The 144179-nt window shown below is 38.7% G+C and overlaps 3 protein-coding genes across 5 annotated transcripts in view; 2 read left to right on the top strand and 1 right to left on the bottom strand.

Annotated features, from left to right (window-relative positions):
- The first annotated feature begins 30922 nt into the window (after nt 1–30922).
- RNF32 (ring finger protein 32) lies at nt 30923–45372 on the top strand. Its single transcript, XM_074157783.1, has 8 exons — nt 30923–30946; nt 31456–31726; nt 36163–36305; nt 38015–38047; nt 38495–38619; nt 38837–38945; nt 44610–44774; nt 45133–45372. The coding sequence occupies exons 1-8, from the start codon at nt 30923–30925 to the stop codon at nt 45370–45372; spliced, it is 1110 nt and encodes a 369-aa protein (XP_074013884.1).
- Nucleotides 45373–52626: 7254 nt separating this feature from the next.
- On the bottom strand, nt 52627–121543 carry LMBR1 (limb development membrane protein 1). Of its 3 annotated transcripts, XM_074157780.1 has the most exons (17): nt 121481–121543; nt 106710–106782; nt 104225–104264; nt 101677–101816; nt 95064–95167; nt 77243–77369; nt 76737–76805; nt 74269–74333; nt 73138–73210; nt 67132–67212; nt 66012–66088; nt 65701–65778; nt 64747–64820; nt 64423–64513; nt 62877–62943; nt 58739–58900; nt 52627–56009 (listed from the first exon to the last, which is right to left on the bottom strand). In XM_074157780.1, exons 1-17 carry the CDS (start codon nt 121541–121543, stop codon nt 55927–55929), a joined length of 1467 nt encoding a protein of 488 aa, XP_074013881.1. In that variant the 3' UTR covers nt 52627–55926. The 3 variants fall into 3 exon arrangements, with proteins under 3 accessions (XP_074013881.1, XP_074013882.1, XP_074013883.1); XM_074157781.1 differs by lacking the exons at nt 101677–101816; nt 106710–106782; nt 121481–121543; XM_074157782.1 differs by lacking the exons at nt 58739–58900; nt 101677–101816; nt 106710–106782; nt 121481–121543 and having other exon boundaries at nt 55927–56009.
- Nucleotides 121544–140579: 19036 nt separating this feature from the next.
- NOM1 (nucleolar protein with MIF4G domain 1) overlaps nt 140580–144179 on the top strand; it is a 14547-nt gene continuing 10947 nt past the window's right edge. Inside the window, exons 1-3 of the mRNA XM_074157451.1 lie at nt 140580–141452; nt 142397–142521; nt 143498–143693. Coding sequence (XP_074013552.1) covers nt 140580–141452; nt 142397–142521; nt 143498–143693 — 1194 coding nt within the window. The remainder of the gene's footprint in view (nt 141453–142396; nt 142522–143497; nt 143694–144179) is intronic.

Raw genomic sequence — 144179 nt, 5'->3', positions numbered from 1 at the left:
CTAGCTGACCCTGCTTTGAGCTGGAGGGGTCGGACTAGACAAACTCCAGAGGTGCCTTCCAACCTCAGTCATTCTGTGATTCTGTAACTCTGTAAAGTAAATAAAAAGCTCAACTTTTGATCAAATTTTGCTAAACAATAGAAATCTTATGGCTAGAGCTCCTTCAACTAATGAAATCCGCACTTCTCAAAAGTCGGCATCTTTCACCTCACCCATACTGATAAGCCCCTCTTTGGAAGGATCAAGCCTCTCTAGTTTCTTACATGCCCTTTTATTCATATTTTACAGACTCTTAAATGCAGATCTTCAAGACTATTATGTGTAACTGAAGCATTTGACATACCTCACTGCTGAGCTGTGACTAGCTCTCACTATCAGCTCGGAAGTGACCCATCCGCAGTGAATCCCTGCTGGCTGCCAGAGCTGTTTGCTCCTTCCCTGCTAATGCACCCAGTATCACCAGTGTACATACTGTTTGATCAAGGTCACCTTTCCTTGACAGGAAGAATTTCAGCATTATTTCTTTCCCTTCCAATAATAAGGCTAGAGTGCCCAGTCCAAAACCCACTAGAGAAGAGTCCAGATAAATTAAATGGACCCTTCGATTTTCCATTGGTTGCAATAAAGAAAACAGACAATTAACAGACGTAGGAAATAACAATATTGGGATTCACCTCTTCTAATTTGAGATGAGGCATCCAGTCCAAGCCAGGTCTCTAGACTCCATCTATAGTAAATGGGGTACAGCAACACCTTCACAAGAGAACACAATTCATCCCTAAGACAGAAGGCACAAATTGGTATCTCAAGAAGCATCCCTTTTACTCTGTTACTCCTAAACAAGAATTTCAGGCAGCAAGTCAGGTGAGCTGAACTCCATGCCATTTCCTAGACGTTACCCTTGTCCATTTCCACATTGACATTATTGTTCTTCCCCTTTCCTCAGACAAATGCAAGTCCATTTGAATTTGCTTCCACTTTGTCTCCTGACTTAGTAAATCAAATCCATTGTAAGGCACAAAAGCAAGGCTTTCTTCAAATCCAAATAAATTATGTTCAATGTCTCAGGATTGCCTCCCAATCTGCTAGTGTATATAATGCATTTAAATGAAACGTATGCATATGAATGGTGATTGCTCCTTATTGAAACGCACATCTCTAAACACCCTGTAATCTTGTTCCTTACCAGTGTCTCCCAGAAATTATTCCAGCATAAAAGGCTTTCTTCTTCATCTTCAAACCAGTTTTAAAGCCATACAACACAAACTGTTACTCAAGCTCTTATGTTGTCATTGTATTTATTTTTTATTCCCTTTGCTCACACATGCAGTTTTAAGTGTTTTCAAACGTATAAGGGAAATTCTTGAGCCTGGAATTTGGTCATAGACTAGGAGAACAAGCAATATATGAAAGAAAAGAAAGTTTCCTAATATTCTTGTCAAAAATGAGCAATTAGAGACCTCATCTGACGCTTATTGCCAAGAGTAGGAGGCTTTTTCTTTTTTAAATTATTTTTTTGCAACCTGAATTCTTTTCCCATCAGGCAGTCCCCCAGAACCACCTGATCTCCTAAATAAGCAAAGAAAATGTGTTGCCCTTTCTTTACCTATGTCTTATGTGATGTGATTCTGTACCCACCGATTAAAACCCCTATTGACTGAGAGAGGCATTAAATCAGGACACATTGTCTCTGTAAAAGAAGATTTCTATCATACCTAGGGATATATTTGTACTGAGTCTCAACTGCTGTCAAACTGCAGTTCTTCCAATTTGCCTACTAACACTGTGACCAGAAGTAAACTTCACAATCCTATTAAAATGATTTAAAAACCTAAACTTTATTTCCCAATTGACTTAGGTACTTCAGACTCACATTGAAAACTTCCAACCTGTCAAAATCCCTTTTGAAAATTGACTACTTCGTAGCCCTTTCCCAAAGAAACCTACACCTCTCACTGTTAAATTACGTATCTGACTATTTCTTTCCAAGTAACAAGGTGATTTTTTTTCAGAAAACAAGAGATTTCATCACTAGAAAAGAAAAATCATCTTCTAGAACAATGACATTTAAAATATGCTAGTTGCAGTATGATTCTTGCGTGAACGGGTGATAAAAGAAATGCATTTCTTCCTGCCAAAACCAACAGCTGTATTATTAAAAAAATCATTAGGATTGTGCAAAAATCCAGTCAGATTACTATTGTGAAAAAAATACCTCATCTGCCACTTCTTTTTAATACAGTAGCAAATATACTGCCTGGTTTGGCTTCGTGCCAAGATTAATTTTAAATTGGACCTCATGAAATATTTATGAGGTCCAATTTAATGGGATTGCTTTCCCTGGCATTAAGCCTGTGTGGATAGCATCTTAAACACTGATGTTTTTAACAGAACCTCAAGACAGACACACAAAAAAATTCTTGGGTATTAATAGGCTTATTAATAAATTGTTTAACACTATGACAGTGTATTTTAGAAGTATTTTGACAGGCCCTTTGTAGTGAATCTTTACCTGCTTTTCTCTAAGGCTGCACTTTGCACTTTGTCAAACAAACACTGCTTAGCATTTAGCAAAATGGTAAATCATCATTAGTTAGAAACAAGCTGAAGTAAGTGTGAGTAAAGAGCTAATCACCCTTAGATAGGCTTCAAGAGGAACTGACAGTGCTCAGAATGCTACAGACACCACTCAGCTCCTGTGTGGCTTTCTTGACTCGCTGAGACACCATTTACCTTTGGTTTCTAATTACATTTAATAGTTCAATAAAAACACTATATTGAGACATGAATACTTACAAAAAACCTCAGTGTTTTGTACAAAGAAAACATCTTGAATAATTGATAAATCATTTTCTTTCCCTTTTTCAATTAAGAGCATGGACCTAATCTCTAGAGCCAATTATTTCAACTGCATTTGAACCCATTTCTAAATAGCTGCTTCACTGCTTCTCCTCCATCAGTGTTCACAGTGGACCTTCAGCAATCAAAAATCATGAGTGGAGTATAAGAGTAAAGCCAGGACTGACCACAGCCAAATTTGATCTTAGTCTGTTATTACCAGACAACACCATTGATGCGCGACCCCTGGTAAGTGTGAAAAGAATACTGCAGATACCAAATGGCACTTAACTTTATGGATCAGCTCTGCAAGCTGCAACATGATTGCCTGAGTTCAGAACAAAGTACAGAACCAAGCACAGAACCCATCTTTCTCCTACAGAGAGCCTTGGGAGGCCTGACCAGAGATTTGTCTGGAGTGGAGGGCAATCATATTCTGCAACATCAAATAGAAAATATATTAGTATGTATTTCCCAGCATGATCCCTTTAGAAGGGCCACAGATAGCTCACACACCTTTGGAAAAAGCAACTGGTATGAGACAAGCAGCAAAAAGATATCACACATCTGACCTGCTTGGTTCAAAAACCTTTACAAAAAAAGGACGCTTGCCAGAGGGGTAGAAAGCATCAGGCAAGCAGGAGTAAGTAGCATGCAATTCAAAATGAGAGAGTCGGGGGGGAAATGATATCAAATGATGTGTTAAGATAACTGGAAGAAAACAGCAAAAAGATACACCTTTCCTTATGTGTGCCATCTGATTCTCGTACAGCAAATGACAGTCACAGAGTGTGACATTACATTGTAAAACATGCCTCAATTGCTTTTTACTAGTGCTGGATGTATTTCCACTTATACATCTGTATTTATTATATATTTATGTTATTTATTATATATACTTATATATAAATATATGTATAAACCCTATTATCTGTATCATTGATACTGCATTCAAAGAGGCAGAAAGTCGACTTCACCATTTGCCAACTTATGAACCAACATGCTCAACAGTGAAAGATCTTCAACAAAAATAAAGCCATGCTCCTAAGAGTTTGGAACAAAATATAAAGAGCTAATGATCTAAATAATGAAACTACAAGGGAGCTTTAGGAAGGCAGATTGTAATTAGCCAACTGGAATTTAGCCAGGACACCACAGCTAACACCTCTGTGACCTTCAATCAACACTCCTTTAATATGCATGAAGTTGGGTTTCTTTATCATTAATAAACTGAATGAAAATCCAACTGGAGCAAATACTCTGTTGGTTGGATTTTCATCATCACAGAGCTGCTGGAATAATGAAATTCATGGGGGAAAGAGTTGTGAATTCTCAGTCTTAAACGCTTAGATAGCCAGCAGTCTGTCCCCCTTCTAATTCTTCTGATGCTGACAGCTGTTGGACGGGCACAGAAAATGTTTTCACACTCATAACTGGAATGTATAAGCAACACGTTCACCCCAGATCTCTTCCTGCCAAAAATCAAACCACCCAAATTCCCACTGTAGTCAGTTGGATGGAAGAAGAATCCACAGAACGAATTCACTTCCACACTGCTATGAGGCCTCTGTAGCTCTTGGTATTTTTTCTGAATGGCATGCTGCACCCACCAACTTTATTAAGGCATAAAAGTGCCGGGTCAGAACAGCACAAAACCTGCTCATTTTGTTGTTCCCACACAGATCAACACCCCCAGCATTAACGAAAAGCTAATCACAGGAAAGCCATGATTCACAGGCAGCCATTTCAAATGAAGGAATCCCACCCCACACAAAGCAGCTCTATGGAATAAAACTTTGAACTAGCTACCCCTGTTTAGGAGTGTTGATAGCAAGATTAATTATCCTTCTGTTGAGAGGGAGAAGCTGCCACAATGATGTGTCACCAGCACTTACCAGGCAAGGATGTATTCATCACAAGTGACAAGACTGCAGAGAAGTGAAATTCTTGTTTAATATTTGTCCGTATGCTAATGCAGTTTGAAGTTCTCTAAAGCTGGATGAGGAGAAAGAAGAGAGGAAAAAAGAAAAGGAAGAAGAAAAATGCTTTAGCTAAAGTAAACGACGGGAAGAAGTAAAGCAATTTAATTTTTTTACTCATTTTACAGACCTTTTGAGATTTAATCTGCACAGCCATTAGGGATTTAAAGAGGACTGATGTTTAACTTGTTTGCCCATTTGACTTAAGACAAATCCATCTGACAACAACAAAGCACTTCCTTTGTCCTCACCACCACTTAATTTAAAGGGGACATGTTTACTAACAGCTTAATCTGTTTAGTACAAATAGTCCTTTACATTCTTTAATCCTGTCAAAAAAAAAAAAAAAAAAAAAGAAAGAAAACCCACCAAAAACCTTCAGAAACCATTTGGTCCCTTCCAAAGCCCAAAGCTGGACTTTGGGGCAAACTGATATCAATAAAATATCTTGGCACTGCACCAAACAATTTACATAGTCTCTATAAAACTACAGAAATATGTTTGTCTGTTGAACGCTATGCACTTTTTTGTAAAAAATGGTTGATCTGCAGGAATTCTATAGCAAATGCACATATTTATTTCATATAGCTGCATGCACAAAACTTCAGTCAGCATTATTGAGGATTAATGTCAAAGAGCACAATAACCACATCATAACACAATGACACTATTACTAAAGACTTTACTTTTCTCAGGAGAGTTCAATGGTCTTTCTTCAATGCACATATTGCACACAGAATGCCCTTAATTGCATTTTTTTTCTCATAGTATATTCTCTTCCATGACCATCAGTGTTTTTGGATGTTTAATACTAGTAAAGATGGAAAATGTCATATTCTGTAAAAGTGTTAGTTACCTGCTGGCCAGGTTTATTCTTTTCTCATCTCTGCTGTTGATGTTATCCATGATCTAGGAAAAGAGCAGAGTAGTGAGAGTCAACAGATTCCAACAGTCTAAATGCCAGAACTATCTGCTGTATGACCTTAAACAAGCAATTCAGCCCCAGACCAGCATAACATGTGAGCATATGCTTAATTTTAAGTTAAAGAGCAACCATTCATAATAAAGATGTGCTTTAGTGTCTCATTGCATTGGAGCCTCACCTTTCCTCCTTATTTCAATTTCCCCATCTACAAAATGCACTACCAAGAGCCATTCCAGTGGGAAGACGTTGTAAGCACAAAGTAGTATTCTTGTCACTTTCCTTAAGGACTTTGTTTAGGTAGTGCCCAACTATCCCGTAGGGTGTCTGAGGTTAAATTTTGTGGTTTGCAGTTTAAAATGAGTAGTCCACAGGCTTCAGAGCCTTGCGGAGCACTGCTTGTAGATGCACCAAGTGTGCTATCATCAGCTTTTCTAGTATTTCAAAATTTCTAGTAGCATACATCTTTCTTTCCCGTTCTTTAAATATGAAGAAGAAAACGTGTGCTTGTAAAGTACATTCAGGGCTTAGTATTTTTAATAGAAGACACTATAAAAATTGTGTACTGTTTTACTTAATATGTCAGAGGTACTTCAGGAATTAGTTATTAAAATAAAGCCTTTTATCATCAGATTCAAAAAGAAATGGAACTTCAAGACACCTCTGACAAAATACTCATAGTGAATACATTCATGAGTAAACTCGGCAATACAAAAGCTAAGTGATTATTAGTCCCTAGTTAAACAAGGAGCTAGCAGAAGAAATGGGAACAAGCCAATACTAAGCATTTACATAGGCCTTTTCACACAAGAATTTAAAATATTTTACAATGAAAACAACAACAAAAAGGCAACACTTGATCGCTGAAACTTAGTCTTCTGCTGTATCTACTACACATCAATCTTCCCCAGAAAATGCTGGTTCTAACATTTACTTTGTTACACATATTTTCACCCCACCTCTGCACAAGGTATATTGAGTAAACTACAACCTTATACCTCCATACGTGTTTTTGAATTCAGATAAATATTTGAACTTCACCATAAAGGCTTCTATAAAACCCAATTACACCCAATCCTGTAAAATCAAGCCAATCTTTGATTGTAATAATAAAAATCATATTACAATAATAGTATTTTCAAGCTAATGGCACAATAAAAACCTGCTAAAAGGCAGTCTTTATCAGCTTAATAACTATAATATTTTTAAAACCTGCTTTGGCAGGGGAGTTGGACTAGATGATCTTTATGGTCCCTTCCAACTCTAAAAATTCAGTGAAATTCAGACCATGGCCACAGAATAGGTTAGATTTTCAGAGGTTTAACTGAAAATTTTCCCCTTAAGACAATATTTAAGATTTTAAGTTCTTTTGGAGAGGGGCTGCCTATTTATTTCATGTTTGTACAGCACCTAGAGGAACGACCTCACCCTACATGTCAACATCAAAAAAATCATAAATAAAACTAGTAATATTTTCATTAGTGTTGTGTTAATCCATTGATGAAAATATCTATATTGTCTCAGCAATCTTACAGTTTTAATCAGAGACACAACATCTTTCACAAAAAACCCCATGCTGCCCCATGGCATTTGTGAGAGCAACACTGGGTGTCCCACTTGACTGTACGTGTAAAAAGTGCACCCCAATTTTATAGATCTCTTTTGAAAGCCTCAATGGGCTCTTTTTGAAAGCATGAAGATAGTAACTGAGAGGCTGTCTTTTCCTTCAGTTGTAAAGGTAGACATGAGGGGTAATTAAATTGCAATTAACTTCTAACCACGTTGTCTCTCAACAAAGTGATTGTCTCCTGTGGGAACAGAGAAAGTAAACGGGATTTGGAGGTGTAGGGTACTTCCCTCCCTGCTCTCCCAGAGCTGAGGAATGCCTACTCCAGCTGGAAAAACATAAACAGCTTCAATGAATCACAGAAGTTTGGACATCTTGCTCCATTACTTGATGCCAGATATCTGATAATGCAGGCACTCACTAATCCCCCACGTACCTGTCGCTTTTGGAGTAAGACAGAGTATGAATAGTCAGTTGGGGAAGACAAGGACTTTAATTAGCCTTACTTTGTAGGGAATTACAATCTTAGACCATGCAAGTGGTGGCATTTAAATTTTCTGCCTGATCTCTATTCACATTTTCAGGTACATATACTGTAAAGAAAAGCCTTGGGTGTCCACCTTTCTCAGAGGAAGGAAAAAAAAATCCATCCTCAGTGAAGGAAAATAGACAAGGTAAACTAAAGAAAAAAGTCAGGTTGAACTTCAAGAATCCTACAGTACCTAACCATCACACAGGCATGGGAGCAACCAAGCTTTCTCCAAATGTAACCTCTCCTGGTGGCAGTGGAGTGCTGGATGTCACACTGAGAAATGGGACAACCATTTGATAACAATAATGACCACTTCAGCTGTGCAGGCAAATGCCCTACGGAGTAAACGCAGGCGAAGGAAAACAGCTTTTTACTACAAATTTTCTAATGCAAGAATCTTCTGCGTCTGCGCTATCACTGCAAGGTCTCTCCGTTACCTAAAGACGGTTGAAACTGGGCAGCCTGTGCACTGCTTTTACAGCCAAGATGGCCCAAATCTGTGATGCATTTTGCTGTGTGCTGTTTCAGTTTCATCTGAAATGGTACACCCTCAACATGACCAGTAAATCTGCCGTGGGAATGAAAAATGCTGCTTTTCTGAAAAGACCCCCACTTCTTCAAATGTTATAATGCCTGAAAGTTTATTGATGTATTTTTGGTTGCCTTTGGGCTTTATATTCTTTCTTCATTTTACATTGAGAGTGAATATTGACATTTTATGGATCAATGACTCTAAGTTGCCCTCTAATGTGTCAGTATCAAAAAAAAAAAAAAAAGATTTATGACGTAATAGAGAATTAGGCATTTGGTGGAATAGTATGGGTTGGAATTTTGAAGTTTCCACTTTCAGTGTGCACCTTCTCATGTCAAAATTCATTCATATTCAAAATATCCTCACAAAACGTGTCTCACAAATTACTCCTTTTTTTAAGAAGCTTTCCATAGCTTTCAAGACCATTGCCAGTGCAGTCAGAAACTAGATCAGCATCAAGAAAACACTGACAAGAATCAGGCGAAAGATGATTCATTTCTTCACACCCATTGCATCAAGAACCAGGTATCTCCTACAAGGCAAACGCTGTTTGTTTCATTTACAACAGCTGACCTGAACATCAAACTACAACCAAGCAATGTAAGATATTTTAGAACAAAGTTTCCTCACCAAAAGCAATGGAGAGTCAATAAAGCAGCTCGTTATTACAGCAAATAAAAACCAAATGACTTAAGGCTTTTCCTCATGCACTTCTTTTGCTAAAGGAGTTGTCAGGACATAGGAGGGGTAATTGCAAACGCAGTGAACAAAGACTGTAAAAATGGACAACAAAGATAATAAACTTTGAAGATATCAGGGCTCTCAATCAGACATGCGCTGCGAACCGGAGGGTACAATAGCCACAAAGGTGCTGAGGCCTTTCAGCTCCTGATGATTTTGTCTCTAAGGAATTCGTTGTTGAGGGTGTTGCCTGTAGGAGCACATTTCAGTTCACTGTGCTTGCTGTAACTATTTATTGAAACCGGAAGAGAACTCTACTTTCACATGCTTCCTGAAGAATAGTATGCCAAGGCATCCAGAATAAGGTTTGGAATGCTTTTACAATTTTATAAGTAATTAAACATTGACTCATGGTAGGTCTTGTTCAATTGCAGGAAAAACTGAGAAAGTATCACAGAAAATGTAAATTTTTCATATGAGTTCCTGGTTTTTAATATAAAAAAGCAGAAGAGGTCCTGTAGAATCTAGCTATGCAGAATTTTTTTTTTAATATCTCATTATCTTTTAGTCCGGTGAGGAGCTAATCTAATTTTGATGCAACTGTGCAAATGTGGCAGAGTAAAAAATTTAACTTATGATTTTGCTTGCCATTTGTACCCTCTCTACTCTATTTCATAGCTCAACTTCTCCAAGCAGCCTTCACCTCTCACGATGCACCAACACGGTTCAATCTTACCTCACTCATCGTTCAGGGAAAACACAGAGCAATTGAACAGTTTGTCTTTTTGACAGAACTGGGATTAGGAAGTGCAAAAAATTACAACCATTAGAGCCCGCATAGGCATCTATTTACTTCTATAAACCACATTCTGCTGTAGCGGAGGAGAGAATTTTTAATAGGTTATAATAGTGACAAAATAGGAATATTTGGGAAGATGTAGAAATAAAATGTAAAATGGTATAATACAAAAAAGTGTATAGGAAACCAACTGTCATCAGCCAACATTAGTAGCCAGCTAAACCCAACCATCTGATTAAGATGGGTTACGTCACTTAAAGTTTAGGGTCAAATAATATTGTAAAGTATCAGAGATGATGAAGAGATGGACACAGAATAAAAGACACAAACGGTAGGATGTCAGGTTAAAGAGATGGAAGGTGCATGAAATTATGAGACAAAGAAATCAGATGAATGCTGAAAAGAGGCGTTCAGGACCAGTCTAGATGGGGCTTTGAGCAACCTGGTCTAGTGGGCGGTGTCCCTCCTCATGGTAGGGGGGTTGGAACTAGATGATGTTTAAGGTCCCTCCCAACCTAAACTGTTCTATGATTCTAAGATCTTAGCGATATGAAAATACACCACTGGCCTGATTCTCATTATGGAGGAATTATGGAGCCTCTATTCCTTTCTGTTTGTCTAAGGCGGCTTTGAATGAAAAAAAAAAGCCAGTTCCAAGAGTTTTTAAATGAAACGTACAGTGAAACCATAACCCCACTGCAGTTACTGGCACAACCGCATCTGCTTCAGTGCTGATAAGAATTTAAAACTTGTTACTCAATAAAATTAAATTATTTAACACTGAAGCTGGTTAAATACAGAAAAAAAAAGTATTCATATTCCAAAAACTATTCAGACTATGTTTCTAATCTCTTTATTCATCATTCATGCATATTCATCTGAACTCATTTTCATTTGCATGAACAGAGACTTTCACAACACACACTTGATGTGAACACCTTGGGATGTGAATCAACAGCTCTGTGTAATCTATTCAGAAAGTAAAACCATTACCATGCGTATGAGGTAACCAACCCCAAAGTATACAGTGAAAATCAAAGATACAGCAGGGAAATAGCCCAGGAGAAGCCATAAAATGAAATTAAATTGCCCTGAATTATTTGCTGAATGCTTATGAAGAAGAAATACAGAAACTGGAATCAACCTGCCAAATTATTTAAAAACTGCAAAAAAGATTTATTTAATTGGATAAAATTATTGCCACTGATATAATTAACTTCTTGTTGGAAAGGTTTAGTTTGGGTTTTAGTTTGAGCTGCTTGAAACTGGAGAACTTTAAAATTGCACACAGCAATTGCATTGGTTTTGTCACAGGAACAGGTGTGTTTCAAAGTTGCTTTTAAAAATTAAACCCAAGTGAAAGAATAACCATTTCACTTCATTGAAAATATTATATGCAAACAAACAAATAGTACACAAAGAAGAGGAGGCCTCCATTCTCCACTCATGTCTTGCAGTGGTAATTCTGAACACCAGATGTATTAATACACAAGTCAGTAAGTAGAAGTTCGCTACACTCATACTACCCTGACCAAACCTCTCTTACAAAGGAGGGACATTGAAAACTGTTTTCATCCTGACTGCCTCATATGAATTTCACTGTCAACTGAGTATCAACTGCTAATGAAAGGTTCCTTCAGATTGCCTTGTACTTTACTCTGAATCAAAGTATCATGACTGCTTTCACCTGCTCCTGCCAGGATAATCATTTGAAAGTTGATCAAACATATCTGAACCAGTACAAGAGCAATAACTGATGGAGATGGATGTTGTCAGCTAGGAAGACGTCTTCACGCGCTATTTGTTCAGCACTTGTCACCTTTGGATCACAGTACCTCTGTGCGCACCTTTCTTTTTATTATGACAACACTGCAGTCCAGTAGCTTTCATTCCTGAAAGCTTGATGAAAATACGTGATGATTTTTTGAAATATGAGAAGAAGCTGCTTATCTTTGGTAAGATGTTTTCTTTGATGCTGGTGTAAAAATGCATGGAATGCATCTAAACTCAATTAAGGAATATTTGTAGTATCACTTAACCTCTTACAAATGCTTCCTGTCCAATTGTAAAGAGAGCTGACATTTTCTTTGAACAGAAGAAAAAAGGAGCAGGGAGATTCATATTCAAACATACTTCTTGTGAGAATATAGCCTGGGAAATTTCTTCCCAGAAGAGAGAAGTTTTAGGGCTGCCAACAAAATATAACATTATGTAACATCATGTCATTGCTTAAGGGTTGGATATAGGATACCATTCATTACCAAGCCAAATCCATCTAAGATACTGGGCAGACTGCAAAGACATCAAAATATATTTCTGTATTTTATTTAAGAATGTTACTATGGAGAAACACTGTTCCTTAGCTCACTTGTACTGCAGAGCATTAAAACAGGGTTTGGACACACAGAGTCCTCTTCCCACTTCCCAATGAAAACATAACAAAGAGTTTTCATACTCTTGGAGTCTTTAGAGTTGGATACTCAAGAAAGTTTGCTGTGTTTTTTAGAGGTGGCTTCCAATGAATTTAATTTATTTAAGAATTTCATTATGGCAGACAAACAGGAACATAGTGGCAAAAATCTGAGAAAGAACAGACTGTGTTAATAAGACATACCTCTGAGATCCCCAAATCTGAAGGAATACACATCTTGTCACTTCGAAGCGGGCCAATCCAATCTAAAGTAAGTCACAAGATGCTTCAAGATGCTGTTACTATCTTGCTATTTGAGTACTTTATATCTCTAAACTCATTAACAAAAACCAGCTCCTTTTCCCTCTGATTATTCACATCAGTATCTCTAGGAAATACAGTGGTGGTCATACTTCAACTCGTAATATGTCATGGTCCAGATCCTTACAGCCCAAACTCCATCTGAATCCTAACTCTTGCTGCTTGTTGCCTTTAGGCTTTCAAGGACTCTCAAGCAACAGAAAGCAACAGATGAGTGGAGATAAGGTTGTGTGAATCATGGATCTCCATGTCCAGATCCATACCATGTCTCTCCAGGGTTGCTGGTTTTAACACACGATCTGGGAAGAAGAGGGAAGGGATAGTACAGGGTAACACATAGCACTTGCTTCCCCTACCTGTGCCAGTATTACTCATTCAGCTGAGACTGAAGAACAGACAGCAATTGCCAGGAAAGTAATTCTCAAGGGTTCTCCAAGCACTAAACAAAAAAGTAACAGAAGCTGAATTGTTTTGGTTTTTTAAATGCAGTAGAACAAGGAAAAGTGAACATCAAAACACTCCATACTTCTGAACTTCCAATATCAGCTACATTCTTTCACTTACGGGGATGATACAAATGTGACATCAACAGGCTCTTTAAAGAATGGTAGTGGGTAACTACAAACAGAAAAACTGAAATATAAGAAAACTCTTTGTTCTAAAAATGCTTACAAAGGAAGGGTATGCATTTATTCAGCCAGCACTAGGATAAGGTCAAAGGTGATAGATGAGGAATTAAGCAGCAACCTGATAACATCAGCATTATGAAATTCACGATGACAAAGTGTCAGCTGTCCTTGACTAACATTCAAGAATGGTAATGGAATTGCTACTGTACTGTGGACGATTTTCTCCACCACATTTTTCCACATTAGAGAAATGTGGTCAGTAATTAAATGAGTGGAGTTGATGCTGGCAAACATCTACTCAAACTTTATGTGCATTGGCACAGCGTCTACACCACTGTCAATGCCACGCACAAAGCCATGCTAAGCTACCTTCAATGAAGTTAGCTCAAATACTCATGCTAAATACCCAGGTATTTGCCAGACTTCCTGGGAGGGATTTACAACCCATACTCCCAGGACAATATTGTTAGTACTGGCCATTATCTACTTTTTGTACAAAGGGTACAAACTGTTGACTAAAGGCTATTGTATCATGAGATAAATGACTTCCTGGAATTCCCAGGATAAAGGCCCTGGGAGATAATGCAATACATAATGACGTCAGGTGGCCTTTAGACTAAGTCTAAGCTTCCATAAACAGAAGAAATTGGAATTTCCTACACTGTTTATTGAATGGGGGTATATTTTGGTAGTTCCCAGTCGGTCTGCCTTTAGCATCAAGGAAACAGCAGATTGGTGGGATTTGGAACTTTAAGTCCCAGTTCCTTATAAGGCTTTATTGCAAAATAAGGAGCAATCACATTAGCATATGTCTAGCATATATATGCAAGGAGTCTTCTTTTACCTGGTCCCTCCTGACAGAAGCTGGCAAGGTAGTGAACACACTAAACCGTATGAAAAAATCACACTATTTTTTTTTCAATTTGTTTTTCCAAATTGTTTTATTTTATTTGCAAAGGGTTTATTCATAAAGATTTATCAGAAGGTGAGCACCCACTTTTGCACTTTTCCCAATTCACGCTGTAAATGCTCTGCCCTCTTCACATCCAGGCCTTTTGATTTTGCTGTGTTATCTAAGCGACTGACTACAGGCAGTGTGGATCTGATAAATGCCGATATTAAACAGATTTGGAAATATTTTGCCTGAGATTTAAGAAGGCCTTTTGATGCCCTAATCTAAAAGTTAAACATCCCCAGCACTGGGAAGGAGCTGTTTATTGGACTGGGAGGATATTAAAGAAAGAAGGTCCTTGTGAATGGAAAAGCATAGGGCAAGGTGAAGTGATTAGCAGGTCACCACGAGGATCAATATGAGGACAGCTTCTGCTCACACTGAGTATAACATAAAATAAGAACGCACAGAGTGGCAGAAAAGCTCAGCAACAATTAAAATAAAGGAAAGAGCAGTACCAAGTCTGTGAGTGATCTGAACAAACTAGGAAAGCCTATGGGAAAATTGTTGGCTTCCTTATTGCAACCTGCAGAAATGCAGGTTAAAGAGACTTTTACAACAGTAAAAATTAATAAAGAAAAAAATTATATGCTAAAGAACTTTGCAAGAAAGCTCCTCCTGATGAGCAAGTACAGTTTTATCAGTTTATTCTCTCCTGAGTACTTATGCTTCAGTGCTCAGCAACTCTTAAAGAGAATTATAGCAGTAGTAAAAACACATACACATCCTAACACATGCAGTGAAAAATCTTCACTTAACCTTCTCAATGGGTATACAAAAAATGGTCTACAAAATCTTGGTACACAAAAGCAAATTACAAGATAGCATTGCCTTCACTGGTGCAGGGACCAGTCCCTTAATTGCAAAAGATTTCATGCATGTTATCAACAAAAAGTTATCCCATATCTGAAAATACATAGCTCTAGATAACACTTCCTCTTAGAATTACTAATTTTAAAATTATTTGAGAAGCTGAGGTTTTGTTTAGAGGCTTTGGAAACAGAAAAACATACACAATATTTGAATAATAAAATTACTTGAGATACCTAAATATGGTCATCTCTAAAGGTATAACACTAAAACTCTCACAGCCCACCATAGGAAGCTCCTAAGCAAAGACTACACAAGCAATACACCTCAGACACTGACCTCCCTAACTCACTCTCACTGCAAGTAACCTGTCACAATGCCACAGGGTCAAACCTGGAAGTGAATCTTACCTACATTCAGATGTTTATGTTAAATGAACAGGCTGGCTCATAAGCAGGAAGTTAAGCACATGCTCAAGCATTTTTTCAGATGAGGTCCTGAGTGACAATGCACTCATTACATAGGAAATGTCAGTTTTAAGCAAAGTAAAAGTAGGGGTCAGGCCCTAAGAAAATAAGAGTTTTAGCATAACCAAATCTGACCACTCTCTTTTCCACAATGGAAGTATGGATACAAATATGATTTGAACGCTTTGGTTTTTACTCAAGCGATGATGGGCTTGGCCACTCACTGTGTTTTACTAGACCCTTCAGGATGAACAATCTAATGGGGTAAGAGATTTCCTAGGAGATCTTCTATGGTTCAATTCTTTCACTTAAACTTTATCTGTGTCTGTTTTGTTCTAGTACAGATCACCACTTAAAATACTCTTCCAATTCACTGAATATAAGCAAATAAACAACAAGCCAAATCTTTTCCTCTAGCACTTAGTATAAGAAGAGTATTATATCACTTTTCCTAAATACCTACCTAAATACAGAAATTCTTCACTTCTGTACTTAAAAGCCACGTCACAGTAATAACATCCTTAACAATTATGTCCTTATTCCTTAGTAGCTGGAAAGGAAGACCACATTCTAGAGACCAGTAAGCAGGAACGACATTAACTTGACCTACAAGAAAATTCTATTATCGGAAGCACTAAGAATACAACCATGAAAATGAGCAACAAGCAAAATTTCCAGTTAAATACATTTGGAAGTGAAGCACACTCATTAATTACAGTATCAAACAAAAAAACATAGACAGTTTTCAATTTAGAAAGCAAATTTTTTTTATATTATTACAAGCATTTTGGGGGAATTCATCATCTTACACCTGTTTCCTCAAACAATATAGACGTCACCCTTGGTTTTCAAACTGCTATTTAAAAAAACCCAAACATAAAAAGGCTTTTGACAATGACAGAGAAAACAAAATTTGCATGTGGAGAACTAACAAGGACTGGAGTAAATCAAAACCTGTATTTCTAAGGCGGTTAGGAGGCACTGCAAAAGTAATGAAAAAATATTCTCACTGTCAGATTATGGTTTACAGTAGAGAACGCAGCACCTGCAGAGTACAGTGATCTTAAACAAGGCTGTCTCGGACTTCCCATTAAAAGACCATATTTCCATGAGTTCACGGCTTCCTCAATCTTTAAGGCTTTGGGCTGAAAGTTTTGAAAATAGCTCTGACTAAGGATGAACTTTTTGAGAAATGTTGACCTAAAACAATTCTTCACTTTCTCAGGGATGAGAAGATGAATACATTTCTTCCTCCATCCCCTCCCGCCTCCTTTTTTCTTTTTTTTTTTTTGTAATAAAAAACACCTTTGACAGCTGTTTGGTGGAGATGCTACAGCTCCCTCCATGACTCAGACCAGGATTTGGAAACACAGCATAGCAGTTGCCATGGTGTCAATATTCTGTTGTTCTTGTGAAAATGTCCACAAATTCAGCCAAGTTATGAGCTTCTACAGATCTGCCCACACAGCCTGAGTGGAAATGCTGACTGTGTAGTAGATACTAAGAAGCAAGCTCCACCCGCTTAGACCTGTTGGGCCAGCTGAAACGTGCGAGTGATGTCCTTCCAAATTGCAGGTCCATCCCCTGGCAGACGTTTGCAAACCTTTCTGCCCGTGCGCTGCCACCAGGCCTGCTGCCTAGGAATGAAAGCAGTAAATTTTCCCCCTCCTGTGCTTCTTACTGCCTCCGTCTGTTATCCTTCCTCTCCTCGGTCACGGTTAGAAAGGAATATTGCAAATTATCACAGTGGAATGAGGAACAGGTAGAAAAGTTTGGGGATGACTGGATAAAGCAGCTCAATTAAAAAGTGCACAGCAGAAATTGGGCCACATAATGAAGAACAACAAATGGCAGCAGACTGTCCAGTGCATCCAAGGATTTTGGCCTTGCCAGTGTCTCAGGCAATCACTGTTTCTAAGTGCAGCTTTACAACAACCTTTCCAACAATTCTGAAGTTTTATTTCCCTCCACAGGATGACATTATAAATATTAAGTCTGGGGAAAAAAACAAAACAAAACAAAACAAAAACCAACAAACCAAAACCAACCAGCCAACACACTGGAATCCCTCCATAACTTTACTTCAGCACCTCAGTGGTTTTTACCTATTAGATGTTCATCCACTTGAAGCCATTTCATCCAGTGTACCAAGAGGCCAATAGTCTGGGAATGCATCACAACTACACAGGAAATGAGACTGCCATCTTTAAGATCCTCTCTCGTTTGTAGCAGGAGTTGAAAACAGGCAGTGTATGAGGAAAGGAAAAAACATGGTCTTAAGGTTTAAAAATGTCATCCTCAAGTACAGAAGTCTGCTCAGCTTTGACCACAGCCTGTATGATGCTGACAAGATCACCCTGAACTTTTCACTGCTGAACTCTGACTGTCTAGCCCTGAATTTCTGAAAATCCAGATTTTCTGAGATCACAGAATCTGATTTATGAAAAGGCTGAGAATTCACAACTGCAGCAGGAGTCAGCTACACATCTGCTTTCCCTACAAGAAGTGCAAAGTATTCTGAAACTTATCAGGTTTAAGGCATCTCAAATTGGATTGATAAAATTAGTGATCACTTTTACCTTGCACTCACCATTTTTTCTGTCCCTGTGTGTTAAACAGCTAAAATACATTAAACAGTGATTAAACAAAGGATTAATAAATTACCCTCTTATGGTAGCACTATAGAAAGGTACTTGAGGAAGTTGATAATCATGCATTCAATGCTGGATGTGTGATGGTGTGCAGCAAATAACTCAGTGGCATACACTGAGCAATTCAGATAAAAAGAAACATTTCATAAAGCTCCTATTCAGTGTTGTCTATTGTATACGTTAAAGGCGCAGGCGACTCCTAGAAAAAAGTAGTAGAAAAAATCATGTAATTTAATATTCCTGTCAGGATGTGGATGAACAATCGGAAAAATTATGAGAATTAAGATTGCCTATGTATTTTCTGTTTTCTCTACACTTGACTTTCCAACCTTAACACACTTGTAACAAAGCATATGATATACTGGCTTACCAAAAACCAATTTTCCACTTTTGAGTATTTCCATGTCAGGGATTTGTAAACACCTTTTTGTAATAAAGCTTCCAGTATCAAAAAAAATCAGGAACTTTAAAAAGTTTATATTAAAAAATATTAGTTCATTATACTTTTCTAGTAACTTGGAATACTGAACCTGCCTTTCAAAAATACATGAAAATGCTATCATTTATCACGTCAGAGTATAAGACCATGTTTCAGTGACCCATTTAGGAGGGTATGGGGGTAGAGGCCAGGAATCTGAAACTATCCACTTTTTGTCTCCCTTCTTTAACTTGAATCAATTAAGGAAATGGTTTGCCATTAAGTTATGGCTCTCCCACACACCATTTAAATACACACTTGACTCCCATTGAAATGGTCAGTTCAACTTAAATTAGATTGAACTGTGCATAAACAAAAGGCTACCTGAGAGCACAAAACTCCCATAGCACCCTCTGCTGATAAAGAGGGAATGGGATTAACATTCATACAGAGCAATTCCACAGAACAGGCAAAGTAACAGAGAAAAGTGAAAATGGGTTTTCATCGCAGTTCAGAATTTAAGCTGCTGCTTTATAAAGGGACCCTTTCAAGACATTTACACTCAAAGGCCCAATCCTGTAGTCCTTACTTTGGCAAAATTCCAGCTGAAGTCAATGGGAATATTGCCTGTGTAAGGACTATTCAAAATTAGTCAAACTGTCTGAATATCATTCAATCAGCTCTAATCACTGCATTGAGAATAAAGGCCGTAATTTTGGCATTTTTTGTCACTTTAAATTCTTCAACAAATACTTGCATTATTCTCTGTAAATCATCTTGCCAAGCAGTATTTGTCAAATAATTGGACAATTTTTTTCCATCAACCATTGAATAAATTATGAATAACAAGCACTGATTTAACCATGTGACTCCCATCAGTCAACTCTTAAGTTTCCTATGAAGGGCTTAACTGGGGGTTTTATTGGTGGCTTAAACATTAGAGAAAATCTCATTCAACAAGAACTACTCAGCTACCTTTCCACAAGTATTGACAGTGTAAAGGCTAAATCTAAATTGTGATTTACTTTTTTAATTGCACGGACTACCATAAATGTTTTTTGACAGAATGTCTGATTTTCCTCATTCTTCTAAATTCAAAGTATAACCTTTAGGAAAAAAAAAATATGCAAAGCTCTTCTTAGGCGAGATGATATATGTAAAGAGACTTGATAACTTTTGTTAGATTCTAACAGATATACTTGGAATAAATATTTATTTTCTCTCAGGCACATAAGCCTCACACAGGCACAACAGCTACACTACCATATTATTAGCAACAGCATTTGAGTCTCCTATACAACAAATCTTTTACTGGTTCTTCCACCTTTGAGATAAACACTGATGAGAAATATCAGGGTCATAGGAAATGTTAAAGGAAGAATAAAGAGGCAGCTTTATTATCTCTTAGCTCTGTTTTAATAAGAAATTAAAATAGAAATTAAATAGACATTTAAATAGGCATTTAAATAGAAATTTAAAATTTTGATTAAAAATTATTTGAAAGAAAAAATAATTTAAAATTAGAAATACTAGGGCAGAGTGCACCAATAGCCCAGCAACCAGTTTCTAAAATATTAAGTGAATTCTTCTTCAGAAGAAACAATCCCTTAAAAAGATCTATTACTGTGCAATACAGTGCTAAGAGAAAAATCTTGGGTTTATCTGAACCTGTATAGCAGCTGTAGTTACTATTACTAGAAACAAATCATTTTGGATACTAATGATCTCATGTCTAATTATTCTTCAATAATACCTAACCCCCCCAAAATGGCTTATACCCTGCCAAGCTGGACACGCACACAAGGCGACGACAGCCACAAACAATGCCAAGCAAATGCATAGCCAGGGTCTAAGGTATCCCTCTCCTCCTCTCCGCTCTGAGATGGGCACATTGACTGCTTAAACGATTTTCCACTCAGGCCAAAAAAAAAAACATAATAATAAGGTGAAGACGCAAGGGCAAAGGAGATGAGCAAGAAAGATTGTGTCCAGAGTTTATAAAGCAATGGTGATTGCTAAAACAAATTGAAATCTTACAGGGAAAAAAAAATAGAAGGAATTACTACTCTGCAGTAGCTTGCCCTACAGGAGAGACGTGGATTCCCTCTCTCTCTCCCCCGTGTGGATATATCTATATGCACATTTTCTTGTATCGCATTAACTCTCATTAACTTTGTGTTTCCCTCTCATTAATTCACCTTCTATTTCAGGTAGTATCAGGAAGTGCAATTAGCTGCATCAAGCAAGTCTTCACTATGTAAATTATTTAGCTGGTAACTATGTTTATAATTAAGTGGTTTAACACCACTTCATTATTCATCTTTTCAGTTACTTACAACTGAAAGTTGTTGCCAAACTTCAATTGGTTTTCCATGCCAGGTTACTGTCTCGGGAAGAAAATCTTCTGGAAAGTTTCTGTGAAAGCCTTCTATGTAAGTGGAAAAACTGTTTTGTCTACACTCAAAAACTTGTGCCTTTCACTGATATTGTTGGTGTGACAATTGAAGAAAAGAGATAAAATCTGGGCACGTCCTTCTACACATGCTCAAGGGAGTCTTATTAGAGTTGGCAGATTTAAAGCCTCTGTCTACTGCTAACATGTTCCGTCCTCCCAGAGCTCTGAAAATAAAACCACATTGACTATATTTTAATCCCAGCAGTTGACTGTTCTCTATCCTTGCCGTGAAAGTCTATGCAGGACTTTTTCTGCAACCAGAGGATACCAGTGTAAGAAGCACAGGGACCAAGATCAGAAAAGCTGTCTTTAGCCTTACACTGCAGCCTAAGATCTGGGGATGCACATCGGGGCGATACAACCCAGGCAGTTTAACAACACCCCCAAATCTGCCTCGAGCTCAGTGTGGGCCAACCACCTGAGTGTTAACTCAGTTTTCCAGGAAGATTTTACAGCTCCCACTACGCTGTATGCTGCTGACACTTTGAGGCAGGAGGCGAGTTCCCCACCTTAAAGCTAATTTGGGCAAGACAACAGATGAGCAGGCACATTGTAACAGCAGTAGGGGCATTCAAGCTGCCTCCTGTGCTCCCACTGCTCCCCTTTTCGCTCCATGGTGCCTAAACAGAACAGTTAAGAAAAGCTCCTTGATGTTTTTTAATAGAAAAGGAACTGGGAAAGGTAGGAGGAAAGGCTACACTGGAGAAAATTGGGATGAGACAGGAGAAATCTGCATTCTACAGCAAAATATAGGAAGAAACTTTGCATTGACTGTAGAATCTGATCCTAACCAATGCTCAAAAAAGAACGCATCTCTAAAGACACATGTAATATCAATTCTGGCACTTTCTTAACCTTCGCAGCCTTGCTTTTGTAATTATGTTGCTCTTTTACCGTAGGTCTCTGCTATAATCACCGTGGTTTTTCATATTAAAAAGACATTGGGGTAGATTCTCTGCTGGTGTAAACTGGCACGGTGCCATTGATTCTAGTGGAACTGTGCCAATTTTCATCAGCTGCAAATCTGGCCCATTCTTGTTAATTTACTTGTAAAGAAGCTCCCCACATGCCTCTAATCATTTCTATTTTCCCCCTTGACCCTTCCTGTGTTTGAGGCTGGGCTTTTATCTTGGAAGCGTAGTGATAAAACGCTTTATTTTGTTTCATCAGCAAATTGGGATGTCATTAGTCACCACTCCCAGCCTCTCCTCCGAACACAGAATTCACAACAGGGTGCATCACAAAAAGCTCTGTACCAGCGCTGGCCCCGGCCGCTGCCCCTCCAGGGCCCGGCGTGGTGTGGGAAGGGAGGCACAGAGCAGCCTGTGCGGCCACTGGGGCTCCGAGACCCGCTTCTGCCCTGCCTCTCAACAAGAGGTGGCACGTGCTCTGCCTCGATGGCAGTTTAAACACCTCCGCAACCATCCTTGGACATTCCACCGACTGATTTACTTTTCTACTGAAATCTGTTGCTTTCTGTCATCAACCTAGTTTTTTCCCCACAGTGACTTTATTTGTGTCACGTTAATTATCAAGTTTTTCTTTTATGATTAGCTGTGTTACTGGGTACTGTCTAAAACTTCATCTAGTATTTTTTGTGGAATTCATGTCTTTTTGATAAAACTATATATATTCTTGTATTGCCAGCCTTCTCCATTAAATTGTTAACCTTTAAAATATACTATAAGGCTGGAGCAGCGAGATATACTGTTGCAGCAGTCACAGTTACTTCTCCTTGGAATTATCCTCCAGCCAGGTTCTTTATAGGCTTTTTTTATCTTTAACGATTTTATCAATTAAGTTACCTGACACCAAGGAAAGGTTCCCCTTTTTTTCCATTCTAATTCCTGGAATCATTCTCAGAACCATTTCCCCCAAAACATTTTTGCATGAAGGTGGCTACCTTCACTTTTCCTCTCTTGTATCCCATTTTGCTGATTAATTACCTAAGTTTAATAGGAATTCAGTTAGCAATTCTCTAGCTCCTTCAGATTCCTTGGATGAATGCCACATGTTCTGACTTTCACTGTCATTTAATTCCATGGGTTGTTGCAAACCCTGTCTATACATCACTAATTTTGGCAACACTTGCTGTTTGTAAATAGTAGACGCTCGGGCTGGTAGTTTCTCATGATCTGCTCTGCTGAAGTTCTAAACAATCAAAATACTCTGTTTCTGCATAAGCTCTTTGTCTTTTCGGCTTGTTCCCTTTGTGCCCTGGTGACTCCTCATGCATTTCCAGCACATTATCACTGTAACTGTAAACATTCTTCAGACTCCCTCTAACTTATTTAAGATTAATTACACTTGTATTATAGTGATGTGGCTTTGAAATAACAATAAAAACCTAATATTTAAAAAACACACCAAAAGTTGCATTCCAAGTTTTAGATGTGTTACAAATCTTAGGTTTATAAGCGTTTACGTCGTGTTGTGTATCACATTTTGACATGACATTGAACTGTGTCATCTACCTCTACTCACATTCTCCTTAAAGTCCCATTGGAGAATAAAAGAGTCTTTTCTTTGTGCTCTTTACTGTTGCACTTAACCTATTCAAAGCAGTATTTAGCCCACATATTCTCTTACAGTTCCATACACTCTTCACTTTTTTGCCTGAAAAAAAAAAAAAAAAAACCACCTACGGAATTTATAGAACAACCTCCCACTTCCACTTCTCCCAGTCTGTCTTTCCTATGCAGTGTACAGAAATGAATTATTGTACCTCATTGATTTTTTTCATGAGCACCATATTTCACAAGTGATAAATTATACCTATTTTATCTTGATGCCAGACATTAAGCCCTATGCAGAGTTTCCTTTAAGTTCCTTATATCAGTGTTTACTATTTTATTAAGTAAGTTTCTACTAAGTTTCTACTATGTTTTACCATTTTATTAAAATGCTCCTCTTTAAAAGTGTCTTTTAACTTTTGCTGCACCACAGCTGCAATTGCTTACCATATGTCCTATTCTTTGGTATATTTTGCAAAGATGAGAGGTCTGAACAGCTCATAAGAAATAGGACATTTTCACCTGAAAACTTCAAGAAAAGAAAAATTGTGGAAAAATACTCTTTCTTGTGAAGAATGTTATTTGCTACATACACTTTTGTTCTACCGGGAAACATATAGTACTAAGGAAGAATAAGAAATATTTTTGCTTTGTACAAGTTGTTCATGAAACAAAGAACAGAATACTGTATTGTTCAGGTACCTTAATTTTTTTTTAAGTTGAAAATTAGTATAATATACAGCGTGGAAAAAAGACAGGAAAATATTCTAGGCCTAGGCAACTGTCTCAAGAGTGGTCTGGCAAACCCAATATATTCAGATTAGCAACAAAAATTGAGGGATGACTTGATGACATTGTTAATGTATCTTTTCAAGGAGAAAATACCAGTTAATAAAGAGCTCTTCAGCCTAGCTGAGAAAGGCATAAAAAGAGCAAATGGCTCGAAGCTGATGCCAGACAAATTCAAATGAGATATAATAAAGAGTAACAGCCACGATGATTAACCACTTGAACAAACAACACCCCCCAAGTTATGAAATTTTTAGACAAAAACTGATGTTTTAATCAAATGTATAAAGTTCTAAATTTTGCTAACTGCATAAAATTCCTCGCACAATCTTAGAAAGTCAGACTGGATGATCAAATTGCGCCTCAAACCTGAAACTTTTAACGTGTGGAAAGACATAAGTTCCAGAATCACACAATCATTCGGAACAACTGCTTGTTTGTTATAATTGTCTTTTTTGTATTCTCTTAAAACCGTAATTTTGTGAAACAGTTTTCTAACTCTGTCTTGTTACACAAAAGGTGAATTTCCCTACAGACAGATCAGGTAAAAAGCAGGTGAAAGTTGCATTTAAAAGAGCACCCCTGTTTCAAATAGCATTTAACATAAAAAGAGAGACAGAGAGGGAGAGACACAAACACCAGCCCTGGAAGCATTAAAAGCACGCTCTGAAAACCTCTGTGATGACAGTTTGAAGAAAGCAGCTTTTATGTGCTCCTGAGCCCACCTCTACAATGTCTTTTAAATGAAACTGTTTACCTAGAAAATATAAGCAAGGGCCAGAATCTGGACTAGAAGAGGCACCTTTTGATTGCAGACACTGAACTGAATCCTTAACTAATAAATTGTTCCACACCTTCGTCTGAAGCAAGAAAAGCAAAGGTCTGCATTTTCTCACAAGAATGCACAAGCCCCCTCAAAAACAATATGGTTTTCTACATCTAAGTCTCAGTATTTGTTGACTTAAAGAGTTTGTACGAATGACAATGCACATCACTGGTTTGTTACTTCTGTCATCTGTGCTACTGAGTGTACCTTGACTCAGATCAAAGTTGAAAGCTTCTTAAAAGATACACAGACCACAATGTGACAAATAGCATGCTTTGTTTGACACAGCAAACAAGAAATTACTTTCATCAACCCAGGAAAAGAATCTTGTGTTTTCAGTGCTAATTCTGAAGACCACAGTGATGGAACCAGAGCTTTACTTCATCCTCAAGGAATGAGGACCTCCAAAGACAAACAGAGAGGAAGAAACAGTATCAGTGCATTAAATGCTGACAATGGTATGAACTTGAGGCTTGTACTCTACAGTACACATTTGTAGAAAATTCCCCCTTTACATAATTAAATGGATTTCCCACAAAGTGAAAAATGTCTGCATTAAGCAAATACTCATCTAACTGGAAATTACACATGCAGCACTTGTCAGATACGTCCAAAACTAAACACTCACACATCTACAGTATTACACAACCCAGTAGCACCCACAATTAATACACAGGCATCAGAAATACTGCAAACGAGGTGATTTGGTTTTGTTCTTTTTACAGTAACATTACCTAAGTAATTTTCAATGCATTCTTATAAAATATTTGAAAGTTTTTACAAACATAAAGCACTTCAGATCTATAAATCCTAATATGCACATTATTAAAGCAAAAAAAAAAATTGTTCCAGAAATGTACATACACAGATTTCCCCTTAAATTAAGCTTTTCTTCCCTGAGAAGGAAGTAACTTTTACCTAATAGAACAGATTTTGAATTCACCTATAAACCAGCGATAGCCTTTTCACTGACTTGAAAGGGCTTTAAATGGACCTAATAACATCTCTACTACCCTTACAAACTAAAACTATGCAGCTTTCCTACTGTATTGGAAGCACATGCCTGAAAGTTAGCAGAAACTGACAGAAAATGCAAAAAAGTAAACAAAGAGCACAACAATGAAAAATACCTAGTATGTGTGTGTACACATACATATGAACACATATATATTATATATAAATGTGAACAAATCGTAAATGAGGTAAAACATTTTCAAACTTCTGAGAAGAAAGAGCAGACGCTGTATTTTTATAATTAAGTATGTCTGACTCAGTTCTCTTAAAAAAAAAAAACCCTTTAACTGGCCAGCTACAAAGCTCTGCGACACAGTGTTCCTTGCTGAGTCAAAGGCATGGCTCACATGTGCAGATTTGCCAAAACCTGCCTTCTTCAGCCAGCAGAAGTATTTCGGGCTGGAACTCTTCATTAACACATTCAGACTCAGCTCTCATCATTTATGACAGCAGTGCACTTGATTCTTACAAGAATCATTGGCTTGTACACTTTCAGCAACATAAATGTTCTTATTTCTAGTGAAAAAAAAAAAAAGAAAATCTATATCTTTACACATGCAAAGGTCATTACCCATCCTATCCACTGTCCACACCCTGGAGCTTAGTTTGGAGACAGTAACACTGCCCCACATCACTGTAACAATACTACATAACAACCCTTCCAGGAATAAGCCTACAGAAGGTATAGCACTCACTATTCTTGCTGTTTACAACACAGGCTTGACTTATCATGTAAGTACTTATAATTTACTTCTAGGTTCCTTTCAAATATAGATATTTTTATTGCACTTTCCTAACATGGCAAAGCGTAAAAACATATTACAGACGATATCACGTTATGAAGACCCAGTTTCAGTGAAGCTCATTCCAATTACTATCCTAGAAAGTTTACTTCAAACCTTTGGTCTAGCTCTAGCATCACTGTTTCTGTACCAGATTTATTCAACCCACACAATTTATCAGCTCTTCCTGAAAAGTTACTCTCCTGCCATTGATGGCAGCAGGCCACCTGCCTCTCCTAATTAGCAGTACTGTGCTCGGTTGCAGCTCTACAAGAAGAAAATGAATTAGCTCTTCAGCTAGTGCATTTTGTTCTTGAAGACCAGAAGCTGTTGAATCTGCATCTTGCTCGTTCAAAAAGGCTTTAAAACTTACTACACTGCATGGTACCTCAGATGAGTGCTGCTAACCTGTGGCTAAAATTCTCATTTTTCCTAAATCTTCTTACAAAGAATTCTGTAAAACTCAACCATTCTAGACAGATCCATTATTTCAGCACTATTTAAACACAGAATTAACATTTTAAAATTATACATATGGATAAAACCAGGTATCATTAGTCACTTAATAGTCACCTTCAAAACAGGCAGCATGTTCATTATGTTAATGTCCTTGGAGTGTTTAAAGCAACCTTTTGCATTTGAAGTGGAGGCTCTTGGTAAAAGGTGGCACTTAATAAGAAATGGCAATTACTGAGCCATGTTACTCTCCAGAAGACTGCAGTATGAATTTTAATTTCTTCCTGACCATATCAGCTAAGGCTAATACAGACATCGTAGTTTAGAAGCAGTAGGAAGCACAGTAAAAGTGAAAACCAAAATAAGAGACGACACTAATCTTCTCTGAGTTTCAATTAAGGGCCAGCACCTCTGGATTAAAGGCTTATTTTAATGAAAAGCCTTAATTAAGCATACATGTGTATAGGATCACCTTAATGAGGTATGACAGAAATGGAAGAGAAGGCAAACATTATTTTAAAAGAAGCTTATTAGCAACTTTAAGAAACTCGGTCAAGGGTTCCTAAAATAAAATTAAAAAAAAAGTAAAAAAAAGGTAATGTAATACTGAAAAGACACGAGAATGCTGGACCAAGTTCAAGCATAAAACAGTGAAACCAATAGGTACGAACGCTATTTTTCAGTATTTTTGTATTCAAATTGATACATACTAATGCTTTTTCTACACATCAATGGGGGTTTTTTTTGCAAATATTACAGCAATTACACTTTCATTTAAATTCTAGACAGCAGAAAATCAAGTTTTCTACTTTATTTGCTAATTAAAATTTATTACTAAAAATCCTCAAAATTTTATATTGTAAAATATCCCTTTATGGTATTACTAAGTCAGGTTTGGTGTCAGGTTAACCTGCAAGTTCACTTTAAAAACCATTATTTTATCTTTTTATTTCTGTCCTTAGAAACAATCAGTGATTTAATGTCATTTTAAAGATAGCCACTTCAGTTGTTTTTTACATCTTCCCCTACAGTATACAGAGGTATTCTCATTTGCAGATTTGACTTTAAAGTAATTACTTATAATTACAGAGAATAAGTGCATCCAGTGGCTTAATCACTCCATTTATATGCTACTCGAAGGATTACTCTCAGGACAGCCTCACTGCTTTTGCTCAGATAATGTCAATTCCACAAGAAAACGGATTTCTGAAGTCAGTAGCAGCTGAGAAGGATTCTGACAACTATTTAAACCCAAAAGATTAAAGAAATGGAACACCTAAACTTGAGGCAGCATCTGTACCTGTCCTCCCCTTGGGAAATCAAGGGCCACCAAGTGAGAATAACCAGGAAAATGGCCAGAGGAAGCCTACACTCTTACTAGGGGTTAAGACTATCTTTGCATAGTTCTGGATCTGAAAGGAGCACATCAGTGGTTATTAAAAACATGGGCAGTGCTTCTGGTTGAGGAAGCCATGCTTTGAAGCTTAGGAAGACCCTGAAGGAGCTGACATTGTATGCTAACCCCACTCTCACAATCTCCCCAAGCCATCTGCTTGGTGCCATGGCCAAAGATGGGACACTAGGTGACAACGATGTTTGGTTTGATTGATGGGCACCGCTCGCCTGTTCTCTTTGTATATATATTATTTTTTAATAATGGTGACTCTACAGAATTGACAAAAACATAGGTCACACAGAATGGCAGTGATGTAGCTTGCCTTAAAATTTAAAGCCACTAATGTGTCATTTCAAATGGGCCACCCTGACTTAGCTAAATGGAGGGGGAAATGTACACTCCCCCACCCAGCCATGCTTAGGAAGAGATGCTATCACGACTATCAAAATAATCACCTCAAAGGTGGCTTTTATGCCAGAGCCATCCATGACTGAACTGACCCCCAGTGGACCACAAAACAGCAGCCAAATGGCACTAATGCAACATAAATAGTGACTTAGTGTTCACCACTAACTAAGGAGGATACTTGAACAGATGGCCAAAGGCTGTGCATGCCTGCCACCGTAGCATCATAGAATGGTTAGAGTTGGGAGCGACCTTAAAGACCGTCTAGTTCCAACACCCCTGCCGTGGGCAGGGACACCTCCTGCTAGACCAGGTTGCTCAATGCCCCATCCAGCCTGGCCTTGAACCACCAGTGGAAAGCTTTGAGAAGCTGGAGGGCTCTGCCAGAAGGCCGCTGCTGAAGGAAGTCCTTCCACACGTAATAATCATAGGAACTCCCTCTCATCTGACCACCCGCCAGGTTAAAAAAAAGCTCTTAAGTTAAAAACACGCATTAAAAAATGAAAAACACTCTTCAAGTTAGAATTCACATGGACGCCAGAGCAGCCGTCAGCATGCACTACCAACCCCCAAGTTACAACACAGACACCGTTGCTAAAGGCGAAACCACTACACTAACCAGCAAGGAGAGGACAGAGGGAAGCGTGGAGATTTGGTGTTGGGGGAAAACCATCAGAGACGTCCCTGCGGGCAGCCGCTGGGGCCGGCCCAGGAGCGAGAACATCCAGCGACCCCCGAGGCGAGGAGCGGGGCGAGGCGCCCGCCCTCACAGCGCCTTCCCGCGCGCCCGCCGCGCCTGCGCAGCAGCGCCGCCCGCCGCCGCCAGGCCGGGGAGCGGTGTTGCCTGGCAACGCGGCCCCGGCGACGGGAGGCGCGGAAGCGGCGGCCCCCGGGGCTGAGGGGCCGCTATCCGGGCACCGGTTGTGAGGTAAAAAAGGTAAAAAAGAGCAACAAGGCCGGGGATAGGGGCCGGTGCGAAGCCGGGGGTAGCGGCGGGAGTGCCGTGAGGTGGCCCGGCTGCGGGGCCTGGCTCTTTGGCAGGGCGCGAGGCCCTAATCCCGCCCGGGGATAGCGCCGTGAGGGGCCGTGGCGGTGACAGCGGTGCCACTCTGGCCACCCAGAGGTGGAAGGCGGTCTGGTGTCCTAACTCGGGGAGCACACGGTTGGCTGTGGTAGCAGGAGGATCAAATGCGCACTGAACAGAGCAGTGTCCCAAGCGCTGGCTCCTGTTTGCCACAGCCCCCGTTACAGGGTGTCACCTCGCCCTCTGCCCGCATCCTCTCCCCTACCGAGCCACACCACAGGTTCCCCCGAAGTGCTGATGAGGATGCTGAGGTTGCAGTGGAGGAACTTGAGCCCCAAAGGGGCTGTTAACGTCATCCTTGCACTCTATCACAGGCTTCCTTGCCTACCATAAACTAATCTGGCAGAACAGTTCACTGGGGTTTATCGCGACAGCCATATTTTTCCCTCGGTTCAGCTTGAAAGTTGTGATTGCTGACGTTCATTTTGAAGCTATTCTGTGTATGTTATGGGCAGCCAGCTGGGGGTGAGGTGAGGCTGCCAGGCACAGTTGATGGTTTATGGATCCAGAATTAACTTCTGTGCCTGGAATAGGTGTTAAGCTGTCTCCAATGGTAGGCCTAGGAGAATGGGAGTGAAATTGTATGTTTCTCTTCTGCTATTGGCGAGGCTGCTTCTGCTGAGAAATTCAAGTTCTTGTACATGTCTGTTTGTAGACCCACAACGACTCTTGTAAAAACAGCTAAAGATTATCAATGGAGCATCGTGATTTCTACAAGGTATGATTTCACATCTTTTAAAATAAGGCAGAAGGGTGGGGAGAAATGGAGGAATAGATAAGCCCATTCCCTGTATAAAAAGAATATATTCTTGTTTATATTTAGTGTTCTGGAAGTCAGGGTTAGCCTTTAGGATTGTTTTTAATTATATTGAAGTAAAAATGTGTTTGGGCATGCCAAACTTTTATAGTCCATAATGAGTTTATTGCATATAATAATTATGGGCTCAGTAATTAAAACTTAAAAATTACTGCTATTTTATTTAATATAAATGATAAATCAAAGATTTCATTTGACTTTTTATAAGTTAAAACTAGGATGTGTCAGAAACATCAATCTTAAATTTCATATTATGGTAATTGTATGTTAGGCATCAAGTACGGGAGTTGCATGTGTATAAAAGCCTTTGACAAGTCAAAAACATTGGCTAAGAGCAGAATTTAGTATAATATATATGTTTTAAAATCATTTATAGCAATAATTATTTACCTTTTTTTTTTTCTTTTTAGGGCTGCTCCTCCAAACGAGAAACGATAGCAGTTTCTGCAGTTGCTTTACAGGACCATATAATACACAGTCATCACCTACAGGATCTTTCATTAGCAGATCCTTTTAAGTCAAGGACAAGGAATACCAAGAACATTTGCAAACCCGTGAACAAAGACATGGTCAGAGCAGTAGTAGATACTGGACTAAGAAAAAAGAGCACACACCACAAAGTCAAGGAAGACGCAGAAAAGGAGTATGTTCTTGATCCCAGTCCTCCACAGCTAACATTAGGTAAACCATTATATTCTGATTTTTAAATTTTTGTTTTTATTTAAAAAAATTATATTAAAAATAATTATTTAAAAAATAAAAATGAGGAAGCTTTCTGTTCAATAAGATAATTTAATGCTAAACAGCATAAAATCTACTTTTAAAATTTGTAAAAATTCAGCAGCTTGTGCCATCAGGTAAACACTCATTTAAACGGTGGAGTTGCCATCAGTGATTTGAAAGTGTCTTTTCATATCTGATATGTATTAAAAATATTCTTGTGACAATGAAGGTAGAAATGAAGAAGCTAGTGCCTCTTGATGAAGAATTCCTTCATGAAAAGGTGGGAAGACTTTTACACTTTCTTAATATGTTTTGTATATTGACTGTCATAACTTTACCTTATATTCTTAAGCAAACATCAGTGATTTAGACATTTATTTATTTGGGGGAATGTTTTGGTATTAAGATTTTTTTAAAGTCTATTTGAAATGGTTTGTTTTATTCCTTATTCAGTAAAGAGACATTTACTAGTGCTGCATTAAATGTATTCTTTGTTAATAGATACCCACCTTTACTCAAAGTTAAAAAGGTTTGTTTTTACAATGGTCCTGGGGCTAAACCTGAGAAGAATTAACACCTGTAGTTAAATACCTTTTTCAAATTTAGAAGCGAACATGCAACAAGATAAAAGTCACAGATGTGAGGGCTTGGAATGATGCCTGGTGAGAAAACTCACTTTTAAATAGTATTATAATAATACAGTTGTACAGCAGCGACAGACAATATTGCTTAAAATAAACAAAGCCAGGGAGCGTCTTATCAGACCAGGAGTCCAAATGTGCTTCCTGCCTATTGTTTTTGGTCTTGTATTTCCCTTTTCTAAAGGTTTCTACAGTATTCTTGCTGTGAACATCTTCTTGTCTCCATCCTTTTAGTTGTCGTTTAACTTTTCTTAAAGGACCTTCTGGCTCAAAAATTTGCAGTTTTAAGCATAATAAACTTTCATCATCATTAATATTTATTTTGTTTACTCTTTTTCATACAAATGCCCTTAGGCCTCTCTGAAGATCATGTTGCCTTTGCTATAGTAACTGTCACAGTAGTCCCGGCTCTAAAGAGAACCATGTAAATCAATGAGGCTCTGTACAAGCACAGGCATCTGCCTCTTGGAATCAGCTGAAGGTTAAGAGGGTAACTTAAGATAATACACAACAAGTGAGTGTAACAAGTGATAAGACAAAGGTAGTAAGACAAGATGATTATTACTATGTTTACATGGTTACAGTTCTAAAGATGGGAGGGTTTTTTCTTTGGTTCTTTTTTAAGCGGAATTTGAAAGAAAAGAGGATACCGGGGGAAAAAAGGCAGAGAGGTACTGGGGTTAAAACAAATATAAATAATGAGTGATTATGGAAGCTGAAAGTTGTGGTGAAAAAATGCAGCCCAAGTGTGAGCATGTTCTCTGCAATTATAAGAAAGACGAAGTATTTTCTCTTTAAATCACAGCATTGACTGAAATGTCCCATATGACTGCTTGTGCAAGTGATTCAAAAGAATGTGTTGAAAGGTTTTTTAAAGTTGCAATTGTTTCTGGGTTTTGCTTATTAATAATTTCACTTATAATCTCATGTTATTTTAAAATGCCTGTGTCAAGCTTTCTCTTCTTAATAAAAATTGTGTGGTTGAAAACTTACAGCTGTGAAACCACTTTGAAAATATAATTTAAAGCAACTTTTTCTTCTTGAGTTTGTGTATAATCAAACAAAATCTCAGAGACCTCTATCATTAAATTTTTCTCAGTACGGACTTGAGTACTAAAATCAAATAATAACAGTTTAAAGGTCAATGTATGTAATCACTTTGCTAATGTTCATTGTAGGATAAACAGCTTGGTTGTAAATGGGTGTGTCAGTAAATGGGTTGGGCCTGTAAACTTGATGCATAAGGATGAAAGCTTGGATGTCTTGAGCTGTGATAAATGTAGGCTTTCATTGCTTGTATTTATTCAAAGTGCTGCTTTGAGAATATCTTCATAGAGCCTTTTGCTTCAACCACATATCTTTGCTTGTGTGTCCTGCTGCCAGTTTTCCTTCATCAGCTATGTTGTACAAAAGCTTTCCTTCTAAACACCTGTATAACCTGTCCCTCGCTAATATCCCATCTGGTTTATATTATTTAGAAGTTAGGTTTTGCCGCCAGTCTCTTCCTATTTGGCAGCTTTAATCATCCATTTGTGAAAGTTTTAAATAAGCATTTTTTCTTACCCTGAGGGTATACAAAAGGCTTTCCACAAAGCCATCTCATTGTCTTCCTTAAAACAGTCTCTGACCACAGTGCTTGGAAGAAAATCAAGGGTAGGCATTTTTTATGTTGTGATACTGCCTTTCATGCTGTGACTGGTTTGCTATCTTGTTCACTCCCTGTGTATCGAGATTTTTCTCATCATAAAGACCATCACTTGTAAATATTGGACTACCAAAATGGGATCGTTTCCTTACTTATTCACTGATACTCTCGGGTATTACTGTCAAATGAAACTTGATATGTGTTTTTACTGAAACTTCCATCACGTATTTTATAATTTGGTTCTTCTTTCATAGCAGAAACACTGTTCTGTGCAATATAGGCTCTTCAAGAGCTGAATGGTCAAGCGGGAAAGCACTCCTGGTTCGGAAAACTTCCTTATCACTCAGCTACCAATTTCAGCAATTCACGCATAAGCTTAAAGCAAAATATATGTTCTGAACTAGTTTTTAAACCGTAAAAAGCTTGCAGGATCCTTCATATTTCTCTTAAACCTCAAATTATTTTTCACCATCAGGAGCGCCAGATAAAAGCATTTTACTGCACCAAAATCAATAGAAAACACTATTTTATGTTAACACAGCGTATATTTTACATTCTGAAATGACGATGCCGTAAATACATGCGTATGCACTGTGCTGCCTGACACGGGGTGGTTTGAATTGTAGCTCATAGCCTGTGAGTTCCCGCACGTGTGGAGGTGCTGTATTTGCATCTGGGTATGAGTTGTCCAGGAACTGAAGCATCATGACTCTAAGACAATTCATACATGACCACTGATGTAATCTGCGACATTCATTGCTGCAAATTTTCTTTTGATACTTAGGTTTACAAATATTGCTTACTTTTGACTTGACACCTTTACAAGGGTAACAAAAGTAACAAGGCAGGGTATATGTGAACCAAACCATGTGTGGAGAAAGCACTTTCCTCATTGTTCCCAAAGCATAAATTGACCCAGCTTGAAATCTGAAAGCCATTTTGTTGTTCTAAGATACAGAAGCAAATTGATTTATGTTTGAAGGATGTCATGACCTCACAAGGAAGTAGGTTAGGCAGATAGTTCAACTAAAGGGAAGAAAGTATTCCTTATAATTCCTTTACTACCTCACAAAGGTTCTTTAAAAAGATCACAGACTGTTTTGTGCAAATTTTAAATGACTAACGATATACATCTGTAGATGGATGAGCTCAAAAGAGGAATTTTTGTCTCAAAACTGAACAAATCCTATCCTAGAATAATCAGATAGTTGAGCAAGGGGATCACCAAAACTCCCTTCTTTGGTATGTTAGGATTCCTTTTCTCTTTGTGACTAACTAGTGTAATGGGTTTGGACGCACGGTCTCTGATGGGGTTTTGAAAGCTTATACACAACAAATAAGTGCTGCTTATTAATGTCCGCTTTATGCAAAGGTTTTGGTCTGCATGAAAGGGTTGACCCTTTCCTTCCCATTTAGATCTAAAACTCTCATCTAGGTGTCATAATCTTGCATTCCAGCTATTGCATGTCCCTCCTTCTTTCTGGTTTTAGCAAATACCATTGAGGCCTCATCATGGACTCATGTTATCTTATTACACATACCTTGGACATTCTTCCATTGACTTTGGTCAGTCCACAAGCTTGTGGTCTTGCTCTGGTCTTCAAAATGACAAAGATCTATTCTTTGCTGTACCTACTAGCATCTTCTTTTGCACCGCCAACGGTTTTTGATTATACCATTTTGTTAATTTTTTTTTTTGAGAATACAAAAATGTAATGTTGAAGAAACCTTCACAAATGAATTCTAATAGAGATTTTGTTTGTACAAACAAAATTACTTTACTGTGCATTGTTACATTGACTAGTTAATATTCCCCGTCGTAATGGCTGTGGAAATGTACCAAAATAAATCCAAATTACTCAGCAAATAAAAGTTTACATTTAAAAATTTTCAGTATAAATTCTGTTTGTAAGAGAGGTTCTGACAATTACTGAATAACTAACTAATAGTAAGAAGTATGTTGCCTGCCAGTGGTTTGTCTGACAATAGATCTATATGAAGTCTCTGTATAAAGTATTTTTAAATAAGTGCATCATCAATGAATTTCACATTAAATAAATCCATTGTCTGCATCTGCCAATGGGATTTGTTGTTGTTATTGTCTACAGCTCAGAAATTAGGCCTAGTTGAGCCTCCTTCCTTGCCACTAACAGCTGAAGAATGGGTAAAAATAAAGCAGAGATCCATCCAGCATGGAGACTCCGTACAGCCTTGTGCAATATGCAGGGAAGAATTTGCACTTCAGCCTCAGGTACATGTATAACTGTGTAATTGTGTGGACTACACAATTGTATTTAAATTTTTTTTCCCAGAGTTACTGCTGAAAATCATGAACTGGAGGAAGAAAGGAAAGAAATTGTTCTACTTTAAGACACCATTTAGCATTTAATAGCTGGACCCAGCTATCTGTAGCAAACTCTGAAGGTATTTTGGACGTGTTGTGGTAGAGAAAGGTTGATAGTGTTTGTTCACTTCTGAAATTAAGACAGTAGATGAGAAGGTAATCAGCCTTCTAATCTGTTCTTGTAAAGCAGGTATAGGCTATTTTTGGCTTCATTTAAACTCCTGTTAGATATGATCCTAGCCTTCACTCATCAGAATCACTAATTATAAAATTTAAGATATGTTATGTTTTCTCACAAGTTTTGTTACTTGGAAGTTTAGTTCAATAGTGATTTCTATTTGGAAACTGGAAGTAGGTGTGCTCTTAATACCAGTCAGTTGCTTCCTTAGGTTATCAGAAGAAATGCTGGCATTTTACCTTGATGGCTTTATTCAATGCATTTGTGTAGCATAGGCATAAATACATCATGCTTTATTAGATTCTGTCATCTGTCATCTTGACAATGTTAAGCAAAAGGGACAAGTGACTGATTGAAGAGGAGGGCTGCTTCAGAGAAGTGATGATGGTAATTAGAAGAATTATCCCAACTGCTTGCAAGTTTCTTTCCACATTGCATTTTATGGTGTTTTTTTTCTGCCTGTTCCCTTTTTAGTTTTTCTCGAAGACTTTTTACAACCAAGATTGTGATGTGAATCGAGGTCTTTCAATAACCTTACATACAGGGCTTTTGCTTCCTTTTACAGCAACATTAACTGAAGGTGTACAATTGTCCACAGACAGGTGGGATGGATCTGGCAAAAGACCCTTCTGCCAATTTCTGGCTACCCTGAAAGTCTAAAGCTTGACAAGAGAGAGCAAAAGACAGCACTCATTAAAAAGGTTACTTTAGATTTGGCACAAAAAGGGAAATGCCTCTGGAATTCTTTTTGTCCTCAGTGTTTCGTTAGCTTTCCTCCCTCAAGGGAAAAAAGCCGCTGTATCTGAAAGCTTTCCCTTCAACTGGCTGCTAGCCATTAATCCTTTTGTGTTTGCCAGCTCAATAGTGCACACTACTTGTTCTGGTTTTCACTCCTTTCCCAGTTTTTCCTTCCTCTAAGAGCCAACTGCCTTTTTTGTCCAACTCTATATCTTTTGTCAGGATGGAGATCATCAGTATTTGGTGGGAATTTAGGTCAGATAAAGGTGAAGTTTTCTTGTAGCCTGTGAACATGCTTTCTCTTTTGTTTTTTTGTATGTGTGAAATGCTGCATTTGATGTATATCACTTCTTGAAATTTAACGTCTCTGTGGGGAAAAGGGAAAAAAATTAATCAGCTTTCATTTTAAGTACTTGTTTTATAATCTTTTCCTCCAGTCGATAGCAATTGGCATTTCTAGCTTTCTGCCACTCCATGTGTTCTTAATACAAAATTCACATATTGGTTTAAGATGTAGTATATTAAGTAATTTCTATAGAAAACTAGTTTTATTTTCACCAGAAAGGCCACAGTAAGAACAAAAAGAAACTGATGACCTTTCAGGCAGTCAGAATTTTTCTTGTCAGCATTTTTTACTTTTTAGCTTTTAGAATGGTTTAAGTCTTTTAAGTTTTGTTGGTTTTTTTCCTTTGAAAAACAGGTGCTGCTTTCATGTTCCCATGTATTCCATAAAGTGAGTACATTTTTATATAACTATTGAAGCACATAATACATGAGTATTTTAATTAAACTACTTAAGTGAGTATCTTAATGAATTAAATGTAATCATGTTGAAAAGTAATTTTGATTCCAGATTTTTATGGTAAGAAATATAATTTAAGTCTGTTTTATGACGAAGCACTTTATTCCATTTTATTACCTTTTTTAAAACCATATGGGAATACATAGTTTGTAACTGAGCTATACATTTGTATACTAAGCAGGAATAGTTTAATTCATGACATTTCATGCAAATATATGGACATTTACAAAATTCTCTTAACATTTTAATTATAAAATACATGTCTTGTATAGTGTTTATGGATTGATGAATAAACTGTTTTCCATTCTGTAATCTATCCTGTCTCATCTGTTCCAATGATATGAGATATATCGTAAGTAATCGCAATTATTTTTTCAGGCATGCCTGAAAGCCTTTGAAAAATTTACAGGTAAAAAGTCTTGTCCGATGTGTAGAAAAGAGCAGTATCACACCAGAGTAATACACGATGGGGCACGCTTGTTTAAAATAAAGTGCGCTATTAGGTAAGCCTTCCTTCTACTACAGGTCTTGGCACTGGATGATATTTATTTCTAAATAATGTTCTGAATGTGTTAAAACTTTAATATAATAAGGAACTAGACAGAATGAATGTGCTACAAAAGTCAAAGTTTAAAAAAAATGCATAAAATGATTGTTTTATATAAATAGTGAAATTACATAAATTCAAGTTTCCACTTCTTTAGCAAAATTGTCTTACAGAATTCAAGCTTCCTGGAGGGGATATATTGTTAGAAAATGGTATAAAAACTTGAGAAGAACAGTGCCTCCTAAAGATAGCAAGTTAAGAAAGCAATTCTTTGAGGAAAAGGTATGTTGCATTTGCTTCTTTGGTCTGATTCAGCTCCCTTAAATCAAAAATTCCTGAATATCAGCTCTCTACCTTTTCATTTAGTCCTTCTTATTCATATCAAACAGGCAGCACCAGAGGCACTCAGTTGTTTTGTTAGTCTGTTCATTCCATCCTCTTTACAATGTCAGAGTAAGGAAAATAATTTAAATAGTTAATTTTAAGGCTTGCCTTTTGCCTAGGCTGACAATAGTGGGCTTTTTGTGAGGCTCTGTATTTCCCTTCTCTTTTTCATAAATCACAGTAATCTGTTTTCCTATAGAATTATATGTAGGGGGTGTAGGAAGGGGAGAAACAAATAAATCCATAAACAGTCATAACTTCCTTTCACTGACATCGTTCCTTCACTGGATGCTGAACTGGATAGTTCCATTCCGTAGCTTTGCCCTTCTCTAACTTCTGGTTGAACGCAAGTCAGTCTGTTATAAATTAGGGTCCTGACCCCAAACAAACGAGGCCGAATCAGATGCAGGTGTTGTGCAATGACCCTGCTTGCCTTTAGACACTCAGCTGCTGTGGAGTCCCTGTGCAATCCTCAAGTCCTCCTTTGCTAACTTCTAGTCTTCCCCCAGTTTAGTAATGGCCAGCCCAGCCCAGCTCAGCTTTTCAGTAACAAAAACTGCTCTGACGCATCTTCAGCAATTACCAAACCATCCGTCAGGGAGCAAGAGATGCCATCTCCCAGTCCAGATTACCAAACAGCCTGCTTAAGAGATAAGGAAGCCACACAGGACAGCCATGAAAATGTAGCTAGTGTAATCAATGCAAAGTCCTTCCCTGGAACAGAGAAAATGGAGATAGCTGAAGAAAGCTAGTGTTACACTTGAAAGTGCTCAAACACTTAAGTTTGGAAGAAGTGAATCCTTCGGGCTGTGACTGTCCCCAAGTAGCATGATGAGAACAGACAACAGAAACACTTAGATTTTTCAGCATGGAAGAACTGGGGAAACAGTCGTGTGCTTCTTTCCTAGTAAGGTTGTCCATTCTCTGTGGCTTTATAGCCATGCTTAGCTATAAACGGGGTCTCAGTAAAGGAAAGTTGGAGAAAGCTTCTATATACGCTGAAAGTTGGAGCTGAGTGTCATTTGTTAAAATTTCTCTCACCAAATTTCAGGTGGCTCCAGTACAGCAGTCTACCAAGCTACCAACAACGCTAGCGAGCTCTTAGGGCCCCTGTATTAGATACCTGGTCTAGGGAGAGACAGTCTGATAGACTGCCTGCATCTCATCACAGGATTATAAGCCATGGGAAGATCTTCATTTAACACAGTTTCCATATCTAGTCCACAGCATTAGGAAATCATTCTCATATGTAACACCTCAGGATTTTGCAGGGAATAAAATGGGCACTACTTTTTCACCTTCTATGAAGAATAAATTTATAAAGTCTTCTCATATGGATTAGCCAGGTTTTAATTAATTCAATAGCAATTGTGATTAAAGGATATATACTTACTTTCCTTAGTGGCTTTCAAGTGGGAATTGTAGATGAGTTTTCCTGCTGTTTGCTCTTAGACTTTTAAGTGTTGGTTAATGAAAACACTAAAGAAATTTTTCATGAGGAGCTATCCATTTCCAGACGCTAAAAAGCTTTTCTGAAATAAATTTTGCCTCTCAAACTTGTGCTGTGCTTTTAAAATGTCACTCCCTAAACATTAGCATAATCAAATGGCATCACAATTGGGGGAAAAAAAAAAAAGTAATTTTTAATAACCTTACCTCCTCTGGAAGGATCACAAAGGTTAAATGTCAAGTTTCATACACTTAAATATCACAAAATAAAAAATAAGATCTGAAATATTAGTACTAGGAAGGACACATATTACTTGTTTCAGGGCCCTACAGTAGCCCTTATTACACCTATCATTAAAATTTTTAATAATCTAGATCAAAGGAGATAAGACAGGTCACTGAAACCAAAGTAGGGTACTTTTTAGCACTACTATACACAGAAAGCAGGGTGTTGCTTCAGCATGTTAGGTAGTGAATTTCTTTGATCTTACCTATAAATGTCACTTCTGTATGTCATTTAATTGTGGTATAGTCTTTTATTGGTGCAATTAAATCTTTACAAATGCATTACATTATCTCCAGCTTTGCTAAAAATCTTGCCATTGTTTAGGAAGCAAGGTAAGGCATTGGGAAATGATGTAGTTGACTTTAGTTTCTTCCTCCCCCCTCCACACAATTTCTCCCAACAATTTTAATTTAAATCTCACCAAACAGTATAATGGTCCTGGAATTTGTTTAGTCGTTTGACTTCCTTTATCACATGGAGATGGTAAACATTCTGTTGCTAACTTGAAGTGGCTCCAAGCAGCAAAACTAGGAGGATATTAAACCAGTAAAAGCTTATCAACTGATTCATTGATATGCTGTAAATTCCAGCCTTTTCATTTTACTTTGAGGGTTGCCATAAGTCAACACATTAGTAAGCAATTTGCTGACATTGGATCACTTAAAAAGGCTTCCCTGTGGACAAAGTTCACCTCAGTACTTTGTTTCATCGTTTCATTTTATCATAGTCTGTGCTGCTGTACAGATGACTGATGTAGTTTTGCATACTGATAGAGAACTCCAGATAGTCAGTTTGTGCCATTCTATTCAAGTTTTAAGAAGTCACAGACATAAAAAATATAGAGGTATGGTGTTTTCAGAAATAAATTCAATTAATCCGTTTCATTTGTTCTAGGGAAAAAAAGGTTATTCAGTACTATGCATTAAAACACAGCAGAATTTAATATTTAAATCCTAGAACATGTTTAACAAATTACACAAAATGTTTATTTCCTTTCTGTTCACATTGATAGTTTGCACTGATTTGCCAGTTAGCAAAAATTTGGGGTTAAATTTCAGTTACACTTTTTTTTCTTCCCGACCTTAGATGTTATTTGCTGATTGATGGACACGGGTTGGGTCAGGTCATACTGCAGAAAATACAGGAGTAGCTCAAAGCAGATAATATCTTAGCAGCAGGGGAACTTAATAGATTCTGTCAGGCTGGAGAAGAGTTTTCCCCTCTTAGAGTTTCTGCTCAAGGAGGTTCGTGAGAGGACTTTCAGGATCACTTGATGAAATGGGAAAGAGAAACACAAGTGCTAGCTCAGGGAAGAAAGGGAGATGGGGCTTGTCCTTGCCAAGGGCGAAAGGAACCAGCAGCACCAGCACAGACAGAAGGGGGACACTGCTCGCTCAGTGCAGCCCCAGCCCCCTCAGCCCCCTGCTTTCAGCTCCCCTCGCTGGTTCAGCTTTCTCAGCAGTCACACAGCCAGGCCTAGTCCTGAAACTGGCTACATGCTGGCTGTGTTGTTCTCACATTCACAGAAATAGACACAGGATAAGGGCAGAGTTAAAATGTGGTTGCTTTTCCTCAAATTTGGGATCCTGAGAGCATATTGGAAAGCATCATCATGGTTTTCTATTACATCCCCCTTTCTTATGGAAACAGTTCGGGTCTGTTCAAGTTTGGTACCAATATAAATGAAGACCAAGCATAAATCAGGACCAAAATTGTTCTCAAATGGATCAGCCTTTCCTTGACGTTGAACAGAAACCATGAATTCACTAAGGTTTAGGTGTAATCCTACACTATTCTTCCTGAAGTCAATTTTAAAATGAAATCACTAAAAGCAGTTAAATTGCCATGTGGAGTAGATTCAGTTCTAGAACCTAGGTAACAACAGTTCAGATAAAACCTAATTGCTTAATTAAATACATAATCACATTAAAATACTAAAGACATAACCTGATTAAAGTGTGGTGCATTAGTATTTCACGTCTCATTCAGGAAGCCCACAGTGTCATGGTTTGGGGTTGTTTGGAGACCACAAAGTGTAAATATTGAAGGAGGCCCATGGTGGGATTCTTGTTTGTTTGGGTTTTTTTTGTTTTACACATACCCCTGAAGGTCAGTGTGCGTGCTTGCATGGGACAGAATCAGAATTTTTTCTTTCTTGTCAGTGAACAGTCACGAGGGGAGCATAAAATTACCCATCTGCTCTTTGCTGGACATGGAATTCTCTCACAGAGTACAGAAGGGGCTGATGCTTTTCCTGGCACATTGAGATTTAAATACGTAGGCTAAACATGGGGTCTTTGAGAATTTTTCTTTTATTTCTTTTCTTTTTTTTAAAGTCATGTTAAGTTGATACATTGGCATAAACTAACAAGGTGACTAAATCTGATTTGTACTGACAGGTGCATACATCCTTTCAATATCCTGTTGTGTTAGGGATTATTTGGAAATACAGTAAGTCATAACTGGTCTCAATTAGCAGTGAATAAGACTGTAAAATAAAAAGAATACACAGGATCAACTCTAACATCAAGAAGCAAACAGCTTGCCTTGCTTTTCAGCATTTCCTGTACCTGGACACTTATAACGTTTGTCTCTAAAGTCTTTATTGAGAAACATGGGTTTTACTGGAAGCCACTTTCCTACTTGCACATTATATGAATCTGTTTGTTTTTTTAAATTAACGGATGATTTTTTTCATAGTTTTAGAAGGAATTTTAGGAAATTCAAAGTTTAAATAAAATCTTAGAACGTTAAGTGAGCTTTTCAGATAGTGTTTGTGGGGGGTTTGTGGGATTTGCGTCTAGAAAAGTTCTCTTTGAATATTCTGATGCATGTTATGAAGGGTCACCTCAGCAGTTGTAAGGGAGCACATGTCCTAGTTGAGAAAAGCTAGCAAAAGAAAAAAAAAACCCAAACAAACAGGGTTGGAACTCAGTGATCTTTAAGGTCCCTTCCAACTCTAACCATTTTATGATTCTATGTTGAGGTGCCATCAGGCTGTCTGACCTTGACAGCAACCCTTCTGCCACCTCATCTCCCGCTTCCCAGCCCATCCTCCCTGTTTTCCTGTCAAGGCTCACTCCCAGGAAATGCGTGGAGAGGAAGGCCCACGCTGCATGGGCACTGTACAGGTGTTGGTCCTGAAAACTGCCTGAAAGCATTTATGAGTAGAGTCACAAAAGCCAGGTCTAAAACTTGTGTGGCTCCTGGGAGAACTTTCAGATATCATGGTGACAAGGAGAGAAAGTGCCCAGAGAGAGCGGGGATTGCACTCGAGGAGATGATTAAGTTTAAGAAAAGCCTTCATTGCTTTTAGGTGTTTATTTTGCTGAACACTGACAGGAGTATCTTCAGATTGCTTAGGCCTATGTGCAATATGCAGAACCATATTTAAGGCAGTAGGTCATAAAAGTCTATGCCAAGGACAAGACCTAAGATGCTGCTTCTCTCATTGCTTATCATGCCTTTAGCTAACCCCACAGCAGAAGCTCTGGTTCCCCATCAGGTAACTACTGCTCAGCCAAGTTTTACACTTCCTTTCTCTAACACAGCTGTACCCTCCATGCTGCACCCAGATGGGCCAAGAACAGTACATCTGTCTTGGGAAAGTTCAGTGGTGAAAATCCTGTGTTTCCTCCAAAGGATAGCAGTCCATCAGTGGAGTATGAGGACCTGGTGCTTTTAACCTCTAAATCGGTACTGGACACCAGCTGAAATTGGAACAAGATTCCACAGATCATGCAACTTGTCCAATCGCTCACAATTCATCCACATGAGGGCTACCTGTAAGTAACTCCAAATCTAACAGTAGTCGGTGTTCTTTTCAGGTTCAGCAGATCAGCAGTCGCCTGTTGAGCTCTTACGACATCAACCTAGATGAGTTTTTTTCTGAGATAGATTCTTCTATAGCCGCAAGTCGAGATGTGTTTCAGCAGTTGGAAGGAAAAAAAATATTAATAAGTGAATCTGACTGGGAGAAGATCCAGATGCAGGTTGGTTAGCTTTTCTTTTTTTAAATAGTTTTGCATTTATAAGCTCTGTTTTGTACTTTTGAGGGATAGCAGTCTGTTCAGCACAGTTGAGCATTTTCTGGTTTCTGAAGTTTTGGTCTGTCTCTTCTAAATCAGAAACATTAAAGAGTTTTTACAGTTCAGGGATTTACCTCAGCAGCATCTCTCTGCTGCTCAGTGAAAGAGCCCAAAGAGGCTGTAGACAAAACTGAGAATTCAAATGTTGATAGTTTTTCAAAGAAACTTTACAGTCATACAATTTGAACATTTGATTTAACATCTTGCTGCTATATTTACCTTCCAGTGTTTCACCACAGTTGGTTGGTTTGTTTTTTCTCAGGCATTTCGGCAAGAGATACTTGACTGTCCGATCTGTATCATGCCCCTCGGTCCTACAGTTCATCCCACCCATCTCTCTCCTGGGAACAGCAGTCAGTTTTCACGACAGGTTGTTCTGCTTTCTTGTTCACATTTGTTTCATCACACCTGTCTTCAAGCATTTGAAGAGTTTTCCTTGGGAGAGCAACATCTGTGTCCTTTGTGTCGCTCATATTATCAAAAGAAAATCCTCACATGTTGATAACTTATAGTTCATAAAGAATTACCAAGTAGATCATAGCTGACAACACAGGTAGTTCTTTAGAGCCTTTTCAGAGCCAGATCTTCCAAGAATAAAGGAATTTGTATGGACAGTGGTACTCGCCCTTGTATTTAGAGAAATAAGAGTTAGAAGGGTGCTGTTGCTTGCCTTTTATATTCAGTTTCATCTTTGGTCTTCCAGCATTTTTGTTCTTCCCCCCCGTCACTCCCACCTTCCTCCATTTGCGTTTCCCTTTCCCAGAGTTGAGCCGCAGTCCTTCCAGGCCTTGTGTTCATCCAGCAATACCCCACTGGTATCTCTCACTGGCTTTTACAGCCCCTTTGCTGCAGCACAGGTCCCACACACAAGGACTCCTCGACTGCAGCTGGGAGTTGGAGCAAGAAACGCCTTTTTTTTTTTTTTTTTTTCCCTTTTTCTTCAGCCACATTTATTAACTCCGGCTGCTGCTTCTGCTTGAACAACTCTGACCAACTGCAGGGTACTGTGGGTAGATAAAAGTGGCCCTTGAGGTTGCAGGATCATTTTAGAACTTCAGAGAAACATGGAACCAGTAAGTACCAGCCACCTTCAAGAGAAATAAAAACATTATTATGACTTTTCAGCTATGCACTGCTGGAACTAAGTCAGGTCACCACGCAGTCATGTGTAAGAAAAGTAGGAGCACATAAAGGCAAAAGTCAGAAGCTAAAGCAAAATCAAGTACCAACATCTCAAGGTAATAAGAAAATTCATTTTTCATAAAAAAAGCAGTATCTGATCAACCACACAAATGATAGAGAACTTCCGAATACCACTGACAGGATCAAATTGTATCACACATCAAGAGAAGTGCTCAGCACGGTACCTGCTGTACGGCTTTACAGTCTGGAGCTGAAGAGGGAAATGCTGTATCAGGGAATCATTAGAGAAAGTGTTCTACAGACCAGATTCTGTTTCTGGGCAGCCAGAAGGCTGTTTGTGGGGCTTTCAGAGATTTCAGTTTTCTTGAGGAACTTGGGGAGAACATGTGACGCTCCAAAGGACCAGGAATTGATAAACCTGTCTCGAAACCGGGGAGGATGGAAGAAATCCTGGGGAGCTGCAAACAGTAGTTTCACTTCATTTCCCAGAAAGATGCTGGTACAAACTACTAAAAGAACCAGTATTTTGTAATTAGTATGGTATTAGTAGTATTAGGTATGGTAGGTAATTAGGTAATTAGATGCGATCAAATGTGGGTTTGCTGGGATTGCATAGGGGAGGTGCTGGGTTGAGTTAGCACTGGCCGTGATGGTAGAGGATCGTGTCCCCGAGGCAGTACATGAGGTAGAGCGGTGGCCTTGCAGTACAGCCTCTTGTGATCCCTTCAGTAACGACAGTGTTTGTATTAGAGATGATGGGTCACGATGTGGTTATCTGAACCGAGCGTGAGTTTGGACTATACACAGCACTTCTCCTTTACTTGACAATCTTAATATCAGTCCTTAAGCTAGCCTGAGCCTCTCCTTGTTGCATCTCTAAAAGCAGCTGGTTGCCTGATTCCTTTTAACGTTTTTTGCTAAGTCTTGTTTGGTGAGAAGGGAGTTGGGAGGTGGGCAGCCTCGGCTGTGAGTGACATCTCCTGGCGTGCAGAGCTGCCAGGGACTTAGCGTGATGTTGGCTGGAGGAGCAGTTTCCTTTCTGTCTTGAGGCTCTGGAAGACACTGGGGACGATCCTGCTTCCTTGCCTTTGCACGGAGCTGCCTCCCACACTGGTGTGATCCTTCCTGGGTTATTCACTGAGAGCTACAGGGTTTCTGCAACAAAACTGCCGTGAGCTGGAGTGGCTGTCAACGTCATTCTCACCTCACCTCATTGATAGCTAACTCAGAGACAAAGGAGGAACTTCTTTCCTGTGAGGGTGGCAGAGCCCTGGAAGAGGCTGCCCAGAGAGGTGGTGGAGTCTCCGTCTCTGGAGACATTCAAACCCGCCTGGACACGTTCCTGTGCAACCTGCTCCGGGTGGACCTGCTCTGGCAGGGGGTTGGACTGGATGATCTCCAGAGGTCCCTTCCAACCCCATAGCATTCTGTGATTCTGTGGGATTCTGTACTTGACACGGGATTTGCCAAGAAGAGAGTCATATCAAGGCATTTCAGCTCCAGCTCAAACGGGAGGTTTTACGTCCAGTTCCAAGCTCTGCATTTCTAGAAACACAGGAGTGTCCCCAGAGGCAGCAGAGGGTGATGCGAGGCCCGTGTTCAACAGCTGAGGGAATGAGAGTCACTTTTTACAGAGAAGACAAAGGGAAATGTAACCTTTCAGGTGTGGAAAGGGCTGGTGCGAGCAGAAGGGCTTCTCTCACTAGGGATGCTTCAGAACCAAATTAAAGCTTATTAAAGCATGGCAAGGGCCACTCATTTGACATTTAGGAAACCTCAGACAATTCAGAACTGGAACGTGGCACCCAGAGACAGCACAGAGAGCCCCGGCCCGGCTGGTTACATACTGGGAATAACGTAGCTGGGTTTGATCCTCGTCAGGTCCCTTCCAGCCACACGATTCTTGAAGCTTAAAAATGGCCTAAAGTCTCCCCTGAAATGGAAAGGGAAGGCTGAAGCTGTTTAAGTTTCAAATAGTTTAAGAAACCCAGTGGTCAAGTTTTTAATATGTAAAAATTGCCCTTCAGTCAAACTGTTAAGCTCTTGAAAATGACTTATACATTACATAATCCACACACTCTTCTGTAAATGAACCCCGCTCCCCTGAAGTAGAGGGTTCAAATTAATGGTGCACCCGTCGTAAGCAGAGGGCTGTAACGCCTCTGAATGTTCAGGGCTCTCCATCAGGTACCACACATCACATATTTTAAAGACCTGACCATTTGAGAATCTCAAAAGCATGTTAAATTGGGGAGAGGAAGGAAGAAGAGAAAGCAGCGCCACCATTCACACCAGCTACTCACAGGAGAATTCAGAATGCCACAGAGATTTATTTTTCATTGCTCAAAATAAAATGTAAAAAAAAAAAAAAAAAAAGCAAAACTCCACTATGAATCACACTTTAACTTTATTGAAAACATGGTAAAAAAAAAAAGTCTTCCTACAAAACACTGTGTAACATTTCAAACAAAGGAAAACACACATTAACACCGCTTTTCACAAAAAAGTCAACCTAAGGCGGCAAGTGTTGTCATTTAGTCCTGTAACACAGCAGTGTCCACAACTGAGAGCATTATAAAACAGATTTCTGGATGACTGAAAAATAAACTAGGAAAGGATATGTACACAGAAAATTGTTCTGATTAAAGTAATGCTAAAAACATAGTTTTTCAGCTCTATTCTCCCTCTGTCCACGATACATCCATGGGAAAGAAACACCAGGTGCTGGAGCCCGCAGAGTTTACAGAGCCTTAAGCACAAACCAGACCACGAGGGGCCCATTCCATTCAACATCTCCCAGCCTCACACACCGTTAAGATTGTGCGTAGTTTTTATTTATTTTTGTTTTGTAAACAGAAATCTGAACTAGTAACACTGCAGTGAAAACCTGGAAGTCCGTGACAGAAGCTGCCTGCTGTCATTGTCACAGCGCCAGCAGTCACAACATCCATAGAAACGCCAGGTCAGACCCAGGTCCATGTGAAGCTGATCCCGTGATCCTGAGTTCCCAGCAGCACTTTGAGAACAGCCTCCATCTCCTCAGAGGGAATTTTAGAGACAAAGCTTCACGAAGACAAGAGCAACGCGTGTTTTCTGTTTAGGTAATGCAGGGTTGGGTCCCCAACCCCACAAGAAGGTCAAGGAAATCCAGACGTATTTTTTGTGTACGTGTCCCAAACTTGAAATCTCCTTAAGATTTCAAATCTATGACCCAAATGTATCTTCATTTTCTATCCATTTATTTTTACAGCAATAGAAGTCAGGCCAAGTCAGACAGAAATACTTTGACACCTACTTAAAAACAAACAAACAAAGAGTGGCCCAACTTGGGAGGAGAAAGTGACTCACACAGATTCTGTGGATCTAAGTATTTTGGCCCAGACTGGGAAAACAGAAGTCACGCACCAGTTAATTTTCTCCTTGAGCATTTAAGCACATCCACGGTATTCACAACACAGGTACCACCATCACGCCACGTTTCTCAATGATCATTTTACATGGAAAGAGAAGGTCCAAAACACCCTCATACACAGGAAACGCAAGAGGTACAGGAAACACATGAACAGTCAGTCACCTCGGCACCAGGCAAAGTCTGACTGTGATCAAAACGTGAGGGAGTTCCCCAGGGTCGACACACGGGAACGGAGCGAGGCCGCAGGGCACGTGGGGAGCTGCAGCCTCTCTACAAGGAAGGTAAGTGGTACGGTTCCACGGACACCAGCAGTAACCGCCGGCTCAATCGGCTGTACGGGCACATCGCACTCGCCAAGAGTTTCCTCACGCTCTGAAGGTTAAAAGCCCATCTCTACGCAGCGACTAAACCATTTCCATCTCACGCCTAATTCACACTGCCATGAGCTCTTGGTAAGTTGTTAAAGGACCCGCTCTAACGACAGGATTATTTTAACAGACTCTAGTGGTAAAAAAACAGATCAAATATAAATGAACAAATAAATACTAATATTTTCTTAACGGAAGAACATTTCTTTCTAACTAGGGAATGTTTTTCTATAGACATTTATACAGGGAAAAGAAACACATTAAAATCAAAGCAAGTGCCCCGATACATCGGTAGCTGTATCTATGGGAGCACTGAATACACCAGGGATGCAAAATAGAGCCCTGTTTGTGAAAGGAGCTTCATCCAGTGATGCCGACTCTAAAACTTACTCTAACGGGGGGCGGAACCAACAGCAACACTTGTTGTTAATACACAACAAACCTTCAGAAGCAATTTAGGAGCAGCGTCCCAAAGTGCTCAGGTAGGTACAAACCAACAGTCGGATACTTGAAGTCTTTAAGAACCGGCATTTCCCAATTTCTGTGTTTATGTGACTTCTGAATGCCGCTACAGCTTTTAAATGCCTTGGATTTAGGTATGTTTGGATGATCAACATTTACAGGATATTTCACTTTGCCTGTTTGGAGTCACCTTCTGCTATTTGTTAAAACACTTAATGCTATATATATAAAAACAATGATCTATGAGCAATAAATGAAAAAGTTACTTCAAAAAATGTGGTGATGGAGAACACATGAGCATCCTCAGCTTTTCTGCAAGCAAGTAAGAGCCATCTTCACAAGTCCACAGGCTTCTATAAATTTAAAATCAAGGACATCATTGCACTGTGAAACACAAAACCAGTTTTTAGAAGAACTCAGTAAGTTCTTTTCAGTGCTAGTGAATCACTGGTGTATTTGGAGAACATACAATTAACTGTCGTATGCTAACGATACATGTTTCTTCTTCCTCTTTGAAAGAAGAGCTTGAGGTGCTTCAATGGTGAAACATTTCAAAAAACCTTCCCATTTAAGTTTCCTGCTGGTTTGTGTTCTCACACATCTATGTAGGTTCTTCTGTTATTTCACATTCTGTCTATGTCAAGAAGAGAATCTGTTCTTAACATCAATGCCACCGAATAAGGTAGAGAATGGCTTGAAAACATAAAAAAGGAAAGCAAGCCAAGATGTTAGACGTCTTCAAGAATTAAGGCCAGATTTAGAAAAATGTTTCATCAGCCCTTGAATTTCATGAACATAAGGGTCTTAAATATAATTTTAGCAATATGGAATTTTAAAGATCAACTAGAAAAAAAGAACTGAAAACAGACTGTCTGCAGAGGTGAGCTCCATTATTGGGCACAGCAGGGATTCTGGAAGTCACACGTAGTGTTAATTCCCCACAAGATGTGTGTTCTCCTTCCTACGATTCTGACTGGTATCATCAGGCTTTAATTGTTAACGGGAAACTTGAAGGAGATCCTCTCCAGATGTCTGTCCGGTCTGCCCAGATGTCTGGACACGGTCTGTCCAGATCCGTGCTGCATTCTTGAGAGAGCAAGAAGCCACTCAAACATGGGACAGACCGCACAGAAATTCACCACCAGGAAATCCTGAAGGACTGCTGAGTCCCAACGAAACGGAGCTGAAAGCGAAGAGCTACAGTCACAGAACACGCACAGCCGTCACCTGGGAACCCTGGGAGTCTGCGGTCCCAGTTGAGAGTACCCCAATCCAGCAGGTAGAACTGTGCGTGGCAGACAGACAAACCTCGGGCTGATCTGGGACAGAAATGGAGCATCACCCCTTCCTATGGCAGTGCCAGAGACTGTTTGCCTGAGGTGAGGGCGCTGGGCAAGGTAGAAGAAGGTGACACAGGTTGTCACCATCTGGATGATGGTCCTAGGCTTTGATTGTTCTCCCTGAATGCGATGAATTCCAAAGTGGCATTTTTGTCACGTTCCAACACTGTGAATGTGAGCGTAACCCGCCTGTTCACCAACAGTACATTCAATATTCAGCTTAAGGTTTCAGCTCCTGAAATTCCGGGGGTGGGGAGGGAAATCAGCGTTCGCAATATTGTCTCTGGTCAGCACTAGAATAACAACAAAAATACTCACACTAGGGGGTAGTGGACCTTATTTCCTTAAAGCATTTAAAGGTTCACAGTTCACATCAACTCTTTTTTAAACAAAACTAAGCACATTCCTTTTTAAAGGGGTTATTGCCATGGCCTTAGTGTACTGTCTCTGCTTAAATGACTTTACCTAAATTTAAAAAAATTACTGTTTTCCATATACTCTGATTTTAAAATAACAGGATTTAGCTGTCTTCCCGTATTTGTTATTTCAAAATGGTAGATGCCAGTCCACTAAGCACAAGGTTCAGCTGTTGCACGTACATCACCTGAGCCCATCCCGCTTCTGGACGAGGAGGAAAAGAACAAGAAAGGAAAATAACCTAGAACATTCTTACAAAATTCAAAGAAAAGTCAGATGCATGAAGCAGCCAATTGCTCTTTGTTTCTACCTTATTTGTCTCTAATTTAGATCGTTAAGTCCTTTAAAGAAAAGGGCCATCTCATCTTAACTAGGCAGCAGTGGACACATGTGAGCACCTGAAGTGACATCAGCTGCGGCAGAGACGTACAGGGGAGCAGGAGAGACCCGGTGGGACAGACAGGGGCTGCAGCCCCCTTCACACCGGTCACTCCTGGTGACATACAGAGAAAGCATCACCGCAGCACCCGCCGACATGTCCATCCCGTGGAGCTCCCAGCTGCAGCACCAGCCTCTGGTGCCACCAGTGGTACTTGGGAAGCAGACAAGGAAACCAACTCGTCAAATCCTTTAATTTCTATGACACTAAAACAGTCACAGGGTAAGAGGTAGGGGAGGAACAGGGCCAAAGATAAACATCACATTACAGACAGTAAACAAAGCTTCCTATGAATGCAAAACCCGTTACCTGTACAGTAACCAATACTATTATCTTTTAGCTTAAAGTGATAAGTATCTGTGCTTTACGCTTAGAAACCCCACAATATTACAGTTCTGCCACTGCATTTAATATTGTGCTACCAACACTGAATAAAGCCAAGAAACGGCTAACTTAAAACACTCAGTTTACATCTAATTTTTGGTCTTGTGTGGTATCTAGTTGAAGATGGAAGCATTTATGTGCTTTTTGCCTCATAAGAAGTGAGGCAGATGTTAATGTTACTAAGATCAGCTGTATATACCTTGAAGGTATAGACCACCTGACTCTACATGAGTCAAAATACTAGGAATGTATCGTCAATATCCATTAATGAATTACCAGTTGCTTGTATTTAAGTGACCATATGCTTCTGTGAAAAGTATATAGTGACCTGTGTCTTACACATAGTACATCTGTAGCACTGTATCCATAAAGAAGTTTTGCATAAGTGTGTCATTTCCAAAGCCAGAGTCGTACTTTAACATGGACAAGTGTCACAATATAAACAGCTGATTTTGAAACAAAACAGTAACTGCACAGGGTAGTTCTGAACTTCTCATCCGCTTCGGAAGCCACACGGCACTTTCCCCATCCTCCATGTTTCAGTGTAAAATCTTCACTGAGGCAGCCTTAACCCCAACACCCGACTGTGGGAGGCTGGGAACAGTCACGGCTCTAACATTGGTTTGGAAAGAGTTGTGAAGCCTTGCCTGAAACCCGTGCGCTCATCAGCAGGAACTGCCTCTGCTCAGTCTAAGTAATTGCCCGACTCGCTTTCAGAAGCCACGTACACGTTATAATCCCACCTTCTTCTAAGATCTTGGGTCACTGATGCCAGGACAAACATCTCTCCAAAGCACAAAGAGCAAGGCCTGTCCTGGTTCACATCCCTACGCCGATTCCTTAAACTCATTTCTTCAGATTCACAGGGTGAGTGTATTTAAATAACTAACGCTGCAACAGAACTATTCTGATAACGCTAATCAGCCTCACACCCTGCAATTCCCCACCCCATTAAGACAAGAGGATAATTTTGGTCACACAATTACTTGCATGGAGAAGTGGATACTTTTCAGTTATTTTTAACTCTAATGCCAACACATAAGGCTACAAGCTCTGAGAATACCCGAATGATGCCCCTAATAATAAATCTCCCAGTATTTTAAATGTAAACACATTTTAAAACAACTTCTAATTATAGCTCTCTGTTCTTGGTTGCAGAACTTGGGACTCGTATAAAGATTTCTCACTAAAATGTCAGCATTAAACTCAAACAACAGAAAAGATGCTTGTAAATCTTAGTGAAATCGAGCAATTTTACTTTAAGTCTTCCAAGACTCAGTACAACACATCAATAGTCACGTTTCATAAACCCTGAATTTATACTAATCACACACACAAAAAAAGAGGGTAACTCCCTAGCATCATATTTACTACAGCAGTATTTACATTACGCCCCAGTTCAAGTCAGAAAAGGCAGCTGCAAAAATAACTGAGAAATCCTCGTGAATTCTTGAGCCTGGTTTTTGAAGCACTCCAGGAAAAAAAAGAAAAATAAAAGCTGACATTCACAGAGAGAGCAGTAAGGTCTGCAGCCCCGAGCAGGCACCTCAGGAGAACAGCCAAAGAGTTTCTGACACGAGGTTTATCTTATTTCGGAACCACATTGGAGAGCTAATTAGCTGTCACTGCCTGGTCTCGTGCGAGACGTCAAACTACAGACAGACAGACTTGTTGTACAGAAACAGGAAACAAACAGGAACGTTACCTGACTCGCTACGTAACAGGCACATGCCGAAGGTCTCCCCTTTCCCATCTGTTTGAAGATCGCTTGTGGCAGAGCAGGACAAAAATGCAACCAGATTTCAAATACTTCCTTGGGGGTTTGTTGGTGGGTTTTTTTCTTTGCTATGAACAGTGTAAAGGACTCCTAAGGCTGCAGTAACGCTAAGGAGAAGGACGTTACCACCCACCCGTGCCATCCTCATTCTAAGGCCTCTGAGCAGTTAAACTGTAACAGCGCGGAAATTCATACCACAAAGATTGAACACACAAGTTTTACTTACCAAGCCACCTATGTCATCTCTAAGCTTAGAATTTAATTTACGATATCTACACATATAGGCCTATATACATGTTCATGTGTACATTAAAAAACAGGCTAGTGAAAGATACTGGATTATGCCACCGAACAGAAATCCTGGTAACTATAGTATAAATTCAGAGAAATAATTTACTTCAAATTAAAGAAGATTGTAAAAAACTGCAATTGCAGCCTCCTCGGCCTGTGCTACTTGCATTGATTACAAGTACTGCTTATACACAGTAGTTCATAAAGAATTTTACAGGGACGTACGTGGTAGGGGAGGTGACCTCCGTGGCACAATAGCTTACAGAACTGTAAGAGCTGTGACAGAGGGTCTACACAGCTTTTTACAAAGCATACGAGGCTCAGATTTAACACTGAAGTTAATCTTCATCTTGTACTTCGCTCTATTCAGTAAGACATTGTCTGGCTACCAGTAACGCAACCTGGCATTTGTGGCTGAGAAGAGGACGCTGAAAACGCTGGCTTCTGCCAACGCCTCGTGCCATTACACTACCAACAGCCCGCTGTCTCCAGCGCCAACCCAGCTCTCATCTCTACCCGTTACTGCCATTTTTAACACGGTCCCAGTGGAACTGGCTATCTACCATCAAGGACACCTACTCCAGGTAGTTTACATTTCCAGTAAGGGTCATATAGGGCTTGAAGTGTATCTTTTTTTCTCTTTTGTTTTTTTAACCGAGTCCCAAAGTTGTCGTGTGTCGCTGTGGCTGTGTAACACAGGAGGTACTGTGCATTCGAATGGTAGCAGGTTTAGATCTGAAGATGTGAGACCGTCAACAAATAAAAAGGAATGCATTATTCTCTTCAGCTTCCAGTCTTCAAGGCACCTCCTGCATTAACTAACTGGGAAATAAACAAGCAGACCAAAAGTTCACCGGAAAGAGAACAATCGGATATACCTAACTTGCTCAGAAGCACACAGCATCAAAAAATGAGACAAGGTTGGACCCAAATTATCAACAAGTAAAATCAATATGCTGCTGAGATGATGGGAATGCCATGAGGTTGATGTTTTCAGCTCTGTTGATTGGAGGTGATTGTTAATCACAGTGTTTTCTGATGCCCATTTGCAGACGGCTTTGTCTCCGAGTCTCTTGGATTGTTCGACAGATGAAGTTTATCTAATCCTGCAAAACATTAAGCAATAAGGAAAAACTGAGACTCCCCCATGTCTCATGCACACAGGTATTCAAAAGAATCACAGAATCTTCATGGTTGGAAGGCACCTTTGAGATCATCGAGTCCAACCACAAATCTATACAAACCATATTCTACTTTGTGATCAAGGCCTTCATGTTTGCTGAAGACCAGAACTGACATTCGGTTCTGGCTCAGAATTAATACTGGGAAATTCCCTCAGCTGCGTTTTGAGTGAGAAAAGCCCATGACACAGGATGAGCATCGGAGTGAGAGCAGCCTGACTTCACCATCACACACTTAGATGTTAAGAACCAAGGAAGATCTGCAATCCTTTATTCTGTCAACCTACAAAACCCAAAATCATTACCTGAAATACTTCTTTCAACTACAGCATCTTTCTGAAAAGCATCCATTTCTTATTTGAAGATCGTTGGTGATGACCATATCACCTCTCTAAACTGTTTATATGACTAATAATGTTTTTAGGCCTACATTGTCACTAATTTGTTTAATCTCCATTTCCAGCCATTTGTTGTTATTGCATAGTTCTCTACTGAGTGCTAATCCTGCCCCAGGCCAGTAGTTAAACTACTCTTTTTAGTGGGGGGGGAGGGGAAAGATTGTAAATTTAACCATATTTATTCACAAGAAGCACAATGTCAGTCTGTCCTTCCTGCTACAGTTTCTCTCTGAAGTCTCCCATCAAGTCTCTAAAATTAAGGAGCAAAAATGGAAAGTTTCTTACTCATTTAGCGCAGACTATATTGAACATTTTACTGAAGGGCCCTGATGTACCGAGTTAAATTTCTTCCATCATTAGAATTCCAAAACTGACTTCACTACTGAAAAACCAAAATGTGCTCAATATCATATTATTTGTAATGTGACATGAATTCTTTTGGTCGCGGGCCTGCAGCTGGACTTTACCTTCCACTAATTACCTACGATGCTCCACCAGCCTCTAGTCCTCGCTATGGGAGTTTCCAGCACGGGGCAGAAATGAGCACACAAGCTCTGGTTACCATTCTTGGAGTTCCACAGGACAGTTTTCGACAGACACTGGTGGTTACGCACAGTGTTGAAAACAAACCCGGTTTGTGTCAGGAACCTGTGTTCTTCAAGATTTATAACTCCCTGTTTGTGTCAAATGCAAACCTTTTACCAATTACTTTGTTTCTCCATTTTGATCACAATATTTATACAAAAATCAGACAATGTGATGGCAAAATGCAAAAAAAATCCCTAAAAAATCCACTAGAATGATGCCATCCAGTGACTGTTATCCTAGTACACCTGCATTTTGAAGCTTGTTAATCTGCTTTCAACATATAGAATTTTTTATTAAACTATGTTTAATACAGTAAAGTGCCATGAATTATCAAGATAAATTTTTACATCATTTGCCTTGAGACACAAACTTTAAAGTTTTACCAGACCTGTTGCTATAAGCCCATGCAGACTGATGCTAATTTATTTCCTTCAGAGCTCTGCAACAGCCATTATGTTATGAAAAGTAATATCTTTACAGTCAAAACGCTTGCAAAACAAAAAAAAAATTTTAAAAAAGGATTTTGCAAGTCAAGTGATAGAGATGAATCAAGATCTTCTCATAAAATGACCTTAACAAAAAGCTGGGGGATAACGTCAAATCCATCAGACTCGCATCATCTGCCTCAATCAACAATGGAACTTCTCTGAAAATATTTTCAGCATAAAAATTGACAGATTTACACACCCCGGCACACTCATCTGTTCCCCCGGAGCTTCAAAACTCAACATCAAAAATCACAGAATAGATCATTTTAATCCTACGCTACCAGCCATTTTGTATTTCCCTATTTAGTCAGTCTGATTTCAACTTAATCTCCACCAGCAGAGGTGTGTTTTGGGAAGTGCTTGGACTTAGTTTACCAGGGTCACAACTCTGGAACGCACCGATCAGCGATAACTAACGTAAGTACCTTTGAGACACCACAAGCTGAATCTGCCGTTATAAACACCGAAGTGTCCCCATTACTCCCCTCAATTTAGGCAAGGACTACTCCAGGGTTTTAAATAGGTAGGAGCTTCACTAATTAGTAAAGACAAGATGTAAGTAACAACTCAATTTCTAAATACGTACATTTTATCCTCTTAGTATCAAATGTTTCAAGCCTTTCTTCTACGGCCAAGAAACATGAGTGCACAATTTGATCAAAACTTTGATGATCTCAAGTATGGATTTTACTTGGCCACTTACTAAGATCCTGCATGTTCTGTACAAACATTTTCTGACCATGTGGTGCTCAAAAACAAAAAAAAAAAAAGCATCACAACAAAGCAGCTAAGACTTCTACTAAACTATTTTTAGGGAATTAATAAGTTGCTTATAAACAAAAAAAAAAAGAAAAAGGCCAACCCACACACAAGTTGAAGTTTATTTTGGAATCATTGCTGAGCAGCAATGGGAATGTTTCTCTGCTCCCTAAAGGCTGAAGATCTAACGGCAGATCAGTAAGGACACAGACGTATCATTACGATTAACATTGTGCCTTCGCTCTCAATTCTCCAAAACAAAGTAACACCAAGTTATGCATTCTCGCCTCAATTTACAGAAACTTCCACCAAGGAAAGGTTTCTGTGAGTTGTAAGAGAACTTTAACAGCGGCACATCAAGGTATCGAGGCTGGAGAAAGGAAAGGTTCAAGCACCAACTGAATTGTCAGTGCTCTGTTACCTAATGCCTTCAGGAGCTCTTCTCGCACGGCAGAAGTGAACTTTCTGACCAGACACAACGTCGTCATGATAGCGAAGAGCAAGTTGTATGATAATACAATATAGAAGTTTCCCAGCCAGTTAAACCTTCCGAAGTCTCCAAGAAGATCAAATCTGGTGATTCCTGTTAAAGTTGCATTTAAGATTTACATCAAAAACCTTGATTACATTTAAGAAACATAAAAATGTCATTCTTTTACTTTTTACATACGGAAGCAATATTCTTTCAGACAACATACTGTAAGACACATGGTTAAACACACAAGACAGTTTTCTCAAGGTCTTTTTCCCCTTCATGGACCACTCTAAGACACACTTATCAAAATGTTTCTTAAGTTTCCTAGTAAAATGGTCAAGTAACATGAGCTGAAGTAAATTGTCTATTCTAGATGAGAATTCTGCTTGTATAATTTCAATAAATATAACTAGGAAAAACATCAGTACTGGTATGAAAGCTGCTTGAAATCTCATTTTCTACAAAATCCTTATCTATTCTGGAAAAGGATGAAACGCACCATGGGCTTTCCTATTAAAAAATACAGGTAGCAGAAAGCCTTTCCACAAGAGCCACAACAACTTACAGCAAACATTAAGCCTTTGTAAGTGTTTTTTCGGAGTCAGCACATCTTTCCAGCGGCAGTTTTTGTCCCAGCCCTACCCATCGCTGCAGTCACAGAGCGTTTCCACCGGGGGAAGAGAGTTTGGCTGAAAGACAGCGCTGACAGGTCTTCCTCACAGCAGACCCCAGGCCACTGAAGCAAGTTTTCTATCGTCTTATTTTAAAAGGTTTTGGGGGCTTTTACGAACTGTGACTTCACCAGTGAGAATAAACGAGGAGCGACAGAACAGACTTAAGGGCCAGTTTCCTTCCTTTCAAGGGTAAACCTGGCACTTGGGAATCTCACTGTACCTCGAGAGCCAAGACTCCCAGCCGGCTATCCCAGTGTTAAAAGGTACACACGCTTGTACTCAGAATCAGTCAATTAAATAAAAAAAAAATAGGGAAATCAAATTTAGCATCTAAGAAAAACATGCCAAAACAAAGAAAATGAGAAGGAGAATTTTGAAAGAATAAAGCAAAAAAAAAAATTACTGAGGCTGATCAAAACAGCAAGAGAGGAGGGAGAAATAGCAAAAAAGCACAGAAGTTCTTAACACAAGAAGAAGAAACCGGCTGCCTGAATCAACCAGCAAGAGATGAATAACAATAACCACGGAGCTGCTTTCACACTTGAAGGCAAACAGACAGTGCCCTTCAGAATATTTTCAAAGCAGCAGAGTGTGTTTTGGTCGGACTGCAGAGCTACAAGAAAATTGAGAAAGTCAAGTTCCAATGTATGGGCTCCCAGACCTTTAAAGGAAATGAAACAAACAGCGAGAGCACCGAGAAAAGAGTTCTCTGGAAAAGCAAGAATACTCCGTGACACAAAGGGATGGAGGAGAATAGCTGGCATCAGAGCGGGCGTTAGGGGGACAAACACAAAATGAAGCCTGACACTTCTGTTAGAGCAGGTGGGAAAAATATTGTCCGCAAGTTACATTCATTTTCCTCTTACAAGTAAAGTCACTGCTCATCAGAAAAAAAAAAAAAAAAATCTGACACTATCATTTTGTAAGTTTGTGGGAGAAAAGCGTTAAAAAGCTTTTGCTGACTTTCTTACAGAAACATCTACTCAGCCCACAGAAAAAAAGATATCCCAGGACTGCAATTTGAAAGATTGCTCAGCAACTGAACAGAAAGCTACATCGCTAGTGGACACAAATATACATCCAATAAAACTGGTGACAATTCACCAAATAAGACATTAAAGAATTGTTCAGGATTAAAAAAAAGAAATACTCTGTTTTTAGACTATACAAAGAAGTTTTAAGTCGCTATTTACTTAACTATAACAATCAAGAGAAGAATTCTAGAAATAGTTTTGTACATTAGAAAATTCAATGCTGTTTGTTTCTATATTCCTGGCTATTAAGTGCTTTGTTCCCAATTTGTTTCACAGTGGTTGGCATATGGTGCTGGCGGGAAACTTTTTTCAAGAAGGACTGTTAAAAGACTAAAATATTCTGGAAAAGATGAGTTAACTTATTTTAGTAAAAGCTTTCCCGGAGTTCTGAAAGAAGGACATATTAGAGACATCCACCATCTATGTATCTTATGAGAATGCTATGAAACACACAGAAAATTTCTCATATTTCCATTTTTAAGACTTAAAAAGGGTCAGTACACGTATTAGATAACTTTTGCTTTTTTACCTTTCCCATAATGAAGAAGTCTAGTCTCTTCTGTGTAATCCACAAACTCGCTTTTTTAATAAAGTGAAAAGACTATGAATCTGCTTAACATATTTATTTCTTTTCATCTATTCAGTGCCACAGGGCGGGAGCGTGGAGTGCGACACATGTTGATATTTTTGCAAAGCACCACATGACTCACTGTACTCTAATACACTCTATTAATCCTGTTTGGACAGCTGTGACGGGGCATTTGTTAGCTGGGTGTTAATTGTTCCACCTTTTTTCTTCTTTTATTTATCTCTATGGCAAACTATTCAGGAATTTCATTTGTTAGTCTTTTTTTAAGTGAGTTTTACCATTAATCTGTTTCCTATGAGACAACAATGCCCCCAGCATGTATACTCGCTTCCACAGAATCCGTTTATTATCAACTGTTAATCTCACAGATCATTAACAATGATTTTATTATTTTTTTAAGTGATGAATGCAGTGACAGTGGACAAAATACTAATGTTCCAATGCTATTCTAACACACTAATTTTTCAACATAACATCTCGCTCTAAGTGCTAGAACTGGTTTACTTCGGTCTTTATCATACTGCTATGTTTTAAAATTGCAGTACTTTAAATACTTGAATTATTCTTTTGCATTTTTGGGAAGTTTTACTACAGATTTTTAAAACACAAGCTCTAGAATTTGTATTTTAAGATTTAACCCTCCAAAATGCATTACAGGTGTTGGTTTTGTTTGTTACAGAAGTGATCCAGTAGATCTAATAAAACTCATCATCTCTGGATATACACAGCATGAAAATATACAGTCTAGTTTACTGGAAAATAGTAACTACTCTTGATTTGACAGTTTTCTGGCTGAAAAGAACATCGGCTACAGAACTGTTGGGTACACGTTTCTGCTCCCTGGGCCTGAGCTTAAACTCCTAAACTTGTCCTTAAGACTTGTACAGCCCGAGATGAAGATTTTGGTTTTGTTCTGTTTGACGTTCCCAATGAAATTCCCATTAGCCGCAAGCACTCTGCACTACTTCAACGCATAATAGCCCTGCAATCTCACGTCAAGAATTCAAGCTGAAGATTACCTAATTAAACAAAGCGAAGATATGAAACATCTTCTCTTTCCAACTGGTTAAAATAGTTTTTCCGATTCAAATGCTACTGCCACTTCTTAACAACAAAATCAGAACTTTTTCAGTTCTACTATGCTGGATTCCAAATTGTTGTATTTGAAAACTGAAGTAACAAAGAATGCAAGCAGATTATTTTAGGGAAAGGGAAAGAAGCCCGATATCATTGCTGATAAAATTACTAAATGAAGAGTCATTAACCATTTTTAAAGACATCTGCACTCAACTTATTTTATACTCAACTCCAATTTTATACCTGAAATCTCCAAATGTATTTTTTCACAAAAACTGAGCACTGTAATTTCACAGTGAACATGAAACTATTTTATGCTACCCTGAACAAGCAAGTCTCCATGTCTATTCTTCTCACTATCTCCTGGTTTAAGAAGTTTAGCATCTGACCTGCCTTTTTAGAAGAATATATTCTCTAGAAAGTTTTTAGCATAATTTTTTTTTTTTTAGAATGTATGTTCTGCAGTTTATGGACACAGAATGTATATTCCACAGCTTATGCTGGTGTAGAAAAGGAGACCACACATACATGCTCTTTCTATGGAAAGTGATGGCAAATTAAATACATCCTATGAAAGGTACAGCTACAGGCTGTTTGCGTTTGGTTTTGGGGTTTTGTTTTGTGTTGTTTGTTTTTTTTTTTTTCCATTTTTTTAAACTCAATTAATTAACATCCTTTATTGCAATGTTTTATACTTCTATTTCACTTACCCAGTGTCCTTGACATCACTGGCAACGCGGAGCTTAGCACCAAGATTGAGACACAGTTTCCAATGATCTGTTTGAAAATGACAAACAGCATTTAAATTAGAAATGGGATTCTTAAAAAAAAAAAAAACAAACGAACAAACAGTGGTGAAGATGAAAAAGTTCCTGAAAATTACTTTCTTCATAGTGAACCTAAAGCAATTTACAGGAACATACTTAGTCTTGCTTACGTCTGTCACACTTCTCCATATGATGTTACACAAAATGATGATTCAAGAGAAGAGTTTAAAAAAAAAATCAAATATGTAATAATTTGTTTTTAGTCCAAGTGTTAGGTATGCTTAGATTCAAAATAATTCAGAACTACCGTGTTGCAGAGTGTTGACTGTTTACTTAATTCCTGCAAACTTTTTACAAAAGGACCATTCCATGGATTTAGAACAGACGACTGATACATCAGCTTAAGCTTTGTATGTAACTGCTTGCAGGATTAGCATTATTTAAAAAATTACAACAAAGAGCTTCCTTTCAATTGAATGCCTGTTGACTACTTTAAATAGTACGAAAAAATTCACAGCTGTTAGATTTTACTCTCGTTTTTGTGAAGCCTTTATAAAGAGTAATTGAAACTTTCTCTCACAAGGGATCACTGTCTTCAGCTCTAATTCTATCAAAGTCCAAAAGAAAACAACAGAAAACTTCTTGAAAGTAGGTAGATATTTGGGCGTTCACTGTTTATTTCTACACTATTCCTGGTGTACTGTAAACAAACAACAGAAAACATTAAGAACATTCCAACTCCCTACTGTCTATCTACTATAACCATTCTAGGCGTTTACCTACTTTCTCACTTTCAAAAATTGATGGTAAAAATGTCTATCCGTTACTTCAAAAAAAAAAAAACCACCAAAGACAACCAAACAATGAAACACATTGAAAAAATAATTAAATTCAACATCTGTTCCTTGGTTACTGATCACCTCCCCTTGTCAGCTGTGGGAATATTTCGCCAAACCCCTGAGCATGTTCCTCCGCATTAGGTAACAGCGTTTGTTATTCTGAAGCCAGCGCTAAATTCTGGAAAGTCAAATTAGCCTCAGACTGCAAAAACGTTGCTGAATAGACCTCCTCAGTCTTAGTTTAATTATTCAAATTTGAATTACTTTCTCTGTATTACTTCTAGCAACCAAGTTCTTCAGATTTCAAACAAGCTCCCTGAAGTACAGTTAGCACAATCAAAGTTACTCATTAGCAATACGTTTCCTTTGAAAAAAGTTCTTTCACTGGCTTTTCTATAGCTGGTTAACAAGCTCTGCTATTCCCAGCTTTTTACAAGTGAATGGATGCCATCCAAACTAAACAGAGCACATCCTTTTTCCCACTCATTCAGCATTTTGAAAATCTTCCAGTTTGTGTTTACGCAGCTTACAAACAAATACTGATCACTGCAAATGAGCCATTCAGGGCAATTACTAACTAAAGGAGTCGGTTTGTCTTGGGTGGCAAGAAAGAGAAGAGGGGGCCATCACCGTCACAGACTTTACCTTACCTTTGTCATAGTTGTGTCATCCTTCCTGGGAGTGAAATTTTCAAAAAAACGAAGACTGTAGAAGCCGACGACAGAGGACACCATGAGATAGCTGTGAGAATCAAGGAAAAAAGAACCTCCGAGGAATGCAGGTCTCACTCGAGTTCTCAGCAGCGTCCTAAAAGTCTTAAGAACCAAAGAAACAAAACAAAAACACTTCGAGTGCTTGAGAAGGACTGACCTATCTCTTTCTTCTTTGCAAGCAAGCGTCTTAGTAAATTACCAGTGTCCCAGAAAACTAGACAGAATACTTGTTAACAGACAGAATTCTTAAAGAAAGGATACAAAATCAAAATGATTTCAAGTGCTGCTCCCACAAAACCAAAGGTGGAGAGGGAGGCATTTCCTATTCCAGGCCCCTACAAGGAGGAAAAATACTTTACGTCATTTAATAAGATACATGCAACTGTTCATAAAGTTAACATCTACCAGGACCAAAAAACCTAATATCTTACATGAAAAACAGCCTCTTCTCAGTTCAGTATTTAAGCAGCATCTGATGTTCTAACCTCTGAGTCCCCCCCACCCTACGCAATCGCACCAGCAGCTTCCAAACCTGAGCGCCATGCATTGCTGAGACAGAAGATATCATGACTGATTTCACGCACACTGCACTGACCCACCACGCTGCATTTTACACATACTCCATAGTGGGGAACTCAAATAAGAGGTCTCAAAGGAAGACACTTCTAGTTGTTTGCAATACCACAGGCAGAGCAGCCATCACCACTAAAACCTTTCAGAGCTCTGAGAGCTCATACACAGCTCTACACAGGGGAAAGCATTAACAAGTTAATAAAAAACCCCCTCATAATTAAAGACACTAGTACTCTATCTGCTGTTCTTTACTTTCTTGAAGTATTTTTATCATAAAGGAGGAAAGTTGTCATGTTTTGTAAGAGGAACACAAAAAGAAGACAGGCTTTTCATATTGCTTTTTAACACAGTTGCTTGAATTGAACATTTCTAGACCATTTAAAAGTAGGAGACATAAGTAAAATGCAAATTCCAGACTGACTTCACTGAATCACTGTATCTTCATAAAGATTCTGGACTAGTTTTATTGAGAACTTACTATAACATGACACATAGTAAATGTTTATGTCTGCACAAGACCAAAACCTAGAAGTCTGAGGCTCATTAGTTTCAATGTTCTTAAAGCAGAAGTTCTCACTTGCACTTTTGTAAGGGCTCCAAAGCATTTCTAGAGTTATAAAAATCATGAAAGGTTTACTTTACCCCGGATCCCTTTGGCATTGCAGTCTCATCAACCAACAGGTAAAGAATGTTGAGAGCAACTAAGAGGACCGAGATGGACTATAAAGAAGTAGAAAACAGTCTTGTTATTTAGAAGTATTCCACGTTTTAAAAATGTATACATTTATCCTCAGCAGATTTCATAACATTAAGTTCTTTTAAAATGCTCAAGAAAGGAATATAAAGTTCATTGCTTAAAGACATCACTCAAAAATATTAAAACTCAAATGACCAAAAGTGACCAAAGAATTCATACTCTTTGCTGGGGGTGAGGGGGAAGCACAAATTCTTACTGTCTCGATCAGTAGCAATATCATAACAGCTGGATAGACTAAATTCCTTTCCCAAGCAGAAGCTTTTTTCCGCCGTTCTGTTCAGAAGAGAAAAACAGAAGCTTAATACCATAGTCATCTTAGAATAAAACAAGTAAAAATCATTCAGGTAGCTATAAGCTCCTTATAACTACAGATAAGAAAACTAATCTTATCTTGAACTGACACCAACCAGTTCATAAAAATATCCACCCTGAAAGGCTGTACAAAGCAATGCCAAAACCATGGAGTCTCTTAAGAGAGAGGCTGGGGAGAGACACAGAAGCAGATTTTTCTCTCTTGTTTACAGGCATGTTTCACCGTAACATTTTTTATCCTTGGCATACAGGAGTTTTGTGAAGTTTAAAACATACTGAATTTTAAAAAAGGCTGTTTACATGAATATTTTAGTATGACCTAAAGGGACAGAAGGGAATTTCAAATATTTAAACAGTATTTTCTTCTTGTAACATAAGGCAAGAAAGTCAGGACCAACACACCAGACACCACTAGTGTGTCTAAAAAGAAAACCCAACAACTGTTTTTCACCACAGTCTTAGTTTTGCACGTAACACAGTGATAAATGAAAAATCCTGCAAGCCTGTGAATAAGTAGGGAGATCCCTCTTGAGTGGCTGCCATTACCGAAAGTATCGCTTTTCAGTTTTAAAAGACACAAACCTGCTAAGAATTATTTTACTGTTCTAAAACACAATACGACTTCTGTAGAAATAATTCAGAAACAGAGAGGAAAGTAATGTCTTAGATTATCCCAAATAATCGTAAGCTTATCATTATATATGAAAAGACTGTGTTATTGAGCTCCATGCAAGTAAGTTGCGTTACACTTGCTCTAAAATTATGTTAAAAATAACATCCAAATCAGACTCCCTACTTAAATTTGTTTGTTAGAGGTGTGTAATGATTCCTTGTGATGCATCCATAGAAACCATGACAATTTGAAAGGACTGCAAATGCACGCATTTGGTTAAGAACAAACTGGAATCAATCAAGTGACTGCTACAAGCTAAACACGGCATCTTAAGGTCATCTATTAAACCTCAATCCACATCAAACAGTAGAAAAAAAAAAACATGTATTACCTAGGTTCGTTTTCTTGCTTTTCACTTTTTCAAGCTCACGTTCTAACTCTACTGCCTGGTGTTCCACCATGGAAGACACACCTTTGAAAAGAGAAAACAGTATTTTATTTTGGATGAGATTAACTACAGGAATGTATGACACTGTGACAATTCAGATTTAGGAAGCATCACACTAACACTTGTGGCTTTAAACTGCAGGTGGGTTTTTGAGACTCCTCAACTACTTTTCAAAAAAAAAAAGAAAAAAAGAGGCTTAGTCAAGAATCCTCTAGTTCTGTCTAACCAGAGGAGTCCGACACATCAGAGGTTTCACAGTGTGACCTTCTACAATCCCTGCTTGTTCTGTTGACCAGCTACTGCAAGAAGTAAGAGAACACCTACTGCTGAACTGTGGCACAGGCCCAAAAACCTGTTATAGTGCGGCAGCTTAAATGCCTCATTCTTATATCTCTGTATTTCGTATATCTAGAATCTCTAGATGCCTTTCAAGGGCATTATTATTTAGCAACCTGAAGACAAAGCGGACCTTTGCCTCCAAACTAAGGTGGTGGTTGGACTTCCAGTTTCAGCTGCTGCCTCTCCCTCCCTTTCCCCAGTCCTTTTTACTCAGCAAACTCAGTTTCCACACTGCTGACTTGCTGGCTGACATACCTTCTGCTCGTATCACTTCGCCCAATTTGGTCAGTCTCTCTGTGCCGCAGAGCTCCCTCTGACAACCACAGTCAGATCTTCTTCACAATCACCCGTGAGACCCTATTCTTTCCATTTTTACAGCTTACAGTACATGCATGTCACTGTTGTGCAACTCCTCAGTCCCTCTCCTCTACACCAGCTCAAAACTGACAACCGTAATGTTAATTCCTCTCTCCTTTGCTAATTTTCTGCCCTGAAAGTTGCTCAGCAACTCTTCCTCCCATCCCTACGTGGGCTCTAGGGAACCCAGCCCATTCTCCCCCTGCATCCTTTTCTCTTCGACCTCCTGTTCTCTTCCAACCACCCATTTTCTCCAGTGCAAACACACTGTGGTTTCTCTTCTTGATTCCAGTTCCTCCAAAGACACTGCACAATGTTCAAGCAATGATACAGTGGTACAGCTCTGAAATGCCAACGAGAGATCTGCTATTTCAGTTCCGATCTCATTATTCCTACTTTAGCTTTTACTCTTTGCCACCACAAACTGGACACACATTTCCCAGGATAACTCAGAAACTCCCCACGCTCATCTTTGCCCCACTTTCATCCCTCTCATTTACAAATAATCTCACCTGAAAATAAGTTAAGAGGGCTCACGCTTTCCCTGTCTATTCCAGGTCAATCTCACTGAGAAAACACTCTGTAGTGGTGACAGTTCAAGGTCTTAATAAACCCCAAGTCCTCTCTTTTATCTTCTTTCTTGATTCACATCGACACTCTTCACCTGTTGGCCATTCCCTGCCCTTGGCCTCACCTTTCATTGCAGGTTAACCTGTAACAGCACCATCTTCCAGACACCTTTTTTTAAACACTCTCTAAGAAATCTCTAATTAAATAGTCACGTCCAGGCTTTTATCTCATATCTTGATCATTTGCCTACAAAAACTAAATAGCACTTAGGCTGCTGGCACTAACACTACTCTACAGCCCAGTCTCATCATTTCCTTGTTTTCTGTTCCCTGCTCACCCAGCCAGCAACCTCAGTACAAGGTAAGAAGGTAAATTTCTCATCCCAGCCAGCCAGTACAGTGAGGTCCCACCTAAAACCCAAGATATAAGCATTTCTTGGACTTTTTTAAAAACCTTTACTCTCTTTATTTCAGAGTATTAATACTGATTTGTTCAACGCAGTCAAATTATCAATGAGGCATCCAACTGTTTCAAAAAGTTAAAGTGTTTAATTACCTGCTTCTTTCACATATGTTTTTGCATATAACATAACCCCCTGTGCTATGCCTAAACATTTACCTTTGGTATCAGTGATATAATGTGTATGTGGTAATATTTACATTGGCTTCAAATACATAAATATCTCAGATCCCAGGACTAACCAGTAAGACCTACAAAAGCTGTTTTGTAACAATTTCTGTTCACTTGAAGTGCCAGCAATATAAATGCCAGTTTAATTTCTCAGTGTTTTTTAAATAAGTAATCTAAATATGAGGGGGGTTAGAAAAAGTTGGGGTTTTTTTAAAAGACAAATCTCATCAGCATTATAAAAACAAGCTTTTGGGTTGATGCATTCTCTGCAAAAAAAAAAAAGTTTAAAACATTTGCCTTATGGAATGACTAATTAACAATGAGTTAAGAAAAAGGACAGCAACAGAGCTCAGCAGAACAATTCTCAAGAACTTTAATGGAAGCAGTTGGAAAAGTAAGAAAATGCAAGTTAGCATCTGGCATTTTCTTCTTCTCCATAATTGATTTAGGGGTCTCTGAGGAAAAGCTTTTTTCAAGATATGGTTGGAACTCAATGATCTTTAAGGTCCCTTCCAACTCTAACCATTCTATGATTCTATGACATGTTGTTTCTTCCCTTCAATATAAAAATCCAGAGCTCAAAACACTGATACTCATGGGAGTCATTCCAACAAAGTCAGCATGATCACACTAGGTCCCGAAGAGACACTTCAGTAGACATTCTGAATCACATTTAAGTGCTGTTCTAGTTCCTCCTTAAAAATAGTAGCAAACAACAGGTTGCTATTATACAAAAGGATATTTTACGAGAGGGGAAGGCAGAGTTTCAGATCAGTCAAAAGAGTATTTGAAAAGGATGCAGCTAAATTCTTAAAAGCTCTATAACATTAGCTTTATTTCAAACATGCACAAAGTTCAATGTCAGCGCTGTCTAGCCAATAAATCAAATTGGTAGACGAGACTTGTTTGGACTAGCAATGAAAAGTTAGAAGGGATTCTCCAAGAAAGCCACAAAGCAGCTCATTTAAGGTCAATTTAACGGTATTATTCTGTTTTTCTTCCAGCCCCGACATAAGATTTCAGTACCTCAAAGGAAATTGTAAGAGTATCTATTTGCATTCCCCCTAGGTGATTGGCAGTTCAACACCAATTAGTTCAAAATTACACTGTTACTAGCGTGCAATAAAAACAACACCTTTCATCTTTCTTACATAGGTAAGGATACCTTCAGAGCCAATAACTTTGATCAAGTAAGTATTTTTGATCCTACCCCACCCGTCTCTTTGGATTCAGGAAAACTAATAGCTGAAGGCAACTTTCTTCTTTTAATATAAAAAAGTCCCAGCTTTATTCTTCGACTGTAGGAGTGATGTGGGTACTGAAATATAATACACTGGAAACAAACATTTTCCCAAAGCCCAGTATCTCTTCAATAGATAAAAATACTAGGGTAGATAACACGATCAAACTTTCCCCTCCCTCCTCCTCCCATTTTCAGTTATGCACTGCAGACATCTGAGAAGGAAGAAAATTAGTTTCCGCAAAGAAGATCGAACAGTGAAACTGCATATTTATTTTCAAATATGAAGAGCTTTACAGAATACTACCAATCGCATCACCGCCACAACAGTTACATCTGTACAGATCAGGAAGGGCACCAGCTCACACAGCTAAACTTTTTTTTGTCTGAAAACAGGCTTTACCATTCAGTGGGAACAGCAATTCATGCTACACCCTTCCTGTGTCCAGGCATTGTTTGAGGAAACATTAATTAGGACAGGGCAAAGCAGCACTAGGAGTGTCATAGCTATTATTCCACCAAGCAAAAAGAAAAATCAGCATTGACGATCAAGTATTGCTGAAGCCTGTGCTCTGGTCCTCTTCACTTTTAATAAATATTCAATTCTTTGGTTATACATATAAATGGAGTATGTATTTTAGAATACTTTACTGCTAAACTGTCCAGCAGGGTTACTTAAGCGCATATATTTCCACTGCCACAAGCGTGGAAGAGTTGCAACAGTGGTGGTGCAGGAAGTGTGTAGCCTAATCTATCTGCTCCAATACAGCAATGAAAATACTAAGGTCACAGATGACAGCCTCTAACACCAAGCACTACATTTAATGATGTAATATTAGCACCACACCTTCATTTGTACACATTTTTAAAAAATGCAATAAACACAGTAAACATGAGCCTTCAGAGTTCTGGCAAAAAACATATCTATTTTTCTGGCATAACTTGTATTTATTAGAAAGACTTGTGGCAGAGAAGATTAAACTTTCCACACTTGCCACATGAGAACCGTACTTAAAATTACTTAAATAATTACTCACAAAAATCTTGCAGAATATCTTCTCGTGCATGTAACATACCGCCTTCCACCTACATGCTATATTCAAGTTTAGACTTTTATTTACTTTCCTGCTTAAGTCCATTAATTTTCTCTGTACCCCGAACTACGGGTTTTCAAGCATTCCTTTGAATGGTGGCGTCAATACCATTCCTTCAGCACACGAAACAGAAGAACTCAGTTCCCTCTCCTGTCAAAGGACGTTTAAGCCCCACATCTTTCACCTCTCAAGAGCAGGCTGGTGAGAGCTCTGGGGGTGGGTTGCGGTCCCCCTTTACATCGAATACAAACCAATTCGCTGGAAGAGAATGCAGTGTTTTGGCTACTGGTTAGGGGAGCCACCTGCACACGGCCTAAATCCAGATCCAATGAGTAGATACCTACAGACTAGGTCCATCTCACAAGTGATATTACTAAATTGCAATATAAACAACTGTTGCACGGACTTCTATCCAGAGAAACAGCAGACAACCATCAACTGAATAATCACATTCTCCACCTGCATAGTAGAAACCTCTCTGCGCTACTTCTAACAGATACCTGCACAACTAGTGGGTCATTTTTCTGTATTGCTTTTTCTTGTACACAAGCACAACCACCATGACAACATAAAATATTCAGTAACAAATATTTTACAGTTGCTAGCTAACATCAAACACACAGAACAATTGTAAATCCCGTCACAGCTTCAAAGACACTCACTGCATGCACCTTTTTGCATGTCTGTATGTGAATGCATACATATATACACACATATCAGTATAAAAACCTAAGCTTCCAAAAGAGCAAAGGTGAACATTACTCTTAAATGGAAACCCTGGCTGACTTTACCGCAAAGAAGTCACTACCCGTCCAAAACTTTTAAACACTGGAAGAAAGATAACCTCCATTATCTACTGTTATCAAAGGTACTTTCCCTGACCAAACAACTTCGAAAGGAGACTTACTGAGACTTGAAAGAAGAAAAGATTGAGATACTCTTCAGTCTTCTGTCATGTAAGACAGAAAGGCAGGAAATTAAGAAAATTAAGGCTAAAATAAGTCATAACAACACAACAATGGATGTGTCATGACATGAATATCCTTTAGTTTTCCAACCTGAAGGAGTTGTATAAATTGTGGATGGATGGTTTATCCATGCAGTCAAAAGCAATTCAGAAGAGAATCTGTACAACATGATTTCCAGGTTTATAGAATCAATACATTTTCCAAAATTGGTTCCTGCCATGCTGCAATACTCTCTCTCTAGAAATCCAAGGCTTCATACTTGTTTTGAAATACTTCAAAACAGAAACGCCTTATCAAAAAGTGCAAAAGTCTAATACTAAATACAAGAAGCCTAAAATATTTGTATAATTATTCATTAATAGAATTATTTAAATTATTAAATTCACTAAACAGCTCCTCTTGCAAATCACTGTTCCTCAGACCAGGCTAAAATACAGTCATTTAACCAAACTATTTCGCAGTACGAGTGGTGAACCTGGTCAACTACTGAATTTGCTGTCTCAGTCTCAGACTATTCACATATTAGAGCTGATGAAAATGCTAAAAACAAAGCCAAAGCAAACCACACACACCCCTGAGCCAATCTTGAACAGTGAGTAATGAAATGTAAGTCTACAACGCCTGTTACATACTACGATGTTGAAATTTTGTATTTTGAGAGATGAAATTATGTAACAGTGAGATCAATACTCCTGAGCAGAGTCACTCTACTCTAAATACTGCATTTGAAGCAGGATGAGAACAATCGTACCATTAAGCCTCCTCTGAATTGCTTCTTCCTCTAAAGTGATGATGTACATCTGCTCATCTAGGTCTTCAAGGATCTGTATTTGGAAACAGAAACATGAATTGACTGAGTATCAGAGTCACTTGTTTTGCTGACTGCACTGATCTAGTCAGGTTTCAATTTGTTCTAGTAACCTATATTTTAAATATATAGCCTCCAACTTTACAATACTGATACAAATAAGAACTCCACAAAAGATTACTCCATTCCGTTAGAGACCTGTTTCTTTACTGTAAGCAAACTTTGTTAAACTTTCATTTCAGGTTACTGCTCTTACAATGTTTCAACCTGAAGAGACTTAGGGAACAGGGGAAAGGACAGTACACCTGACCTCTATTCAAATCACAACCACCATCACGCTCAATTTGATTTAAACAAAAGTGCAGATTTTGAAAAAGTATATTAAAAAGTGACTTTTCACATAAGGCACTATTTCGAACAAATATAAATTGCTACTGAAAGCTGAAACTGAATAAAAGAAGTCTGTCTAACATCCTTTCAGGTGCTTTGAATATAAAGCTTACAGATAGCAAAAGATATATATTGTCTTTGCATTTTCAGGAATGCAAGACCAAAGTACACCCAAATTGTAGTAAATACAGACTAGGAAACACAACAGCAAAGTCACTAGCGCATGTGTCCTTCCCTCACAGCATTCGGTACAAGAACAGCAGAGTATCTATGGATAAGCAGCTCTTACACACACCAACTACCTACATTTCACCCATCCCAGAGCACCCCCAGGGACCCCTCTTGTTATCCAGCCTTAGTCTCACACCCTCTGCTCCTCAACTCAACAAGCCCACGCTTTTCAGGTATTTGCAAAAACAGACATACTGGCAATAAATATTAATGTCAGTAGCAGTTACGTAAATTGGAAAAATCAGAGGAAGTCTATACTATTAAAAAAAGCTTCTTCTGTGGAAAAAAAGCTTTTGTGCTATATGAAAAATTTTGAACGACTACACAAATACTGACTATAGAAGCTCTGATGAGAGAACTATGTAGAAGTGCAAGCACCCTAGAAGAAAGTAGCCCAATGCCATTCTACCTTCTAACAGATAGCACATGAGGACAGATTTGTGTAACACTTACTGTTGGCTTCACCAGTAACTGACCCATTACTGTAAACATCCGTGAAAGTCCCACTGGCGTGCATACTGCAGAGGAAGAAAGATTATGCAAAATAGCCGTTTTTAATTAAAAGACTGATTTTTATTTGGATGTTCACTGTGCTATTCCACATATAACCAAGCATGGTTTTGAGAGAGAACTGCAAGAGCTTCAAATTCCAATACAAACTTTAAAACACATCACTATCATATGGATTTTGAACAAGTCAAGCACCTCTCCCCTCCAAGAGCATAACTGCTATTTTTTTTGTCAACAAGGAACACCATATAATCAGATATCTTAAACTTGCTCAAGTAATTATTTATTCAAAGCATGAGGAACCAGAGGCTATGTCTACACTAGTAAATTTAGCAGTGCCAGGATACATTCCTGGCATTAAGACTTGATTGTCTACACCAGTAAATTGCCAGAACTATCCCTGGCACGATTTGCCCTGGGCCAGTTAACACTTTCCCAAACAATTCCCAGGTGCAGTTCTGGAGTTCATGCAGTCCAGGAACCATTATCAAGAGGCAATAACTACACAGCCCCCCTTCTGCAAACTGCAGCATCATGGATGGAACAACACTGCTTGGCCACAGCACTGGAGAACATCTCAGGCACGTTTCACCTATTAGCACAGGTCAGGAGATCATGAAGTCGCTTTGCTCTCAAAGTTACACTGGAACTTCAGTTGACAATAGGCTCAGCTACTTTTCTAAGAAATAACAACGGGCCTTTTTTGATTGTAGCCTGTGGTGGTTTCCAGGTATGGTGCGTATATACTTGTTGGGAGAAAGGCTCAAACCATGCTAATAGCAAATTATTAGTAAAAATCAACAGTTTACAGAGAACAGCCTTCAAATACCAAAGTGAGTAGAAGATGAACCAGGGAATTTGTTACAGCATGGATGAGGATATATTATAATGAAAACTATAAATTTATAACAGTGTTGCCAAAAAAGGAGAAGCTCACAAGATTTTACAGTGAGGATTAGATTTCTTTTTATTAACTAGTGTTTCACTGTGACTACTATGTATTACAGGAAAAATACAAGAGATTCAAAAAAGCCTAACCTCAGCTAGTCTTCCTCTGCTACAGAGGAAGCCTGCAGGAAAAGGAGAAAAGAGAAAGGAAGTGATGCTCCAAATCACCACTGCAGTAAGGGTTACTCATACACTGCTTCAGCAATTAGGTGAGCTGAAGATCTAATGAAACTACCCCAGTTTCTACCACTTCCCCACTTGCAGTATGCTGCCCTTTCAGCTACACAGATAGTACAGCTTGGAGGGCCTTAAATAACTTCAGTGATTTGCTTGTATTTTATAAATAACTCTTCCAAAAATTGGCATTTAATCCCCATTAGTTTGGTGAACTGGTTTACAATAATCCCAGAGCACACTCCGTGTGTTCTGCTCTGCTGACAGACTGCGAGACAGATGTAGGAAGCTTGTAAACTGATTTCCCCATTAAAACATTCAGCAACTGGTATGAAATACTCTTGAACAGCCTACATCAGAGATTCAGAACCCCTTGGGTTTGTTTCTGCACCCCCCCTCCCCTCATACAGTGGACTGAAGAATCTCCACACACAGAGAACCTCAGGAGACACCGAGGTCTCTGTGAGCAGCACCTTTCATTGGCAGACCTGCTTAGTTTTGTTTTAATCTATCATTCCCCACCCTTTCTCCACAGCGACAGCCCCCTGTTAGCTGTAAGCTATAAACCCCAGAGAACAGGTGAAAACATGATCATCTAGAAAGGGAGATGTTCTGCCCCCTTTTCAGCAATTTTCTAGAAGTTATTGGAGGGGGGAGAGGCTGAAATGATAAGTGAGATTTGGAGCCTTCTGTCATCTTTCTTATTCCCCTAAACACAGATGACTGATCTCTGGCTGGGACCAGCTGGTATAAGGCTGGGGTTTTTACTGCATTTGTTTTATAAACAATCATATAACTGACCTCCAGACTGGTCGGATACCAGCTTGGTGATTATGAAAGCTAATTGCACTGTGTTCCAGCTTCTGTCTATACAGGGAGATTTTCAATTAAAAAAAAAGGAAGGATCATTTATTCAATATAGGACAAACTAAGTGTTCCAAAATAACTTTCTCTCCATTCTACTGACCTCCCACACACATTTCATTTAAAATTTGTGATTTTCTTTGCAGAATGGAGCCCCTATTTTTCAAATACCTGCTTTGAAAAGTTAAAAGTTGAAACTATTTTGGGTGAGGTGTGAAGTTCCTCAAAGCCTGAAAACATAAGGTATTTGTTCAAACCTCAGAACTCAAACCTAACAACTTTACACCTAAATGTAAACTTGAGTGTGAATTTTTTTTTTCATTAACTTTCACAATCTTAATTTTCACAATGAAAAAGTTTCCTTTAATCTTTAAAAAAAATGCATAAACAAATTCATCTTTTGGAATAATCAGGAAGATACTTACACAGAAGTAACAAGCATCCCATCAGTGATATACAGGAATATAAATACGGGAGGTAGAATTCCCAGAGGTCTGTAAAGAAAGTATTGAGCACAGCCTTAGCTTATTACGAATAGGCTACTTATGTCGCAAACACAACTGAATTAGCTTTTTTTCTTAAGTGTTCAGGATTGAATAATTGTGTTTTCAAGAATAAATTAAGAATTACTCAGTTAATAAACCTTTAGGCAACTAAATCCCCAAGTACTTTAGCTTGAAAAATCTCTTCAACTTTTACTTCCACTCCACTTACGTCACTTTTTTTTAACCTATATCATGTCCACATGAGCATGGAACTTCTCAGCATGCTGAAAACAGATTTAATGGAAAAATAGTATTGACTAAACTAGTACAGCTTCTTCACAACATGTGCAATACTCACATAACATTTACTAGAAAGACATTTAATTGAAAGCATCCATTTCCATAATCAAAAATAAACTAGTGTGGTGTTTTTTTGAATTTCATACCATACAAAGACTCCATACTGGCAGCATCATTGTCTATGAGTGCTGAAGCCACCCATACAATGCCAAGGATAAGCAGCGCAAGAAGAATAAGCATTACAAGGGTTTCCAAAATTCGTGCTCTGATGCCCTGTGGGCAGAAGAGGGGAGAGGGAGGAAAGAACACAGCCAAGAACTTAGAATCAGACATTTTCAAACATAATTAAAAATAAATAGCATTTCCTTCTACTGAAATACATACTCACATTTTAACATGTAGACAAAAGCATAACATGTAATGCACATTTAAAAGGCAGCACATAAAAAAAGGAAGTACTTATGGCTTTATAGTGCCCAGATTGCATTTTTCCTCCTTAAAACCACAGAAAAATGTTTTAAATTGCATATGCCTTACAGTTCTCATTAATCTCATTATTCCATAAAGTATTCTTTATACCATATGATTTTGTTCGAGCATTTTTAAAAGATGGATTACTTTTCTAATACTTTCAGTGAAGAAAGTGGATTAGCAAATTTTTATCTATGATTCCAATCAAGGGAATGGAAAGCCAATTATGGCAAATCGCCAAATGGCCCCGCAAGCATTAAACCCTGCGCAGGTACAATGCACCAATTTAGTTAAAATACATTCTTCAACTGCAATTGCTTCTTGCGCCGTTCCTCACAGTCTTCAGAGCCCTCAAGCGTATGGTTGGAGTTACTGCTCGCCCTTACCCTGCCCACACTCTGCTGCTGCAGCTGCATCCAAAACCTCCCAGCTCTGCCTGCTCCACACTTACAACACACAAATCACAGCCCTACAAGGTTATATATCACAGCATTTGTTCCCGAGTCTACAAATGTAACAACACACTAATACTTGAGTGTTAGATTTACAAATGTAAATATACCAAATACACCATTTTTCTTTTTTTTTTTTTTTTTACTGGTGTTTTTAACACTAACTTTACTAATTTTAAGCAGAGTTATCAGGACGCTTTCTTCAGACATCCTTGCCATTAAGGGACCATTTGATCGGTGTTCACATAACAATTTTACTTTTACTTTTCTTCACTTGCTAGTATACAGCTCCACAACCAAACCCAATCTCGTTTCTCACACACAATCACCCCAATTTGGGTGTATTCCAATGAAAAATCTACTCTATAGTTAAAAGCAGAAAGCTTCTTTATTATTTGTCTACTTTTATCACCTCTTCCCTCACTTCTTATCGCAAGGAGGTAATCTTTACATGACATTTACCCTGAAAATAAGGCTTCCCTACATAACCACGGCATCCAACCATGAATAAGGACCTCAGGTATCCTAACCATGAGCATTGATTTCTTCTACCACACCAATTCCTCTCCACCATCAGTCCTCTGCAAAACAGCTACGGTAGCACAAAGGAAAAACAGACAAAAAGAGACCTTCAAAAAATTCACCTTAAGGTTGAAGTGGGCAGATTAAGTCCAACTCAAAGCATCTCAAACACCAAATTTCAAACTAAAGGTAGTATGGATAGAACATGGATTTACTCATAAAATGTATTTTGTGTATAATAAAAGTGGCTTTGAGGTTGTTAACAGTTATTAAAATGTTATTTTTGTAGTTCTCAGAAACTAGCTTTCAGTCTTCCATGGTTATTTTGAAGGTGAACATCTAAGCCCAACATATGCATTTGAAGATTAAATAGCCAGATGTCTAATATTAAAGTTTTTAACTTGAGCAATAAGTTACCAGGAAACAAAGAAATTACAGTCTAAGTACTGAGCATGGATATAGAGCCTTCACTTTATGGTAGGAGGTCACAGGATTAGAAGAAAACCCAAAACACTCAAGGATGCACGCACAGAGATGTTTCCTGCTTTGCAAAAAACCTTGAAGACTCCTTTCCTCTCCTGGCAGAGAAAAAAATAAAGCTGCCTGAGTTTCTGAAAGCCTTAGCCACAGAGAGTGGATTCCTTACTTCCTTACAATGAGACACGTGGACAAAGCTCAGCCTCTCTGACTTCAAATTTCACAGCAACAGATTTCTCTGGACAAACCTGGAAAACACCTCATTTTACATGGCAACCCGAACACCAAATCCTCCCCCCTTGGATGGAGTGGCACAATTGTCAAAACAGATAAAAAAGACATAATGTGATGGAGACAATCAATTGTAAATAACATTTTTTCGTATTTACTGCAAGTATTGTCTGAAGACAAGTAAGATTAGGACAATACAAATAGCACTTTCTCTCACAAAAAGGAGAGATGACCACAGCAAGAACTCAAAGCAACCAAGTAACTCCGAGTAAAAGCAGTAACTGCTGCTTTTGGCCCAAAGTACCATTGGCACAAACTCTACCAAAAGCCAGTGAGCTGACTAATGAGTCTTCCACAGTTTTTGGTTTCCCTGCTAGTTTGAATAATCTTTGATTCTCAAAAAATTGGATCAATCTCCTCCTGTTCTCACTCATTACACCTGCACCTACGTGATACATCAACAATACCACAGTCTCATGTATGTATTGAAAAGCAGGACTGACAATTAACTCCAAGGGCAGAACAACTTTTATAGTACACAGAACATATACAGAATAGGATTCACACACTGATGATCATTTTAAAATAGTAAAATAGTAATATTTTTGAATATGAAGTGAATATATTGAATATGAAGTGACTAGATGGAGACATTCTGTCATAGGCACTAATGAATACCTGGTAACAGTCCAGGATTAAAAAAAAAAAATATTAAGTTGCTTAAAGCCTATAGGTAAATACTTAATCTCAATTAGGCATCCATAAGATTGTGCCCTATTAAAACATTAGTGTTCCAGGCACATTAGTTCATACTTCCATACATTAGTGTACCTGTCAAAGAGCTGCTATTTGTAAGGAATGAAAGGTATAGAATTTCCCCACACATACACACACACAGAAAAATACTAGAGAATCACAAAAAAGTAGTGAGAGGTGAGCCTTAGGCACCCTTACTACTTATTTTTGCTGAAGGTAATTTTGTTCGTTCAGATGAAAAATTTAAAACTTGAACATTATCATTAGTAACATCACTAATTTAAGAGCTGGGCAAAAATCTATGTTCCTGACTTTGAGAACAGAGAGGAAACACAAGTAAACACAAGCAACATTTCATTTTATTTCAACGAAAGCAAAGCTATGCAAATAAACCTTGAAATTCAATTCTGAATTATTATTTCTTTCTGAACAAAAACCTCTTCACTGACATTTTGGTTTTGGCTTAACATTTCTTCTTTGAGTCATTTCCCTTCTCTCCCACAGCTCCATTACATTAGATTTCTTAGATGAACCAAATGTCAAGGCGTATCTTCATGGCATAGAAGATATTGCCACTTCTATTTCACATAATACTTGCTGCACTTTTTGAATCCATTTACTCTTCACTTTTTTGTGTGTGTGAAAAGGAGCATTACAGTCTGCCATCTTCAAAAACAGCGACAATCCCATCTAAAAATTAGCTTGTAAGAGTACATTTATTGTTCACATTCAGTCTACACCACCGTATCTGTCTTGAGTCCAGAATTAACAAATGAGTACAATACGAGAAAACATGTAGTGTAGGTATATAGCCCTACTTCAAATTAGCATTCTAAACAAGCAAGGAAGAAAAATAGTCATACAGCACTAAATCTTAGTGTCAAGAAAGGGACTGCATTGGAACCTACTGGAAGAGCGCTTTGATTCCTCATTGACGGTGCACACCTGGAAACACATAGCCAAAAAAAGGTAATTCTTCAGCTGAAAACCCCAATGAATGACAACAACAGTCCTGAAGGTATGACAGATACCAAACAAGAAAGTCAAAAATCATAATTACTAAGGAAACCATTTCTCCTCCCAAGTAGATCTGCGTTAAGTGGGATGACTATAACGCCAACTGCAACACATTAAGACTTTTCCCACTATGTGTGTTCACACACAACCCCTAGAGGCTGGTTTTTACTTTAAAGAGAACATGTTTGGTGATAGTTTCTTACAGCTTTTTGGTAGGGAAAAGGGAGATTTTTTGATAATAGGGACAGCAAGCAGTGTTGGGTTTTTTCCCCCCCAGTTGAGATTCATAACTATTTTGAATGATATAAATCTAACAATACAAAACGCTTTGCCATTAAGCTAGCACAGGTAACAAGTGAAGACCTGGCTGTGCACACTAGCTGTCCACAAGGTCCCACTGTCCTGTGTCACCAGCAGTTTGCACAGGGACCTTTCCCAACTACAGTGACTCACAAGGACAGTGTATAGGCAAGAAACCCGCTGACCGCTCCTCTCTCTGTTAACAGTCCCATGCGAAATCTAGAGAGGCTTAAGAGGAAATCTCCGACGACTGCCATTCTTGCAAAGCTAAAGATAAAACATGCACCGTACATCCAGGAAACTCACTGTGGAAGATCCGGTTATCTTCCAAGCAGTGACACAACCATGTGCCAGAAACTCGCCAGTTGTCACTTCAGGGGAAAGAATGATTACATAAGTGAAAGCAATCAAGCCATTTTTTGCCAATTTTTGCTCTGCCAGTTGTGATTAAGAACACAAATATTGTTTTCCAGCTATTTAAGCATAATTTGTAATACCTTCTAATTCTACAAAGGTTTTCAACAGATATGTACAGATGATATTTACCAAGAGTTCTTGTGTTTTAACACCGGTAAAGGAGCGGCAAAACTTGCAACATGTTATTTTCTCTTTCCATAAGAGGCAAAACTCCTGGTAAAACCAAAGAACTACAGACCCACCTCTATCTCAAGAAAAGCGTTTCTTTGCTGGAACGTTATCTGGCTATAATTATTCTGATGAACACATTTGCTCTTATAAAATGGACATTTTTGGAACTACATTACCAATGTACAACACGGTATGGCTTTTGTTAGTTCTAGTTAATTCTACATTTTAATATGGTTGCAAATTGTGGAGAAAAAAAAAATCAAAAAACAATTATCAATAAAGTAAAAATTACAACATGCTACACACAAAACCAGAGAGCCCTAACAAAGTTTCTAGGGTGCTGAATATTTGAATACAGTTCTGCTTGGACATCTTGACCTCCTGCAAGGTAGGCAAACATTACTTTTTACACCATGCCCTGACCCAAGGGGAAAGCCTGGGAAACATTTCTGCAAATCACAGCACATTCAAAGTACACACGAAGCCCATTGTTTTCATGTGACAGAAAGGAATCTTGGTAACCTTAAGGTTTGTTCAGCCAGAGGTTGACTGCAACAAACACGCAAGCTAACATCTGCGGAAAATAAATGGGGGCCCTAAAAAAACCCATGAATTACAGCAGGTATGAGGTTGGGGATGTCATATATTTTCTGTATTAAAATCAATTTGTGGCATGCGATACCCCCTCTTTCTCAATTTGTGTGCATTAATGAAGATATCTTCAAGCATTCTAACCATTTCTATGGTTAGAAACCATACTTCGAGCAATCTTTGTTCTGATCTATTCAAGGCAATGCAGAAACAATTTTTTTAATAAGTAAAGGAGACCCGTTTTCCATCAGGTAACATGGAAACACACACTACATTTAGCACATTGATATTTAGTCAAGGAATCGTTACCTTATGCGATTACCACAAAATACTGAGTCAAAACCAGAAGCTCTAGTTTTAGGAAAACTCAGTTCATTTTAAAAATGTAAAAGCCAATGACTCAGAACCCTCACAGAGAGATACAAAAAATTTTAATCAAGAAATAATATATTCAGGCATATGATTCAAGCGATCCGAAAAAAGTTTCCTTGCCCATGCAACAACCAAAGACTTCAGACTGTAACCAGCGCTGACTGTTGTCTTCTCCCACACCAGCTCTTCCCTCACAGAATACTTCTAGCCTGTAGGCTTTTTAAGATATAAACACTTTTCATTACAGCAACTATATTTTAAAGTTTATACTTATTTTCCACACAATAGAAATCTTAAAAATTCATAGTGACAAAACATTCCCAGCAACTTTCAGCTGATTTTTGTGTTAGTATCTTTTCCCAAATGATTTCACGGTGGTTACAATTCTGCCAACGGAGCAAGAGGAGGCAGCTGAAATCATTTAACTGTACAGAATTGAATAGTTACACAGTATAAGAAACAAAATCAAGAAGTTTCACAGAGAAACTAAGAACTGGAGTGAGAAAAACAAAAGTTAAAGGAACTTGATGGAAAAAAACACAATGAATTCTTTGGGTATTGGCTAAAGACATGTACCAATAAGCATTAGGAGTTATGCCTGCCAAACTGGAAATGAAGGACCAAAATCACTCAACCAGAGGTCAAAAAAAGGTATCTTTATTTAGTAGACTGGTGAAAAGGACATCTCTCCAGGATGCAGTACACCCACTGGAGCGACTCCTCTGCCAAAGAAAACTTAGGCCCTCTTCTCCAATGTCCCAGAAGAGTATCAAAACCACAATGTTACACTGTATTTTGGGGTCCATATCCATCAGACTTTCCTACTGACATCATTGCATGCAAATAACTCACTGAAATAACCTAAGAACCAAGATAGACTCCTTGCAGGCTTGCATCCTCACAACTGGGATTAAAAACAGTTCTCACTTTTTTCCCTACTATCTAATTAATTATCCAAGATGGACTCCAGTGAGAACCATAATGTAAGATTCACTTATTGCCTAGCACTTAAGGCATTGTTTCAAATACATGGATTCAAATTCCTCAAGGAAAGGGCATACACCTGGCTCTTCCACATCTAGGTACCATTCCTGTATATTTAACATAGAAATTGTATATTAGAAAAACATTCCCTCCAATTTTTTTAACAGAAGACATACCAATTTCTAAAATGAGGAAAAGCTAGACAGAATATCAGAGAAAATGCAAACACCTACTAGCTGGAATAAAATAATTCCACCCTACAGCTGTCAGATGTATGTGACTCCCTGCTGCAGTCTGCCCTTCCCTCCTTTGCAGAAAGAAACTAGCATAAAAAAACCCAGGGTTCAGGCTAAGTTCTTATTAAAAAGGACAGACGCAAATCTATTGACAGTGGAGTAAAAGCGTATAACCCAAACCTTTTGAGGAGAAGGGAAGAAAGAAATGAAAGCCATACACATGGTAAAATGATCACTGTCCCAATGCTACCCCTTTTCCCCATGAGTTTCCTCTGTTGTTCCATTCATTAGCCCAGCCCTCACTAATTAGCTCTTAGATGCTCCACTCCCTCCACCTACCAAGTTTTCCAGACTTTCCAAAGCCACCTGCAACAACAACATAGGAGCTGTGGGATTTCTGACACTATGAGTCTCCCTCTAATCATTTACTTTTGGATCAGAAAGAATCTTTCCTGCTAGACTGAAGCAATAGGAAGATAGATATTTTCCAACTTCTTTGCAGCTTGGCAGAGGATTAAGATAAGTAATGCATAAGTATGAAGACAGACTTGGAATTTGTGATTGTGTTTCTAGCAAAAAGAAACCACCAAGAGAGTTCCCAAAAGCAAATGGCATGTAAAAGCACACAAGTCACTGTTAAAGTTCTAAAATAAAGAGAAATCTGAAGGTTTTTTGGTATCGATGTCTATTACTAACTCCATACAAGGGTAAAGAAGATCAAGAAAGCAGCACGCTTCTAGGAATTGGTCAAAGCACCAAACTGCTGGAAGCTCCTTTTAATAAGCTCGGAAATCCTTCAAAAAGCTACACAAAAAAAAAAAAAATATTGAAAAAAACCCCCACAAAACAGCCAGGGATGGGAGACAAACTCACTGGTCCTTCCTCCTCCCCTCCTTTGTAAATAAAGTTGTTGACTACCTTACAAATCCTCACTACAAATGCATTAGCTCCTTCCTTGTGTTGTCAATTCAGAATAAGTAATTCTTAACATAGAACAATCCTTAATGTGGAGTATTTCTAGTAATACTAAATAAGTAATACAGACTAAAGGTCTAAGCCTCACATTGCTGGTTATCACTATTAATGAAAAAATACATTGTTTTTAGAGAAGGAACCAGAAGCAGTGTTTACCTAATGAAGCCTCCTTTAATAACAGAAGCCAATTAGAAAATTGTTTCATGCCTTTCTACAATTAAGATATTGATATTAAAATGTGCCATTATAAATATGAAATTATATGGCAATTTTCTTCTCTCTGAATTAAAATGACATTTCTATTAAATCTCTAAAGTCTTTTTTTATTTTTGTATAAAGAGACTTAAAATATACAATGTTTTTGCTTGTTCTGAAAGGTCACTACATTCGATGTCAATGAAGACTCAAATGAAAACACAGACTAATGTGAAAATATTCAAATCTTAAAGTATTCCTCATACATAAGCCAGCTATTTTTGTAAAACAGATCACCATGCTCCAATAAAAAAGCGGTAAATCATTTAATGTTTCTTACCATTTAATAAAAGAAACCCAAACACTAAGATGGAAAGGTGCTCACATCACCTTCATGAAGCCTCTAACTCAGACAAGCCAAATCTTAGAGGCATCTGCCTTTTTCCATGGACTAAGAGAGGCAGCTCCTAGATCCCCTGAATCACAGCCACTTCAGGGATCCTGCATGTGTGAATAACTCCTTCCCAAAGGATGGCAAAATTTTCTAGTTTAAATTAAATAGTTATATGAATTTTATTATAAACTGACAATAAAAGACAAATGAAGAAATACATTTCAGAGTTTTTAGATATATAGCTATCATCTACCACAAACAGAAGGGTCTATACAGGGCATTAAGAAAGCTCCATCCAAACAAAATTTGAGAACTACTCACTTCTGCCAAAAAAAAAAAAAAAAAAAAGGTATCTCAGGATACAAAAAAAAAAAAAAAGTATTTTAAAACCCAGTGCTTCAGTTTACATCAATGATAAAAAAAGATTCAAGCTTAGAATTGGGAGCTATACCATCTGTATGCTTTACAAGTAGTAGAAGTATTTAGCATGTCTATTTTTACTCATGCAGAACTCCGCAAGTTAGCCTAATAGCAAATAAAAACTGTAACATTAAAAAGCCACTCAGTTAATTCACTAAGAGAAAAATATTCACATCTTTTCCATTTGTAGGTTTCCAGCTACATGTTAAAGCTTCTAGCAAAGAACTATGGAAATTCCACAAAACATAGGCATGCTAAATTCATCAGGAACGTACAAGTTCAGAACGATGTAGGAGTGGGGAAAGCACAAAAGTTCAGCAACGCTCTTCGTTCCTGGCTCAGATGAGGTGGAATAACTAATGCTCCAGTGCTAGCTTCTAGAACTAATTAGTTTTCGAGATGACTACCTACTTCATAATGCATCAGTTACCTAGTACAGTTTCTCACAGGGTCAGAGAACTATATTTTGAAATAACACTAAGGGGTTTGGGGATTTTTCTTTGCACAGTATTTTTACCCCAATACTACTAACAATCTTTGTTTCATCTTGTTACTCTGCTAATTTCCATAGCTCAAATACATGAAAATGTTGCAAGAACGCAGACTAAGCTGACGCATTTTGCTTTTCTATCTACATTAAAGAGTTGGTCAAAAAAAGTAATTATAATCTCAACCCCATAAACTACTGCAGAAAGGCTGAATTGCTCAGCTAACGAAGTCGCAGCAAGGCAGGTAGTGCAGAAAAGCTACGCCGAGTAAACTATAGCATTAGCTTATCTCCTGTTAGCCTATGTTTTTGTAGCTTACACTGAGGCCTCTTTAAAAGAGGTACATTCTAATTTATGGAAGCAACCAACTGACATTTAACTACCTCAATGAAAGGGAGCACAGATCACATCTCATCACATCTTGATCCAATGTGTGCAACAACCAACATCCACTTATTTCCCCCTCAGCTCTCCCCAGATACAGAACTGTTACATGTATTCAACAAACCACAGATCTCCTTATGGTAAAATAAAAAGGACAGATTATGTCCCCAACTGACTTAAGCAAGATGGCTTATAAAACCTTATAAAATGTTTTATATCTCTACAAAAACAAGTTCACATTAAGCCATTATTGCTCAACAGTCACAAGTTTCCCTCTCCTTGCCACCAATTCTTGAATTTTTTTTTTATCTTGCTCCCAGTGAAACAAGATGTAGCCCAAAATTGAAGAATATGCACATTACTTACCTGTCCTGCACTGCCTTTGCTCCGAAATGTCTGAATACAGACACCAAAAAAAAGTTATGCATGCTGAAGACTAGGCTTTGTAATAAAAAAAAAATTAATACAACCAACATTCCCAACCTCTTCTTGACCCAACTTTCATGTTCTTACTGTCTTTAGCTTGACTTTGTCTTACCATGACTGTGAAAGGACAGAAAAACAGACATCCCTGCCATACTTTTACAGACAAAGATATTTTAATCTCATACTAATCTACAGTATAGTTATAAATTCTAATCACAGGTTCTCAAAAGCAGGCCATACACTCACATAACTCTTCTCAGACTAATTTGCTGAAACATACCTGTAAGGTAAGATTTATTTTTTTTTCCCCTCTGCAGAACTGCAAATAAAAAACCTGGTAGTGTAAAACTATAATTTTAACATGTTTTCAGAGTTTAGTGTAGACACTTGTCAATGTGACATGCTACAAGTATGCTAAACCTTCTCATCTTCCACTTACTACCATTTTTTAACATATAAAGTTCTTCTCAAATTTAATATTAGATGTGCCTGTCCTCTACTGGCTGTGTACACACCATTTCTGAGACATCAGCAGAAGCAGGAAGCATATGCACCATTCTTAATGCAAGATTTACCATTAAATACAGTCCTTAACCATCCACCTTACGTCTCGCAGATTATGTTACGGGTTTGTATAACTATCAGTTAAGCATGCTTTTATTTTAATAGGGAGGAGGAAAAACCCTGATCAAGCTACTCGCCAAATCCGAATCCCAGAATAATCAGAATCTGCTTCTAAACAACAACAAAAAAATCTAATAAATTTTAAGTGGTGCCATTTAAAATTACTCCGGTTTAAAGAACTGCATTTCCTATCTGAACATAAGATGTTAGCCTATGTCAAAAATACAAAACCAAACAGCTGCCTTTGATGTGACTGATTAAACAACTTTTGTCTCTGGTATTACTAATGGAATGAGTAAATGGGTTGTAATATAACGTACAATAATTCAGTTACATACTAGTAAACACTTCATGGAGATCAGAGCACTAAAGTCTCAGTTCATGGTGAATGATTTTATAGACAAATAAATATGAGCTTAAATGCCAAATAAACATACACTGTTAACAGGGTACCTCAAGACTACTTGGTGAGCCATTACACGCGGTGGCCCGTGGGTACAGCAGTCAGACATACACACAAGCATAAAACACCAACTCAAATGCTGTTTCCAAACAAGGTTCAAGACTCTTGCACTCTCCAAATCACTTTTTCAGAAAAATCAAGACAAATTTAGAAAATTGACTGGTTTTAATTAGAGATAATCTCATATTGGAAAGGATTTCCAAACCGCTTTCTGCAGTATTTTGTATTATAGCAACAATTGCATTCCACAGAACACTAGTTGAGAGTAGCAAAAAGGTTTCTAAAAGTACTTCAAAACTAACTTTGAATATACTTACTACATTGGCTTCATCTCATACCAAAAAAGTATTTTACAGTGCTCTATACATATGGCTGTACCAGAGTTCTACTGGTACACACAGCAAAACCGGGGACTATGGCTTTTTTACATGAAAAAATACAGAAATTAGAATTTCCATACCCACCAAGAAAGGAAAAAGCAGCAGGTTTACTTTTCACTTGTGCTTATTACTACGTTTAGTTACCTAGAGTTTGCAAATACAATGCACTGGAACAACATATTAGAAAGTCAAGCTTATTTCAATCTTATTAGATAGTAACAGGACTAGGAAAAAGTCCTTGCTATTGGTAAATATAAAGTGTATCAAATCAAGTCAGATATTGAGGAGATGGAAGACATACAGGCTGTGGCTGCTCAGCAAGTTAACAATAGCTTACCTTTACAGGAAAAAAAAAAAAGGCAGTTTCAAAAAATGCTAGTAACTGTATTTTTGCAGAGCTTTAATGTTTCACTCCCTCCTCAAACAAGAATTTATATTTACAAAACACATTTTTAAAAGCCATGCTGCAATGAAGGAGAGGAAGGGAAGGAATCTGCCTCTAACAGCAGAAACCACTGTATTTCACTCTTGGGAAGGGAACCTCCACAGCACATTTTACTTGCACAGGCAAAGCTGCAATTGCTAACACAGGCAGGAATCTGCAGCCGTGACGGCCAAATCTCCATACAGTAGCGAGCGCTACACAATAAACTGCTCCGAACGCTGGCCCATCTCACCTGTCTTAAGTGTATGGAAAAACTGTTACATTTTTAAGTGGTGTTTTTATTAAAATAAACTCAATGAGAATTTGGGAAGAGATATCAAGGAAAGGCAAGCAGATGGAGAGACTAGCTGACACATAACAATAGCTGGTGAAATATTACTCTTATTTTCTGTAATAAACACCAAGATCAAAACATTATGCAAGTTAAATTTCCTTGAAAGGTTCCCAGCAGGAGTTTTCCTTTTTGTTTGTGCAGTACGCGATTTCCTCTCACCCACAAAAAACATACCAAGAATGTGCATGTGCCACTAACACTAAGCAGCACTTCCTTAATCACTCATTTCCAACAATTTATGGATGATCAGTGGCAAAAACGAGCAAAAATAATGAAAGCATGCAATGAAAGCTCATTGAGACAAACCGGCTTGGACTTCCTACTCATTTCTGTGTCTCTTTAAGATGGGGGTCTGATACAAATTAGCCACTGGGAAAAAAGTCATCTGGTCATAAAATACAGTACAGGGTCACTTTTATGTAAGTTTGCCAAAAGGGACATAAACCAGGACAATTTCAAACTGTGACACAGGATAGAAGTATATTAAAAAAATCTTTGTTCCTCCTCCATTGTGCTGTCATGTTGCTCAGCTTTATAGACATTCTGAGCACCAGCTCTGGCCTCTTCGCTTCCACCTGGTCTACCTAATTAATTAAGCAAGGAAGTTACCTCAAATTTTTGTACTATTTGTTTTTATTATCATGCACTTCTTTTGATGTTCCAGGAGTTAACCTCTTAATCCACAGACTGTGTGTGTTGTGTTCTGAACATTTTGGGATGTCTGGATAATTTGGATAATTGGTCAGGATGTTGCTGTCGCTCATGTTAAACTTTATGCCATGACTTCAAGTTCAAAGATCAGTATTAAGGTAAAATACTTCATAAAGCCTTTTTAAAACTCTACCCTCGTGATTATGCAATACCTAGTTCTTCCAGTTTCTCACGGCAGTAAATTGCACTATTTGTATTTTCTTACAAGGAAATTACTCCTAAACGTCTTTATCTTTGTCAACTTCAAACAAATACAAATTTCAGTTGAAGTTACATCAAGAGACAGCATATTTTAAAGGTCAAAAAAAGATATAGCAATTATCTCCTCAAAAAATGCCTGCCTCCACACAGCAGCACACATGTAGTTTTCTGTGCAGTCTGTTATCGCACATGGAAACATCAGCACTGAACTACAGATGCTCAACCGCAAATACCACAATTTTCCTTTTTTGGAGGGAATGATAAAGAATGAGGTTAATTCTAACATTAAGAAACATGGCTGACACCTTTGATTCATAACTGTACTACACAATTTGAGAAGGCCAGTGACAAAGAACTGGAAAAGTATCTAAACAAGAAATAAAACTTCATGCACAGACTCTACAGAGGAAGACAAGAAGAAAGATATGAAAAAGTTTTTAATATCAATGCAGGAGATTAAAGTTACTGCAGTTATTCCAATAGCTCAGTTAATAGCACCAGCTAAGTATAATATATATCACAATGACCTCCAACTACTTCGACAGTCTTGAAAAACCTAATTCACACATGTGCATGAAAATACATGTGTGCATAAATACACACGTGGCATGTACACGCATATATACAGAGGTATACATATATTATACACCTTCACTACTTTTATTATTGTTTTCCTGATAACGGAAGACTGCAACTGCCATTAAATGGAAATAAACTATAGCAAGGAAGAGCACTTAAGCTCTTTAAAAGGGCATGGTCAACCCCCTTAGGCCCAAAAAGCCCTTTCTGAATTAACATAGTGGTTTTAATTAGAAACGAGGCAGAGAATCAGTTTGATTTTCAGTACTACACTGCATCCGTCCATGGTGAGTGTTTAATTTCCGTATTTCTCTCCTCTGCACAATATGCAAGTCCTTGGTTGTTTTAAACTGTTGCCCCGGGGAATCAAAAAGAGTCCATAAGAGGGGCCATGTGCCCTTTAGAAAGTATACTAGCAACCAAGAAAAAAAAGCTATAGTAAATTGGAAAATGGTTAATCAAACCCATTCCGATTAATGAAACTTGAACAGTTAAGGAGGCAATGCTTCCTTACGAGAACATGAAACGAGAAGTTACACAAAGTTTGTAATAGTAACCTATGACCGATATGGAATATCATAGCTTGCAAAAAGTTCCCATCACAGTGAATACATACAATCAACTTTTATAGCATAATCTATCATAAACACTCAAACAGATGGCTAAAAACTTTGGGGGTTAGGCCCATGTGTGATAAAGACTAACATTAATGTCACAATTTAAAACGAACAAAGAAATCCATTAAAAATTAAAAAAATCCATTGAATTTCAGATCTGAACCTCTTAAACACTCATTTTCAGAACTTCTATTAAAATCCAACAAGTAACTTTCACATGAACACCTTCAAATAGACATCTCGACTGTGCACACCTAAATCTCAAGTGACCTATTTATTCATTAAAATGAAAGTAATTCTATAACACATTCAATACAATCTGCATAAACGCTTCCACTGGAACAACCTATTTATCCAAATTTTGAGGTGAGGTAGGTACCTAGAATCAACTGCTTTCCCTACTCCTTGTATCCAACTCACAACCGAAAGTTAAAGATTACACATCCTGTGCCAAACCTCCTTATTGAACGTCTTCACATTTACTGTAGATCGCTCTTCTCTTAAATGCTGCAAGTTTTGCCAAACGTATGAAATGTTATTTCAAATTGAGATCACTAAAATCTGATTTTGCCAGTTAACAGTAATAGCATTTGAATGATGTTTTATCTCTCTGGCCCACTAGTCTGATGTGATGAATGACAAAATAGGGCAATTTTTTAAAAAATACTTGCACAAGTATAACCAAACCAAAATAATTTGTTAGAATACCAGAATTCTACAAAATAATCATAGTCTCAAAATCTTCTCTGAAAAGAGATAAGCAATGTGCCAAAAACCTAAGTAAAAAAAGAAGGGAAGTACGCTTCTAGAACAGAAAAGCTTTCACGTAATCCTGAGTTCAATTAACCATAAGTTTTCCCCAATTCCAATCACCCTATTATGTGATGTAACTCTTTAAAATATATATTACTTATTATAAGTAGAATCATTTGCGTGCATCGGAATTTGACCAGAACACTCAATTTTAACTATCAACTTAGTCCAGAAGTGACATATGCCACTTACTTTGTAAGAAAAGTAACCAAAGACAAGGTACTTTCATAGAAAAATGGATGACAGTTCCTACATCTTCACCAATAGCTTTAGGGCTCACTCAAAGCTGGTAAAACAATTCAGTATATGTCTGCATCTATTTTGGACAATTTTAAATAGAGCAGCCAGGTAGAACGGACTCTGGACAAAGGCCTTGAGTACCTGTACTAGGAATCACATTTGGCTTCTGGCTGTACCAAAAACATCCAGGAGAAGTCAAAGTAACAAAACATCCCAAAAACTGGGGTTGTTCCTCCCCCAATAGGTGGGTCTTGATACTAAACTCTGATCTCATCTACCCCCATGAAGAAGCAAAACTAAAGCACCAACAATCGTCTTCTTCCTAACACCTGCAGACAGATGTTGTATCTCATCTGGAGTTACAAACGCTTCCAAGTGGAAACATGCAATGGTGACTCAATTTATCCTGAACGGGATTTATTGATAGCCGGTATCAAAAATTTAAAGTTTTATGTAGAGTGCAAGTTTAAGGCAGCTGGGATACACAGCGCATCTGTTGGAGCCAAGAGAAATCCGTAAGTCCAGGGCACAGGCCAGCAGTACCATGCATGGTACGCTAATGCAGAGAATCCTCAGTTTCAGTTGGACTGCAGGATACACAAGACTATGAAAAATCAGCTAACGTATATCTCTTCTAAAAAAGCAATAAATCAGCTGTGGCTAGATACTTAGAGTCAAAAGGCCTCCACCTGAAAACTGAAAAGACAAAATGAGTTGCTAGAAGTTGTCTTAGCCCTATAAATACCTGAAGGAAGACGAGGAGAGACGAGTGTTTTCCAGCCAAGTTGGATAAGCAGAGTTAAATGTACTAGCCCACCACCAAGCTCCTTTGAAGTTGAACTCTAACTTAGTCATTCAAACTTGTAACAGTTCGATCAATACAAAGGAACACTTGCAGTAGCATTAAGGAGCTCAGAACAGGCTACACCAAACAAGTATTTACACATTTTGGTCGGGTCCTGCAGGTGCCTTCTGACACAGCTATATTGCTCAGCCTATGTAATCTCCCAGTAGCTTCAGCTATAGAATAAAATCTGTTTCTTCATTCTCTCTGAATTAAAGTTTTTCTTCATGCTGTACTTTCTAAGTTTTTTGGGGTTTTTTTTGTGCTGTCCGCTGTTTTCTCTTAGTGTCTATAGGAACCCTAAAACCCCAAATTGAATGCAGTACTCCAGTTGAGTTTTCCCCAATTCCATCAAGAACAAAAATGGCAACTTCATCACCTCCATGCCAATTCTCGTCAATGCAATCAGGAATTATGTTTTCCTTCTCACCACCATCATCCCCTCATTGATTTACGTTACATGCGATCCACCAATGACTTAATAGTCTTTTGCATCCATCTTTAATGCATTTCATTTTCCTCAGTTCAGGCCACTTTTCAAGATCCTTTGCTTTCCAATGATTGTCATCCAAAGGGCACAGAATTCCCTCAAGTGTAGTATCATTAAAAACAAAAGTGTAATCATTTGGATGATCAAGATTAATGAGAACGTGCTACAACTGGTCCCCAGACAGTCATTCCAGCTTAATTTATTTGATATTTACGATTTGAAACTCGTTTTGCTGTGCCTCCCATTATAGTAATTTTTCATTATATTTCTTTAGTTCGCATATTAATACAATTGTTATCATCTTATTGTTCAGTAATTCCTTTGCCAAATTTCACACTTCTCTGAAATACTCGGCCCTCTCATCTTGAACATATTAAACCAAGTTGAATATTTTTAGTTATTCTCTACCCATTTAAGACAGTTTTCTTAACATATTATTATTAATACTGACCACACTTGAACCTTTTTTGGGATGTTTGCAATCTTTAAAATTCACAAATCAAGCTTGTTTTCTCTGGGTCATCTGTTATTTAATCACCCTTCCATTACTAAGAAGCCCGTACTTCTTTCCCTTGTTATTTTATTTCTAGTGCATTTATTGAACCTTCTCTCGTTTCGCACCCCAACAGAATCATTTTCCAAAAAAAAAAAAAAACTTGATTAAAACACATAATTATAAAAAACAATTAGAAGAGGTCAGTCATTTTCTTGATCTCATATACATGGCTTTTCAAAGACTCTTTTTTCCCCCCTTAAGTTTACTGGCAGCCACACGCTGTATACTCACTTCACCTGCCTGTGCAAGAGCACACATCTGCTTACATACATTCACATAAGCATACGCATCCCAGCACCAAATCCTCCCAAATTTGTAGTTCCTGTTTCATCAGAAACGAGGGCTGAAAATCGAATATATACTTTGATTACTCTTAACAGTATTTTCCTACCTTTTTTAAACCAGCAAATCCTTCCGATTCCAGGAAGAAAAAAGCAAAGGGCATCAACACAAACAAACATAAATTCGAAAAAAGAGAAGCAAGATTCCATAAACCTGCAACAAACAAGAACAAGTTCACATTATAGATTTTGCAGCTTTAAAATTTAGATATTACATTTTCTTCCTTTACAGCGTAGTATACATACAAGTGCTAACAGAAGCCATGCTTTTATGGACACATAATTATTTACAGGTCATTGCCTAAAAATACCTATTTTTCTGCATAATGATCTTCAAACAGAAATTGGATATCAACTTAAAACAGCAGCAAACATCTGGAATCTTAGGAGACAGACTGCAAACTCAGGTGGATACTTCCACAATACCCCACTGAAGGCTCTTTAGATAACCATTTCAAAAGTTTTCACGACAAAAAGTATTTTACTACTATCAGCAAATATCACAAAATTCAGTTCTGTGTAATCACTTCTTCCCATATTTTTTCCTCAAAAGAAACTTTGCCAAATCATGGATTTTAACATGAGCAATACACAAATGCCATTGTCACCTCCAAATTAGAAAAAGGTGTCATGGTGACAGCAACAGCAGCCTTCCACAATGAGATCACTGGCTCAGTGGGCAAGAAGAGAGCAGTGGACATTTGTCTCAACTTCAGTAAGGCTTCCAACATCATCTCTCATTAAGCTCCTCATCGTCTAATTAATGAAGTATGGGCTAGGGAAGTGGACTCTGGGGTAGACTGAAAATTGGCTGGGCATCTGGGCTCAAAGGGTTGTCATCAGCAGTACAAAGTCAGGTTGGAAGCCAGTCACCAGTGGCATACTCCAGGGGGTCGATATTGGGTTTAACATCTTCATTAATGACCTGGACGATGGGAGAGTGGGGATCCTCAGCAAGTTTGCTGAAGATACAAGATGAGGAGCAGCAGTGGCCTTCCACTCAGGTGAACCTCAAACAGGCTGGACAAACGGTCAGACAGCACACTGGGGTCCAATTGTCCCAAAAGCAGCTTTGCAGAAAAGGCCTTTGAGGTTCTGTCGGACACCATGTTGAACCCGAGCAGTCAATGTGTCGCTGCAGCAAAGGTGGCCAACAGCATCCTGGGCTGCATTAGGGGAAGTGTTGCCAGCAGGTTGAGGGAGGTGGTCCTTCCTCTCTGCTCAGCACTGGTGGCACACATCTAGAGCACTGCATCCAGCTGTGGGCTCCTCTGTACAAGACAGACATGGCCATGCTGGAGCAAGTCCAGCAAAGGACCACAAAGATGATAAAAGGATTGGAGCGCTGTCATACAAGGAGAGGCTATGAAAGCTGGAATTGTTTAGCCTTGAGAAGAAAGGACTCAGAGATTTTATCAAATATATATAAGTATCTGATGTGCAAGGGGGACAGGAAAATAGAGTCCGACTCTTCACAGTGGTATCCGGTGAATGGAGAAGAGCCCATGACCACAAATTCAAAAACCAGAAAATCTACTTAAACATAAGGGGGGGGGGGGGGCGGGGGGAGAAGAAAACCACAACAAAAAAAACCAATCCAAACTTTTTCCACTGTGAGCATAGTCAAACACTGCAACAGGTTGCCCACAGAGGTTTTGTAATCTCCATCCTTCCACAGATTCAAAACCTGAATGGGCACTGCCTTGAGCAGCCTTCTCTAACTGACCCTGCTTTGATCAGGGGGATAAAACTAGACGATTTCCAGAGATCCCTTCCAACCTCAACCACTCTGTGATCTAGGTGAAAAATCAACAACTGACTAAAACTAGGACATCTGTAAGACACATGTGACATCTGCAGGAAGGGAAAAGGTTTAGAAAACAACCTGAAGTGATAACTGATCACGTGATATCCATTAAGGGTCTCTGCTCTATTACGATTTTCTAAGCTGAACACTTTCTGAACAGCGTTTCTGGTGCCTAAACATGAATTCATCATCATCCTATCAAAAGTTGTGCAGGATGTGGTGTTTCTTCTTTATAAAAGCAGAAGCTTACCTGCAACTTAGTAGCTGACAGGTTTAACTAGCATCACATGTTCCGCACCCTGAAAACATACCTTTCATTTTGTAGTTGAGAAAAACAGGCTTAGTCCCCCACCCTCCCCAAAATACACATTTCCACAATTCTGCAGGACTATATTATATCACCTGAAATACAAAAAAGAACATCCCCCATGATAAGAAAATTTGAACTAACAGCTTTGTTTATTTCTTTATTCTCATATACAGGCCTGCTTGTTTCCTTCTTTGAAATTTTCATTCCCTGTTCTTTCCAAAATGGACATTTACTGCATGTCTGGGGAATTCACTATTGAAATTCCTGTATTTAGTTCCAAATATAAAATAGTTAATAGTTATCTTCACCTACACATCCTTAAGAAAAAACGCTTTCACCATATATACTTCCTCTTCGCCTAAATGAAATTTAAATTTCAAGGAGAAATAAAAACATGAGGGGAAGGAAGAGACGGAGGGGGACAGAAATCTACTTCTTCAGCAATTGATAGCACCAGGATACCAGGAACCAAACTTAGCCAAATAAGCTACAGAAAACAAAACAAGAAAATTACAAAAGATGTATGAAATATAATACTCAATTGCTAAAGAAAACAGACTGCCTAAAGGTGGCTAAACTCCCTTTAACAAAGAGGGGGATTTTTCCTTTTGAATTTGCTTAGCCAGGAAGCTCCTGTTACCATTCAAGAAACATTCAGGCATAGCAACATCGACAAGAATGTCATTAACGGCCCTTACTAGGGGTACATTAACTTAAGCATTCCGCGTATTTTTTGCCTTCCCCCCTCACCCTCCCTAGAAAACTAAGATACCAGTGTTGAAGTAGAAACACTATTAGATGGGGGTGGGGGTCTTATTTCAGCCGTTTTCTCTAACTGAAGAAAAATAGTGCATTTAGTTACCTAATGCAAAGTTGAATAACTGGTTGTCCTAATTTCAGCAGCTCTATTGCATGTCTACAATGTAAAACACATCTATTCCGTATCTACAATGCGAAACAGTGCTTAGGAGCTACATAGTATGTACAGAACATTTTAAGGGAAGCGAGAGTGGTACACATCCAGGGTGATTTTTAAGAAGTGAAAATCCAGAAATTAATACATTAGCAGCTGGTAGGAACCATATTTGCAGAATATTAAACTATGGAGCTACAATCTGCATGTAAAGTTATGAGAGGTAAGGACAGTGCTGTACTGCTGCTGACATACATATGTGCTTTCCTCAAAGTAAAGAGCATATACTTATCCTAAGGAATAAAGAGGGCCGTATTTCTTATCTAATTTGATAGTTCAGAAATCAAATTAAAATAGACTCAGAAAAATAATTATATCCCACTACATTGAGTGAATCATAAAATTGCATGGGAGAGACTTGCAGATATCAACGTAATATAAAAGTTTTAAGCAGTCTATTAGACTATTTTATTTTTTCACTTTTAGACACATAAGAATATCCCCCATAAAACAAGTTAATAAACCATGAAAATTAAAATTCTCTCAGTCTTTGGCAAACAGATTATACCCTCAGCAATTTTTAAATTTTCTTATTCATGGCTGTTTCATTACGTTTTACCCCCACCTGGTGGCTGTGTCCAACAACAGCAAAAGCGAACATGCGGCTGTCAGAAGTATTTCTGGGTTTAGTTCAACATGCATTAGGTCAGTGTGTTTACAATGAAGCCAGGTATGGACTTTCTGCCTAGTTCCATAAATTGGCGGTGTATATTTTCTATTTTTCTATATGGCACAACTAATGCAACAGTCTACAGCGTAAAAACCCTGAATGTTATATTCAAGTACCTCAGACTATATCTGTAATTGATAAATCTAGCAAAATTGAAGTGTTTTAAAGCAATACAAATTTTCCCATTTGATAACATTGGCGAAGCGGTAAGCAAATCACAGATGAAGGCTACGCTAGACAGAGTATTGTGGAGATATGAACATTTTCTGAACTTGAGTGCTCCTGACAGCACTATCAGCACTCAAAACTTGCACAGATATTTCATAACTAACTTCAAAAAGGTATTGCCACTACACGGAATGACAGGTTTTTTTACAAAGCAGCACAATGCTATTTCGCGAACCTAGTGAATACCACAAGAGGGAGCCCTAACCCAAAGTAATGTTTTGAAATAAAAGTACACCGATTTTTGTCAAGTTGTAGTAAAAGCAGCCCGTGGTCAGATCCAAAGTCTACTGATGTTTCTGAAATCCTCACAGCAAACGCGGTAAATCTTGGTTTAGTTCAGTCCCATCTCACCCCAGCTTTGCAATACGCAGTCAAACTTGGAAACACCAAGATGCTGAATTTACTTCCTTGCTAGCCATTACTATTGGACTTACAAAATATAAATTATACTGTGCATCCATAAAATGGTATCTTCAAAAGATTATCACTTTAAAATCAAAGTATGACAGTCACTGGAAAATTCAAAGGTGCTCCTATGTGACAGCTACTTTTTCCAGCAGATTTCCAACTAACCCAATTTCTCTAAGCAACTCTGACAGAGCGAAAATATCCAAATTGGTCATTATATAATGTTCACTCTCAGAAATATTTTATTCTAGTTTCTCTAAAGTCAATTCAGACACAGAAGGAAGGATTGCTTTCCATTAATTTTTTTTTTTCATGTCTGGAAATAAAGAATATAAATATATCTGAGCAGCCAAATCTGTGTGAAAAATGAGAATTAGCTGGTGTTTTTTCTTCCAAGTAGGAGACATACAAAATTAGCAAACTCCCCCCCCCCCCCCCCATGATGTATGACAAACAGATCATCGAACAACTCAACTAGAAAGAACCTCTGAAGTCATGTAGCCTGATCTGCTGCTTAAGACAGCTCAGGTGCAATGAGGTTGCTCAGGGCTTTAGCCTTTTGGAGGAAAACCTCCAAAGACTTAGATCCTCCAGTTTCTCTGGACAACCTTTTCCAGTGTTCAGCCACCCCCACTGTGCAGAACTGTTACTTTATGTCCTGCAAACACTGCTTCTTGCCTCCCACTGCGCACTCCAGAGCGGAAGTTGGCTCTAGACAAACCCCTCATCACTTGCAAATCCAGCTGTGTCCAGGATTTCCTAATGTCACACCCGAATATTAACCCAGGTGATATTTCTATACCCCTCCTGGGCAGTTCATCCCTACTTTTCAGTTTTGAGCTCAGGAGTTCCCCATTAAGCCAAGTCAACCTCCTATTACACCTGCTCATTTTCTTGCACACCAAGGTGCACATTATGGTGCTTGAAGGTTATCCTTGAAAGCAAGCATCTCTCATGGCGTCCTTTGTCTTCAGGGCACTCTCCAGTAAGGTCCCACATACACACTTCCTAAAGAGGACAAAAGTCTACTCCCTCAAAAATCTAACATCTTTATTCTACTATTTTCCTTCCTCACTTTTCTCAAGTCTTAAACTACTGTCACCACAGTCAGGGTCACCATTGACCACCAGCTTCTCCTTATTCATGGGTTAAAAAAAAAAAATTCTTTTACTGTCCAGATAACACAAAAAATACTCAACTAGTTTCACAGAGATGACAGACAATATGCATTATTTCCTGTCTTCACCTATTCACATTTAATTTGTTGTAAACTTCTTTAATCTTAAAAAAAAGAAAACCAACAAACCACCCTTGCAAGTTTGGGATCTGGCAATTCATAATTTGCTATCTTTGAGTATTACTGGACATTTAGCAGAAAGCACACATCTTTCAGTGATAAATCCTCCAAAGCCCAATTACTATCCCCTCACAAGAGCAGGAAAAGGACAGCACTGTTAACTTGTAAATTATTTGTTCCAGATTAAATAAATTGTTTCAGATCATGAAAGGCCTAGCTCCTTTCTCCAGCCAAAGCTACTAAAGAATGTCCTGTTTACACCAGTTATTTCCCTTAGACACACAGAAGTGTCAAAATTATTTTAAAATATTAACATCCATTATACTTCATAGTGGTAAGCATGTTAACCAATACTGGAAAACACACAAAACTCACTCTGCCAGACATCAAGGCATCATTGCTGCAAGTGCAAGTAATAGTCTTCCCTTGCATCTTGTTTTCCTTGAAATAGTTTATTTTTATTTTGTCTCTTTACCATACTCAATACAATTACATTCTGTAATTTTCCTTGTTTACAAATAAATCACTAACAGCTGGATTTACCTAATCCCAACTGCTCATAGCCAGCAAGTTTCTTAAAACAATTTTTTTTATTTTGAGAATAAATGTATATGTATTATCATAAAGAGATAGGCTTATATACCTCGCATTAACACATGAGAAAGAAGTTTCAATAGTATGTTTTCAAGTTAGCTTCTAGTTAGCTTCTTATTCTATATTAATATTCAAAGCAGTGAATTTGGTTTAATTCCATCAAGACTGCATAATTCTTTAAAAAAGAAAACCCAACGGAAGAGTTAAGACATACTTTTGTGATATATCACACAGTAGCAAACAAACTAGCCAGTAACAGATTAACAATTCAATTAAATTCTTAAATGAAAATGGAGTTATTAGGTTGAAAATAAGAACATATCTGTGCACGTAAAATGAAGACATCCATTTTAATTACATTATGCTGAGTACTAACCATGAATTAGTGAGCCATTTAACCACTGAATATAGTAGTTTTGTGGAAAAGAAAGCAGGATCTCATTGCTGATTATTGAGAAAGGTAGAAGCAGGACTGCACCAGCTGAAACTGCTAGAGTGAAGGTGCTCAAGAACAGCCTGAAATTTAAAGAAATGTACCACTGTTACCACCAACATGCTCTGAACAGGGGGAAAAAAAGTAGTTAGCCTACCTATTAATCAGGTCTGAGGGCAACACATTCTTACATTGTAAAGGAGCAGGAGAAACTGTGATTTCTATAATATTTAACCTCCAAAAAGGTCATTTCAAATACCAAGTAGTTTACAGAATCCAGTAAATATAATTAGCTTTTACCAACTACTACAGTTCTTCTCTTTGGACTTGCACACATTCAATTCCAATGTCATACGCAGGTTAAATTATTGGAGTTCATGGAATACCTTTTCATAAGCCTCCTATTTTAGTTTTCATTTCCCACATACCCACTCACAATGAAAAAAATTCCATTTCTATATTCTTACTAAAATTTTTAAAAGCATAGCAGCTTTTTAATGTCTAAAAAGTGTGTACAATTATACATAAACAAGTATTTTAATACCAAACAAAAAAAATTGCTTTTCTTTCACAAAGTAGTTATTCTACTATTATGTCATAGCTTGGGGTTTTCTGATAGCTGTAAAGTCAATACAGAGAAATTATCAGAATTATATAAAATACTTAAGCTTACTCTGTTTAGATCCCAAATACAATATATGAAATGCCATCTTGTGGCATTAAAAAGAACTGTGTTCTTCAAAAAAATAAGACCAACAAAAACATTCTTACAGAACTAATCCAACGCTAGAATAAAATTAGAAATAATTCTCAAAATTCCACGACAAAAAAAGATAAACTTCAACAGATCATCTCTACAACAGGAATGTCAGTAAGTTGCTTACAGAGATCTTACTCTTCCTTAGCAGTCTACAAATCCATTTTTCATTCTCACAACACTTACCTTACAGAAGAAAGTCTGGTTGACTAGTTTTATTAAAAAATTATTCTTATATGTTTTTATTGGTGGTTTCTGAGGTATTTTTGCATTTTATTAAAGGATGTTTAAGTATTCTAAGCCAGAATTGTGAAACTTAACACACTACAGCCTTTCAAGGTGCTACAGCAGTTTGGCTTTCTTTTCTCCCCCAGCCCACCTCTGACAATTATGCTATGCAAAGAAATATCAATCTGGATATGTTTGACAGTTACTGCTTTTTGGAAAATAACATGCATGCTTAAGGAACAAGACAGCTTAGGTTAAAAGAACAAGCACCATTTTATATTTATAACAACACTTAATGAAAGGTTATTACTCTGATGGAAGTGCTGATCTTGTCTTACACCGTTTTCACATGAAGAACACGGTATTTACGATTGGTATTTGTTGCATTTTAAAGGTAAGCTAGAAAATAGATGCAGGGGGGATAACAGCTAACAAGACAAATTTTACTAATTTTATACTTTGAATATTGAAAAATTCAGAACCAGGCTAAGACCACAGCTGCTATGAAAATCATTCAATCTAGAAGAGCCTTCACTGTAGTGGCACAGGAGAGATTGTCCTCAACTGGAGAGGGAAGAGCTTCATAGCATTTAGAAGTACTTTTCTCTAGATCTGAAGTAGACCTTGTGGCAAATAAGTATTTCAAATTCATAAAAAGTATTGGTATCAGACAATACTGGGAGAAGCGTGTCTAAGATTTACATCACCTCTGTACATCTTTCAAGCTTGCCACAAATGTACAACTAAAAGTGAAGAGCTTGCAATGTACTCGGCACTTTCCCAGGGTACAAGACAAATCAATAAAACACTCAATGATCTCTCCTTCCAAGAGGATGACAGTACCACCATGGAAGAACTAACAACACTGTAATACGCAAGTAGCAAGTCCACGTAGTTTAGCAAATCATGTAACCAAGAGGGCAGCAACAGCTCATCACAGATGTTCTGTAAATCTTCAGACATATTTAAATAGCAGAGATTAATATCTAGCTTTACAAAGGAAGAAGAAGAGGAGAAAGAGTTGCTGGCAGACCAGCAGGTCTGGCAAGTACTTGTCTTCCAGTTGTTATTCTTTTTTAGCTTTTTTTAAGATGACCTAATACAGATGTCTGCTTCGGGGAGAGCTAACTTTCTTTCCAGGATCCACTGCCTCCCTTCACAGACCTTCCATCACAGACCTTCCTAAAACCACCTACATTCTAGAGACCTAAATTTAGGTGCAAGTCTTGCACTGAATCCCACCCCTTGCATCAGGTACTCATGCAATATTCTGGCCAACTTTGTGCCTACCAGGAAAACCACAGGTGAAAAAAGCCCTGGACCAAACTATCTCGCCTCTTCCGTATTACAAGGTGCCACTCGATCAAATCTTTTTTCCTCTGCCCTCTAGCAATCTATTTACTGTCACATTTAAATTGGACGGTTATTTATTTGGAAGAGTACAAGATTCCTACCATAACAATATATTCAGGAAAAAAGACTTCTGCAAAAAAGAGCTATACATACGATATTCTGTTAACGATGGCATCTTCATCCTCTTGTTCATCTGAAAATTAAATTACAGCAGGTTATATTCAATACTTAGTCATCTTTCCTCAGGCCAAAATGTATATACACAGGAATAATTTACAATTAAAATTTAGAATTACTAAAACTATGTATTAGCATCTATATTTTAAAAACATTCCTACCAAAAATTAATACTTTTTTTTGCTAGTCTTAAACTCTTCTCAATCAATGTAACTATGAAGTTATTTCACTTACATACGCAGATCAAAAATTCTTGGAAACATCTTCCAGGGGGGCTCTACGGCAAACAAGCTTTCAGACTACTACTACCATGGCTGCTGTTATGAACTGTCCCCTTTGGGCATCTCTGCAACCAAGGAGAGCAGGCAAGCTACAGGAAAGTCTTCGGGTCCATAGTAAGTACTGCTATAAATCCCTAAATAGATGTTTCACTTTCAGTATCAATGTATTTTTAAAACAAGAAAGCATACCCAGAATACTCATGATGACCACTCAGTTGCTTCCCCTTACTCGTCCCTCCTCCCGACTCCTGGGGATTTGAGGGAGGGAAAAGGAGAGTTGTTGTTGTTCTTGTTTTGGATTAAAGATACCATGGCTTCCCTTCTGGTATCTCACATTTTAGGTCATTTTTGTTCATTTATTCCTCAATTAATACTCCAACTTTTTGAAATATTATCAATATTTAATTCAGGTCAAACATTAATATATCCTTCATTTATTCTTTATATGCTTCTCTACGCACATCTGTACACAAATATATGCATTTCTACATTTGAAATAATTTTAGAGTCAGCTTTCTTTTAAGTCTCCTCAGTTTCCCATGAGAGGTAACTCAAATTTATTTTAAGTTCTAAGAATAAATACAGCAGGTCTTTCAAGTTCTTAAGAGTCATGCACACACCTGAAATGAGCATGTAGCCACTAACAGCATGCTATGTTGAAATTCTTCTGTGAAAGTGCATTGGGTTATTGTTTCTGTTTTTTTGATGGGAATCTCATGGTGTTTTGAGAGACTAAGTCAAGGTCCCTTATGAATCATTTTGGCTAAAAAGCTTGTTGTAGAAACAGCAAACAATTTGTCCTGAAAGAATTCCAGACGTTAACTCTTCAAACATGTCTCATCAGGAAGATCCTAGAGCAGGCTACAAAGTTTGCCTCACTAAACACTCACAAAGCTTTTATAAAGTCAGGACAGCTGCAGAGTAGTCCCTCTCACTAGCTGATGAGATCAGCTGCCAAAAAAGTAATAAAAGTGTCTTTACATCCAGTAGTGTTTGCCAAACCAGTTCTCCATCCCTGTTCTTCCCTATCTCCAAATGGCAGCTGCTTTGTAGCATCCAAAATACTTATCAGGATCAGAAGATAGTATCTATCTTACTTGTTTATTTTTTATGTTTAAAGAAGGGCACTTTTTTTTTTAAAGTGAAATTGAGATTTCCTGAAAAGTTTACTTTTTTAAACATGAATCCATCTATTCAAGCACCTCTATCATAACACAGGTCAATAAACAGTTTCCATTAAAGTTCAAAGTGCCAAGATCATCATGCGTAAGAATGCTTCTCCAGCATGACTGACTATTACCAAGCACCAAGGTCCCAGATAAGCTGTCAAGGGTCAAAGGTTCTGTCATTTTATACAGATTTTTATGCTATTTGTCTTTAGAAGAAAGTGACAGGGGTTCCTACAGACAAGTTTCAGAAAGACAATATTTCTAAAGGAAAAAAATACAGAATTATCTAAAGGAATAAGACTTCAGTGGTGAGGTCATAAAGAACAGGTTAAGAACACTGAAATAACTGTACCTGAACAAAGCAGGAGTTTTTGTAAGAAATGCACTACTTCACTTTTGTATTACTGGCAACCTTTTCACTTTACTAGCTACACCTCTGAACCTGATTTTGGTGCTAGAACACAAGACTGAAAATACTTATTCTGGGAAAACTGACATGAAAGGAGAACAACAAGATCTAAAGGCAAGGGAGGCAGAAGCATCTATTTGAAATTCTCCTCTTTCTTCACTCTCAAAACAGAGAAATTTTAGGCTGCCACAGAGCCACAAAAGATCACCTGATTGTGGCCATCCACCCCACCTCTGTAACAGCCACCCAGCCTCACTCAATTGCAGAGAGTCAGCTATGGCACCTACTGATCCTTTTCCGAGATGCTCTGGTGCACTCCCTCCCTCAGCCAGGGATATTAGAAGGCACCCTGAAGGGTCTGAGAAGTAACAAACAGGCAAACAGGCAACAAACAGGGAAGTGATGGAAACTCATGGCTCAGGGACAAAGGGAACAGATAGAGGGCAAGACAGCAGCATATACAATCAGATCAGTCCAGGCCACCATAGACCAGCAGCCTGAGAAACACTTTTGGTCACAGACCTAGTTCTTCTGCTTTCCTTTCACCTATTCACTTGAAAAACAAAATTATTCTTGAATATATTAAAAAAGTCTATGCTTACCTGCTTTCCTTTTGTATCTTGTGATTATGAAGTAGGAAACTATGTAGAGAACAGCAAATAGGAGAAAACAAATCTGGAAAAAAAATTGCATGTATTAGTTTGTGAAGAAATTATAATAAGAACAAACAGAAAATCCAGCATCAATAATTTAAAATTTAATTCAGATCAACAAAATTCCAGGTAAATGTCAACAGTTATGTTTTATATCTTATTAATAGAAAGTTAAACCAATAAGAACAGTTTAACTAGAACAACAAGTATTGGATCAATTATATGGCCAGCAAGTTTTACTCTGAAATTAAGAAATTTTAAGAATTATTTACAGTGCAATTTTTTGCTTGAGGAAGGGTAAGGTGGTCTGGGTTGTTTTCTGAAGTTTGAATGCACTTGAATTGTAGAAGTTATCACACTGTGTATCCCCTTCACGTGTAACCTAAGGGTAATTGTATTTTACACGATGTGCTCTTGAAGATCTATTTTGGAGTAAGCTAGCAACATATGTGGAAAGAAAGGAGTTCTGTTTACTGTTTCCATCGTGTCTTGAATCAAATAAATTGCAGGCAACAATACACACAAGAGAGTCTCATCTGCCTACAGTAGACGTCCAAGCATGAGACAACATGACATTTCCTTTACACTCAGAAGCCAAGGGCACAAATTCCCTCCTCATAAGGTAGGCAGCTTATTTAGGTCAGATGTACCTTGAGCCCAGCGCAACTTCCATCAAGTTGTTTCTAAGATTTGGCACTAGAATTTCAATACAACAAGGCAAGATGACCAAAACACCTACAAACACGTTGGCAATCTTGGAGGATAGTTTTAACCCTCCAAGCCTTTGTGAGAAACAAAAAGAAAAAAGAACATATTTGCTCCTGAATGAGGCATCAGTGGCTCAACACTACTTCCTTAATCTTCTTTGTTAATACCTATTAAAAACATGAGTCAGAAATGAACAAGGAAGCAGCATGCCATTCCATGATGCCGTGGCCATTAGCCATCACTAGCACCTGGGCAGTCACAGTGAACAGTGCTGTGTGACAACAGCCTATTCTGCTTTCTGTCAGCTGGGAGGAAGCAGATTACCTGCGTGCTACATGCTGAGATGCTACTTGAACTGGCCCAAACTGTTAAGATTCTTTTGCTTGTGCAGGATACTAGCAGCCACCTAATAAAGTCTTAGCACACAGCAGTTAATAAACTGAATCAGGCAAAACTGTTGTTGCAGTTTTTATTATTAAAGTGAGTTTGCCTTATTACCTGTACAAGGTTTTTGCTTCTGTGTTCTTGCTAAATGTTGTGTGGTTTTGCTAGATGTGTTCTATTTCAATCTGAGCTTTAATCTCCTTTGTGACCTGAGATTGCAAAATTACTTCAGAGGCACAGTTGAAGTATTTATTTAATTGATCATTTAAAGATTTGTTGCTTTTAAGAACTCACAGTCTTAAAAAAAAAGGTCAGGAGCAAAAAAGCTACCCTAAGTGAAAGGAAAAAGTGAAAGCGAAGGTAGTGACGATAGCTCTTAAAGATTTACATCTAAATAAGCATATTATATCCAAATCAGCAGAATCACAGGGCGAAAACATGTGTTGCTCAATCAGGAAAGACAGACTTTAAGAAATACCAATAAAAATAAACTGGGAGAGTTATTTCTCTCTCTGCAGTCAGATATTTTAGATAAAATACCAAAGCATAGCCAAGCATCTGAGCATGACATTTGGGTGCCTGCAACTGCCCCACGGATGTACCCCAGTACGGTGACACAGGTCTGAAAGCAGCAGCTGAGCTCATTCTCTGCACAGGCAGCACACTAGTGACATCTGAAATACAGATGCTGGAAAATATTCATAACTAGATCTTTGAATTCAAATATTTAATCTGAATAGTGTTCACCACTCCAACTTTCCAGAGGACACTTCAAAGAGGAAAGGATCTTGATGGAGAACTTAATTTTTCAAATAAATAATTATATTAATACAGAATTTTATTAAGATTCAATTAAAAAAATATGCTAGTATATTTTTGAATCAGGAAGAACAAAAGAACCTCAGAATAGCCTTGGGTTTTCAGAGTACTTTGACACAGCTTGTCCTACCAGTATCAGAAAACACAATGCCAGTGCTGAAAGAGTCCTTCTCTAAGTTTCCAATTCCTCTGAAAACTAGACCAAGGCTACAGACAGAGACATCTAATTTTAGGCATCCACTTTTGAAAATTAGGTATCACATATACTGGGTCAGTAATATTCTTTAAAAATCTGTCAGACCCAAATAGCACTGCCCCTGTGTAAAATAAAGACATAGTTAAGCTCATTTTTGGTTTAATTTTATTTAAGACAAGAACAAAAATTACTGCAGTCTTGTTTGTATCTTCAAATAAAATAGGTGACCTTTATTCTATCTGTGATAGCAAGGTTACGATGAAAATGTGGGTCTGTACTTAAAATACCTCAGTTATCTCAGGGGTACCTTATGAGGGCAGATGAAAGCTGTCCAGTAACACGAACTGTCAAATGTTTTTTTTAGTTTTAGATGACAGCTACTTTGCAACTCAGCAATAAAGTGTAACTATATATCTTGGTGTAATTATCCCTCTCGGTCAGAATTGAGAACAGTTTCGTAAATATTTTATAAAGTAGTTTATTACTGAAAATCCACACAATTTTAAAGTGATTAAAAAAGAAATACATAAATTCTAACCAATGAAAGCTTTAGGAGCTTAACAAAAGAGAATTCATAAATTAGAAGTCCTTCATACTGACCAAAACAAGTCAATAAGCAAACTCAGAAATATTAATTCAGTCTCAATTTCTACTTAGTGAAACCTATGATCCCGAAGTGTTTCTAACCATGCTTTCTGAATAGCTTTCAAAAGGGAGTAGCAAAGCCAGCATCCTAACTATTTTTAGAGTGGAACTCAGTTAAATTGGGGAAAAGGAATGTGTTGTCCGTAATAGCCAAAGAATAGAGTCCACTGTCCTGTCACACTGCAGCCCTGGGTTCTTACTGCTCATACTGCTCTTTGTTTCAGGATTTTTTGTACTGCAAAAAAAAAAAAATACAGCTCGTTTGTACTTGTTCTAGCTTCAGTTCATGTTTCTCAATTATGACTGGGCTTGTATGCAGCACTCCAGGTAAGACCTTATGGCTATATGTGACAGCACTAAGCCTTCCTTTCTGTACTGAAAATACTTCAACGTATTTACTTAAGAATCATGCTAGTAACTTAGCATTATTCTCCGATCACTGAATTCATCCACGCTGTCCTCCCCAATTGCTTCCAGCAGAGCAGCTCTCAAATTACAGTAGAAACTTCTTTTTAGGGTTAAAGTTCATCACCATGTCTTTTTTTATTCCCTTTTAAAAGCCACACCTTAATTTCATATTTTATCTATTATTTGGGGATAATCAAGTCCTTACTGCACCATGTTCTAACCTTCCTTTGTACTGACTACATCTCCTAAAGAATTGGGTTTGTGCTAACAACAGAATGTTTTCATCTAAGCTGAGCAAGATTGCTCTAAATACTGATACCCAAGGAAACTGAATAGTAGCTTTTTTTACCCCAAACACAACACTATTGTCATGTACACTAAAGCCAGTTTCTTATTCACTTTAGATCTTCTATTAAGGCCACTGACTCTAGTTTAAGAAATACTTTCCAATGCATTTCCTGAATATAGCCCTTGGCACGTGCGAAAGAAACATTCTACCAATAGTCATGTGGCGTCAGAAAATACAGCTCTTCCAGGTTTGACTTAAGGAGACAGTGAAGACACTGCGCAGAAAATGTACACAACTGTGATGAATAAGGATTTCTGACATTCCCTGATCATGTCAACTTTAAAAAAACCAAAACAACAAAAAAAAACCCACAAAACCTTCTTATCTTAAAATTTATTTCCTTAAATTCATTCCAACTTTACAGAGGGGCAAAGTAGTTGTGGATCTGTTGCCATAGTTAGATTGCTCCTAGGAAGCTACTTTAAACCCAACTCTGTTACACTCTCACATTATAGGGGAAATACACTCAAATGGACCAAATACAACATCTGGTAGGACAAGCAAAAGAAACCTGTCTTCCCCTGGAGTTCTTAATCTTCATTTGGAAAAGGAAGTACTTTATGCTTCTGCTTAGATTACACACTAGACATGCCAAGAGAAGCTGCTTCTGGAGATGCACTGCACTACATTCTTAGGTATCTTGTATCCAGCTCTTCCACAGAGTCATACTTTTGGATCCGTCATCCAAAGTGATCCAAGCATGATCCAAGTCATACTTTTGGACCTGTACCAGACAGCTCTCAGCTCCTGTGAGAGCAGAGCTAAACTCCACGCGTTGCGGTTTGTAACTGCGAATCTAAGGGGCTGGCACTGAAGGGTCTAGAATTGAAAACAAGCAATAAAGGTCTGAACTAACTCACATTCCATTGTACTTACCCTGCTGACAGTTACTGGAGATCAGCTGACATTAATTTGTCTGTGTGGAAGATCTTTAAAACTTTGGCACTGAAATTCATGCCTTGGATTGGTAAAGCATTATCTTCTGTTGCCAGTGGTAGAGCTACACATTCATGCTAAGAAGGAATATGTTCCAAATGCAGAAGATACCTTTTTTTCCCCTAATGCACACGATACAACCACTCTTCACAATTGTCATTCACGTGTGTGCACTAAAAGCTGCATTTTTGCATACAGAAAGATCAAGAGCTTCTATTTACATAGTACAATATTCTTCCCAACTGCTGTGCAGGAAATACAGCTGTAGTTTATACCAGGAAGAAAGTATACAGCTGTGTTGTCCAATACTTACCAATCAGTGTGCCCCAAGAGCAACCTGGGCTGTATTACCAGAAGCAAAGCCAATTATCATAAGAAGTAATTATCTCTCTCTCCTGTAGCATTCATCAGGTCACATGTAGTTGCTGTGCCCAATTTTGACCCTCCAGGAAAGACACTGGTAATCGCAGCAAGGAAGATCACCAAGATGGTCAGGAGGCTGGAACACTTCTTTGGGGCAAACAGGCTGAAGGACCTCAGCCTGTTCAGCCTGAGGACAGCAAGGCTTCAGGAGGACCTGACAGCAGCTTGTCAGTACCTATGAGGAGGCCATTAAAAAGGCAGAGTAGGGCTCTTGACAGTGGTGCACAGTAGGAGGATGAGACTAGAGGTAAGGAGAGATCCCCTCCACGAGGAGGGCCAAGCAGTGGAACTAGTTGCCCAGCAAGGCTGTACAATCTCCCATCGCTGGAGGTTTTCAAGCCCCAAGTAATCTAGTCTGATCCCACAGCTGACCCTGCTCTGAGCAGGACGCTGGGGTCCAGTGAGCCTTCTGTTGTAGTATCCTGAATAAAGTAGCACCATTAGAAATTTTGTCACCTCGTAATTCATACCCTCTTCCAGGCCATTTATGATAGTGTTTAAAAACATTAGTGTAAGCAGACTACAGATGTCAGACTACATCAGGGATGTCCTCCAACTATGAAAAAGCTAGACGTCTTACAGAACGGCATCTTTTAGCAGTAAGGAACCACCACAGAACTCCTTTGCAGAAAGAAGTCTCAGACCTTATTAATGTTCTTTGATATAACACACTTCCAAGTAAGAAATAGTTCCACTTGAAAAGCAAAGTGAACATTTCCTCCCACTTGACTGTATACTAGCGTTTACAACAGGAAGAGTAAATCTGGAGGAGCAAAACAGGCAAAAAACGAACAGTATTTTACTACACTGGACAGGAAATGAAAGATCAAGAAACTCAAAAAAACTGAGGAATAAGGGAAGGAAGGAAATACCTTTAAAATAAAGTAGTGGCTGTGTCAGTATTAAAACAAAAACGTTACTGGTGTTACATCCACCAGCATTTCTACACAAAGAGCACGCAAGAAAAAAAGCCACAGACCTAATGAAGAATATAATGAAGAATATCTCCAATTCTTGCTGTTTACTTTACAGAATGCGTCCTTTTCCCTAAATAGAAGAAACAGCACAGAGAGAAGGTAGAGGTCGCTCTGGGTAACACCACCCTGCAGAATATGTCTAAGAACACGTTTAAGAGTTGAAAATGGAACTGTCAGTGTTTTGCTTGACTGTGATTACTACCTACAGAAAAGTAGTAGTGTCGCACTTCTGGGTTTTAATTTCTATAATAGAAAACAAGTAAACATAGCATTGTACACTCATCTCTTACTGCTCTCATGCTGCTGAAGTATTTTAATGTACACTAAAATGCCGCATGGCGACTAAAAAGCTTCCTCCTACTGTCCCACTTGACAACAACTTTTGTTTATCTGTGGAAAGGATGGCAGGAATAAACAGCAAGAAAATACAGGTGGAGACAAGCATGCAGTTCTGCTTGGTCTAGTTCTAGTAACTCCACTGTCCCATTGACATCTAAAAAGCAAACATGGTTCCACCTGGTTTGGATGTGTCAACAGTAAGTTACCTATAATAAACTATGCACACTGAAGAAAACTAAAATTTCTAGCTATGCTCTCAGTTTGACCTTGGTATTCATAGTATAATCTGCTGTAGACAGCTCATTTTTCTCAAAATAAGATATTAACTATTTACTCTTAAAAACTGCGCTCTGTGGTTAGATTAAGTTCACTCTAATCCAGTCTTGACATGTACAAGAGGCTGACCCACTTTTTTGTTGGTTCCTAAACCGTGAAGAAATCATAAGTGGTTCAGAGGCCGGGTGCCTAGACTGGCTCATCTAGGAAAAAATTTCAGGATCTAACAGAAAGTACAAAGCACCCAAAAACACATTCCACGTGCTAGAAACAATGCTCAGCTGAAGATAAAAACCAGCTTCTACAACCCTTCCATACGTCATTCACTTAAAACTGCCTTACGTTAACTTCACCAGGAGCAAAGCCCCACTTCAAGCTAGTGAAGGAATTCAAATCAATATGTGAATTTGTTAGGTTTTACATTCCCTTTTATATACTTAATGGGAATGTATTTATGTTGCTGGGTAAAGGGGAAAAAATGTTATGAAATCTCCATGACCTTTAGTAATAGGTCCAAGATACCTTTGTTCAGGGTAATGTATTCTATACCCAGTAATACACTCAAAAGCCCTCAAAAAAACGACTGCGAGTCATTTTGCTTTGACCTGTATGGGCTACAGTAATGCCATTAAAATTGGATTCAAGAATATTTGTCAGCCTTAGCGCAAGATTTAAAAACACCCTCTAGAATTAACACCAACAGCAGCAACCTAGATCACCCGAACATTCTGCCACTGAATGAAGGTATTATTCAACATTTTACAGCCAGGCTATAATAATCAGTTATATTAAAACTTCACAGAGTCATTCCATTAAAAATTCTTTTCTGAAAAAAATAACCTCAAAGGTCTCATTAATACAAGCTTCATAAACAATTTATTTGTGTTAAGACAGCTTCTTTGGCCAACATTAATTTCCAGGGCAAGATACATAAATATCTTAGAAGACAGAGCTAATGAATTTTCTCCTCCTAACTCATGAAAATCCTCTTCCCTGTCTTCTCACACATACATACTGTAGAATTTTAAAGTAGCACATCTTTCTTTTTCACCCCCACTCCCAAAACACAACCTATTTTAACTGCAATACTTGTATGTTTTCATAATTCTCACCAATTATGCAGATTCTCTACTGGACATAAGTTATCACAGTCAAATTCAGCAAATATTTTAGACTTATTGCTATTGTCAAATTCAACACAAATTCATCAGCATCAATTTTTTCCATCAGCTAAATATGTTAAAAATAGAAAGCACAGTTAGGTAATGGAAATAAATGGGAGACTCAAGGCATAAACAAGCACTTAAAATCAACAGTAAAACTGTGAAGCACTACATTTTGATGACAATCATAGAGCCTAACACTGGAAACCACTCCACTACAAGCCAAGATGGGGGGGGGGGAGCATAAATCACACACGGATACTGCTTCTATCCTCTGTATATTAAACTCAGCCATACACCAATTTCAATGCCATCTATACACATACTACTTTCTGCAAAGAGCAAACTTGATACGGAAATAAAGAAACTGAAACAAAGTTCTCTAGAATAGTATTTTCCAGTTGACCAAAATTTTCAAAGCCAAATTACTATCTAAGTGCTCAAATATTAAAACAGTAAAAAAAAGCACTGGACTCTTTCTTGGAACCATGTTGATGGTAGTTAGAAACAACTTCTAATATATTCAGGTAATCAAGAAACTAGAAACCTGTGCAGGAAGCAGCTCAGCAACACAACGATACATATTCAACACCAAGCTGATGAAAGGTCAACGTGAGTTTTGTCACAATCTTCATGAGAAGAAATAGGGCCCCAAAGAGCAACAGATCAAAGCTGATGAAAGTACGAAGCAATTTCACTTGTCACGTGAATGACTAATAAGGAGGTTACAGCAGTAACTTATTCCAGGTCATCTCTACCTAGCTGTATGCTTACCTTTCAGAGTGATGTAACAACCAAGACTGTTAATTATTATATGCATAAAACCAAACTACAATCATGACTTTCAAAGCCTCTCCTGCTCCTGTGTTCTAAGTTATGTAAATTCTTGCACATTAATGTTACCAAGAAGTCAGCGTTCCCAGTCATTTAACAGCATATGTTTACAGGAAAGTTTCAGTGGTTTTCAAAGTAAGGGGAAGGGTGCAGAGAGAGTAGAGAGTATTGCAGAAGTTAAGACTTTCTCAACGAGTCATCACTGCCCTCCTAAATGAGGATAAATACCAAATTAAACAGGGAAGGGTGAAAGACAGGAAAGGAGAAAGCACTGCAGTTTTGTTTTGGTTTTTTTTTTGTTTGTTTTTGGTTTTTTTTTTTTTTTTTTTTTTTTTTTTAAATCATTTACGTAACCTTCAAGTATAAGCAGTAAGCTTATATTGAATTAAATGTTTTCTTTAGATTCTCTCTGCCCTGACATGACCACCTTCTCCTCTGCTGCTCTGCTCTCCACCTCACTCACCCCTCAGCCCTCCTCAACATATCTGAATACACTTCTTTCCAGAGGGTCTTCTGCTTATTAATTCAACCACATTCATCATCCCTACATCACAGCAAAGACTGAAATGTTCATGACAACCCTACGATCTCCCAGTTACATCCTACCATCTCATGAACAGCTACCCAAACAACCCCCAAGACAGATATGCTGCCTGTGGTCTCATAATCAACAGCTGGGTTTGTTTGCTGTCAATTCTTTCGCTGTGCATTAGACTCAAATCTAATTTACATCTTAATCTAAATTTTCTTAAACAAATGTCTGTACCTTCTATGAAGTGTGTTCCCCTTTTAGTCAACTGCTACCACAAAGAAACACACTACTACTCAAAAAGAATTATTTTGAACTGTAACTAATGGCAACTTTTTACACTCCAGCCTTTCATGTTTATTTTATGTAAATGGAAAAAGTGGAACTCTCCAAAAGTTGTTCCTGTTTGGGGAATAAGCATCTCTCTATCCACTTGTCTACGCCAAGTATTTGGAGATGCCGATTGATTCCAGATGGATCCGCCAGTACTGACCCTCAGGACCAGCAGCCAGAAGACGAGTCATCACTTCTTAAAGTTCAGTACAGCACCCATGTTTACAAGTGTGGTACGTTTTTAAGATGACAGAATAATGCCAACATTTTATATATGTAATTATGTTAAATGTGCACCAATCTTTCAGCCTTATATCTCATGGCACTACCGCAAACACTCATTTATTCAGTTACAGTTCTTTTCCAAAACATTTTTAAAAAGAAGCAACACTGAGAAACGTAGGCAAACATTTTAGAGATACAAGAAGCCATTTAAGATATAAATTACTCCTCAAGTTTTCAACATATGGATAAAAAAAATTGAAAGGCATAAATTTCCTTGAATAAAAGATAAACTTGCATGAACAAAACATTTCATAGAATGGTTAGAGTTGGAAGGCACCTTAAAGATCAACTAGTTCCACCCCCCTGACATGGGCAGGGACACATCCCACTAGACCAGGTTACAGCATTTGTAATAAGTTTGTCTTTACCAATCACGCATGCTTCTAATCAGCATTTTCTTCCTGGCCCACTATCAGAATATCATCACTTCTGGCATAAAAAAGGGCCTGTGAAGACTACAATTTTTGTCTGGGGAATGAATTTAAGGAAGCAGAAGGGGTCAGGAACAAGAGCACACTACGAACAGGAGTACGGTGTTCAAATCGCCTTTCTCATTTTATGGTACATAGGGGACAAAGGCCGGCAGTAATCACACTGCACTAGTTCATACAGAAGAATCTGAACACCTTTCTACCCCAAAATAGGACGAGAGGACAAAAGGTACAAAAAGAAACCAGAGAAGAAAACAAAGTCAGTGGTAGTCGTGTGAAGCTACAAACAAAAAAGTCAAAGACATGACACAGTTCCAACTACCTAAAAAGGCCTTTCTAAACTGCTGGAAATTATTTTTAGATTCAGGTTTACGCACAAATACACACAATAAAAAAACATCATATCACCTGTAACAAAAAAAAAAAAACACCCTCGCTTAATATTTAAAAGTGGTATGGTTTAAACAAAACACACACACACAAAAAAGCGCCTTCTTGTAGAGGGAATTGCATTCAAAATTAGAGAAAGTAAGCTTCTCTGAATATCCAGCATCTGAACCTTACACCCCTGAAAACATTCAATCCTTCAAAGGGAAGCATCTGACATAAATCATAGAACTACGTATTACACCAATTTCAACATCTGCCTGGACTTGCATGAAGCAATTAGTTATAATAACACTTTTTTTTATTTAAACTTATTCTACCAGGAGTGATTTTTTTCATGACGTATTTAATATAATTAAGTCATTTCCAAACATTCTACGTTTGTTCTTAAGCTTTCTAACTAATAATTCTATGGTTATCAAATTGTTTTCTTCCACAATTTTCCCCACACTACAAATGCAAGCAGAGTGTATTTATTTTCCCAAGGAAACCTCATACCCAAGTGTATGTGTATGTTTTCACAAACTCAAAATCCCACATTATGCAAATGGAAAAAATAACATCAAAAAGTAGATCTGAATTTTAAAAATACAAACTAGTATTGCAGAATAGAGGACTCAAAGTAGAAAAAAAAGGAGAGTAAGAATATTCTAAAAAGTAAGCCCAGGGAACACAAAGAGACTAAACCATTGCATTTACATGATTTGTGTTTGAAATAAATAGTTCAAAATAATACTAGTGGAAAATGGAACACTTTATAATTATCTTGTATAAACAGACATAATAATAGGACACTAGGGAAAAGCAGTTCCCTAAAAGCTTAAATATCTTCCATGGATATGCAAGATCTCAGCAAACTATAAATGAATCTAAAGGATCAAGAAAGGCAAACTAATTAAGTGTATAAAAATAACAGATAATATCAGACCACAGAGAACATTGTCTGGCCTTTACAACTCTCTCATACAAATGCTGATCAAGTACAGAACACAGACACTCTTCTATATTTTGTAACCAACTAAAGCTGCCCCTTTTCGTTAGAACCCAGTATGACTCTGGCTTTACTGAAGTCAAGGCGCTCATTGACTCAGACCAAACCAATGGCTGTGCCATGTCTCTTATACTGAGTCACCACTTCTCAATCTCCATGTTTACTTCACTGAATTTAAAGTTCATACAAGTCTGAAAGAGTCTGGGTGTTCTCAATAACTGTTCCAAACAACAGACCCTCAGCACAGCAGATTCATGTTTGAAGAGCCACGCCGAAACTAGACTAGTGGAATTAATCTCCTATTAATAAAAGATCATCCTCATGAAGCAACAAAATACAAGGCAGATTATTTTCCTGCAAACGGGCACCCTCTTGAAAAAAAACCAGATACCATACAGACACTCCAAATGAGGTCAAGAGTGAATGGGCCCGAGTTAATCTAAGCATTAAATCAGAGACAATCACCTCAAAAGCAGATGAAGGATTTATTTAAAGAAAATAATCTTCCACCCTTGCTCAATCTGTAAACATGTGTCAGAAACATTTGTCTTTTCAACGCGGAATTAGCAGAAGTTGGCACCTACAAGAAGAGACAGGCACTACCAGCAGAAGGATAGCAAGCCTTAGATTTTTGTTACGGAACACAACTTTATGGAAAACTTTGTAGCTTGCCAGTTCAGAGACTAGATGTGATAGAAATGAAGCATTACACTGAAGTTAATCTTAGCATGCCCTTAGGACTCCATCAGAAAGCACAGTCTAGAAGTTCTGTATTTATTTGAAGAAAATTTGTAAAAGAAAAGTGAAAACGGTTTTCTTTTCAACTACATCAATTTACTTTGGTTTCTCTCATGAGTACCTCATTTTAGCTTCCAGTAAAGATTGGGCCACACAACTAGGTCTCTAAAGACAATACTACCAGATTCCATAAATTTTACTTACTTCTTACAGGCATATTAGTGGAGTTAGGCTTCCTCCACTGTAATATTGCACAACAAACATCAAGCCCTTCTATTAACTGCTCCTCTGCCCCCAGCCTACCTGCAGCTGGAACGAAAGTCTTGTGCGTGGGTCAGAAAGTGGAGTATGTTCCCTCCTCCAGCTGAGGGGCTGATGACTATACCCACTACCCACACAACAACTGTCTATTTGCATATTTTAAGAAACTATATTCACCATGTAACTTCATGAGCAGCAAGGGCAGGAATGATTAGCATAATGCTACATGTAAGCAACATACTCTGTGTACTTCGTTAGGCTTAAACTAACCACAACTGTAATCACACTTGCAATGCGCTTGTGCAACGATGTGAGAGCCACAAGAAGGCTGTATACTCTCAGCTGCGGTGGCAGCAGTTTATGCACTCATAAAACCCTGTGGTCTTCTACCATAAATTAAAGACAAGATCACAACTGCACCAATGTATGATTTAAAAGGCAAAATTGTTATTGTTATCCTCACTGATTAAACAATAACATCGATGGTTTGTCATCGATATTAAAGATCAAAGTACAGTTTCAAGAGCAAGAATATTGCTCTTGACTCCTGTCTTCGGACTCCCGTCCAAATAAAGCAACACTGCACCTCTAAAATACGAGTTATCGATATCTTGTGTGATTTCTTCCATGACTACACCAATAGGAAGAGTTACCAATCACTCTAGAGGCGCTGAAAAAGCTTTAGAGAAGCAGCTGCAGTATCAACGAGCTAGTTCTTTAAGAAGTTAATAGACCTTCACTATTTGTAACAGTACCCGGAGAGGCTGCACAGTCATTCCTTCAGACTCAAAGTTTGTGCATCCTACTAGTTACAAAAAAAGCACAATATGTAGCATATGATGTATCAGAAGACGACTCAGATGGACCTAAGTAAGGAGATAATTAGCACACAAAGAAATACAAATGGAAAAACGGACACTAAGGAAAAAATGGATGCTAGCATCCAGAAGAAAGGCATGATTTATGTATACACTTGTGGTTTTGTAGCACAAAGGAGGCAAGATAACACTTAAAGACTTCTTTACAAAAAAGCACTTTCTTTTTATGCCCCTCCACTGGTCACGGCTCTCATGACATATGCTACATCTACTCATAGAGAAGAGAAGGTCCAGAAAGTTTCCTAAAGTGACAGTTCTCTTCATACAGGCTTGCTTTGCACTCTTCAGAAAAAAATACTCCAGAAATCTAATACTCCACCAGAAGAAGGAAGGTCTTAACATACAAATTTGTAAAATTTAGAAAAGAAATTAACACACTAGGGATCCAAGCAAGTCTCTATTACCAAATAACTGAGCCATAGGCCTCCATAAATCAGTTACCAGTAGTATTTAATATTGTGTCCCAATACAGCTGAAAAATATTCAAAGCTAAATTATGAAATCATAATATAATTCAAAAAAAATCTATTCTTTCTTAGACAGCAGTAACTGCAACGAGAATGCAATTACCCAGCTGAATGAGGATAGCATTTGCATAGAAGACAAAACTGCATGTCTCCTATATACAGTACGTATTTCCTTCCTTGAACTGAAGCAGAAGAGAGACAAGCCCCATCAACACATCTCTTTCAGCTTTGAACAGTCCCAAAAACAATTATGAGGCAGCTGGAGAGGAAACCACAACAGCTCTCTTCATCAGGACCTAAGGTGTAGCTTTGCACTGGACTACAGGAGGTTGAGGGAGATGGGAGAGCGCAGGCACTGCTTATATCTGCTCTGTGCTGCTCGGCTCGGAGAGCACAGGGCACGCAACAGCACTAGGAACGACACCAGGGGTTGGGAAAACAAGGTGACACACATCCGTTGCAAAGAGCGCAGTAAAAGGCAGGAGGATGTTCGTGTCACAAGCGAGAACACAAAATCCCATGCGCACCGTGCAGTAACAGAACTGTGCTCGAAGGCTGAGGTGTTGAACACATAACACAGTGGAGAGGAGCACACTCAGAAGCACACCCGTTATCTCCCGCACGTATGCGTAGCATTTTCCCTTTTCGCTGAAGGCACAAGGAAAAGAAAACCCACACCGGGTAAAAGCGGGGGTCCTCACAGCCGGCCCTCGCCCCCAGCCCAGAGGGGGAGATGCTGGCACAGCGGAGCCCACGGGACAGCCCACCCGACCCAGTCTGGATATAAGAGCCGGGGCGAGTGGCAAAGCAAGAAAAGAGGGAAAGAGCGGGACAACTCCACGGCTGCCTGGCCAGTGGGGTACAGCAAGGGGGTCCGGCGGCAGCGCGCCCTCCAGGGCACCGCAGTGACAGGCCAGGGAGGCAGACGGGAGGCCAGGTCGGTGCGGGGGCGGCGTCGCCTACCGTGTACTCCCGCACTTGGCTGTGGAAGTTCTGCTCGCGGATCGTCACCTCGTCCGCTTCCATCCTTCATAGTCCCGCGGCCCCCGCGCGCAATGGCGGCCACCGCCGCCGCGCCTGCTCCTGCTCCCCCGGCGGCAGGCGGGCCACCATGGCCAGCGGCAGCGCCGGCTGCTCCCTCGGGCCCGGCGGCGGCTACGGGGCCCCGGCAGCAGCGCTGGCGGCTGGGTCCGCCGCTCTGTCACCGACCGGCGGCCGCGGAGCGGGTGGTGGCGGAGGAGGAGGAGGAGGAGGAGGAGGAGGAGGAAGGGCCAGCAGCACCGCCTCAACTCCTCCTGCTGCGTCACCACGCAGCGTCCCCGCGCACAGTACGGCCCCGCCCCCAACCGCCCCGGGGAGAGGCGGGGCTAAGGGGCAGGAGGCGTGGTCAACCCGCCCCGAGGCGGGGGAGGAGCACGGGGCGGGGCTTACCTTTAAGCGAAGGAAGCGCGAACCAATGAGCGGGGGCGTGTCTAACGGGAAGGCGGGAGTTCGGCTGGAGGGGGCGTGGCCGCGGCGGGGTCGGGTCGGGTCGGGCCGGGCTGGGCCGGGCCGGGGGGTGCCCTGGTCCGGCTGAACTCCAGTGAATGCACCAGAATTTGTCAGATCGTACTTAAAACTGAAGTTAAAACTTGTGTTACACTTGTCTGGAGCAGCTTTGTGTCACTGTTGTGCTGCAGTTCGAAGGCCTGATCTCCTGGCTGCTCCCCGATCCTTCCACACACAGGCAATTGTCTTTGTTTCTCAGTTTGCAAGTAGTTCAACTGCCTAAATATGCACCAAAAAACTAGTGATCTAGGACACACGATACATTATAGATGGTGATTTAGCAAATCAAACACTTATTTCTATCCAAATACGTAACATTATTCCAAGGCGGTTTCAAAAACAAGGATCATCACTTTCTGCCTGTTGGCTCCTATTGATTCATTATACATGAATCCATGCAATTATAATTCAGATTATATTCACTCCCCAGCCTCTGGCCCATTTTCTTGGTTAAAAGCAGTTGGTGGAGTATTTATTGAATTTTAGAGTTAGAAAAGTCCTCCTTGACTGTATTTCTCGCAGTTCTGAATGGATGCAGAACTTCCTTCAGCTTCAGCATGGCCATGGTTTCACCCTCGTTCTTCTGATACAGAAGAAGACACAGATGAGGCATTTGTGGGCAGAATCGCGCCATGGGGGCGAGAGGTCAGAAATATCCCCACCCTCCCTCCTCCTGAAGCCCACTGCTTGAGAAGGGAGACTTCCCAGGCATTCACTGGGCTGTAGGAACAGGAGAGGCCCGCTGAAAGCAGACCTGAAGGAGCAGGGAGCAGAGAGATGCTTCTCGGGAAAAGCTGTCCTACTCACAGCTGCTCCCCGCGCACCACTAGGTTGTGTCTGATGGACAATATTATTACTCATCTGGTTATTTTCTTCAACTATTCCCACTTCTCTTCAACCACCTTTCCTTCTTGGGGTGCTGAAAGCCGTGAAAGTCTCTGTAGCTGCCAAGAGGAACTGTAGGTGAGACTTTGGCTTGTGAGAGCGGCTACTGCTGTCCCCCTCTCTGGACTTGGTCCAGAGGGAACGGTATCACTGAAGCTGAGGTGTATAGGTAGAAGTAATATCTTATATTATAACAACTGGAAAAGAAGACAGCAGTTTGGGATGCAAGAACCTGTCCCAGAGAAATAGAATTCTCTCAGAGTTGCCGACAGAAATTGTATCTCAAAGAGAAACCCTCTTCTTACAATGTGTCACACAACGTTTGTGCAGAACAGACAGGTTCCCACCTTTTGCCATCCTATACAAAGACCTATGCAATAAACCGCGATGGTATTATAACCAGGGCGTGAGGAACAAAGAGTGTTGTAGCCAGAATAAACCAGAGCTAAGAACTGGGGAGACCAGAAGGTCCAATCAAAGGGGAAAAATGGGAACAATCAGAGATTAGGCCAGCGATCAGTATGTTAAAATACACATCCTGATACCGAGACAAAGGAGGAGCGTGGCTGGAGTTCAGGCCTCAGGCAAGCAGCAAGTTGATCCAGGCAGGAGGGATGACCCACAAGAAGCAGACGGAAGCGTGAGGCAGTCTGGGGAAGAAGAGACAGGGAAAGCCATAGTTCTGAGACAAGAGAAGGAGCTCAGTTTAGGGCAGGGCAGGCTACAGGCTCTCAGGGAATCTCTGCCAGTAAATACCAACACCCGCTGCCGGTTGGTTTGGAATCTGGGCCTGAGCTGAGATCTAGTTCCTGAGCTACTTGGGAAATGATCCACCCACTGCTAAGGAGCTGCTAATTGAATCTGAAACTAAGCTTACCTCATTAAGGAGGTCTGAGAGTTGCATCGAGTGCCAAGGATTTCATACATTTCTAACTTTACGTGCAGACATAGTAAACACTGCTCTGAAATAGAAGGTTGTAAGGAAAATGTGCTGGACTTTTGTAGCTGTTCTAGAAATAAAATTAAATTTAAAGCTTAGCAGAATTGAACCTTCCTCTTCCACTTGGGCTGTCTGTTTTCATTTTAATATATGGAATTTTAAATATGCCTGAGCAGGAGATACAGATTTGTCTCATACTATGGACTGGCAAGTTCTTTCTTCCATTTCTAGCAGATGAATCATCAGAAACGTGACACACATTTATACTTGCTAAGAAGACAGGAAAAAAAAATAGCTTAAATCCTTTCTTGGGCAGAAGTTCTTTCTCAGTTGCAAGGTGTCTACACTACGAAGGAAGGTCATGGTCCACCACAACAAAATCTATTTATATGGAAGGAAATGCAGTCTAGAGTAGGCAGCTGTTGCAAACTGATGAGAAGGCTGCCTGATCAACCCATTGATTTTTGACAGGAGTACAAAAGTAATATTTTGAAGCATACCAAAAGAAAAACCTCAAAAATTAAGCCTGAGGTACCTTGCACTAGACAGTGGTTAAAAGATCTCTGGATGTTTTTCCTCCATACTGCGGGCATAATAAAGATAGTGCTGGAGGGACTGTCGTCAGTAATCCTTAGGACTTCCTCGGTGAGCTTGGTCTAGGTTTAAAAGTTGAGTGGATTTAATAGATTTTGCTCCATTTATTCTTTTTCAGACTAGTTTTAAATCAACAGTTTTCCAGCTTCAGGATAACCCATTAAGTGTTTGGTATCCTAAATCCCTAAGGACGGTTTTATGTGCACTGGGTTAGCTCCAAGATTCTCCAGAAAAAATGTTGGGATATTCAAGCTAATAAAGTTAGTTGAATTGGCTAAATTTGAAGTTGCTAAAGTTGGAACAGTTTCACTGGGAAGGTTCCCACAGATTTTGTCAATGGATTTTAGATCACCCTCTTTAACTGTAAAAGCAAATTTGGCACCATGCCTTTAAATCTAAATTTATCTAGCAGCATTTGAATAGGTAATGGCTTCTTTTCCAGTCATCATTCAGCCAAATGCAGCTTGGACTAAACAGAAAATAGGAAGTTATTCTCTCAGTTAATATGACTGCTTACATGATTACATGCAAGATATCGACTTAGAATTGGCCAGATGGAAGCCTGAAGCCCAATTTAGTATGATGCTGAGAGTGACCATTGATTTTAAGGAGAACTTAGGGTACACACACACCACAGATGATACCCAGCACTTACATACTCAAAAGCCAATTATGGAACACAAAAAGAAAGATTGGAAAGCTAAAATAATTTGATTGTTGTATAAAAGAAATGTTACTCTATCATAATTATATATATAATGGGTGACCATTTCAATGTCTTATATTTTGTAAACTAAAGCATAGCAAGAATTACACTATAGCTTGAGAAAGCCAGATCAATCAGTCTTGGATCTGGATTCAACTTGAAATACTGCTGACTGGCATTTCGTTTCTATTCATACCTGCTTTCTATTTTCTATTTGTTTGCTTTTTTCAAACAAAAAAAACCCATGATTTTTTTTGTTCCAAATACTTCCAGCCCATATCTTTGTTGTGTCAACCCAGTAACACTAACTCTCCAGCTAAATGCTATATTATGGCATAACATATATATATTTTTTTTAAAGAGCCAAGGGAAAGAAATTTAAATTAAAAATGAGAATTTTGGCACAAAAAAAAATATATAAACTAGTTCAGTATAGACTCACAGAGGTACATGATGGATTTTATATATCTATTCATAAATATATTGATGAATCTATACCCCCAAAAACAGAAGAAAAAAAATGCATCATCAATGTAGTAGAGTTTTGAATAAGCTTTTGAAATGAACATTTGAGTAAAATTTCTCCACTACTTTTAAGTTAGAGCATGGTCCATTTATAAAAAGTTCAGGGAGTTCAATAACCAAGGAACTGGTTTCAGTGATGAATAAAGCTCCTTCTGGTCCTTAGGTTTGCTTCACTGATAGAAGCCTAGAATCAGAAGACCTCTGCAGAGTTTATAGTCAGAGGCATAAACTCTGCAGGAGTTCGGTGTTGTTAAGTAAAGGAAGCATAAATCATGCCATGAAGCTAGAACAGTTTGAGTTCCATATCTAGGCAGCATGAGTTGACTGAAAGCTCATTTTGCTTCCATTCATTCACCTTTACTGTGTCTTTCATGTCCCACTGTGAGGATTCAAAACGCTGCTCAGAGCAAAGCAAAACAAAACAAAAAACCAAAAACCACAACAACCAAAAAATAACCATCCCACCACATTGCAGCTTAAACTTGGTTAGGAATAAGATAAAAGGAAATATTCAAGGATATGTGGCTGCATATAAAAGTCAAAGTTCACTTGCTATACAGATATGAACAAGCCTAGGGACATCTGCTCCATGCTGTCTACCCATGGCTGATTCTTCAAGTAGGTATTTATTGGTGAAACTCCTAAACTCCTGCCAGGTTTAATATTATTACAGAGTTGAAGAATCAAAAACCAAACCAAACAAACAAAAAACAACCCTACAACAAAAAAACAAGCCTCACTTTTACCGTGTCTGTTGGGAGCCCAGAAATTAGTGTTTGATTCAATCAGCCTCTGAAAGGTGTTCAGCTAGAGTGAATGGATGAAACAGTGAAAACTCACTACTTCTCTTTATGGTGTGTTCAATATTTAATTACCATCTGTATTAAAAATCATGCCTTATTTCTGATTTGAATTTTACTGCCTTCAGCTTCTAACTATGGTTCTTGTACTGTTCTTCCCAGCTACAGCTAAGAACTTTAATAGTTGATATTTCCTGCTAATCACAATTCACCTCAAAATCTTCTTTTCAGTCAGTTAAAAAGATTTACTCAAAGTAAATCTCCTCTTTAAAGATTTATCTTAACCATAAAATATTTTTTTTTATTTCTTCCCTGAATCTCTCCAAACATTCAGCATAGTTATTAAAACACAGGCAAAAGAACTGAAAGCAGTATTCTAGGCTTGGTTTAGGCAATTCTATAAACAGATGTAAAATCACCAGCTTATTTTATGCTCTCTATTACTGACCTTTTTAATCATTACAGAGGAAAACAGCACACAGCTTCAGAGGTGAAAAACGTGATTACTTCCCAGAAGCAAATGGGATGTGTAATTGAAGAAACTTGTGTCTGCTCCTGTCTTCCTGCTATCAGAGGTCTGTCGGTACATGAAAGGCTTTGTGGTGGCAAACCTAAAGTAAGATTAATGGCTCTTTGGTTTTTTTTTGGGTTGTCATGTCCACTTATTAGTTTATGAATAGTAAAGCCAGTTTTGGGGACATTTTAATCCAAATGCTAAAGCAATCATTTCCTTCAGGTAGAAAATAGTGGCTACCTCTGAACTTTGCTCATATCAACCAGCACCCATCCATAATTTCTATTCTGAATCATTGTTCTCCAGATACAGCCCCGTTTCTGTAGACAGGACCTCAATTCCTTGTTCCTGGTGCATCCATGGACATTCATGGAATTCAAGCCTCTTTTGTTTTCTGCTTCCCAAATATTTCAGATTGCTTTGTATGATTAGCTCATCTTCGTAATTTACCACTCTGTTATTTCCAATATTTGCCAACTTTTTTGTGCCATCTGCCAGTACTATTAGCAGTGATTTGTCGACCAGAATAAATACATCCTTTAAAAGAAAAAATAATAATTTCCATCCCAGTTTTTTTATCCATATCAATTTTTCTTATAATTTTTCTCATCTTTGGGAACATTCTCAGTACATATAATACTTATTTTGCTGGTTGCAAGTATTATGTTTGCCTATACGGAATATGAGCTTGCCAATATCATGGGTAGGTTCCATGGCAACATCATAATGAGATTCAAAAGAGTTATTTGAGAATGAAGCCAATATTTTTTGTGTTAGCAAATAATCATTAGAAGCTTTAATGTTGTCTTACCACTGGTTGAATAATAGCACCAGCATATGTCTCTGAAACCAGCGTCAAACATAATTTTTCTGTTCTTACAGAAGAGATGCTTTCTTCGCTGCTGTACTTTCTCTTTGGTCTATGTTTAGTTTCTATCCTTGAAGTGCTTACACAGCATCATTTAAACTGACTCCAGCCCCTGCTCCACTTTGGTTTGTTGCATACATAGCACTATAGCATTACATCTACACAACATGCTGCACAGGCTACAGAGTCTCGCCCATCACCACGTCTGTGCTTTCTCTGCGAATTTTGCTGAGTGTTTACCTTTCATTGTTTCTCTGTCCTTTTTGAATATTCTCCTTTGATTCGTGGGCCATTCAACATCTTTCATTAGACATCTTAGTCTGCCAATTTACTATTGATTCTAAAACATGTGACCATGCATTAGCTATATTATAAATGATAAAAAAGCAAATATTCACCCATATTAATAGTTCCTGACTACTTAACATGGCTGTACTCATTGTCCTTTAAAAAAAAATATGAAATCCTTAATCTACTGGACTATCTGTGCTCATTCTAAAATATCCTCAAGTTATTTTTGTTAGCTACATAGTTTTGAGAAATGAAACTTCACAATTTTTGGAGAAGGTAGGTTGTAGTGCCAAATCCTCAAACAATAAAAAAACATTTTTGGTATTAGTTAAATAATTTTATTTTTCTCTCTTAAATTCAGTATCTGACTCATCATGACTAAGATGACTGTACTGTTAAATACCACATGGAAGGCATTTCAAAAATCTATCCAGTATTAAACTAGAACCATTTTTCAGTCTAGTTGACAAAATCACATTGTATAAATTTAGTCTTTGAAAGTAAGCCATGCACCTTTTATGAAGGACTTTTATCCAAAATGCTAGAAATTTTAAAGGAAATAAATCATCTTAATTTCTAAAATTAATAGGTGCAAGATTTATTCTTAAATCATGGATACTCCTTTCTAATTAAATTCAAATGTGTTTAATGCATCTCAGGAGTGTTAAGATAATAAGTAGTCCTTTTCTGGAACTTAACATCCTCGATCCCTGTCAATAATTATATTGGGTGACTAATAAAATATGATGCCAGGCATTTTTTAAATCTTTATCTTCCTCCTCTGTCTCATTAGCAAAATGAATAGGTTTGCTCCACAGGCACCACCTAATCTGGAGAATTCAATGTTGTTCAAGGACATTGCAAATAAATTTCAGCAGGTATCCCTTCATGCAACAGTCATATATAAAACGCACTTTTACAATATCTGCATTTGCCATGATAAAGTTTCTCTTTGCTGTATAAGCTTACTGCTAGCACCAAAGGCTGGAAGGCCAAAAAGGGCCGCTACAATGGTCAAGTCTAATCTCCTGACCAGTTATCCCATCAAAGACTACACTCTAAGCAGAGCTCCAATGATCAGAATTTAATCCACAGAACACATAGCCCTCATCCATTCCACCAGTGTATGAGAAAATGCTGACATCATGAGAACAGATTATTTTATAACATAAGACAATACTTATTTTCAGAAACTGGACTCAGATCTAGCAGGCTTTTTAACAAAAATCATGCCAGTAATGTGAAATTAGCTAATTTGTTCTTAAGAGTTTATCTTCCTTTCTCAAGTAGATATTACATGATAGTAATTACACCTCCAAGTTACAAAAATATGGCAGGATCCTCAACCCCTGGAATGATATACAGTCCTCTGGCCCTCACATATAAGCAAAAGCCATTTCTAGTGACTTCAAAAATTTGGGTATACCTGAGCGGAGGGCTCCAGAGATTTTATACTGTCTTGAAGGTGAGAGGTTAAAAGAAGGAATAGATTGTGATTCATCCAACTCTTTGAAGTATTTTTATCTTCCTAATTTTAGGTCCTATAAGCCATACATTAGATTCAAATTATACCCACCCTGCCAGTGATTGCAACTGCAGAGATACCCCATGCTGAATGTTCCACATATGTCTATGCTACAAGGCAGATAGATTATATTTGACCGTATTTTACATATAGTGTGTCACACAGAATCACAGAATAACTTGTGTTAGAAGGGACCCATAAGGATCACTGAGTCCAACTCCCTGTTCCTCACAGGGCTACCTAAAATTAAACCATATGACTAAGAGCATCATCCAGACGTTCCCTGAACTCTGACAGGCTTGGTGCCATGACCACTTCCCTGGGGAGCCTGTTCCAGTGACCAACCACCCTCTCAATGAAGAACCTTCCCTTAATGTCCAATCTGAACTTCCCCTGACACAGCTTCATTCCATTCCATAAGGCACCCTGTTTAGACTTTTTTCAATTTTATTGAGCCACAGACCTTGGCCTGGGCAAGAGGAAAGGTCACTGTACAATATACAGTAAAGCATGCAGCTGTCCTACAAACCCTCCAAATCCAAGGTTTGTCTAGAGACTACTGTCCACACACTTCTCATCTATCATCCATTTTCTTCACTTCCACCTATTCTGACTCACATAGAGAGGTTATTGCCAGGACTGTGCCTTCACTTCCAGGCCACAGTTAAAAAGATGACTGAAAAAACCACAAGAGAAAATATCTTTTAAAGGTCAGCCCTTCTTCATGAAGCCAGCCCAAACTAGGCAGACACTTATCACACACTGAAAGACATAGTTCTATCTTCCTGTGTTCCTTGGGACACCTGGAATCTCTCAAAGTACATTCAGACTAAGAACAAGCAGAGACTGCGCTCAGCCTGTTCCCTGGGGCAGGCTGTCAGGGCCCTGAATGTCCTAATAGGCCCCTGCCCATCTCCACTGGGAACCTCCACTTATGCCACATCTACCCCCTGACCTCTGGGTAGGTGGCAGAGGTTAGCCATATTCAACTAAAAACCCCCGCACCCTGCCTGGTCCCCACTGAAGGTGCTGGGGAACAGAAATTACTCTGGGTATGGGGGTGTTGCAGAAGTCTTCAGGGTTCTGGGACTTCAGGGCTCTGATCTGCCTCTGTGACTGGGCTTAGCAACCATCAAGATTCTAAAGTTAACCTGGAGCTGTGGGCAAGGCTGTGGGAAAGTTCCTGTGCATACATCTCTATAGGTATTGTAATTCTAAATAAGGGACATGCCAGTATACATTCTCATTTGAAAAAAGTCCAGTATCCCAGTTTAAGACTAGTTGTGTATGGGCATCAGTCAGCTTCTATGATGTCCTGGCTTATCCCGTTTCTCTGATGTCACAAAGCTGAGGATGCCACCACCTAGGTTAGAAATGTTGCAGATGCTCTCTCTGCTCTACCTTCTGCCTGGATTGTCTAGTCAAATAGCATTGATACCTGAAAGCCTCTTAATAGCCTGATATCTGAGGCTGCTTCCTAATTTGGGGGATTCATGGAGGCACCTGAATCCAGGATAGGTCAGCTATAGAAGCAGAATTGTGCTTTTGCTCTGCACACGCACGATCCTCATAAAGGATTCATGAGTCAAGAAATAACTATAGAACATAATTTTCAGATAGTTCTTCCTGTCTTATGTTATGGAACAAGAAATACTTATACACAATGTCAGTGGGAGAGGTTCATTGCATTTTTTGGAAGAACTTGTTTAAAGATTCACTCATACTATAGATTTTAAAGTGTACATTTTCAAATCATTAAATGAATTTATGTATTATATGCATACTTATATGTAATGTGTCTGTGTATTTATTATCTATTTATATGTGTGTGTGCTTATTTTTATTTATATTTAAAGTTCTCTGAAAAATATAGTTACCTTGCCATAGTATTAAAATAAGCTGGTGCAGAAGACAGCATTGCATACTGTCCTCTATAGAATTTCTTTACAAGAGCCAAAATGTACTAATTTGTATGCTGAATTAATTTGAATCAAAGTACTGGTATTACCTTTTCTTTTTTGACAAAATCACTGTCTATTGACTTTTCTGAAAACAGTACTCTTGCCTTTAAAAAGAAGCAGCACCTTATAGTATTCTTTCACATGAGTTTGTATAAGTATGTATATGAAAGAAAAAAATAGTTTAATTAGTGTTGAAGTGTCTCTTTGGTATATCATTTTATTATGCAGTATATATTTTATTTACTTAAGAAGAGCATTGAAGCCTGTGCCCCAAATAAACTCTTTACTTTAACGTGGAGAAAATATTTAAATGGCTGCTTGATTAAAACACAAGAGCTAATAAGTTTAAGTATTATAAACTGAAAAAATATGATCATATACAAATCTGAAATATACACAAATCAAAGTATTATCTTAGTTACCTTCCTCTGTTAGATGCATCGCTGCATACACAAAGCCATGGACTCCAAATCAATGTCTTCACTGAAGGTACACTCTGGGGAAAAAAAAAAAAAAAAGGAGTTTTGACTACACAAAATTATAAAAAGAACTTCACAATGTGACCTATAGTTTTTACTGAAATAAATTAATGGATGGCATGCAGATGCCAAGTTTAAACAGAGTAATAACAAAACATTAGTAAGCACTTTTAATGTAATTAAATTTTTGATGTATTACCATTTTTAGTGTGTAATTATTTTTGAAGGAACTGGAGAGTAATACTGGATCACACTCTTATTCAACTTAGTTACTAAAGAATAAAATGCGACAATGTTTTTAAATTCTATTGCAGAATAATAGTGTATTGTCTATCACATAATGATGGCAAGATTTTTCTTGTCTAATAATCATTCATAGTGATTACCTAATAAAAGGACAATCCTTGGTACTATAAGAACCTATGGTCAGTCCAGAATGTAAGCAAGCATTGAAATGTGCTATATAAAGCATCTCAGCTTGCAAGTGACCTTGAATTTCTGTATCCTTATTGCTGGAGGCTGGGATTGTTCCATGGCTACATTCCCAGTCTGCATCAAGGGGCTGCTGGTAGCATCAATCTTAAGCACTGGTCTTTAAAACCATTTTTTATGTTGGCCTTGAACAGGTCCAATAATTTCACTTAATCACCTCTGTTTCTACACAAAAACTGGAATCTAGGCTGACTTCTAATTTTTCATTCTTGTGAAATGCAGCCACAGGCTTTCTTTCTGTCTGCCATCAAATATCTGGAATCACAATTAGATAAAATATGTCAGATGCCCTGTGACACCCAATCATCTTTATTGTATAGAAGTTCACTTTCAGCTTAGAGTAGAATAAATTCCATTTGACTCAGACGTCAGTATTTGGGAAGAAAAATGAGGTGTGGTCATTTGCATATTTGAATATGCAAATTGGATGCATCCAATTTGCATTATTCATCTCCTAATGAGAATGACCTTTCCTGCTGATGGGAAAAAGCAATTGAACTTGAGCACTTGAAAATTATGGAAAAATAAGACATTCCAAATCTCTAACAAAATAGGTTAACTGCTTGCTTCTGTGAATACGAAAATAATCAAGGTCATATTGAACCCTAAATCCCAGTGCTCTTTCATCTTTAGGGACACCTAGGTTAGGTTCTACAGAATTTTGCTCAATTTTGCTGCTTGGATGTATCTCTAATAACACTTCTTGCCTAGCACCCTTCTTCATTATCCTTTTCAAAGAACATCTTAACAGTTCTCCCACCACTAACGTGGGTCAGGTTAACACCATAACATCTTTATAATTATTTACATAACAAAATTCAAAGATTCAAAAATTCTAAGATTTAGTGACTTGCCCAAGGCTACAAAGAGGATGTTACTATGTCAGGACTGGAACTCAGTTACATCTGGTCTTTGGTCCTGTGTACAAACACATTAGATCAAGTTTCTTTCAATACTGAAATTGAAATGGAAGGAAGCTGCGATCAATTTACAAAGCAGCACCAGGATCACATAGCCTGTGGTGTTCTACTTCTGTGAATGCCAGAGAAGGAAATGAGTCCTGCATACAGGCAGCTCATCTGTAGACAGGTAACATCATCAATATTACCATGTATTACTATACCTTTAATTATCCTTTCTACTGAAAAAAAAAATTAAATATATATATGGTCAAATTGCTGGTATGCTTCTCTTCAAGTTTACTCCTTTGACTGCAGACCTCAAAACCAGACAGTAATTGCACTGCATAGGTAACAGGTCTGAGAACTGGAACCACTAACATGCAGGACCCAGGATTAATTAAAGAGCTAAGAATTCAAACAAACATCTTGGCACGGCTTATAAGCAAGGGCACAGTTACTTATTCTTCTTGTTTCTTTTTCATTATGGTGCTGCAGGAGTCCCCCATCAGGGATCAGGGCCCCATATTGTGAGGATTTATTTAAACACTTAATAAAAATATGGCACCTGCAGTTAAGAATTTACAACTGCAATATAAGATGAAGAATAAAACTGTCTCTTCAGTTGATTTCTGTAATCATAATATTCTAAATGATACTAACACGCACCTCATTTTAAGTATGTGTTTTCCCATGACTATGTACAGGAATGACCTGTGGTAAGCTTAACACCACCACTCTGAAAGTGCATCCAAACAAATGTGGATTTTCCTAAAAATAGATATCATCCCTTTGCCACCAGTAAGCAAGCAGGAAACTTCCACTGAGAAAAAGAAAATTAAAGCGGTACAGAACCAGCCAGCTCCCGAGGTATACACATACGTATCCAGTCGTGTAGGGATTTGTTATTAATGCTAGCTTACTTGTTAGTGTGATATTTTTTGGCAAAATTACTCAGGAGAGCAAAAAAGACAAACCCTTTAATGATAAACAATGTAATTACACACACAAAAAAAAGGCTTTTGTAATTGTTCCTGTTTTCACCTGTGTTTCAAAACCTATTTTATATTGGGCACAGGTGCAAATGCTTACAGATTGGGCAACAGAAGGACCAGCTGTAGTTGTTAGAGTAATGAATCCTCCTTTAGAGCCGCATGGGAAATAACTGTCCTACCAGCAGGCTACCCTGACACAATATTTTTTGTAATCTGCTAATGGTATAGTTTCATAACTGATTTAGGGTGATCTTGGTCTGTGCTGTCATTGGAAGAAGCAGTTCTCTTCCCTTTCCCATTACTAAGTGTCTCTTTTCTGTAGCTGAATCAGAAAATTAATCCCGCCCAACTGAAAAGCTAATTAGTTTTGTTTGGATCAAACCTTGGATTTGGTGGATTGTGCCACAAATCCTGGTGTCCATATGAAGAAGGATGAGGAAATGCATTACCTGGACAAGTGTATGGCAGATTGAGGTTGTCCTCAAGTAGCCACAAAACTGCAGTTTTGAAAGACAGTGATTGCCTGAAAGGGATGTTGGCAGGTGTAGGCGTAGATTAGGGCAGTTTCTAGTGTCAGACATGTACCAGGCACAAACTGTGTAAACATACGGTTATCCAAGCTCATGTGCGTATGGTTTTGTTTCGCTGCCTTGTCCTTTATGTACAAGCCATCTAATGAGGTACCTACAATGCAGCTGCCTGCATCTAAACCAGTCGTGCAAGGCTTCCTTTTAAATCAGCAGAGGTCTAACCATCAGGTTAGTAGAGTCTAAGGCACTGTCCACCTCGTCCCGAAGCAGAAGCCTAAAATGGATTAGATGAACTTTTTCTCTAAAAGTGACTTTTTCTTCATTTGACCATAAACAGAGAGCAGGGTGATGGGTTCTGCTGTAGATGTCTCTCTAAACTGAGAACTCTGTCGTGTCTGTCCGGGCGAAATCAGTGTTGCTATTTCAAATACTCTGAGAGAAGGATCTTTAACTAGAGATGTGGTATGTGCAGTCTGCTGCTGCACTCTGATTAGGGTCAGGTAAGTAGAGTTCCTGAATGGGAACTGTGTATTAAATTAACACTATATTACAAACAATAACGTAATGCATTATAGGAACTGAGATTTAGATGTGGAATGGCAACCAACATGTGTAAACTGATATTGTTACAGTATAAATTACCAGATCCAAAATTCGCTGTCAGCCCAGAAAGACCTCCAAATACTTCACTGTATTTAGCTCAGATACGTACCATATTTTGCATGTTTAGCAAAGCCTCAGGAAAAATAAAGAAAGGCTTTTGTTAATAGCTAGGAGCACCCCACTGAGCTAGAAAAAGCAGCTGGAAATTAATTGTCCCTGAAATCAATTACCTTATACCGTGGAAAAAAAGACAGCGTTAGCAGTGGGATGAACAGTGACGCTGCACACTACTACTGGAGCAATTGTCCTGTGTTGGGGGCATGATACTTATTCTTGCCAGTGTTTTCACTTTTTATAGATGAATAAACAGGTAAAAGGTGATTTTAACAAAGTAACAGTAACTGTTAATTTTAGGAGATTTGTTTGTTGAATTCAAGCATTTGTAGGTATTTATTCCGGAGTGTCATTCCTACTTCCAAGTATTCTTTTTTTTAAAGTTGCCTTGTCAGAATTAAAGAAATAGCTAATAAAAATAAAGCCTGATCTTCAGGGAACGTAATTACAATTGGTATGTTAAAGCTAAGCAATTTACAACAAAGGAGAAAGAACCGAGGGAAAAGGAAATGTCTCTTGTTAAATATTTACCTTTTTTTGATGAAAACTGCCATACAAATGACAATATAATAGAAGTGTTCCTTAGATAAGGTCAGCATTCAGCATAGAGTTAAGTCTCCCATAGAGACTTACATTTCTTGGCACAGAAACTTTGATTATAAAAATTTCATATAGGAAATGCAAAGTGCCATAATGTGGGACTTTGATCAATGATGCCATCCTGATTTATAATTGTTTTTTTTAACAGTGATGCGCACAAAGCACTGATTTAAAAGCTCATTTTAGTTGCAACCTACATCTTCCTTTTAATAACAAGAAAGTCATCTGATTACTTTTTTTCAGTCATCCTTGTATCACATATTAGATAATCTCCTTATAGTTTAAAACTAAAAATGCTAATGGATTGGGGAAATAGGTTCCTGCTTTCATCGAGAATATCTGTCTTTTTTATGCTTGTCTTTTGGATCATTTATCTAAATAATAACCTTTAGAGCCCACTCCTTCCTTCCAATGAACTAAAAGACATTAATGATTAAAGTCAGTGAATACACATCTTCTCCCTACTCTAGTTTTGCCAGCTGAGGTTACCACTTTCAGTGGCTTTTTTTTGGGGGGGGAGAGGGGAAGCTACAGATATTCCCTTGCAATGCCACTCATATGGTTACTTCCTATTTGTCTCAATCAAAGCAGCCTAAGTTAGCTTAAACTAACTAGTTAATGAGTATCACCAGTCAGCACTGACTGAAAGGACGTGGAGCTCAGTGTCAAAAAGAAAGAAATTATATGAAAACCTCATCAAACACTTCAGTCAACACATCTGTCGGGGCAGCCCCAAAAAAGAGACAGTAGTAATCAGACCCCTCAAGGGAAGGTGCTGTGGGTGGTAACTTCTTCAGCAGGCAAACCTGGAGATACAGGAGGATGTATCTGAATGGCCTTAGTCTCAGAATGAGGGAAGATAACTCATTTTGTACAAAAGCAGCATGAAGAAGATAAATGACCAGACCCAGGTCAGGTGCAAAGATTGTAGAAATTGTGGGAGTAAGTGCCAGGACAGATTTTTCTAGAGTATTTGTTCAGTTGAGTTTTCATCATCACATGACATATAAGCTGTATAAGGAAGGACCAAGCTTTCAGAAATTGCTTAGCACATACCCTTGGGGAAAAAAACAAAACAAAACAAAACAAACACAAAAACAAAAAACCCAAACAAGAGCCTGAGCAACAGGGATGCATCTTTAAAATACTAAGGTAATCACTTTCCTCACCTACCATTACCTTCTGAAATAGATGAAACTGAAGCACATTTGAAGAGCCACCAATTTTGTACTGCCTTGAGACTTTGGAAAACATTTTCCAGAGGAAAAGTATCCTTCCATGGACAATCTCCCCCAGCAGCCCTTCCTTTTCATACAGGACCAAATATCAGTTCTGCTGATCCCGCTGGTGACAGTATGACATGGGGGGAAGCAATATTTCAAGCAGATGGATGCCGTGCTAGAGACTCACAGCAGAGCCTTCAAGTAACTTGTGCTGTTCTGAGGCTCTCGCTGCTTAGAATAAATTCATTGTGGCAAGAAGCTTTCAGTCTGCAGAGTGAAAAAAACGCTTTGAATGTAAAGCGATATTCTTACATGAATGAGGCTGTTTTCTCCATTGATGAGAACAAAGAACGACCCTATGAGGTCAGTTTAAAAGTCTTTCTGGTGCTGCTTTTATATTTCCTGTGGTGATAAATAGCACAATATTCTCAAGAGTTGCAAATTACAAAAGAGCCATAATCTACCTATGTATATTATGTAGTCACTAAATCACATTTTCATGGCAGGTGGGAGGTGACCAGGAGACAATAGCAGACAGACAGCTAAAGGAATTGCATTCTGCTCATTCGGCAGAGGGGAAAAAAAAATAATCCATGAATATAATTTAATAGAAAAGGAAAGCTGTTAACAAAGATTATCTCAGCAGGAAGCAAAAATTTACTGAAGCAACAATTCTATATGAACTTTCATTTCCAGTGAATCATGCCATTATGTTCAGTATCATTCTAAATGCGAAACCTGCCTTTGCGTCTTGTTCTCTGCTGCGGGATCACTGTCAAAACAAAGAACAATTACAAAACATTCCCTCAATTCAGAGTTCCTATTTGGTAAGTGACACCCATATGATGCAGAGATCTAAATGTGAAGTTTGTAAAATGGAAACTGGATTTCTCCCCCTTTCTGGTATTTAGGCAACACAGGAAAGATGGAAGAGTAGTTGACAGGAGTTACTAATTATTCACATTTTACGTTTTGAGATGACTGTATTTACCTGGTACTTGAAGCCAAATTGGTAAATGCAAAATAATAAACCACAATATTCTAGGATAGTATCTGAAATATTTGTTGTAATGTATTTATTGAGATATGGCACCACTAGATTCAAATGCTGAATTAGTCTGTTAAGCAGGTTGATATTTCTTTCAATATTACATTTTCTTGATGGTTATGTTTTGTCTGAAAAGTTGCTATAATTCTTAGAAAGTACTTTTACTTCACAAACAGGTGATAGTAATTCTATCAGTGCATTTTTTGCAAAAGTAGCACACTCATTTTCACCCAGACTTGGAATTAGGGAGTTCAGCAAAATACATGGTTTCCACATTTCGCTTTGTGTCATGAAGAACTGAAGGTAAATATTGACATTTTCTCTCTTTGAAGGTAAATGAAATTTCCCATTATGGAAAACTCGGTTGCCCTGAATGACAAATTACATGATGAGACAGAAGGAAGATGCAAAATTTGGAGTTTTAAAAGCATCTAATATTTTCTCAAATTATATTCAGCTGTATTTATCTAGCATTCTGGCATGCTGCTGGATTACTGTTATCAATAAATCTAGAAATAGGATGTGAAATGCATGTGAGCTGTCCGTGCATGAATAAAGAGTGGCACAGCAATAAATTATAGAATAATATATAGTTTAAAATGTAGCAAAAGGAATGCCTTGACAAATCAATGCAACATATTTTGTCGCTGAGGGTGCAAGATTCATTACACATCAGCCTTCAGAAAGCTGGATTTCTGAAGCATGGGTCATCTAGTACATATGATGTAATGAGAGAATATGAAAACATGTAGAAAGACAAAAATAATCTTTTGAATAATAAAGCCATATTAAATTTTCAGGTAAAATATAAGCCCTGGGTAGTACTTCATTGTTCAACAGAGGTCAGGAGTGCAACACCAAAGAACAAAATAATGAAGCCTGACTTCCTATGGATTTGGTCCCCACAGGAGATTCAAGACCCACCCTTTTCCTGAAACTGGGTCATGTGTGCTGGCTTTCATTTGTGTTTTCTGGTGTCTGTTGAGGTCTAAGCTCATCTTGCAGCACTTTGTTCCACTGAGAAATTCTTTCCTCAACCCAGCCACCTATTTTGATAAAACTTGGGGAAATTCAGTGTTTCAGGCAACTCCAGGCATCTGCCAGACATGACTGAAACTGGCGCCAGATTTGGAGGTGGTGGGAGGAGAGGACACAGACACAGACACAGGACCAGACACACAAACCCGGCAGGTTGCATAAGCCTAGAGTATAGCAAAGAGACTAAAAATAAGACCAACCAATTGGTTTTCCTGCTGACAGCAGCGAACTGCCATGGGACATTTAATTCCTTCTGATCACATAAATGACAGACGAGTTGTCACCTGCTGTATGTGCCAAGCCAAGCAGAGTGGCGAAAATCCTCTCCCTGTGGTAGGGGCCACCGGCCCCAGCAGCCGCATCACCTCATCCCACACGCTGCTGTGGATGGAAATGCCCAAAGGAAGGTTAGCTCCGAGCAGGGGCCGTAGGCATGGATGTTTTCCCTGGCGTGCTCAGGAAGAGACACCCAAACTTGGCAGCGTTGGCAAAGGCTTAACGTGGGGGAGTGGGCAGGTGGAGGAGAAGCCAGGGCCGCTGATGTCCCTCAGATCCTGCAGCCTCGTGAGGCGTGAGAACCTCGTGCCTCATGGGCATTAGGGCCTTGTGACCGCTATGAGGGACGAATTGTTCCAGTCCCTTCTGTAACACGAGGGACAAGCCTTACATTTTCTTAAAAAAAAATATATATATATATGTATGTATGTATATAAAAGAGAGGATCTCTATAGATTTAGCGGCCTTGGTACGGGTTTCAAGCGAGCGCCACCTCCTCACAGCTTGGCTCGCCTGAGGGGCCGCCCGGCGGCCACCGCCCGGCAGGGGGCGCTGCCGCCCGAAATGGCGGCCGCGGGGCGGAAGAGGAAGCTCGGCTCTTCCCCAAGATGGCGGCGCCCAAGAGCGGCGTGGCTGGGGGAAAGATGAAGCGGCCGGCGGCGGCCCGCGCTCGCCGCGGCGGGAAGCTGGCCAGGCTGCGGCAGTCGGTGCAGGACTTCGTGCAGGCAGCCGGCGACCAGCAGCCGCTGACCGTGCTGAAAGACGCGGAGAGGCAGAACCGCCGGAGCCGTCGGGACGCCAGGAAGGAGAAGCGCAGGCTCAAGCGGAGCCGACGCCGACGCCTCCAACGCGGCGAGCCGGTGGAGGACCCCGCTGTGCCGGCTAAGGCGGCTCCGGCTAAGGCGGCTCCGGCTAAGGCGGCTCCGGCCAAGCCGACTGCGGCCAAGCCGGCTCCTGTCGCCCGGCCCAGAGCCCCGGCCTTGCCCGCCGCCGGGAAGCAGCGGCCCGGGCCGGTACCGCCACACCGCCCAGCAGCCGCCGCCGCCGCAACCGCCTCGGCGCGGAAGCGAGCTCTGTTGGAGGCCAACGAGGAGGAGGAGAAGGAGATCCGGCGCCTGGAGCGGCGGCTGGGGCTGGGCAAGCGCCGCAAGAAGCAGGAGGGGAGCGAGTTCGAGAGGGTGCCTCAGAGCTTCCTGCGGGACGGGCTGGGCTACGTGCTGGGCGCCCTGGGCTCCCGGGCCGGCCTCAGCAAACTCTGCGAGAGCAGCGACGAGGAGGAGGCCCCGGTGCCGCGGGAGAAGGGCCGGCCGGGCCCGCGGGAGGACGACGATGATGATGAGGAGGAGGATGCAGAGGACGCCTCAGACCCCTCCGAGGGGGATGATGTGGAGGGACAGTGGGAGAGCGACAGCTCCTCCCCCGAGGACGGCGGGATGCCTGAGGCCAGCGAGCCCCCGGGCGAGGAGGAGGAAGAGGAGGAGGTAGGATGTTTGCGTCGGATAAGGCTAATCTGCTTCTCAAGGGACGTGCCACCACCTGCACGTGAGCACTCCCGCCAAGAGCAAAGAGAGCTTATGTTAAAATTAGTATCTGTTGCAAACTGACGTTTGGTTTCTGGATGATGGAGTGGCTGAGGGAGCTGGGGTTGTTCAGTCTGGAGACAAGGAGGCTGAGGGGAGACGTTATCGCTCTCTACAACTCCCTGGAAGGAGGTTGTAGCGAGGTGGGAGTCCGTCTCTTCTCCCAAGTAACAGGCAATAGGACAAGAGGAAACAGCCTCAAGTTTCAGCAGGGGAGGGTTAGATTGGATATTAGGAAATATTTCTTCACCAAAAGGGTTATCAAACAGTGGAACAGACTGCCCAGGGATGTGGTGGAATCGCCCACCATCCCTGGAGATATTTAAAAGACAGGTAGACGTGGAGCTTAGCGACATGGCTTAGTGGTGGTTTTGGCAGTGATAGGTTGACGGCTGGACTTGGTGATCTCAAAGATTCCTTCCAACCCAGACAATTCTGTGATCTCAGAGGTTCTGCCTGTGTTAGGTCTTGTACCACGGGTGGAGGAGAGGAGGCCAAGCGGGTCATTTAGCCAACATGGCACTAGCTTAAACTGGTAGTACGTCTGCAGCTGATAAAGCTTGGATAAAACCAAGGCGTAAAAGGTCAGCTTTTAATAACAATAGCTTAAAGAAAGTTTCGTGTAAAGGGAAGAGGATTTTTGCTGCTGTCAAGTTGGTCGCAAGCGGTGACTTGTTGCATGCGTCTTTTCTGTATGAAGTTATTTCTTTGGTATTGGTTATTACGATGGTAAAATATTAACTAAAAGTTTGTTATATTAGTCTTAAAGAGAAATATATATTTGTGTTCAAATATTTAAAATATTTGTCTCATTTGGTATCTTATTTTGTTGTTTTCCTGGTAAGAGTCATAATCACAGTGCTACGAAATATGTTCCCCCTCAAGTCAGGAAAGTTCAGGAGACACTAGATGACAAGAAAAGAGAAGAATTGGGAAGACTGAAGAAAATGGTAAATGGCCTCATTAATAGGTAATGTCATAAGGAAAGTCATTAGTCTTTCTGGTTCAATCTGACAGTGTTCATCAGTCAAATAAAAGTGGCAAAGATGTGACTTCTCTCTTCACAAACTGATTTTAAGTTGGCAATCATGTCTGCTATCCTTAATAATAATTGTCTTTGTTGATATAAATTCTTCAAAGTTGGTCGTTACAGAAGTTGAAAAATCTAGAAAATAAATTTAAGATTGGGCCGAATTCCACACAGCAGTTGCCTGCAAGTGCTAGGTATAATTCACTAAGTGTCAGTTGGAGTATGCCTATAAAAAAGCCTCGTAGTGGGAGTTATAGCCCCCCCCAAAAAAACCCATGATTTTTTTTTAATTTTTTTTTTTAATTAAACTAATTTTCTCCAACACTACAACTGAGGAGGAGCAACACTTCATAACTTAAAGTACTGAAGAACAGAAAAAGTAATTAACGCTTCCATACATTTTAATTTTAGGGTATTTTTAAAATAAGAAAGCTATAGACATTTTATCTATGTTATCTGTAAAATGCAAACTACAGTATGCAGTTTGCTCGGTCATTTAGGATTTCATATACCTTATATGTTAGAAAAGTATAAGGTATTTTCATACTCAATTTCTCCAAAGACTGTGATGTGCTGTAGTTACAACTGCTAAGAATAAAGTCTATTTCCTTAATAAGATTGTTCAGTGTGACAGTAAGAACATTGACAGTGTTTTGTAAATACTGGTACTAATTGTTTTTAACATGTAAATATTTAAAAAAAAAAACAAACAACCCCAGATTTAAACATATGTTGTATTTTTTTAATTTAGCGAACACAGCAAAAGACAAAAGGTCCCTCCAGTCATCTTTTGAATGATTTTTCTTTAGCCAAGCTAGTTTCTCTAAAAAGAATAGGTTGCTCCTTGGGTAAATTGAAAATTGCGGAACCACGTAAAGGGAAGAAATACTGAACACTGGATATTGTTTCTCAATAGGTTGAGTGAACCAAATTTGCCTTCCATTTGTGGACAGATGGAAGATCTCTACATGGCCAACAGCAGAAAGGACATGAATGAAACTCTGACAGATATTCTCATGAATGCTTGTGTGACTGCAGTCGCCATGCCTGCAAGATTGATGATGGAGCATGTCCTTTTGGTCAGCATTCTTCATCATAATGTAGGAGTCGAGGTAATTCTTGTGACTGGGACTAATTTTGTTTAATAATACATATTGTAGGGTGATTTTCCTTGATACTTTGTTTGAATTGACTTTTGATCTTTGATTGTATGTCACTAAAAAGAATTTCTAGTTGAATTTCACCAGTATTTGTAGGTTATTTACTCTGTGTCCACAAGCGAAAGGGAGCAAGTCTGTTGCTTTATCTGATTAATTTATTTTCTCCATGAGTTACCACTGGTCAGTTATTAAAACCTCATTTTTTTCATTGAAGTCTTCATGCATCCATAAAACTGAATTTTTATTAAGCTTCAAGTTTTCTCCTTTTCAATTACACTAATCCATTTCTGTTCTCTTGGGTGTATGAGGCTGTTGTTCTTGGATGATGTGTATCCAGATAAGGAAAGCAGTACAGTTGCAGAAATCCTTTTACATTAGTGAAAAAAGTCCTTTTTTTAAGCCAAATCTTTCAAATCATCAGCAAAATTAACAAGGTGT

This window comes from Numenius arquata, chromosome 12, assembly GCF_964106895.1.
Source record: "Numenius arquata chromosome 12, bNumArq3.hap1.1, whole genome shotgun sequence".
NCBI classification, from domain to species: Eukaryota; Metazoa; Chordata; class Aves; order Charadriiformes; family Scolopacidae; genus Numenius; species Numenius arquata.
Note: the sequence above shows the minus strand (reverse complement) of the source record. Positions and strands in the feature narration are given on the sequence as shown.

What these genes read in the sequence shown, in the direction of transcription:
- LMBR1 (XM_074157780.1), bottom strand. Translation starts at nt 121,543, where the DNA reads ATGGAAGCGGACGAGGTGACGATCCGCGAGCAGAACTTCCACAGCCAA. An exon ending in AAGATACAAAAGGAAAGCAG is followed by an intron (nt 104,265 to 106,709) that starts GTAAGCATAGAC and finishes TTTAATTTTCAG; the next exon opens with ATGAACAAGAGGATGAAGAT. An exon ending in TATTGCTACTGATCGAGACA is followed by an intron (nt 65,779 to 66,011) that starts GTAAGAATTTGT and finishes ACTTCTTTATAG; the next exon opens with TCCATCTCGGTCCTCTTAGT.
- RNF32 (XM_074157783.1), top strand. Translation starts at nt 30,923, where the DNA reads ATGGAGCATCGTGATTTCTACAAG. An exon ending in AGCATCGTGATTTCTACAAG is followed by an intron (nt 30,947 to 31,455) that starts GTATGATTTCAC and finishes TTTTCTTTTTAG; the next exon opens with GGCTGCTCCTCCAAACGAGA. An exon ending in GTTCCCATGTATTCCATAAA is followed by an intron (nt 38,048 to 38,494) that starts GTGAGTACATTT and finishes TTATTTTTTCAG; the next exon opens with GCATGCCTGAAAGCCTTTGA.